The sequence below is a fragment of the Leuresthes tenuis genome, unplaced genomic scaffold, assembly GCF_036924035.1.
Source record: "Leuresthes tenuis unplaced genomic scaffold, fLeuTen1.0.hap1 SCAF_10, whole genome shotgun sequence".
NCBI classification, from domain to species: domain Eukaryota; kingdom Metazoa; phylum Chordata; class Actinopteri; order Atheriniformes; family Atherinopsidae; genus Leuresthes; species Leuresthes tenuis.
The window spans coordinates 13,616,924-13,733,867 of NW_027325364.1; the positions used below are offsets into that span (position 1 = coordinate 13,616,924).

General features: G+C 40.2%; 11 protein-coding genes across 16 annotated transcripts; 1 reads left to right on the forward strand and 10 right to left on the reverse strand.

Annotated features, from left to right (window-relative positions):
• Positions 1-2,109: 2,109 nt before the first annotated feature.
• snx27b (sorting nexin 27b) lies at positions 2,110-13,031 on the reverse strand. 2 transcript variants are annotated; one of them, XM_072394223.1, is made up of 13 exons: positions 12,484-13,031; positions 8,296-8,527; positions 7,850-8,042; positions 7,466-7,530; positions 7,257-7,361; positions 7,080-7,158; positions 6,002-6,165; positions 5,812-5,901; positions 5,173-5,322; positions 4,958-5,086; positions 4,726-4,785; positions 4,571-4,633; positions 2,110-4,456 (listed from the first exon to the last, which is right to left on the reverse strand). In XM_072394223.1, the coding sequence occupies exons 1-13, from the start codon at positions 12,813-12,815 to the stop codon at positions 4,412-4,414; spliced, it is 1,707 nt and encodes a 568-aa protein (XP_072250324.1). In that variant the 5' UTR covers positions 12,816-13,031; the 3' UTR covers positions 2,110-4,411. The 2 variants fall into 2 exon arrangements, with proteins under 2 accessions (XP_072250324.1, XP_072250323.1); XM_072394222.1 differs by having other exon boundaries at positions 4,585-4,633; positions 12,484-13,030.
• A 7,327-nt stretch (positions 13,032-20,358) lies between these two features.
• On the reverse strand, positions 20,359-21,149 carry LOC140316409 (protein S100-A6-like). The gene is made up of 3 exons (XM_072394232.1): positions 21,039-21,149; positions 20,739-20,874; positions 20,359-20,622 (listed from the first exon to the last, which is right to left on the reverse strand). The coding sequence occupies exons 2-3, from the start codon at positions 20,868-20,870 to the stop codon at positions 20,464-20,466; spliced, it is 291 nt and encodes a 96-aa protein (XP_072250333.1). The 5' UTR covers positions 20,871-20,874; positions 21,039-21,149; the 3' UTR covers positions 20,359-20,463.
• Positions 21,150-23,230: 2,081 nt separating this feature from the next.
• Positions 23,231-24,026, reverse strand: LOC140316410 (protein S100-A6-like). Its single transcript, XM_072394233.1, has 3 exons — positions 23,916-24,026; positions 23,616-23,751; positions 23,231-23,499 (listed from the first exon to the last, which is right to left on the reverse strand). The coding sequence occupies exons 2-3, from the start codon at positions 23,745-23,747 to the stop codon at positions 23,341-23,343; spliced, it is 291 nt and encodes a 96-aa protein (XP_072250334.1). The 5' UTR covers positions 23,748-23,751; positions 23,916-24,026; the 3' UTR covers positions 23,231-23,340.
• A 2,081-nt stretch (positions 24,027-26,107) lies between these two features.
• LOC140316411 (protein S100-A6-like) lies at positions 26,108-26,903 on the reverse strand. The gene is made up of 3 exons (XM_072394234.1): positions 26,793-26,903; positions 26,493-26,628; positions 26,108-26,376 (listed from the first exon to the last, which is right to left on the reverse strand). Exons 2-3 carry the CDS (start codon positions 26,622-26,624, stop codon positions 26,218-26,220), a joined length of 291 nt encoding a protein of 96 aa, XP_072250335.1. The 5' UTR covers positions 26,625-26,628; positions 26,793-26,903; the 3' UTR covers positions 26,108-26,217.
• A 4,003-nt stretch (positions 26,904-30,906) lies between these two features.
• On the reverse strand, positions 30,907-31,990 carry LOC140316407 (protein S100-A6-like). The gene is made up of 3 exons (XM_072394230.1): positions 31,880-31,990; positions 31,311-31,459; positions 30,907-31,190 (listed from the first exon to the last, which is right to left on the reverse strand). The coding sequence occupies exons 2-3, from the start codon at positions 31,449-31,451 to the stop codon at positions 31,002-31,004; spliced, it is 330 nt and encodes a 109-aa protein (XP_072250331.1). The 5' UTR covers positions 31,452-31,459; positions 31,880-31,990; the 3' UTR covers positions 30,907-31,001.
• A 5,620-nt stretch (positions 31,991-37,610) lies between these two features.
• s100a10b (S100 calcium binding protein A10b) lies at positions 37,611-38,847 on the reverse strand. Its single transcript, XM_072394231.1, has 3 exons — positions 38,741-38,847; positions 37,972-38,126; positions 37,611-37,864 (listed from the first exon to the last, which is right to left on the reverse strand). Exons 2-3 carry the CDS (start codon positions 38,107-38,109, stop codon positions 37,694-37,696), a joined length of 309 nt encoding a protein of 102 aa, XP_072250332.1. The 5' UTR covers positions 38,110-38,126; positions 38,741-38,847; the 3' UTR covers positions 37,611-37,693.
• Positions 38,848-39,944: 1,097 nt separating this feature from the next.
• Positions 39,945-42,075, reverse strand: krtcap2 (keratinocyte associated protein 2). Its single transcript, XM_072394224.1, has 5 exons — positions 41,943-42,075; positions 41,143-41,297; positions 40,889-40,952; positions 40,577-40,643; positions 39,945-40,465 (listed from the first exon to the last, which is right to left on the reverse strand). Exons 1-5 carry the CDS (start codon positions 41,944-41,946, stop codon positions 40,345-40,347), a joined length of 411 nt encoding a protein of 136 aa, XP_072250325.1. The 5' UTR covers positions 41,947-42,075; the 3' UTR covers positions 39,945-40,344.
• Positions 42,076-42,596: 521 nt separating this feature from the next.
• Positions 42,597-45,744, reverse strand: LOC140315682 (transmembrane protein 107-like). Of its 3 annotated transcripts, none has more exons than XM_072393277.1 (5): positions 45,260-45,740; positions 43,965-44,032; positions 43,788-43,888; positions 43,261-43,357; positions 42,597-42,921 (listed from the first exon to the last, which is right to left on the reverse strand). In XM_072393277.1, the coding sequence occupies exons 1-5, from the start codon at positions 45,344-45,346 to the stop codon at positions 42,852-42,854; spliced, it is 423 nt and encodes a 140-aa protein (XP_072249378.1). In that variant the 5' UTR covers positions 45,347-45,740; the 3' UTR covers positions 42,597-42,851. The 3 variants fall into 3 exon arrangements, with proteins under 3 accessions (XP_072249378.1, XP_072249377.1, XP_072249376.1); XM_072393276.1 differs by lacking the exon at positions 43,261-43,357 and adding an exon at positions 43,082-43,178 and having other exon boundaries at positions 45,260-45,738; XM_072393275.1 differs by having other exon boundaries at positions 42,836-42,921; positions 43,082-43,357; positions 45,260-45,744.
• A 412-nt stretch (positions 45,745-46,156) lies between these two features.
• trim46a (tripartite motif containing 46a) lies at positions 46,157-58,148 on the forward strand. Of its 2 annotated transcripts, XM_072394225.1 has the most exons (13): positions 46,157-46,398; positions 47,271-47,529; positions 48,010-48,160; positions 48,933-49,131; positions 49,213-49,359; positions 49,443-49,538; positions 51,802-52,055; positions 52,216-52,337; positions 52,442-52,771; positions 53,550-53,779; positions 53,896-53,963; positions 55,539-55,972; positions 57,148-58,148. In XM_072394225.1, the coding sequence occupies exons 1-13, from the start codon at positions 46,339-46,341 to the stop codon at positions 57,174-57,176; spliced, it is 2,379 nt and encodes a 792-aa protein (XP_072250326.1). In that variant the 5' UTR covers positions 46,157-46,338; the 3' UTR covers positions 57,177-58,148. The 2 variants fall into 2 exon arrangements, with proteins under 2 accessions (XP_072250326.1, XP_072250327.1); XM_072394226.1 differs by lacking the exons at positions 53,550-53,779; positions 53,896-53,963; positions 55,539-55,972; positions 57,148-58,148 and adding an exon at positions 53,057-53,205.
• Positions 58,149-68,020: 9,872 nt separating this feature from the next.
• slc50a1 (solute carrier family 50 member 1) lies at positions 68,021-74,254 on the reverse strand. Its single transcript, XM_072394227.1, has 6 exons — positions 74,044-74,254; positions 73,728-73,805; positions 73,478-73,601; positions 73,228-73,389; positions 69,120-69,239; positions 68,021-69,034 (listed from the first exon to the last, which is right to left on the reverse strand). The coding sequence occupies exons 1-6, from the start codon at positions 74,109-74,111 to the stop codon at positions 68,927-68,929; spliced, it is 660 nt and encodes a 219-aa protein (XP_072250328.1). The 5' UTR covers positions 74,112-74,254; the 3' UTR covers positions 68,021-68,926.
• Positions 74,255-77,431: 3,177 nt separating this feature from the next.
• efna1b (ephrin-A1b) lies at positions 77,432-89,115 on the reverse strand. Of its 2 annotated transcripts, XM_072394229.1 has the most exons (5): positions 88,822-89,115; positions 87,269-87,382; positions 79,054-79,349; positions 78,758-78,946; positions 77,432-78,610 (listed from the first exon to the last, which is right to left on the reverse strand). In XM_072394229.1, exons 2-5 carry the CDS (start codon positions 87,364-87,366, stop codon positions 78,489-78,491), a joined length of 705 nt encoding a protein of 234 aa, XP_072250330.1. In that variant the 5' UTR covers positions 87,367-87,382; positions 88,822-89,115; the 3' UTR covers positions 77,432-78,488. The 2 variants fall into 2 exon arrangements, with proteins under 2 accessions (XP_072250330.1, XP_072250329.1); XM_072394228.1 differs by lacking the exon at positions 88,822-89,115 and having other exon boundaries at positions 87,269-87,541.
• Positions 89,116-116,944: the final 27,829 nt, after the last annotated feature.

Below are 116,944 nucleotides of genomic sequence, written 5' to 3' on the forward strand. Positions count from 1 at the left end.
AATATCGTAAAATAAAACTCTCCAGTCGTTTACGTTCTCTCAGGGAATATAAAATGTTCTGCTCTCTGGCTTCCCTCTCCATGGTCAAAAATACAGAAAAAAAATAAATAAAAAAGGATGCAGAAACAGAGGACAGGAGAAGTGAAGCAGAAAAAAGAGGCAGAGAGGAAAGGGAAGATAGAGGCAATGAAGCGTCGCGATAAAAAAAGGTAGAAAAAGGAAGGAGAGATAGAGGGGAAGGCTTTGAAAAGAAGACAGAGAAGACGCAGAACAAAAGACAGAACAGAGAGAGAACGAGGTTGTCTCATGGCTTGGTTGAGAGAAACAGAGGAGGGAGGTGAAAATGTGCTGAGAGAGCACATGGCGACCAATAAAGTTTTTAACTGATTGCTCATTAATGAGAGAGGGAGAGGAGAAGGGGGAGAGGCGGGGGAGTGAAACCCCCTCCTCCTTCTCCCCTTCTCCCCTTTGGCTGCTGCTGCTGCTAAACTGCACTTAGACCAGCATTCAGGGTGACTGGACATATATTCAAACTGGAGGAGGATGTCCTCATCAGAATTTATGTGATGGATCTTGGCAAACATTCTCATTTAAAATGATTGACTATAGAATAATGCAAAGATTTTATGATTGAATTTGGCTAATTGATGTCTTGGCACAGCTGCACTTACATCTTTAGCCCTGAGGCTATTAATTTGACTTTAAACTTTTTCACTGTAAGCACAATGTGTTCGTGGGGGGGTTGCTCGCTATTGGGAATAATAGACAGTGCATGTCAATGGCCTACTGAACTCCTTTTGTCTGTGAGACTGGTGTGGCTGCTGAGACATGCAATACAGCAGAGGATATAAATCTCATGCACTCTCCTCCTCCGAATCAGTCATCCACCTGCTCTGTGTAGACGGCTTATGCAGAGCCAAGGCAGAGAAAACTGAGCAAGGCAGCATGCAAAAGGACGGGATACAGAAAATCTGTGCGGGGCCACCGCAATCTGTGGCTGCCGCTGTCACACAGAGTTGTGCCGACGTCCACAGACACGAGGAGTGGCGCAGACAGGAACCCACGCTCACAGCTGGACCCTGCTGCAGACCCTGCTGCAGTAACCACACAAACCACTGAAGCTGGCTGTCGTTGTCGCTCCAGCTCTCATCAACACGAACTGTTCACCTACTGCTGCTGTGCGGTGATCTCAGCTCTGTGTTGTTCTTGTTCACGTCTTGTGTAAATCTTACTTCTGGGTTGTGCTTTCTGAAAAGTGAAGTTGTTTTCTGAAATGTGTTTTGGGTTTTCGTTCACATGTTTAATGAATTTTTGTTTTGCTTTATTGCTGCGTTTCCAGATGATTTGATTTTTTCTTGTGTTTGGTTGTGTGTCTGTTTTTCTTGTTTCATCCTGTTTTGAGGCCTTTAGTTTTGTTGCTTTCTGTCATATTTGGTTTCATCTTTTATCTAAAATTCAGCTGTTGTGTTTACTGGTTTTGTCTCCTCAAAACCTGCAGTGGTCTTTAGCTTTGCTATTGTGTTCTGTCAGCTTAGAAGGACTCCTGAGGAGGAGGGACGGGAACATCCCGGCCAGGTTGCCAGCCTATAAAGAATCACAGTCTTTTGATTTGGATGTCAACTGAAGAAACACATCAGTGTCAGGAGAACATGTGAATCCCTCATCTATGAGCAGCTGTAACACTCTTTGACTTCTGAAAGTTTAAATTTGATGGAAATAAGTCGCCACTGAAGTCTCAGCACTTGCATGACGTCATGCGTCATGACAGGTCCTCTGCCACTGAGATGGTAGCTTTACAAAATTCAGATGTTCTCAGATAACATCCCACACCAGCAACAGTCGATACCCATTTATTACTGGGTGCAGACACTTGATGCCGATCAATGCGGACCACCCATTTCACCGCCTGTTGGGAAATTCTCTACCAGATCTAATTAAACGATGCTGCGGTTGGGGAAAGAAGGGGAGGATAATGAGGAAAGAAAAAGATACAAAACAGATGTGGGTTTGTAAAAGGGTGTAGAATTAACTCACTGTGCGTCATTTTGTAAATCTGACCACTCGTGACTTGTCTCACGCTCCAACACACACACACAAAAAGGAGCCACCTCTGCATCAATAAATCAGTTTATTTAAAAGAATATGTTACAATTTATTACAGTAAGCGATGCATCTTCTTGAATTTTACATTTCAACATGTCAAAAGGATTTGCAGGTTGTCAATCTCCATCCTCTTATTGGGACTCCTTCAAAGCCAGACCTTATCAGCTGAATTTAACACTGTATTTTACTGAAATAAATAATGTACGTGGCATTTTACTGTAGTCAGAGCAAGCAAGAGAGAGATGTGGAGGGGAGCCGAAGGGGGCGACCGCTTCAAGGCGCCAGGCGATCGATTATGTTAGACTTGGTTCAGTGAACAGACGAGAATCCAAGGAAATGTGTTCGGCCTTCTGGATTCAACATTCAATCTTTCAATTAACGCCTCAGCACATTCAATTAAACCCTCCTGTATGCCCCAACAAAGTCAGTTTAAGCTTAGCAATCACCTAAAAGGGTGTTTGTGAACAATAACAAGCACCTTCAGAAAGAGCCACTGGTGTGAAACCATAACTCTGTCAACAAAAAATACTGCGAATGTTCCGATTACTGGCTAAATACAAGTTTGAGCTTCAACTCATTATAATCACTTAACGGCATTCAGTGGCATCAAAATGTGTTGATAGAAAATGTTATCGTTTCAACCAACATACTCAGTCTTTGAGCATCCGTTTGATTATCATAGGTGTGATTTTGAATACAGTATGCTTGGAATTTACTCAAATTTTTAACAAAATCCTTATTACTAGAATGATAATAACAAACTGGTGTCATATTATCAAGATGCAATAACCCCTTTTTCTTCCTGGCTGTGAGTCCTGGATCAGATAATTAGGTTTGACATCTTACGTAACTTTGATCATTTAATTATTCTTATTTAGAACACTAACTGGACTCATTCAGAAAGGACGTGAAACTCCACGTAATTATGCTATCACACTGAAGTTATGTGATCTGTTGCAAGGAGGCCTTCAGTGGCTGATAACTGTGATCTTCATATTCATCTTATTCAGTAAGCATGACAGCCGTCCCTTTTGGTAAACGATCGTCACCCCCACTTTGCCTGAACCCACCGTGCACGGATGGTTGACCGGAACAGCAGAGAAACATCTACGGAAATAAATACTGCTGCATGGAAAAGGACATTTGATTTAGAAGCCGCTTATAAATCCTGTGGGAGACAAAGTGATCGCTGCTGATCCAAAGAGCAGGCAGGAGGAGAAGGACCCCTGCTGTCTATTCTGAGCAAGACACGCGAAACACACTCGGATACGTTGTTACTTGTCAGCTGGTGCTCCACAGTGCACTGAAAACATTACCATGGATTGTTCACATAATACTACGAGTGCTAATAAGTTTAATGCTATGGCTTTAAACCCTGATGCAGTTTCTGATGCTTTATGTCAGTCAAAACTTAATATAAAGTAAGTCTAAGCTTATTACTGTATTAAGCCCATCTATCGCATTTTAACTTCCAATTTGCACATATGGACACAGCTTGATAAAGTGCAGCATTGGTCTATGTCCACGATCCTTCTCGGAGTGCATCCAAAATTGGAAAAGAAATCATTTAGAAAAAGTCTGCTCACTCGTTAACGTCTCTCAATATGGTCATAGTAATTTCTCTTCTTGCGAATGCAAACGTAGCGCCAAACGGATGAAAATGTCAAGTGTGTGACGCGATTTAGCGGTGACTTACATTACAGGGCATCGCTCAGGCTTGTCTCTTGTCTGTAGGGGTGTCATGGATAGCATGCATCCAAAAAACACACGATACGCCTCTGCTCTAATCTGCGAAATAAGAAGCTGCGTGTCTTCCCGTGGTCAATCCTAAGACTTGCTGATTACTTTGTTCCCCCTTGTGGGCACTAACAGCTTTCACTTTCGCTTATTAGTGCACCAATAATTCACTTAAGTTTTTTTCCCCTCAAGTGGGGCTACTGACAAGAGGTTGAAAACCTCCTCATTAGAACGTCAAAATCCACTTTGAGTCCCTGCCAAGAAGGAAAGGCTTGCATGAATCCATCACTTTGAGTCTATAGATGCTCTGCTTAATGCATGGTTATGATGTGCAGTATTCAAGAGTTCTCGGTCATGAGTCGTGGCTTCTTATGCCCCTGAATCTTTTTATATTCCTCAGCAGATGCTTGCTGGTTTGCGTGTCGGGAGTAGCTTCTTGTGTTGTTAATGGAGCGTAAATGATGTCCGTGTAATTAATTTGCTGAGCGCTCCTGGGTCTGTGGCAAGGTCAGGGCCAAAACTGAGCTGACTTGGTAATGCTGCTGGATTTAAGAGGTGACGATCTCCCTTCCTACGTGGCCCCATCCCTTCTGTGCCTCAGCAGCTGGAAAATATTCTGCAAACCGAAATCACAGCCAAGACACACAAGTTTAGACCCACGGAAGCAGGAGACAGAGGAATCCAACCAAGCAATTACCGATTCATTGTACAGAGGCAGGCAAAGCCTTACCTTGCCACACATACCATCTTTACTGCAGTTCTTATTGTCCTTGTCTGTAGCCTCCTCTTCCACCTGCAAACAAAGACACCAGCTATGAGTAAAACACACAAGTACAACGCTTGTAATCGAGGCAATCGGTGCGCAAGGAAGGAAATTCTCTTTACCTCCTTCCTCCACTTCAGCTCACAGAAGACTCTCTCAAAGCACTCGTGCATGTAGTTAAACTAAACATGAGCATAAGCAGAGCAGAGAGAAACAAATTTAGAATGATGCTACCGCGACTTAAACAGTTGCCATTCAACGAATGGCAGAAAAATACTCCATCTTAACCAGGTTTTTCCTCGTGGCTGTCATGATTTACGACTGCAGGAGCTTTGTTTCATCTCTGTGACTTACATAAGGTGTAAATATCTTGACCCAGCGCGGCTTCTTCTCTCCTCGTGCATATTCAAAGCAGAAAGCCATGCCCTCCTCATCCGTGTCCCACCTCTGCATCTCCCCCCAGTCGAACGCAATCACCTGGTTCTGGAGCAGCATTGAGGCTTTATCACACTCGCTTCAACGCACATGCAGTAAAAAGGGCCCACATGCTAACAAGCAGTTCGACTTGCCTCGAGTGTGCCTTCCTCTGTGCAGGCGTGCAGCTTGAAGTGGTGTATGCTGATGGCTGTGATCACATGGCCTTTACGTCGAGAGTCGCAGGAACAATGAGGGAATATGATCTCATTGTAGCCCTCGCAGCCCCTCAACAAACTTAGGTACTGAGTGGAAAATAGGCAGAGAACAGAAGCAAAACAATGTTTTACTTTTACCACGATACAAGATGACGTTATGCAGCCGACTAAACTTTCTAGTGTTTAACTGGAATTAAACTCAGATGCCTCATCCCTCTGGAACTTCCCAAGTCCACTTCCTCCTTTTCATTTTGCCCCACTCCACAGACCAGCAGGTCTCCCCAGTCTTTGAGAACCACAGTGAATATGAAGGAACCTTTTCAGTATATGGGTTTAAAAGTACCATTTACTTCTGGGGAAAATTAAGCTTTACTTATCCTCTGTGGCCAATGATTTCTTTTACTGACACTGAGTAAAGCGACAGGCTCAGCGTGCTCCGTGTCTGTCACAACCTCCTGAACACTCTGCAGCCTTTCCACTTTGATAATCTGACACTGATCTGCTTGTATTGAGAAGCTATCGGTCTCTATATGTGAAACAGGATGGTTTTGTGCAGCCGATGCGTGCGAGACTGACCGCGGACATCTTCTTCTGCTCCGCCAGCTTTTGCAGCTGGTAAGACTTCTGCTCGACTTTGATGAATCCTTTCTTTACATCATCAACAGCCTGTAAAGGGGTGCGATAGGGGAAACCGCTTTAACTCAAAAACCCACATACATAAACACGCCTTAAAAGAAAAAAAACAACAACTATCAAATGCACACACCTGGTGAAAGAAGTAGTTGACAGCAAGCTGGTTGTCATTGAGCAGAATCTCTTCTTCTGTGGTGAAGAGCCACTTGCGCAGGGTGAGGCAGGTTCCTGGGATGGCTGAGGTATAGTTCTGTACATACAGTTTGTGGGGGAACTCATTGGGGGCAAGTTTACGGACTGAAAAACAAAAGGAGGAGGAACAAAGGGAGGGAAGGAAGCAAGAAAAGATTGACACCTAAAGTCAGCTGATTTTAGCAACATCAAAAGCAAACATTTCAAAAGAAATCTTTCATCTTTCGTCTCAAAAGTCACAGTATTTACTGAAATAAATCAACTGCAGCATTGCTGAACAGAGAGTTGAAACCAGACTAAGTTACTTTTCTTGTTCCCAACAGAAGATGTACTTATCTTAGAAATAATCTCAATGAGAATATAGCTGCAGGCCGTCATCTAGCTTTCTGACAGACTTAATTTCAGGGAAACTTTTAACAGTCACATAAACTTTGCGGTGTTTCTAGTGACCCAAAAGAAAGCTGTGAGAATGACGGCAGGCCTTTTGATCAGTTGGTCAGTCAGTTCATAGTTGATAGGCTACAGATGATAAATCAGATCGACTCACTCAGGCCTCACCGGGAGGCTGAATGAGTTTCTTCACAACAATTAAATTTCTGTGAAATTTGGTACTGGCTTTGCCTTCAACATGAGTAACTGTAACAACGTCCGAGTCCCCCTGACTTGCAGTCTAGTGCTTTAATCAGGTAAAAGAATTTCATGTATCCAAAACTATGGTTTATGAAAAAAAAAAAAAAAATTCAAAAAATTATTCAATCCGACTCAAAATCTCCAACCCTGTCCCAAAAAAGCCGGAGTGCTGTGCAAAATAAAAATTAGTTTGACGAATAACAATGTGTCCAAATCCTGAATTTCAAACGTTTCGTACCTGCTGTTATTTGTCATCCTTTTTATTCTTAATCGACAATTTTTCTTTTTCGGGGGGTGGACTGCAGGCCGGCTGGTTTAGCACCGCGACTCACCTAGGTGGTGGTTTACGTCGCTCCAAAATTCAGGTTCAGTTCCACGTCTTTACTCACCAAAGGTGTGGTTGATGACTTCAAATAGAGCAAAGTAGCTGGCTGTGACACTGTCCATCCCCATCTTCGTGACCACGGCCTGTAAACAGGGAGATCGGACGGAATGAGAGAGCGAAAATGCCAAAACTAAAGAACAAGATGTGGGTGCTTGTTCCAGATGTCCGTGCGTGTGTTTACCTGATATACTTGGTCCGTGGTAGAGTTTTTGCGAACTCGGACAGTGAGCGTAGTTTTATCGGGCACGGCTATTCTCAACTCCACATCTGACACGCCATTATAGTTCTTTCCCATGAAGAAAAGAGAGTGAGTCGCAAAAAATACACACAAGTGCGTATGTTTCTATGTTTTGTCTTTTTTTTTTTTATTAATTAATTTATTTATTTTACCTCATCTGATTCCGACAGGAACTCCTGCATGATGTCACTTTCTCCAATTACCCGTACAGAGCACACTGCACAATACAACACACATAACATTAGGTTAAGCCTCTTTATGGGCTGTAAGTGGTCAGCACTGGCTCACTCCATACCATAGAGTGGATAGTATCTCTACAAAACATTTCCACATGTTATAGCCCCCCCCCCAACAAAACTATGTGATTTTCCCCAACTTTAACGAGCGTGTCTTGAGCAGTCCAACCTGATTTTAAGCGGCATGCAGTGAAACACAAAAAGCTGTTTGGAGGACGGAATAAAAACCCGCGAGACATTACACCCCTATGCCCAAAGCTTTGCAGAGACCCTGTGTGTCCTTCTTGTTTTCTACTTCACCTTTCTCCAGGTATTCCTCCAGGCCTCTGCGTCGTGCGTCCAGCTGCTGCTCCGACAGGGAAAACGGCCATTTGCCCGGCAGCTTGGGGAAGGTGAAATTAGCAAATTCCTTCTTTAGGTTTTGGTGTAGGATGACAAACTCCCGGTAACGCTTTGAGCATAGCTGTCTGCCTGCCATGTACACATTGTATACCTGGAAGAGAAAAAGTGCAAATGAGAATAACATTCCAAAATAAATATTTCTCTCAACATTTGGAAAACTCGTTTGATAATGCCGTCAACCCTCCATTACTTGCATCCAGCTACAGGAACAGCTATATCTCTTATTTCTAACCCACTCTTCCATTAACTCTCCAGCCTTTCATTCAACAATTCCTCTATCTCAGCCTTCACTTGTTCATTATGCGTCCATATCTGTCCTCCTCCTCTCGATTTAATGCACTCACCACAAACTTTTCGCTGTTGAGCTCAGTGTGCTTGTAGCAGGGTATAGAAATAGGGACGGCCTGCTTGTCAGAGTAGTCGTAACAGGACTGGGCCGATCCGTCGTCACCGGGATCCAGGCAGTCCGTCTCCTGAGGCGGAACGGACAACACAGCCAGCAACAGCTCTCTCTCACCGGCCCGGATCAGATCCACCACCTGCTTGTGCGTGGCTCCCTCTACGTTCACCCCATTGCTGTTGAATTGGGACAGAGATGTTCACATTAGGGTGGTGGTACTTAATATTTTCTACTGCTCGCATTGCTTGTTTTGAGGGTGTGGTTTGAATTAGGGATGTCCCGATCCAGATTTTTTTTGCCTCCCAATATAATCCGATTTTTTTTTAATGATTAGTCTTGCCGATACCGATACAGAAAAACAGCGCAGAATTCTGGTAACAAACGGTAAGTTTCATTGTGTGGAAAATTCTTCATGCGTGGATCATTCTTTTGTGCAAGGCAACATCAGACTTGACTTAAACATTTCTTTCCTATTTTTAAAAAAACAAATAAACAGATATAATTATACTAAATTACTTATCTATTTAATCATTGTGCAAACAATCTTAACCATAAAAATATAACTGGTTCAGTCAGTGCAATTAGGGATTCAAAATCAAATGTAAAACAAAATATTAAATAATAAAGGAGCTGAAATTGAGAAAAAAAACCAATAGCTTCACTTGCATGGTTGGTAGACTTAAATAGCAATAAATAGCATAATAATAATAATATAATAATAGCAATCAGCTCTTTATATAGTTTAGTGCAAATGGGAATTAAAGATTCATTACAAAAGCATTTGAACGAAACAATAGCTTCTCTAGCTTGGTAAAAACAAAAACAAAAAATCAGAGGTCGTCCCAACTTAATTTCTTTCACCACTAGAGGGGGCAGAAGGCCCTTGAATGAATGCCAATTCGGGACAGGACAAGGGGAAGAAATAAATAAATAAATCGGCAATATGGATCAGCCCATTGAAACCGATAGTCGATCTCGAATTTTCTTCGAAATCGGTACCGATATTCGATCCAAATATCGGATTGATGCATCCCTAGTTTGAATGCCACTGCACTATTAAGAATATCTTTTATTCTTTTTCATATCTTTTATTCTACTCAAACCAAATACACGAAAAGGAAGATACAACAGATTACAGCTTAAAATGACCACTGACAGGATGTAAATAAATGAGGTGGAAAGGAAGCTCAAAGAAGCACAAAGACAAAGCAAGGCAAGTCTGACATTTGGAGAAGTTTCTCAATTGTCCACGAGTCTCTTTATTAATAGCCTGTAAAATTACGTGTTTTCTCCTGCGGGACGGGAGAAGACACAAAATCAATGCATTTCTATTATTGTGCGGGAATAAATTCTCAAAGTTTTGCAGGTGCGGGCGGTAATGGTCAGAAATTAAGTGGGAGCGGGATGAAGAAAACAGTCCCGCGCAGGGCTCTAGTATATATATACATGCTTTCAGAGCATCGTCTCTTTACACTGTCCCATATCTCAAGTCAAAATAAGTGCTTAAAATTAATAAAACATAAGCTGTCAAAAAAAATCTGAAGTTGGAAACAGCTTTTCTCTGTGCATTGGGAATGTTTGGTCTTCAAAGCTCCCTCTGACTTTCACATCCTCCCCTTAAGAAATAAACCACTTGGTTAGGTCACGAGCACAACTGAACATGAGCCACACTGGGTGTGTGCATGTGTTGGCAGTCATGTGCCAGAGGCACGGCAGCGCTAACGACAGATTCGAGGCAACCTCACCAGGAGTGTCTCTTCTAAAAGCTCTCAGCATCAAATCTAGGAATTTCTCACAGCAGTAAAAGGAGGCATTCGAACAATGCATGAAAGACTATCAATAAATTATCAAGTGGAATATATTCTATGGCAGCGTAATGGATTTATGTCATTTAAACTGTAGCGTGGAAGTAGGCAATGCGAGAGTTGGTCCAACTTCCATTTGAACATTGTCCAGAGTACAGCAGCCAGTACAGCCTCAGATGTTATGCACATCAACTGAAAGAAACTGTGTGATTGAAAAATGAACACCAGGAAGAGCATGTCTGCTCACTCCACCGTGTGAACAGGGGATCAGAGGATAAGGTGATAAGCAGTGATAAGGGCCTTCGTTTTCTGGGAACTGGGATGGAGAACAGAAAAGAAACTGAAGAGAAAGAAGAAAAGAAAGTAACGACCAACTCTGAAATCGGATTGATAATTCAGGACAGGATTTGCCTCAGTGAGAGCTTCTCACTAAGAGCTCAACCATTATGTCAGCAAGCATGTCAAGGCAGGGCTTATCTTGACTGCGTGTCACAGAGCTATAAACTCAGTGGCTCTTTAATACCTACGCTGGAAAGTCACAGCTCCAAATGAACATGCTATCATGTCAAGAGAGGCTCTCGGAGGCCCACGCACACATGGCCAAGCTGAAACTGGACCTGGTGAGCAATGACGACTGTGTAGGTAGAAGTAAGCTTAGACAAACAAGAGAGACACACATGCAAACATCTTGCTGGTGTAGAGAGGAAAAGAGCAAAGTCTCCAACCACACAAAGTGCAGATCGAGCACTTTCGCAGCTCCTTCCTTCCTGCAGCTTTATGATGATATAACACGCATCTGGGTTTTTTTGCACTGGCACCGTCAGCACTTTTGATTGTGATGAACAGGTAGCTAAGAGGCATTTTCCGCGTGTCACATCACATCTCCCTTTGTCCCACCTCTTATAATCCTTTACTCTTTTGCCAAGGAGGGAGGTGATCGATGACATTTGTTCACACCAAACTACTAAACACTGCATGAAAACTACTAAGCCTTATTTTTTTTCAAACCTAGTGAAGAGGAGAGTCATGGAGAAAAGACTAACACAATGAGTTTGTACACACATCTGGATCATATCATCAAAAACTACAGGGGAATGCATTGGCTATGGCTGAGGTTGCACAGTCCGAGTTCCCTTGTACAGTAGTTAGTTTATTTAGTTAGTTACTATCAAGCTTAAGAGTTACACTTACAGAATTAATCTGGCAAATGTACACTATAAATACAGGAAAGGAGTTAAATTTAAGATATTTAACCTGTATCATGAAGTGAGATGTTTAAAAAAAGTCTTAAAAAAAAGAAGTTTCTTTGGTATTTTCAGCCTGAAAAGCAGCAACGATTGAAAAATGTGCAAAGAAGTATTGAGTTCATAAAGAATGGCAAGGAGCTACACTGCCCTTCAGCTAGTAGGGAATATATACAGGAGGGTATAGAAATACTCCACAAACTCCTGTAATGTGTAAAGATCTCGGCACATTTTTGGGCCTATTTTATTTACTGTGTGAGAGACCATCGCAAATCAGGGTACAAATGCATTATTATCTGGAAAACAGATTAATCACCAACTGATCAGATGTTTATAATGACCAAAGTAACCGGCACACGGATGAAACAGAAGGGGTGGCAGGTGGCCCATAGCATACAGTAACAAAATGGACAGACGTACATCCGTATGCTTGCACGCACAGAAATAATGGGGTCAACAAACTGCCAGGTTACTGTAGGCCTTCCTTGAACAAAGCAGTGTACGAAAACCAGCCAATCGGACGCTGAATATCACAGCGCAAAGCCAATCACAACTGAACTAAAAGCATCCCTCCCTTTCTACATCACCTTGTTCCGAGCACACACACTGATGCTGTGTGCTCTTCTCCATAGCAACAGAGTCTAACATCAGCTAGCAGTCTCCGTGCATACTAACGCGCCAGTGAGGACAACCACCCGTTTCCTAAATGCAGCAGGCTCATCGCCGCTCAGCGCCAAAAACAATCAATATGTGTGTTTAGTTAAAACAGCAAATCAAGTCACTCTCCTGATAAATTTCCGTTTGTGAGAAAATAAAGAATGTCAACAAAGTGAGCTATTATGAATGAGATAAGAGTGCACATTGCGTGTCGTTAGGGCGACATGTGAACAAGGGAATATCTGGCATTCTGTAAGAATATCTGGCATACTGTGAGTGAGAGGAATTTCTAATGATTTCAAGATCCCTTCTCTCTCACACACACTCCTTTTATTGGGATAAACGATTATTCTGCCATGCAGGGTACGTGATAACATGACAAATTGGAATTTATCTGCAAAAACAGCTAAAGCAGTAGCCACTTACACCTCAAGGATCCTGTCCCCCTTCGAGATGCCGGCTCTGTCGGCGGCTCCCCCTGGAAGGACAGCACTAACATGCTGCAGTGGAGCGTACAGTTCCCCGTTAATGCTCCGTAGTTGCCCTCCTTCACTAACTTGTCCACGAACATTGAAACCGTAGCCCGAGTCAGACTTCACTATTCGGACTAGCCGTGGGCCTGAGGTAACGGTGGTTACTGTTGGGCAGCAGTCGCCGGTGTCTGATGTAACGTTACCGCTACCGGAGCCGTTACGGGACGAAGGATGAGGCACCGGGTGGACCGAGGAACAAATTCCTTGTCCCTCGACGTCCGCCATATTTCTATACTATTTGTTTCATCCACTCCCGTTCAGCTAACATGAAATATCCTACAAACATTAGCTGTAGTAGTAAGCTAATCAGCCTGGCTAGCTAACTGACTGGGATACGCCGGAAAAAGCCGAGAACTTCCGATGCTTCTCGAGTTTAACCCAGGAAGGCTTGGCCGCATTCCATGTGGATCATTTCTGAGTCCTCTGTGATCTATGAGACAGAAAGCTAGTTTCTTTTTTTTTTTTTTAAAAACACACTTTAAATAGTTGGTGCTCATATGTGGACTGCAAACAAGTCACATGCGAAATCCCAGGAGTCACGATACAGTGAGATACTGGATTTAAAAAAAAAAAAGAAAATAAATAACACTTCCTGGATTAACTATTGACAGCTCATGTGTAAACATAAGATAACGATAATTAAGGATAAAAAATTAGGCTAATTTGTTCAATCTTATAGGTCACAAGCCAGAAGGAACGTAATCCATTCTAACTGCCAAGTAATTAATGCTACTAGAAACAAAGGATCTTATCAAAGGAAAAATATTCTTTCTTAATCAATATAAGTTCATCCATTTTCTGTACCACACAGAGACAAACGAGAAAAAGGAACGACAAAAACAACCACACACACTCACAGTTAACCTAGCATGCAACTTTTTGGACGGTGGGAGGAAGCTGGAGTACCCGGAGAGAATCCACGCATACACGGGGAGAACATGCAACAATATAAGTTGATTTTCAAATTTAAATGATGATTTTTTTATTTTCAACCCTCCACTGTAATTCTGGGGATCTGCTACTTTTATTCATCATAAATGACAGTAAGCTGAATTTTTGGGAATTTTCAACTTACCTACACCCAAAACTAAATAAACATTCAATTACCCCTTTTGGATTACTTCACACCACATAATTTAACTATCCTCATAGACACAGAAGGTTTAAAAGCTCTGTAAGATTTCACTGCCACTGAAGCTGAATCCAGCAATTGTTTTATATTGGTACCAGATCATCTATTCTGTTTGAATGTGTGAGATTATTCCAAGATACTGGGAAGTTTTTGAGAATCACATTTAGATATAAATCTGTTTGCTTAAAGCTGTGGAAAGCATTTTTATCATTACTTCTTGTCCTGCTTGTTAAGCATGCGAACACTAACACAATAATGGAGGGTTGGGTGTGTAATGAAAGGCCAGTTTAGCAAAACCTGCTATTTGGAGTTTTCCAGTTCTCCCAGTGCCTATTTGAATTTCTTTTGTGTATTCAGGTTTCCTCCCACTCCAAACACACGCATGAGAGATTTACATGTTCATTCTAAAATGACCACAGGCGTGTGTACATGGCTTTTTTGAACAGGTATATTTCTGTCACTAGGGCTGCAGAATTGTCCCTTCAAAGGTACAAAAAAGTGGATACAAAAACATATAATTTCCCAGTACAGCACTTTTTCCCTACTTACAGCAACCGGAGTGACAAGCATATGGACCTTTTGGAGCCATTGTTGTGACATGAATTTCTATCATGGACTTAGATAGAAATCACAAACAAAACAACATTTATAACGTGACATTTTATTTTTTGTATCCTTTGATATTCAACATTGGCGAGTCACATTCAGTGTCAGTCCTGTTTGAGTCGTTCAAGCCCAAATACACCAAATGAATGAGTAGACTGTGTTCGGTTTATCAAGTTTTCACTTTACATTTTATGGATGAGTGTAGCAGTGATACATGCTGGAGTTCTCAGAGTTTTTATTCAAACACAGATCAAAAGAGGCAAGAAAAGACAGCAGTGTGGCCAAAGTGTTTTAATAATTGAACATCACAGTGGCAAAGACTACAACAAAAGACACAAATTCCTCGAAATTAATGAGGCCATTGTGGTCCAAATCCATATTCTTGAAAAACTCCTCTGCCTTAACTTCCAGCCCAGGCTAATGGAAGAAAGAATGGGGGATTTTTAATAAAACTGAAGCATTCGCGGCTCCATGTTTCAGTATGGTTACATATTTTCTACTTAGTTCAAGTTCAGCTTTGAGAAGTTTAGAAAGTTCCATCTTGCTTATGGTTTTTCTGTCTCCTTCTTGTCCTGCATACTCATGGAAAGTTTGATTGAGAAGTACAATTAAATAAAAAATTCTTTTAGACATGATGACTGACAATAGAAGAAAAAATTTTTTCAATATTTTTTTGCCTGCTGTGCATCTGATGTCGAATAATTTCTTTTACACCCAATAATGCTGTTGTACTCTGGGCTGCATTTAAACACATGGGTGTCACTCAGCTGCTGTGCTATCAGCGTCTTTTTATTTAAAAAAGGATAATACCTTCTCTAAGTCTTCCTCTTTTGTTGCTGTGCCATGCTTTATCCGTTCCCAAGTGAATACGGTGTTTCTGGCAACTGTTCGTTTTTAAACACAAGTCATGCTCAAATATGGGTGGTACAGCAAAGGGGAAACTATTTGATGTCACAGACTGGGCTTCATTTTTTTCTCAAAACCGTTTACAACATTTAATAGCTGTCTATCAGCATTCCATGGAGTGTTTTCTCTTCTGTGACTTAGTAGTGATGTTGTACTGTCACGAACAATCCTCACTCGTCGAGTTACATCTAATTCTTTTAATTCTCCCTCTTTACTGCAAATGTGTAGTTCCATTTTAAGTGATATGCTTTAAAATACTATCCAGGAAATATTTATAGCTTTCAGTATTAAAACTAGTTGTTTAGAACACATGAGTAGTGTCACAGATTGACTAACTGCAACTACATGCTCACTCTTTCTTTTGACAGTTGAGACTGAAATTAAATCTAAAGGATTTGTCCAAAGATTTGTTATTTTGAAGCATTTTCTCACTCACCGGTTGTTTGAAAACTCGTTGAGCTCAGTAGGAATGAAAAGAAGGATGTGAGAGGAGTGCCCAGACTCAAGCCTTATAAAATAGAACAAAAAAGAAAAAAAAAGAAAAACACTCCGCCTCCTGCTTTTTTCCTTGTGTGCTCTGGTTTGTTTCTTTGTCTACAGACACACAAACTCCTTTTTAATACCTGTAAGACCCCGTTGGGAAAGCGACTAGTCATATTTGGGGGAGTGGTGGCCCAAATGTTTAAAGAGTATAAGGGTAAAGAACTGCTGCACTGTTTTCCGTGCACAAATTGTGGCCTTCGTGATAAGCAGAACAAATAATGGTCAATTTTGATGTAGGCCTACTCATCAAGCTGAAAAAGGTTGCAAAACTAACTCTAAAGAGCGAGGATTGGGATTCTGCTCTGACACAGATTGTGTACAAATGGGGGAAAAGACCGTTGTACATTTCTCAGGAGTGGTCGAGGATGATGTGCAATATGCCATAAAATATAATAAATTATAATAACTTCCCATTGGTTAATGCTTATATTCATATAGATGTTCAGGAGAACACTGAACTGTCATGCTCTGCATTTTATGTTTTTAAGGTTTGTCATTGCTACCGTTACCTATATTGTCAAGTCAAGTCAAGTGTGTTCTTCAATTTTTGTTTGGTTCTTGTTATTTCATGTCACATCAGGTCTGCCTAGTTTTTTTGGGTTTTGTTTAATCGGTTTGCTGTTTTGGATTTCCTGCTCTGTTTAAAGAATAAGTCAATTTTTTACTTTAGAAATCTGCATTCGGGTCCTCTCATCTCCTCGTCTACGCCGCATTCCGTGACATGAACAACAACTGTAGGCTTGACTGGGGCTGCAAAGTGAAAGCCACGTTACTCCAGTCCTTACCTCCAGTTCGTTAAAGATCACACGAGCAAATTAGAAAAAACTGAACTATTTTGAATAGTTTGTTCCATTCGAGCCATGAAAAAACTGAGGGAAAATTTGTTATTGAACTTCGTATCAAGAAAATGAAGGTTATTCAGCAAGATAAATTTTAATTTTGACAAGAGCCAGATACCTTTGCCCATCACAGATATGTTTTTTTCTTTTTTTTTGTTGTTGTCATATTCACAGATAAGTTAAAGCAGTGATTAAATGACTAAGTACAACAATTTTGTCTCAGCTGTTTCATTTTCTTTTGGCAGAATCTGCATAGGCAGTGGAATAAATTTATGTGGTTCTGTGTAACAAGCCCGTGTGTGTATATTCTTGTCAGGCATTCCAAAGATAAATACACTGCTCTGTCAGTTCAAACAAGAAATATCACACTGGGGAATATGTTGCACTCATCTCTGCCCAGACTTGGTCTTGGTAGCTAAACCATGTTGCAATAGGAGCTGGAGAATATGCTGAGAATAGCCTTTTACTGACTGCAGATTGACCAGTGTTGTAGTGTTGCAGATACAAGTCTTCACACACATATATTTAGCTCTTAATCAACATATCGCCAGTCTCATTCTGAGGATCCGACAAAGCTCATATAAGTAGGTCGGACATGTCAGGTATTCACATTCACATGATATATATTCATTAATTTAATTTCATTCTCAATGAAGGGAGCATTTAGGGATGATATTTGCTCTAATAACGATGAAATGGTGGCAGGAACAAGAATGTATTTTTGACCTGTTCAGCTGAGAGATAAATATCATAAATCTAGTCATTACTGTTATTAAACAAAACACCTGTCCAAGTATGATTGGTCCAACCGAGAAGAAAACTGGAAACTTTATGAGAAAGGTATATCTACATTTTCTTTTTTCAAAACATCCAATGCATCTGAACACCAAACCTTTTGAAACACACACTGACACACATTTCTCCAAGTTTCCAGCCCCTTTTTCCTCTTTTTTTTCCCCGATGCTTTTCTCTAAAGTGAGGAAATTTAATCCCAAAAAGCCAACGTGATCTTGATATATACAGATAAGGTAGGGCTGTCATAGTTAAAGCGTTATTTTTTTTTAATCGCGATTAATCGCTTTAGCAATTGGCTTAATAAATAGGAGAAAAGTCGTTAAGAGTTCAGAGTTCTGAATCTGATGTGTCTAATGACAGCATTTTTCTCATTCATTTAACTGTTGTTAAATTAATTCTAACTCAAATTAGAAATCTAATTATATTTTTAATATAGAGATTAATCGTGAGTTAACTGGAAAAGATGCGATTAATCGCAGTTGACAGCCCTAATATAAGGTTTAGCGTGACAATCCTGAAAAAAACAAGCAAACAAAACAGCAGAAATATGTTTATGCCATTTCTTAATGGGACAATTAGCTGCACATTCACATCATGGGCTGACAAAGACTGGTCTCTCAGTTTGTAATGCCTGTTGAGCTACTTGGGAACAACCTCAAAACATTCGAACAACAAACTTGCAGTTAGCTGTTATCTAATAGAGCATTTAATGCACTGGGATGCCACCTTCACCCAGTCTGTTGACAATGAAAGTGGCCAAATTGGGTGTCAATCCTGCAGGCAGTTGTCACGCTGTGTTGTATTGCACGTTATAACCGGGTATGACCAGATTAAAACCACTTTTTCTAGTCTGTCTAGTTTAATTCTAGTTTTTTCACAGTTCGTCTCCATTTTTGCCCAGCACCTACTGTCTTGTTTGGAGTGGATACGTTTGTTTTGTACCAGCTTGTCTCTTTGAGCACTGACACACCTAGTAAAACAAAGATAATGAACAGGTGTGTATGTGAACCGATCCCAAATTATTGCTTGTGGACACAACTCTGTAGATTACTGCAAGAAATAGCAACATTTATAACCCTTCATGTCTGTGCTTGTCCAATATTTTAAGTATGACTTTCTGAGACAATCGATTATTAAATTTTGGCTGGTTATTGACACCCCAAATAGTGGGAAAGACAACTAAAATAGAGTTATCACATCCTTTGGAATATGTTGGCATTCCTGTCAGCCTCGATGCGATAGACTTCACACGATAAACATCTTGTTTTAAAACTTTAAATGCCAGTGCCAATACAGTTTCTTATGAAGAAAAAAAAGTAAGATATTTGTCAGGAATGCCTGACAAGAATATACACACACAGGCTTGTTACACGGAACCACATACATTTCTTCCACTGCCTATGCAGATTCTGCCAGAAGAAAATGAAACAACTGAGACAAAATTGTTCTACTCAGTCATTTAATCACTGCTTTAACAACAACAACAAAAAAGACAAAATGGTGGCATCAAGGTGGAGTCTGTTGAGAAGAAAATACTGTGTGTCAGAGTTCATGCAAAGAGACAGCAAGTCGTCTGAAGTTAAACTGAATAAAGGTCAAATTCTCGTGTTTTTGCGAGTGTGTAACGTCTTTTACTATATGGCTGCATCTGCGCTCTCTCCACTGGATTTACAATTATTCAAATGTGAGAAAGTTCTTTATCCACCAGCAGCTTCAGGATCATATGGAGCTGCAGCCTGTCCCAGCTCACTCTGAGGGGAGACACGGTTTGTGCTGACAAGTCACAAGTCTGACACGTCAGGTTTTCATTTTCACATCCAAATCAACAGGAACTTTGGTAAATGCTCATTTTTAGCTCCTGCATCATTTTTTTCTCAAACTGACTGTTTTTTTTGTAGGAAATATCCTTTAGAAAAAAATTCAGTGGCCATAGTCATATAGATCCTTTATGAATTTGCTCTTAGTAATGAAAGGCTATGATTAGTGAAGGATTTTAATTCTAGGCCTACAGGTTCATTATGCAGAAAAGAAAAATACCAAAAAAAAAAACAAGAAGACAAAGACAATAGCCGACAGTGGGTTGTTAAAATGCTAAAGAGTAGATTTAGCATGGGAATGTTTTTTGTCAATGTTCATATCTGCTGCGCAGCGCAAAAGTTCCACAATGCCAGAAAGTAATCACAACGTTAAGATATCGTGCAATGGGGAAAGGGCAAAGAAGCACTTGTGATAATTTGGTTCTGTCACTAACTTCTATTGATAGCACGATGACACAAACAGTTACAGCACTGGTGTTTGTTTGTTTCAAATACATTAACTTTAAAATCGACAGAGATCAAATGTAAGAGAAATAAGGCTAAAAATAATGTGCATGTGTGTGTGTTTCTGAGACAACCAATCGCATGCTTCAAAATATTGTGTCATCACCTAGTAACAGGGGTGAGCCCCGCCTCCTCATTAACATAAGCGTTTTTGTCTCTTCTCTTTGCTCAGAGTTGCTCTGAGATTGGTCCTGAATCCCTCTGAAGCTCAGATTCTGAACTGAAGGTTTTTAAGTCCAGTTAGGAACTCCGAGACAATTCTTAAGTTTTATGAATACTGTCCCAGATCTTTAAACTTCAGGGTTCTTCAGTCTCATTCAGACTTTAGGTAGAATAAACCAAACATTTCCTTTAGGAGACACTAACTGTAAAAGATTCACTGGAGAATAGTCAGTGAAGTCTGTAGATTGCACCATAACATGAGGTGCTTTTAATTGCAGGAGCCCAGTTTGAGAAGAAGATCTGACAAGAGTTTTTTTTTAATTTAGGACAATGTATTACGGACGAGGCTCAGCAGTATTTGTCAATCAGTCACATGTGTCAAAGTGTCAAGATATGGAACCCCATATACATATATACGTACACACGGTGATTGTTACACACAAATAAATCAGCAAACATAAATTAATTTTGTAGTTTTTATTCAGTCTCTCTCACTTTTGAATATAAACCATTTTACACTCAAGTTTTGGACACCTTCCTATTTAGATTTTCCAGAGGTTTCTTTCTTCTTATTCATCATCATCTTGGCCCTTGCCTGTCTTCTTGCAGTAGTAGCGCATGGCCATCATAGACAGACACTTCAAAAACTCTCTGAAGTTGATCTGGCCATCGCGGTTCTTATCTATCCTCCCCATGGCCTTGTCAAAGTCAGCTGCAAGGAGTTTAGCCTGGAGAACACATAATTCCAGTTAAAGGCATTGCTTGAAATAATGTAAATGGATAAAAGACGGGGTAACAAGTGGCTGAGCGTGCATGTTTATAAGTGTATCGTTGTGTCTCTTACCTTGAGCTCTGGGTTTTGAATTTCTTTCTCCACCAGCTGTTTTAGTTCTTCCTTGTTTAACTTGCCATCGCCATCAGCATACTCCACAAACAAGTCCACAATATTTTGAATAGTTTGTTCCATTCGAGCCATGGTTCTAGTGAAAGAAAGTCATTGATATTGAGACAAGAGTTTAGAGAAATTAATCTAAGATATTAGTCAGTTTTTAAGCAGTTCTCTCTGTTTTGGTCAGCGTGGATATAACAGGAAATGTCTCGATATAAAACTAGCTCTCTGTTATAGCTCGCTCTCCATCTGTACTCACCTTTTCACGTTTGAGAGATGAAGCGAGATGGCGTCTGTGTCACCGGCGGGTTCCAGATGAGACTGATGTCAGTTTGAGGAGGCAGCCTCCTTTAATAGGAGCAGACAAACAATAACTTAATCATGCGAGTAAAGAAACAGACAGTGATGCAATAAATTTAGTCTAAAGTTCACTTCCTACTGACCAGTCACACCAGTTCTTCTGTGTTATATTCTGCAAGGTATTTGTTTTGAACCAGTACATGTTTGTGTTGGAAATTAATGCTTTTGTGATGGTGTCAGGGAGTTCTATAGATGGGCCGTTGTTGAGCAGGTGGAGTAGATGATCTAAGAGGAGGGGAATCCGTCTTTTGTTGAGAGGCATCAAGGTGGAGTCTGTTGAGAAGAAAATACTGTGTGTCAGAGTTCATGCAAAGAGACAGCAAGTCGCCTGAACTTAAACTGAATAAAGGTCAGATTCTCGTGTTTTTGCGAGTGTGTAACGTCTTTTACTATATGGCTTCATCTGCGCTCTCTCCACTGGATTTACAATTATTCAAATGTGAGAAAGTTCTTTATCCAACAGCAGCTTCAGGATCATATGGAGCTGCAGCCTGTCCCAGCTCACTCTGAGGGGAGACACGGTTTGTGCTGACAAGTCCCAAGTCTGACATGTTAGGTTTTCATTTTCACATCCACACCAACAGGAACTTTGGTAAATGCTCATTTTTAGCTCCTGCACCATTTTTTTTTCTCAAACTGACTGATCTGTGAAATGATCAACTTTTAAAACTAGCACACATTTGAATTATATTGACTGATGAATGGTGTAATAATACCACATGAATTATGTGGCCAATTTAGTCTTTATCGTGTCGCTCTTTTACTCGTGGTACTCAGAATTTATATATCATGCATGTTATGTCTCCTGTTTAATCAATAAATGTTCAAGTACAATCCTGCTGTGGTTGACGGAAGTTGTAAATTTCAAATTGTCTCTAACAGAAAGAGAAAAAAAGATGCTTTGATTGTATTTTGAGATAGAAATCTGAATTGGTGGAAACAGAATAAGACAAATAAGAGAAAATGTTGGATTTATTTTTGTAGGAAATATTCTTTAGAAAAAACTTCAGTGGCCATAGTCATATAGATCCTTTATGAGTTTGCTCTTAGTAATGAAAGGCTATGATTACTGAAGGATTTTAACTGTTAAATGCTCTTCTAAGGTGCAAAACTCATAGGAGCAGGTAAGAGGACCTTCAGGAGGCCTACGGGTTCATTATGCAGGGAAGAAAAGTACCAAAAAAACCAAGAAGACAAAGAGATGTGCTCCAGACAATAGATGACAGTGGGTTGTTAAAATGCTAAAGAGTAGATTTAGCATGGGAATGTTTTTTTGTCAATGCTCATATCTGCTGCACAGCGCAAAAAATGCCAGAAAGTAATCGTAACGTTAAGATATCGTGCAATGGGGAAAGGGCAACGAAGCACTTGTGATGATTTGGTTCTTTCACTAACTTCTATCGGCAGCACGATGACGCAAACAGTTACAGCGCTGGTGTTTGTTTGTTTCAAATACATTAACTTTAAAATCGACAGAGATCAAATGTAAGAGAAATAAGGCTAAAAATAATGTGCATGTGTGTGTGTTTCTGAGACAACCAATCCCAGTCTTCAAAATATTGTGTCATCACCTAGTAACAGGGGTGAGCCCCGCCTCCTCATTAACATAAGCGTTTTTGTCTCTTCTCTTTGCTCAGAGTTGCTCTGAAATTGGTCCTGAATCCCTCTGAAGCTCAGATTCTGAACTGAAGGTTTTTAAGTCCAGTTAGGAACTCCGAGACGATTCTTCAGTTTGATGAATACTGTCCCAGATCTTTAAACGTCAGGGTTCTTCAGTCTCATTCAGACTTCAGGTAGAATAAACCAAACATTTCCATTAGGAGACACTAACTGTAAAAGATTCACTGGAGAATAGTCAGTGAAGTCCGTAGATTGCACCATAACATGAGGTGCTTTTAATCGTGGGAGTTCAGTTTGAGAAGAAGATCTGACAAAAGTTTTTTTTTTCATTTAGGACAATGTATTACGGACGAGGCTCAGCAGTATTTGTCAATCAGTCACATGTGTCAAAGTGTCAAGATATGGAACCCCATATACATATATACGTACACACGGTGATTGTTACACACAAATAAATCAGCAAACATAAATTAATTTTGTAGTTTTTATTCAGTCTCTCTCACATTTGAATATAAACCATTTTACACTCAAGTTGTGGACACCTTCATATTTAGATTTTCCAAAGGTTTCTTTCTTCTTATTCATCATCATCTTGGCCCTTGCCTGTCTTCTTGCAGTAGTAGCGCATGGCCATCATAGACAGACACTTCAAAAACTCTCTGAAGTTGATCTGGCCATCGCGGTTCTTATCTATCCTCCCCATGGCCTTGTCAAAGTCAGCTGCAAGGAGTTTAGCCTGGAGAACACATAATTCCAGTTAAAGGCATTGTTTGAAATAATGTAAATGGATAAAAGACGGGGTAACAAGTGGCTGAGCGTGCACGTTTATAAGTGTATCGTTGTGTCTCTTACCTTGAGCTCTGGGTTTTGAATTTCTTTCTCCACCAGCTGTTTTAGTTCTTCCTTGTTTAACTTGCCATCGCCATCAGCATACTCCACAAACAAGTCCACAATATTTTGAATAGTTTGTTCCATTCGAGCCATGGTTCTAGTGAAAGAAAGACATTGATATTGAGACAAGAGTTTAGAGAAAACAATCTAAGATATTAGTCAGTTTTTAAGCAGTTCTCTCTGTTTTGGTCAGCGTGGATATAACAGGAAATGTCTCGATATAAAACTAGCTCTCTGTTATAGCTCGCTCTCCATCTGTACTCACCTTTTCACGTTTGAGAGATGAAGCGAGATGGCGTCTGTGTCACCGGCGGGTTCCAGATGAGACTGATGTCAGTTTGAGGAGGCAGCCTCCTTTAATAGGAGCAGACAAACAATAACTTAATCATGCGAGTAAAGAAACAGACAGTGATGCAATAAATTTAGTCTAAAGTTCACTTCCTACTGACCAGTCACACCAGTTCTTCTGTGTTATATTCTGCAAGGTATTTGTTTTGAACCAGTACATGTTTGTGTTGGAAATTAATGCTTTTGTGATGGTGTCAGGGAGTTCTATAGATGGGCCGTTGTTGAGCAGGTGGAGTAGATGATCTAAGAGGAGGGGAATCCGTCTTTTGTTGAGAGGCATCAAGGTGGAGTCTGTTGAGAAGAAAATACTGTGTGTCAGAGTTCATGCAAAGAGACAGCAAGTCGCCTGAACTTAAACTGAATAAAGGTCAGATTCTCGTGTTTTTGCGAGTGTGTAACGTCTTTTACTATATGGCTTCATCTGCGCTCTCTCCACTGGATTTACAATTATTCAAATGTGAGAAAGTTCTTTATCCAACAGCAGCTTCAGGATCATATGGAGCTGCAGCCTGTCCCAGCTCACTCTGAGGGGAGACACGGTTTGTGCTGACAAGTCCCAAGTCTGACATGTTAGGTTTTCATTTTCACATCCACACCAACAGGAACTTTGGTAAATGCTCATTTTTAGCTCCTGCACCATTTTTTTTTCTCAAACTGACTGATCTGTGAAATGATCAACTTTTAAAACTAGCACACATTTGAATTATATTGACTGATGAATGGTGTAATAATACCACATGAATTATGTGGCCAATTTAGTCTTTATCGTGTCGCTCTTTTACTCGTGGTACTCAGAATTTATATATCATGCATGTTATGTCTCCTGTTTAATCAATAAATGTTCAAGTACAATCCTGCTGTGGTTGACGGAAGTTGTAAATTTCAAATTGTCTCTAACAGAAAGAGAAAAAAAGATGCTTTGATTGTATTTTGAGATAGAAATCTGAATTGGTGGAAACAGAATAAGACAAATAAGAGAAAATGTTGGATTTATTTTTGTAGGAAATATTCTTTAGAAAAAACTTCAGTGGCCATAGTCATATAGATCCTTTATGAGTTTGCTCTTAGTAATGAAAGGCTATGATTACTGAAGGATTTTAACTGTTAAATGCTCTTCTAAGGTGCAAAACTCATAGGAGCAGGTAAGAGGACCTTCAGGAGGCCTACGGGTTCATTATGCAGGGAAGAAAAGTACCAAAAAAACCAAGAAGACAAAGAGATGTGCTCCAGACAATAGATGACAGTGGGTTGTTAAAATGCTAAAGAGTAGATTTAGCATGGGAATGTTTTTTTGTCAATGCTCATATCTGCTGCACAGCGCAAAAAATGCCAGAAAGTAATCGTAACGTTAAGATATCGTGCAATGGGGAAAGGGCAACGAAGCACTTGTGATGATTTGGTTCTTTCACTAACTTCTATCGGCAGCACGATGACGCAAACAGTTACAGCGCTGGTGTTTGTTTGTTTCAAATACATTAACTTTAAAATCGACAGAGATCAAATGTAAGAGAAATAAGGCTAAAAATAATGTGCATGTGTGTGTGTTTCTGAGACAACCAATCCCAGTCTTCAAAATATTGTGTCATCACCTAGTAACAGGGGTGAGCCCCGCCTCCTCATTAACATAAGCGTTTTTGTCTCTTCTCTTTGCTCAGAGTTGCTCTGAAATTGGTCCTGAATCCCTCTGAAGCTCAGATTCTGAACTGAAGGTTTTTAAGTCCAGTTAGGAACTCCGAGACGATTCTTCAGTTTGATGAATACTGTCCCAGATCTTTAAACGTCAGGGTTCTTCAGTCTCATTCAGACTTCAGGTAGAATAAACCAAACATTTCCATTAGGAGACACTAACTGTAAAAGATTCACTGGAGAATAGTCAGTGAAGTCCGTAGATTGCACCATAACATGAGGTGCTTTTAATCGTGGGAGTTCAGTTTGAGAAGAAGATCTGACAAAAGTTTTTTTTTTCATTTAGGACAATGTATTACGGACGAGGCTCAGCAGTATTTGTCAATCAGTCACATGTGTCAAAGTGTCAAGATATGGAACCCCATATACATATATACGTACACACGGTGATTGTTACACACAAATAAATCAGCAAACATAAATTAATTTTGTAGTTTTTATTCAGTCTCTCTCACATTTGAATATAAACCATTTTACACTCAAGTTGTGGACACCTTCATATTTAGATTTTCCAAAGGTTTCTTTCTTCTTATTCATCATCATCTTGGCCCTTGCCTGTCTTCTTGCAGTAGTAGCGCATGGCCATCATAGACAGACACTTCAAAAACTCTCTGAAGTTGATCTGGCCATCGCGGTTCTTATCTATCCTCCCCATGGCCTTGTCAAAGTCAGCTGCAAGGAGTTTAGCCTGGAGAACACATAATTCCAGTTAAAGGCATTGTTTGAAATAATGTAAATGGATAAAAGACGGGGTAACAAGTGGCTGAGCGTGCACGTTTATAAGTGTATCGTTGTGTCTCTTACCTTGAGCTCTGGGTTTTGAATTTCTTTCTCCACCAGCTGTTTTAGTTCTTCCTTGTTTAACTTGCCATCGCCATCAGCATACTCCACAAACAAGTCCACAATATTTTGAATAGTTTGTTCCATTCGAGCCATGGTTCTAGTGAAAGAAAGACATTGATATTGAGACAAGAGTTTAGAGAAAACAATCTAAGATATTAGTCAGTTTTTAAGCAGTTCTCTCTGTTTTGGTCAGCGTGGATATAACAGGAAATGTCTCGATATAAAACTAGCTCTCTGTTATAGCTCGCTCTCCATCTGTACTCACCTTTTCACGTTTGAGAGATGAAGCGAGATGGCGTCTGTGTCACCGGCGGGTTCCAGATGAGACTGATGTCAGTTTGAGGAGGCAGCCTCCTTTAATAGGAGCAGACAAACAATAACTTAATCATGCGAGTAAAGAAACAGACAGTGATGCAATAAATTTAGTCTAAAGTTCACTTCCTACTGACCAGTCACACCAGTTCTTCTGTGTTATATTCTGCAAGGTATTTGTTTTGAACCAGTACATGTTTGTGTTGGAAATTAATGCTTTTGTGATGGTGTCAGGGAGTTCTATAGATGGGCCGTTGTTGAGCAGGTGGATTAGATGATCTAAGAGGAGGGGAATCCGTCTTTTGTTGAGAGGCATCAAGGTGGAGTCTGTTGAGAAGAAAATACTGTGTGTCAGAGTTCATGCAAAGAGACAGCAAGTCGCCTGAACTTAAACTGAATAAAGGTCAGATTCTCGTGTTTTTGCGAGTGTGTAACGTCTTTTACTATATGGCTTCATCTGCGCTCTCTCCACTGGATTTACAATTATTCAAATGTAAGAAAGTTCTTTATCCACCAGCAGCTTCAGGATCACATGGAGCTGCAGCCTGTCCCAGCTCACTCTGAGGGGAGACACGGTTTGTGCTGACAAGTCCCAAGTCTGACATGTTAGGTTTTCATTTTCACATCAACACCAACAGGGACTTTGGTAAATGCTCATTTTTAACTCCTGCATCTTTTTTTTCCATTTTTTAAATTCTCATTTTACATCATATTTGCTAAATAATGGTTTGATAAAGGCATACTGCTAACTGTCACAGAAGACTTTCTTTAATTGAATTTTTTTTATGGTTTGGGGCAAGGCCCATATTATACTTAATCATCTGAAAATATGACAGGACACTGGACTTGGAGGATGCAGTTTTTAAGCAACCTTAAAATTTGCTGTAGCCAAATGGAACGAACAAACAGTAACTGAGGAGGGAGGCAACTACTGAGAACCAACCGCTGTATCTTTGCTTGTGTACATACAGGCAACTTATTGGATTTGTCCCAAAATACCATTGGCTCTCAGTATTGTCTTTATGCCATGTTGTGCAGTTTAGATATTGCTTATCTCATCTAAGATTATGAAACTCCCCTCCACTGTGAACTGCACTCTCTTTTTTAATTAATTTATTTTCGAATGCTGGCTCGGGCCTTTTGAGTTGGCATGTTCTTCCCATGTATGCGCTGGTTCTTTCCGGGTACTTTGGCTTCCTTCCACCGCACAAAAACATGAATGTCAGGTTAATTGGTGATTCTAAATTGTCCCTCGGAGTGAGTGTGAGTGTGAGCGTGGATGGTTGTTGTCTCGTTCGACTCTGTGTGTCCCTGTGATGGACGGGTGAACTGTCCAGGCTGTTCCCTGCCTCTCACCCAATGACAGCTGGGTTAGGCTCCAGTCCCGCCCCCCCCCCCCCCCCCCCCCCCCCCCCCCCCCCACGCGCCCCTTAGTAGGATAAACAATAGAAAATGTATAATATAGAAGTATAGAAAATGGATGGATGGATGTTATGGCATGCTTTGAGATGCAGCACATCACCCATATCAAACTATGAAGAACTGTGGTTAAACAAAGATGCCTTGACTGAAATACCACACACACACAGCGCTGTAACCTTTCTACACCTACAAATAAACAGGACAAAATTATGTATCCTCACAAATCAAATTCACTGTTTGGCTTAACATTACGTCAAAAGAGACTCAGTAGAAAGGTCCATGTGCAGTTGTACTGTAAATACTTAAAGTGAACGCCTTGTCTGTGATTAGTCACATTCTATTTTCGAAACTGTGACCTCGCCTTTTTTTTCTGTTACTGGTGGAAATTAACCTCTATCAGATTTGATAAATGTTTAGCATTTCCCCTAAGTTAGACAGTTTCAGTAGTTTTTTCTGTTACTCGTATCAACATTATATTGATGATTGCTGCCATCGGTAAACACAAATGCCTCAATCAAAGTGTTTCACGTATGAAAAGATCTTAGACAACAAGCTTTCTTGGCAGGAGAAGTCTGTCTGCCTTTTCTTTTATCTCTGGAGTCCTTGTTTCACCGTGTGTTAAAGATTATTGTTTTTTATAGTAATTTTCAGAGTCATCAATAGGCTATATGAATTAGGCCATCATTAGGCCATATGAATTTCATACAAATGCATGGAAACAGGCCTTACAGCAACAGATGGAGAGAGAGAGAAAAAAAAACTGTGCCAACCAGTGTCCTCAGTTCCTCCAATGATATCATTGATGTTCCCACAGAATCACACCAATATGACTGGAGATACAAAATATCACTTCTCATGTACCTTCAACAATAAACCAGCTGAGGGTAAAGAAGTGACCTTTTAATGGCAAACACACTGACCCTCTAACATATACAAAATTACTCTCCTTTCTCAACATTTGTTTATTTCTAAGTATTGTTCAAATGCTTTTTGTACCACACATACAAATTATAAATATACAGTCTACTCCTAATTTGTGTCAAACATTTCTTTTGATGTGGTCATATTCCACTTTACTTCTGTAAATGCACATCTTTAGAAAAAGTCCATTAGAAAAGTGTTAGTTTATGACTTACAACTTAACGCTATTTATCAGATACATTCTTCTGTAGCCCATAATTTAGAGTTGCTTATGCTGTAAACTGGAAGGTACAAATATATTTACAGACAAATATCTTAAGTATTCTGCATGTGAGAGGGGCCTTAAACTCATAGTAGGGCTGTCATCTTACGTTTATGATAATAACAGCTAATTTATATCATCACAAAATATCTTTTATTTATTTGGTAATTAGTACCATTTACTGTGAGTGTAGGGAGGTGGAGGGAGAGTCTGAAATAAAGCTGTAGAATGGAAAAACGAACATCTGCCGTCAATCCTGTACTAACAAGAACCTATTTGTAAATAAAAAAAGACCATCTATGTGTTCAGTGGAGTCTGAATATGCTGCATGGCAATTTTATAGTTATCCTGGCTCACTTATTTAGCATGTGTGGGATTAAACAACATAATCATGGTCCGACTGGCATCCAAGAATATAGAAAAGCTAAATGAAAAGATGCAGTGACGTTGTGTGGAGTCGTTTTTACAAACTTCATCTGAGAGGTTTTGTTATTCACATATTAGACTGTCGCCACCTGGCGGACAGCAGGGAGAATGCAGCTCCAATGAGAGCTAATGAGAAATTAACAAAGTTTCTCTTTTTCCCCGAGACACAACGTTCAAATGTTTTAAACTCAAAGTAAGTGTAGAACATATTTACGATTTTTCATTACAAAAAACTTCAATTAGAAGCAGCAGTGCAGACCTGTAGCAGCGTCCCTCTTTGTGGCCAATCATGTTAAGGACAAGAAAGTTATTAAGTCAGACTCAGAACAAATCTTAGATCTTCTGACTAATTGTACTGTTTGAGGTATTTGGACCAGGTAAACATACACATTCTGTTCTGACTAAGCAGTTTTCTCAGCCGTTCAAATCTGAGAGAAATTCTGTTGGAGACCTCAGTTATTGATCTGATAGCAAAATACTAAACGAATACTTCCCATTTTGTGCGGTTGTGAAAAGTACTTAAGGAATTAGTAGTTCGCTGTCATGGGGGAGCCAAGCTACTGAGAGGAGTGACAGAAGAAGAGTGCATTTATGCTATAAATATAGCTTTTTCTTATATTGCATCAGACTATTGTTTACTTCACATCACTAACATAAACCCAAGCTATCCCTTTGACATTTGCTAAATTCCCCGTTTTGTTTACTTGAGAGTGAAAAGTTTAATTGGACTTTCATCCATGAAGCATTCTCATATTTATTCACAAATGTGGCTTAAAAGTGCACTAATCTAAAAGGCAAAAGAAAAAAGTGGTAATTTTCCAATGCTAATGGTTTTTAGCTCATAATGTTTTAAGGATTTGGGGATTATGTTTGCAAGATTAGACAATATATTTCCACTGAGCAATGTGCCCACAGTGAGTGATGTCTGTTGAATGTTTGATGAGCCCATGCATGTTCCATGCGAGTCACGACACACCCAGCAACCACGCGTGCAGTGATTGCCATAAACAGAAATGAAAGCCAACAGCCATGCACACTTTATAGGCTTTATTCATTTTGAGCCAGTATGCACACTTCTTTTAAGAATAGAGACATTTTCACACATAACATATACTTTATAAGAGCCTTCATCCTTCCTGTTCTCCCCCCTGTTCTTTACCCTTGCCTTTCTTCCCACCCTTGCCTGTCTTCTTCTGGTAGTAGCATTTAGCAAGTACAGAGATGCACCGACAAAACTCGCGGAAGTTCACCTCACCGTCGTGGTTTTTGTCCAGCATGTCCATGGCTTCCTCGATGTCGTTTGCATTGATGTTACCCTGGAGAACACATTCTCAAAGTTAGAGAACAGCATGAAACACAAAGGGAAAACTGTAATGGTGAATTAGCATATGAATAGTTTGTTCTTTTATGGACTCATGCTCATTTCATTCAAATACCTTCAACTCAGAGCTTTGCATCTCTTGCTCAAACATCTTCTTGAGCTCGTCTTTGTTTAACTGGCGTTTCTTGCCTCCATCGTCAGCATATTCCATGAAGATGTCCACAATGTTTGTAATGACCTGATCCAGACGTGCCATGGTTGTAGCTGGACAAAAAGATGGTTATAGAGTGTGAGTTATCAACAGAGAAACAGGACACTGTAGCCACAAAGGATGCACAGAAGATAATTATGAAGAATTATAGAGATTCTGGTAAAAGTTGTAGCTTCAGACACATGTTACAAGCTTAGTGCTCATGCACATGAATACGAGAAGTAGAAATCAGTGGCTTAAATTAACACAGTTCTGAATGCAAATGTTTTTTTCTTTTGTATGAATTGAATTGTAGCAGATGACGGGAAATACTTTTATGTAAACAAATATCCTGCAGATATTCTGTCACCTCCACTGCATCATTCAGGCTGTCTTTCCCCCTTTTTTTTGATCAACATCTGGACTACATGCTTTAATTTGAATTCTTTCCACAAATTCACTTCCCACTCCTGTTGCGTTCCATGAGTACTCACCTGAGAGCTTGCGTTCACCAAGTGAAGAGAGATCCCCTCTGTATCACCAGCTTGGTTCCAGCTGAGACTGCTGTCAGCCTGCAGGGAAGGCGGTCTCTTAAAGAGTAGACGTACTGTGTTGGACACACACACTCATGTGTACAACACACACACCAGCAGTGATTCATACCCTTGAAATGTGCCCTACTCCACCCATGCAAGCTTTACAGACTTGCAGAGCAGCGCTGTAAAAATAGAACATTATATTTTTTTGGATAAAGACTGACTGGTTACAATCAGAGGTTAATTATCTGTCTTACATGCAGACTTGTTGGTGTGTGAAATATTCTGTGACAGATGGAGAAAACCAAGGCATGGAAATGAATTTTTTCTTCTTCCTGCACATGCACATGTCTACTATGTTAATATGAGTAGACAAGTTCTGTCCAACTGTAAAATATTGCTTAAGTTTCTATGCTGAGTACGTGATTGGACACATTTTTAATTGTGATATTCATATTTTCAAGGATTCCATTAAAAGTACAATAAAGGTTTTGTTTTGCTGTTCTCTACCATTAAGAGTGTCCTACTTAAACTCAGTTGTACTAAATAACCTCCACAGCCGTTAAAAGTCTGTTTTTGAAGCTAAGCATATCCCAGTGTTAATACCCTGACTGTGTGTTTCAACATGTTAGATTCTGACGCCAGTCATTTCAGCCAACTCCTTCTCCATTTTCCACTCGTCTGTTCCAAGGCAGCAGAAAGGAAAGCATTTTCCTTTTCTGTCCAACCCCCGTCAAGTTCCCTCCGTGGGTCAGATCACTCTCTTCAGTCGGGCCATATTACTTTCACTTATTGAGAACTATCAGATTTCCTTTGCAGGAGAGGGAAAAGAAATAGAGACTAAGCATCGTGTGGTGTTACAAAAAAGTTCATCTTTCCACACACTGTTGGCCAGGATAAGCATTACAGTTTCCCTGCTGGAGAGGGTCTGCTGTGCAGAAGTGTTTTTTTTATAGGCAGAACAAAATAACTAAGATTCTATTGGTGTAGAATCACATAAAAATAAGAACATGTCATGTTTCTGATACCTTAGAACAATCCATTTTTATCTATAAAAAGCGCATGTGGTGCCTGCCATGTTGCAGTGTTATTTCTCAATGGTGGCCCAGAACGTACAAACCATGCAATATATTATGTGCCTCCATACATGATATTCCTGACTGCAGCCTGAAGAACGGGCCTGTGGTTTGACTGGTTTAAACACTGTCTAAATGGGTTTGGATTTTGACTTTTTGGGGAAGAGAATAAATTAGTCAGTTGTCCAACTGTCTTTTTATTTTACAGAAAAGCAGATCGTCGAGTTCTCAATAGTTTCTGATGTACTTTAGTTTGTCATGTACTTTAACAGTCTTTAAATAATATGAGGTTTATTATCAGTAGTTACAGTATGTGTCAAATTAACATGTGAATTAAAGAATGTTTCTGGAATATCCACTGCTAAAGTTGGGGATTACTAGATACTCACTAAAGTTATGTTTGAATAACTTTGTAAGTATTGTAACAAAAATGGATTTAAAAAGTAATACTTGGGAATCAAGGGGAGCTTTACATTCCTAAAGCTTCCTTTGATTAACAAAAAAATTTTAAAAAATTTAATCCTGTTCACAAAAGCTATAGAACAATGTAATATAAACCATTTGAGAGGTTGAAACGAGACTTTTAATTTAAAGGACAGACTTCCCTTTATGTTTACTGATATCAAAAATATCATTTGATTGAATATTCTTTCTATGTCTCCCTACGTTCATCACTTCACATTTTACTTTTTCACTTGATGAAGTGCAGGTGCGCACTTGATATGGCCAAAGGTGGTTGTCAGGAGATGGGCTGGGCTGGATGGGGGCGTAGAACTTCCATTCATGGGACCCAGTTTTGGGCCCATCCTATACAACATTTTTCACAGTACTAGCATTTTTCTTCTTCACTCCCCCCTCTTTAATGGTTAGGTTTAGACACTACAAAATACATGGGTATCTATCTATCTATCTATCTATCTATCTATCTATCTATCTATCTATCTATCTATCTATCTATCTATCTATCTATCTATCTATCTATCTATCTATCTATCTATCTATCTATCTATCTATCTATCTATCTATCTATCTATCTATCTATCTATCTATCTATCTATCTATCTATCTATCTATCTATCTATCTATCTATCTATCTATCTATCTATCTATCTATCTATCTATCTATCTATCTATCTATCTATCTATCTGTCTGCCTGCCTGTCTGTCTATCTATCGAAAAATTGCAAATATTTAGATGAATGGTGAGTCTAACTTTGCCTCTAATTAATGGGTGTCAGGTGCAGGTTTCTCTGCATTTTAGGAGTTGTGTAAGAAGGTTAAAAGCATGGCATGCATCCTTGGCATATTTTTGTGTATAACTGTGCCCTTTAGCTTCAGAAACTACCAGCTAGAAAAGAAAAAAAACACTCAAATCATCTTCTTTTAGATACAGCGAAATCTACCTGCAACTGCAGCAGCCTGCTTCAGTTCACCTGGTCTCACAGAGCAGTAGGGACTGTCATCCCTAAACAAACCAACTCAGTGTTAAACTTCTATAAAACAGCATCTTTCGGTGTTCGGTGGTCTTGTGACATCCAGTGGTGAAAATGTGTTATTGCAGTCCCTGCTTTGAAGGCCAATGCAGCACTTTTAACTGACCTCTCAGTGCTTATTAGACTTGCTGTGCTGGCCGACAGTCTGACTGAAATGTTGTCAAATATTTTTTTTGATTAGTAACATCAGTTGTTTCTTTATTGTATCAAATCAAACTCAAAAATCAAAAATGTTTAGATTTTGTTTCCTAATGTCAGAAGTCAACATCCCACCCCTCTGATAGATCGTCATTTTCTGTTATTCCCATTTCAGTTACACTGGCTGATGATTTTGTACGTTCAAGTAATTGTCTAAATTGGTGCGGAAGCAACCTGCATCTCCTTGTTGTTCAAATAGTTTTAGCCTGAACCATTTTACCTTTAGCAGTGCACAGCTGGAGGTAGTAGTAAAAATTGAATTTCAGTCATAAAAATGCAGTGTAGCTGAGGTTGAAAAGTGCTGTAGAACTGACACATTATTCAGGTCACAATTTCGTCATGTTGATGGAGAAGATTCACCAATGATAGGTTTTCATTAACCCTGTTGTTTGTGTAGAGTTATAAATCTTTGTTCAAACAACAGCGACAGGTTGAAAAAACCTTTATACAAATCATTAAAAATCACACAAGTCATTGTGAATTTGAAATCGAAAAAAACCCCAGAATACATTATTTAGTAGTTGCATGCCATCTGCTTTCTCACATGAGTTGCCTGCTATCTTTTCTCCGATTGTTGCTGCACCATCCTCTGTTTAAAATCTAAAAACCCATCCATCTGTTTTCTATACTCACTTAATCCAATTCAGGGTCATGAGGGGATGGAGCTTATCCCAGCTGCCACTGGGCAAAAGGCGGTGTTCACCCTGGATGACTTGCCAGTCCATAACAGGGCCTAAAGGAAAACACTCAAACGTAAATTCAAGAAAGATATTCAGCGAGCTGCTTTCTGTCTGCTACTTTTGTGTTGTTTTTAAAAAGGAAGGGAACAGATGGGAATGGCTTCCACTTGTTGGCCACACAGGGTCATAAAAGACTTGTTTGTCATCTTGCTTTTTGCAGCCACCATCAGCACACTGAGAGGAAAACTCTCGCTATCTTGAGGGAATACAACTTCCAAAAAGAGCGACCTTGCCTTTTCTCATTATTTTCATGTTCGATTGCCACATATCAGCAGTTTTTTTGTAATAACATGTCATCTTTGCAATGTTTTAATAAAAAATGACAAGTTTTCTTAAAGGGAGCTCATGTATTTTTTAGAAATTCAAAGAGGTGCTTCACCTTTTAAACTATAAATACTCACGCAGAGACAACACAGTGTCTCCAGTGTGGCTTTTCTGGATATTTTAGACGGTGGGGCACATGTTTTATTTCACAGAAAACGACACCCTTTGGCACAGTGACATATCCAATTTGTTTAGTATCAGACAACAAAGAAACTAGAGAATTAAAATGTAACAAGAAAACAGTCACACCCTGCTATGGAGAAAATTAGTCTATAATATAATCGAATATGCTGTTATAATACATGCTGATATTTAAAAGAAACTAGACACCTAATATTAGTCAATAAACTTGTTAGTCTACTTTATGTACTTTTAGAAAAAAAATTGCCACCACTGGCTTTGTAAAACCTTTGTAGCCAGAGGATCTGCAGAAGAGCTGATTAATGTCAGTGGTTGTCAGTCTTCATGTGTCAGCCCACTGGTCAGCCATCTGCTACCCTCTAAATATGCTAATAAAATTAAATAAATTACATTCCAATCATAGGCTTCCTTTAAAATAACCTGGATGGTGTGTGATTTATTGTCTGCATGGCTGGAACTTTGGCATCCGTTCAACATTAACTATAACAAATAGTTTTCAATGTGAGACACTGATGGGCAATAAATATATTTACTGTTGTCCGAATCATGGATAATCAGTGGTCTGGAATTCTTTCAGTGGGCTTTTTAACAGGAGATATTTTAAAAGCTTATAGAGGAGGCATATAAGTTTGTTCAATCAGCAGCAGCGGTGGAAGCAAGCAAGAGGCAGAGAGTTTTGCAACACCCAGATTGGAGGGGTGTGTTTAATAAGTAGCATGTGGAGTGGGAGAGAGATCACGTAGGAAGCTGCAGAGCACCCAGAGTTACCTGTCTGAACTAGTTTTCATTTACAAATATGGTCAAAATCAAATTCTTTCTTCTGATTGACAGGCTCATGACTTACAGGGACACCTCCACAAAACAAAGCCAGTGTAAACTTTATAAACTGCTGTGAAAGTAAAAATATTTACCATTTGCAGATTTAAGGCATCTTTAGCAATCACAGACATGGCTTTTCCCACTATTTAGAGCTCGCGTATCCTTTTTTCACGGAAATTTATAGTAACTGATCTATTGACTATCCAGTAAATCAGGCAGAAAATGAAGTACTATCTGACAGTAGTAATCACTCTTTTTTAATAACTCCCTTATACTCACAAGTATGGACCTTCAATATGTGTTCCTCCTAATAATCATTGATTTGCGCCATACATTGCAGTTTGACGTGTATTTTGGCTGCACTTTAACATTCTTTGCTGCCTGTTTTCTTCCTCGTCGATTGCCACGGTGACTGGCACATTTAGAGTTAAGTCAGCGTAGAGATGGTTCAACTTAAGAGAGTGGTACTCAATAACAGAAGAACATGCACTATCATAAAAGCACAGGGAGGAAGAAGTTTGTCAGCAAAACTGAAGAGATCCACCAGAGAAACATCTCCAAAGAATGATAAGCCTTTAACCCTCACCAAATCTTTTTTTCTCACACCTGATAACAGCACATTCCTTTATAGAGCAATTTACATGCAGTTCAAAAACAGCTGCCTCAGCTGAAGATTCAGTAAGGATTTCTGTTTGAAATGATGCGTATCAGATGGGAGCTTGTCAACACTCCAAGTACTTTCACAGACATTTTTCTGGCATTGGCAGGATTCCTCTAGACTAAAACGATTGCGTGTGTCGAAGATACCAGTAATCACACATGGTATAGTGACACGTAATGCAATTTGAAAGCAGCAATCGCAAAAACTGAACACAGGATCAATCAAGCAAACAGGGAATCTCGTCAAAGGTTGTTTTTAATATGAATCTGACACATAACCGTGTGACACGCTTTCCATCTACAGACAAATAATCTTGTTTCTTATTTCTTCCCTTTGTGCGCCTTCTTTTCAGAGGGCAAAGTGAAATGCTTCTCACAGGCAGCTGTGAGGCCGGCGACAAAGGGCACAAATTCTTCAAAGTCCAACTCGTCGTCTTTGTTTTGGTCCAGATCTTTCATGATACGGTCCAGAGTATCGGAGGTTTTCTGGGTCTGAAACAGAATGAACACAGGAAAAGCTCACGATGCAAACTCAATACAAGAGCAAGAGGTTCACTACTGACTACGAAGGACAAGTGAGCTCAGGACTCGATTCTTACTGTTAAGAAGTTGGGCAATTCGTTCTCAAGTAGCTTTTTCAGTTCCTTCTTGTTCAAGGTGTTTTTATTGCCGCCTTCTTTGGCATAGCGGTGAAACACTGTGATCATGGACTCCATGGATTTTTCCAACTCAGTCATGGCTACAGAGATAAGCTCTAATAGTGGGAGAGACAGGGCTGGAAATCAATTTCACATTCATTTTTCGTGACTCATCTGATAAAAAAAAAAAATCATTTGACAAACAGATAAGCATAAAAAGTGATGCCTGAAACGGTTTTAAGTAGACAACTTCCAACTTTTTTTAGCCACATAAACCAATTTTCTGATATTCTATAACTTTAGTTTAGGATATTCTTACAGTGAAACAGACTATGTTCACTTTGATTGAAAATAAGATCGTTCTCAAGTTGTACGGTCGGCTGCTGTGTTTTCTCAGTGTTAAGTCAGGATGTGGGTGTTGGTTTTACTGGCACTCAAAGCAAATTCTTTCAGACAGACATCACTGTTTGGCACAGAAATCTTTATCACTTTTCTTCTCTCGCTCTCTTCTCCATATAAACTCTAGTTGAGTCTCCCAAACAAACGAGGCATGCAGACATTAAAGGAAAAGAAGAAAGAAATCCCTTTAGGGGAGGATAACAGACAGAGGAACAATTGCTTTCCAGGAGAAGTGTAAAATCCTACGTCATGTATCTATGAGCCTCAAACTACTACGAAATAAAAATGGAAACAAAGGTTTTGGAGTATAAACGATCGGAAAAAGCCTTACCAGTTCAGGATGAGGAAGAAACTATGAGCTTCAGTGAAGAGTGTTGGGACTCGCTGAAAGTTTATTCAGGGATTTTATAGTCATCCTGGAAACGCCCAACAAAAACGGGGAGGGAAAGGGAGGGATGCAGAGAGGCAATGAGAGGAAATAACGGAAGAGAGCACCATCCCTGCCCATGTTTTCCTACACCAATGCCACAGCACGAGATTAAGTGTTTCACATCTGAAAAAAGCTTCAGTAGAGTCAAGCACGCAGTCAGAGTTCCTGGAAGCTTGCTCTGAGCCACTCTTACATTCACTTTGTTACCCTTCACACTGTAAATTGCAAGAAACACTGGCTGTCAGCATGGAGCTGCTTTACTGCAGCTGGCTTGGGGAAACTTGCTTCAGGGCACCTCAGCGATTCCACTTTGTCTAAATCAGTTTTACAAGGCTGCCTCTAAGGTTGAGGTGTTGTGTGCCATACTGTTCACAAGCTCTTCCTTTCATATTCATGCCACCAAATGTCTCTTTTAATAGAAATTCCATTAAATGAACCAAAAAAACCCAGAAAAGAGATATTTTGGTAGACTCGGTACATATTGGCATTATGTTTCTTTTTCTTTATCAGCTAAAAGAGAATTCTCCTAATATTCCTGAGTAGTATGACTGCTGTTTGGAGAATTCCCTGTAAAACTCTCACCCCACACAACATTTTCAGAGTAAAGTAAATCTTTTAAGGACAGGAAATTCCACAGTTCAGCATTTTACTGGTCTATTAATGGACGTAAGACAGCTGTACACCACGGCACTCCCATATATGGTAAATGGACTGTATTTCTAGCACTTTTCTTGTCTGGTAAACCACTTGAAGTGCTTTGATTCTACAAACCACATTCACAAACACACACTCATGCAGCACAACTTGGGTCTATACAGTGTAACAGGCTCTATCACACACACATTCACACATCAGAGGCAACGTGAGGTTCAGTGTCCTGCCCAATGACACTTTAACACGTGGTGTAGGGAAGCCTGGAAGCCTGGAAGCAAACCACCAAAGCTGCAGATCGGCAGACTTCCTCCCGTCATACCACAACACATCCACACAATTTGTACAGGACACACTGTGGGGCAGCTTGTGACACCTCTGCTGGTTTGAGTTTGAGACAGTTTCCAAAATTAACAACACATTCAAAGTTTTTTCCCAAAACGTTTAATTAAAAAAAAAAAAAAAAAAAAAATAGAATGACTGAAACAAAAGGCAATTTAAAGAGCTGACGAATGTACAGAAAACATTACAGGACTTTTGAATCTCTTTGCAGCCACCAGTGCTGAGATAAAGGGGAAGGATGGAATGTAAAGAACCATTTAGGTGTTCACTATAAGGCCGTATGTCAACATGGAGCACTTCTTCATGATTCCAATTTTAAACAGTGGGGGTAAATTAGCAATTCTTGGGTCATCTTCACAAAAACAGTTCCTTAAAAAGTACCCTTAATCAAACTTGGTTCATGGATTTAAGAGGTTGTGACGAAAACACGATACAGCTGCTTTACAATGAAACATCAGTGCCTTTTCCATAATGACTGGTTAGCAGGATGCAAGTGTGACTTGATAAATTCATCAGTTCTTCCTTTTGCTCTTACTGGCAGCCTTGGCTGGTGTTACGACAGGGACAGCTGCTTGGTAGAGGGCAGCAGATATTTTGTTGATGTAGTACAGGGCGAAGAGAGAGAAAATCAAGCTGAACAGAGAGAAAGACAAAGCAAGACATTTTTTAATTGATATATGAAGATGCAACTCTTTATTGTGCACTATGGGCCCGCTGTAGGCATTGCATAGAGGTGTCACTTACCAGGTGGTGACACAGACACGGTGCACCAGACCAGAGGCAAACAGTGACAGGCATAGACACACCAGAACTGGAAGATGACAGAAGGGACTAAATATTAGAGAACCGGTTGCTTAATCTGAGCTTTCAACTGTTAAAATTCAATCACAGATTAAATTGTTTCACAGCGGTGTATTAATAATGTTAATCTCCCGTTAAAATGAGGTTGGGATACATATGTTTCCAAATTAGCCAAGCTGACACTTTACTCTGCTAATCACAGAGAAAATATTAATATAAACATGCATGAAAAAAAAAAGCACTGTCATTACTTACTCTCTGGAAATATCTTGGCTTGGAATCCCTTCCCAAACACCAGGTTTTCCAAATTATTGAAAGCCTAGAAATAATTAAGGTGCAATATTCCACAGAGGTGTTTGTGCTATACTGCATGTTCACGAACACACACACAGACAAAGACTACAGAGAAATCCTGTTATAAGAAAATTAGATGCTGGAATTTTTCTAAATGAGAGAACAAGACCGTCAGAAGTACACCCACTATCATTGTTAAGTATTCAAAAGGATACAGTCAGGGAGCAGATGAAGAGGACTGAGCCCAGAAAACCTCCCAGGATGGTGAGCCACTCAGTAGATCCCAGCTGCTTACTGAACATCTGCATCCCAGCAAACACCAGCACTGACAGCAGACTGGAGAGCACCAGAGAAGTTCCCGTGTTCACAGCTACAAAGGCCAGAGACACAAACCAGGAAAAATTGAGACTGGTACAGGGCTGTAATAAAAACTCACAATAAGTCAAGTATTGGAGGCATGATATACCATGTGGAAACTGACCTAGTTAAAAACTAATATAGCTCATAGCTATATTATCAACAACTGTGAGGTTTAACACGCAGGTTGTACTGAACAGTATTAAACAACCAGCCATATTTCATTGAATTATTTCGCATGACATAGTCGATTAGGTTGCAACATCAATAACTTTGAAAAAGTTTTTTACATTTGAGTTCTTGTTTAAATTCCACGGCTAACCTTTACGCCACGTCAGTGTACGCACATAAACGTGTCCGACGTAGCAGTTAGCTTCGAGCTGAGCAAAACACGTAAGCAAGAACAAGCCTCTGCAAATATACCTCTCTCCATACACAGTAAAATAAAAACTTACATAATTGGCATTCAAGAGGAATTTTAGTTGCTAAAAAGAAACCAGCTGGACAACTATCCGCATTTTATATTAATATAGTAGTTTACGTCTAATGGCTAGCTAGCTTGACGAGAGGACCACACTTCAACATCTCACAAACTCCACGCATCTGCAAACATGCTTGCTGAGACAACTTGAACATAAAGCATTTAAGTAATACATACCCATGATTTGATGTTAAGTGAGACTCCTTTTGAAGAAACACAGGTAAGTAGGTTTGCCTTCGCAGATCCACAATATTGCACCGGCTCTAGGAACTAAAGTCTCATGAAGCGGTCCAAATGTCGGAAGGGGACCAGTGGGCGGGCCCGTGAACTCACCACGTGATCATATTTTCATTAAAATCCCTCTTTTGCTGTTTAGTTTTTTTTTATTATTATTTTCCATCCAATATACATTCAAGCTTTTATTCTGGCTAGACAGACTTGTGTTTTGGTCGGCTTAGACAGTGGTAACTATTAGTTTCCTGTAAATAAATAAATAAAACCTTCAGTTTTACCCCCAAAATCCAACTTTTTGCCCTAATCCAAATCCATCTGAGACAACGCTGATATTACTAGATTCATTGTCAAGGTAAATAATCAAGGTAAAATAATATCCGTACACACACTGTGAAAAAGGTGTGCAAAAAAAAGTAAAGCATTTCTGGACAAAAGTAGTATTTAATAATCTTCAAGACAGAATATCAAGACAACATTGTTTTCTTTCATGTGACTACTGTTAATAAAGTTATGAGAAAATTAAAACGGTCAATCCAAACACATCCGTTAGCAAACTAATATCTCCAACATGTTCAGATAAACAACACAAAACAAATACTTTTTGTGAATCTGTTTTATTCAAAATGTATGAAAAAAATATTTAACAAAAATATTGAAACAGGCTCCTGTAGTCCATTGTCATTTGCTGGTGCCATGCCTGATCATGCTGTCTTGCTATCAAACATTTTTGTCAGCTTATTAATCTATTCATCATTTGTGACTCACAGGTGCTGTCTCAACAGCATCTGTTGATGCAATGACGGGTGTCCATGTGCGCACAAGCCTAAATCACTTCTTTCTCAGAACTGTCTTTTATAGTGGCTTCTTCTTCAGTCCAAAAACCGCTATGAACAGAATAATCTCCACAAAGGCAGGCAGGACACTGGAGGGGGAGACAGACAGAGACAAAAATGTATCGCAAACTAGTGGGACGGAGCCCTAAAAGCGTTCATACTTATTCATACTCATCGTCACAAGCTTCTAACCGCACAACTCTCTGAAAACTACTAATTCATAAGAAAGTAAAACACAGACACACCAACCTGCAGGTGGCAAATATCACCCAGTAAGTCCAACATTCCCACTTCTCAAACACAAAGAAAGACAAGGACACAGATGCGCTGCAGTGGACAGCCAATGCTGGGGAAAACATCTGTTAGGGAAAAAAAACTTCCACAAAGTACACCCTAACACACAGAGTATTAAGCATATATACACTAACCTGCAAATGGCAAGGATCCCCCAGTAGATGTCACACTCCCACTGCTCAAAGAGAAAGAAAAGTAGAGCCACAGAGGCACTGGCATGGACTCCTGTTGCTATTGTAGGAGAAGCATCAAATAAATGGGAGTTTGTTGTCATGGAACTGTAACTGATGCCCACGGTGAATTTTTAATATCACTCAATTTCTTTTTATAGTTTGATTCCAAAGAGACGTTTCATTTGATACTAATTTCTCGACCGTCATCAGATGTAGCCTAGCCTCGATCTTCACCTCCCATGTTTGCATTTGCTTGGAAGTGAGCAGCTTCCTTGGAAAGGAAACTCAGGCTTCTCAAAGAAACAAATGCATCCAGGTGAAACGAAACCACAGAAAATGTAGTTATGCAGCATGTTCAATGACCAATTAGAAATCGGAATCAACTGGACACACCTCTAGCCAGAAATATACTGACTGTTGAGCATGACTCTTATGAATGTCTATGGCTATCATCAATGATGGACCCACGCTGTCAGTGTAAAGGATACACAGGAGACCCTGGCTGCAGTTGAACATGGACACTCCTGAAAAAAAACCAGCCAGCTCTACAGCAAACAGACCGAGGGTGACTGCCAATGCCACCACCAACCTGAAAGAAGGGATACTTATTGGAGGGCGTGTGTATGCAACTGTGCGTCAGATGTGTTCATCAAACATTAACTTACTTTCTGTCTTCTGTGTCAAACTGCTCCTGTGTGAAAACCAAAGGTAAACTCGCCTTCACGTTATTTTCCTGTAAGACAAATTCACATGACAACTTTTCAAGACCTAGTTTAACAGTAGTGGTGAGTATGCTGTGTTGGAATGTAGCAAAACACGTTAATTCAAGGACCCCGCTAAAGCTACAAGCTTCACTTTTGAATTTTACTTGATATTTTCCATCGAGGATCTTTAACCTTCTGATAAACTACATCTTAAGGGCAAACATTCCACTTTTTAGTGCTGCGTTTGCCTTACAGCTTTAGGACAATGTTTCTTGGATTAAAGCTGGGACACATGTTGTTACATGGCTGAAAACCAGGGCTGTTGCTGAGCTCATTCAAATCTGACTTTTTAAAGATATGTGGTCCTGAGCGGATAAGCACAACCACATACACACGATGATCATATGGAACATGCTGCATTTTTTAAACTTAAAACTACCCAGCAGTACATAAAGCAGTAAAAAAAAAAACTTTTATTTTAATGTAATACAAGCATTATTACAAGCACATCGTATTTTCTGCACTGAAGTCAATTCACTTTTGACCTTTTTAAGGGATCTTGTTTAAAATACTTACGAAACACTTACAAATAAGGTACACACATTTTTACTTTACAAGAAATTAATGAGAAACAAAAGAGGAACTAGTTTATAGTTGACCGGTACTTAATGATTCACTTGTAACCCTTTTTAATTAAGAAACTAATAATTAGCTAATGGTCAGTTAATAAAAAATATATATAACTACGTCACTAATCAAACGACCCCATTGTTGATTACCAAGTGCTTTCCAAATAATTCCTATGGTATGTATTTGTACTGTTTATTCTGGATTAACTCTGAACCAGTCGGTGAACGGCACAAAATTAGCAAGGACTCATTCATACCTAAATACCTTTCACCATCTTCTCTCCATCTTCAGTTAAGATACATAGCACAGTCCCACACTGTATCATTATGTGATACAGTGATACATTATGTGATACAATTAGCTGAGATTTAACTAATCATACTATTGTTTATAAATCTCGGATAAGAGTGAAACACTGAGTACAGGTTTACTATGAGTTAGTTCCTCATTCGTTCCCAATTTGTTCTGAGCAAGTAAGTTGTAAGTTGGTGAAGTAACAGAGCACAGCGTGTGGTGTAACTACGGAAATGAAAGATCGGAGAGATTCTTCTGCATATTATAAACTGACAACATGCAACAAAACACATCGGAACTCAAATACTTAACCCTTTTTGGCGTTTACTTACCCTCGACCAAAATATGGTGATGACGATGACAAGGTGAGCTGTGATGGTGAGAAACCGTGCAGGGACGAGACTGCTGACGGCCGACATGCTATAGCTGGAACTGCTAACGTCAGACAAAGCGTAAACAACCGACAACTAATATACAATGAGCACCCACGGCAGGATAAAACTTTCGTTTTAGTCCAACTTCAATGTGCCTGGCACTTTTTGTTGTGTTAAATTACTGTGTAGTGCTAATTTAAATTAGCTAATAAGCTGAACTCGCGGCTAAATATATATTGGCTCAAAATCAAGTACTGTTTTTAACCTACATAAACCTGCACGAAAACTGTAATATTTTCTATCTAAAAATGCTGTTAACTATTTAATTTTAAGGCGTCACAATCTGGTCCGTCGCTACAAACGGTTGCTACAACAACCACCGAGCCGGTACATTCGATATTACTGACCGGACGAACAACTAACATTTAAAGGTTCCGGGCTCACACATTGACAGCGGTTGAGCTATGACTCCTTTGTATTTTAATTACACAAGACTGCCATCTAATGGTCACATAAAATCTGGGTCACAAACGATTTGTCTCATGGTTCCGACGAATCTCTGGTCCCAAGACAAAAACACGAAAAACAGTCCAGTGATGAAGTGCTATGTTTAATACTGTTGTGTAAAAGGCCGCACAACAAATTATATTATATAGGGAGACTACATTGAGATTAAAACGAATTTATGCACACATTTAAAAAAAAAAAAGACGAACGTTTTTGTGTCACAAAATTCACAGAATCCCTTTTAAACCCAAGCAATGCGGCTGAAGCAGATAAATTGAACCAAGCCGTTAATAACCACCCCCACCCTCCTCCCATCTTATTTTTCCCACCAGTCGAATGTGTCCTCGACACAGACAGACGGCACAGCATCGGCGCGTGTGCAGCAGCACATCACAAGCACAGCATCTTTATGGTGACGCTCCACCAGTTAAGGCCTGGGCTTTGCTTCTCCGACGTAGCTACGATAACCTGGCAGAGCTGCCTCCAGAGAACACGTCCTTCCTCCAGGATCGCGGAAACATCGAGAGAGAATGGCAGAAACCGATTTACAAACCTTTACCTCTATCATGGACGCGCTGGTTCGCATTAGTGTAAGTGTGACGCTGGTTGTATTGGCTATTTTCACCAAGTGTGCTATTTGTTAAGGCTATATCACAAGAATATTTTGTATCCCTCTGTGAATATGACAAAATAAATATTAGTTCGCGACACTTCTAACTGCAAAGTTACTCTGAAGAGGAATGTAAGGCATTCATCCCTTTTAAAAATATTTTTTTGCATCTATTGAATCACATAGGTCTGTTCTTTGGCAAAGAACAGTTACCACACAGTGCGAAAATGACAGTAGATTAACTGGGTCTTTGACGATTTTGGTTTACTAAATATGTTGACAGATAGCATATAGGGCTCCAGGCCGCGCACGATGAGAAAGCAGAGAGGATGCACGTTGTCATAGAAACGGGATGCTGCCCTTTGTATCTGCAGCAATGGAAAGGGGCCACCACAACCAGTAAAAACTGAGGCAAGATGCCACAAATTGAGAGGAAAAACTCAAATTTGATGTAAAAATCTTCAGTCTCCTTCAGGCTTTTCAATTATTTTTGCTCCTGTTTTATTCACTCTCTCTTCTTTTGCCCCTTTACCAGGGAAGGTAAAGCTAGACCCCATTTACAGAAAGGCTGTAAAACACATACCACAAGTCCAGCGCGATCAATTCTTTTTCTCTCCTGATTTGCCCTGCTTATGCTCTGTATCAGACATCAGCCTACATAAGCAATGCTCATCTCCCCTTCTCCCTGTTTACTCCCACACATTTTGGATGCATTCTTCTAAGTTGACAGGCAGTGCACAATGTCGACAGTGTTAGAATCCTTATCTATTTTAGTGAGTCAGCTCTTATTTAATCTGACTCCTCTCATGGTTCTCTTCCTGAATCTCTCCCACCCTCTCCTATTTTGTCCAGTCCAACATGAAGAGTATGGAACAGGAGCTGCATTGCCCTGTGTGTGATGAGATGGTGAAGCAGCCCATCCTTCTCCCATGCCAACACAGTGTGTGTTTGCTGTGTGCCGCTGAGGTATTGGTACAAAGAGGCTATCCGCCTCCAGATCTCCCTCCGGAACCCAATTCACCAGCCACCACACCCAACTCTCGGTCCCCACGACAGGCACGCAGACCTGTACCCAAGACGCCTGACCGGCTGGAGCGGGTCCTCAGAACAGGTGAAGGAAAGACCTTTCAGGGATTTTAAAAGGCTTCGCAGGATGTTTTGCTCAAACATGAGAGAAGAACTGAATGACTTCAGCATTCGAGTGACTAAAGAGTGATGTTGTCTGTGGATGTTGTAAAAATGCAGAGATGATGATGTGGTATGACATCACTGTCCTCTTAGCTGGCACATCAGTGTCTTGCTGTGCATCCAGAGTTTCATGCAGGAAAAAAATGTAGGGAGAAAAAAACAAAAGACAGAAGCAGAGAGAGGCAGAGAGGCAAAAAAAAAAGGCAGTGGGTATCTGTCAAGCTTATGTGTTTTCAGAGTGTCTGTGTAAGTGAGTAGCATTTTTTTCCACTGTGAAATAACCTCTTAATAATTCTGCTTAGAGCTTTTCTCTCCAGTTCATAACTTTGAAAAAAATGCTCCTCTTCCTTTTGTCCACGTCTCTTTCGCCTTCTTCTCCTTTACACCTGTATCCTTCTCCCAGTGTGTGGGACATACCCAGGGCGCAGGCGGAAAGACGCAACCCCTCCCCCCATGCTGTTCCCCTGCCCTTCCTGTCAGCAGGACGTAGAGCTCGGAGAGAAAGGCCTAGCAGACTGCCTCCGTAACCTCACTCTGGAGCGCATTGTGGAGAGGTTTGCATGTACAGAAATATCACAAATATTGTGTTGTATGCTGTAGCAGAATGAATCTCAGATCACGCGTATCATGAGTCGATATCGAACTCTTAAACTTTACTCATAGTGTGTTTTTATTTCATCCTCTGGCAAAACCTTATCATCATCTTACTGATGAAAATAGACTAAATAATCATGGTCTTGGAAAAAGAAAAAACCTTAACTCAGTGAAGAGGAGCAGCGACTGAAGAGTTAAGTCAATACTGCTTTATAAATGAGACAGGAAATCATTAGCTGGAAGGAGTTTCAATAATGAATCTCTCTTTTACTCCTGATCAAAGACAAAGCCTGATAGAAGTTTGCAGGGACAGCTTAAAAACTGCAGTGCACTATGTGACAACAACAGAGTTGATATAGTCAGTTTGATATACTTTGATTTTAATCTAGGTTATGTGAGCAAGATTGAAGTTGAAAAAACAACATTGTAGCCTTCCTATCATCCATTTTCTAAATCAGTTCAAACAGAGAAGATCAAAGTGAGAGGAGCAGTCATGTTGGTCAAGAAAGTGTGATGCTGCATGTTTCGCTGCGCAGGATGCCCTAACAAAGCAGTTGCTGGTGTATGTATCCAGGTCAGGCTGTTAAAAGAGTTGGATGCTTAACTGCTGAAATGAGAGCAGGACATTCTCACACAAGCTCAGCCTTCCCTTTCCTAATAGGCTCTTTTTGTTTGCTTTCTTCTTTGCTGCAGAACTGCACTTATCTCCTTGTATGCATGTCTGTCCTTTAGGTACAGGCACACAATAAGTCTTGGCAGCGTGGCCATTATGTGTGCTTTCTGTAAACCTCCTCAATCTCTGGAGGCCACTAAGGGCTGTGCTGACTGCAAGTCAAACTTCTGCAATGAGTGTTTCAAACTCTACCATCCCTGGGGAACTCCCCGAGCTCAGCACGAACATATTGTACCTACCAACAACTTTAGGCCAAAGGTTTGTTTGTTTTTTTGTGTTAAGCACAAGGTATACTGTAGCTTCTTTTGTATCGTACTAATATCCCAGTTTGTGCTCTAGGTCCTTACGTGTACAGAGCATGAGCAGGAGAGAATGCAATGGTATTGCCGTAACTGCCAGAGGTTGCTGTGTCCACTTTGTAAACTCCGGCGTGTCCACCATGGACACAAAGTTTTGCCTATAGCACAGGCCTACCAGGCCCTTAAGGTGAGTGTGCAGTTAGTCCGTTTCAAGTGTGTTAAAACCATGTTAGCAACCTTGAAATGTCAACCTTATGTTTGGCTTTACAGGACAAGATTACCAAGGGAGTCAGCTTCATCTTGGCCAATCAGGAGACCATACAGAGTCAGATCACTCAGCTGGAAGCTGCCATCAAACAGATGGAGGTGCACAGTCTTTCTAACCTTATCTGCGTGCACGTGCAACATAATTTTGCCGAAAATTATTTTGTGTGCCTTTTTTTTCTCTTTTGGATGAGTAAAGTATTGGAGATTTCCCAAGATATCTTAGCTTTCAGATAACTTTTTTTTCAATATGCCAGACCTTAATGCTATGCTCACAATCATAATCATGCATAGGTGATGTATAATTCACAGTTTCTAAAATACCCTGTCTCCTCAAACTATGTGCCAACGATCACTCCTTAATCAAGCACTCTGAAAATAGAATTACCTTATGTCCACAAAGAAGATTGGAAACCTGTTGCAGGTTGCTGTTCCTTTACTCTCTAATGTAATTACGAAAAGGCAATTAACAGAAAAGACTGAGGTCAAATTGAGGTCTGACAGACTAGACAAAACGTGCCAAGCCATCTCGTATAATTGCAAGCAGGCAAACCCTGTTTGACAGCAAAAAACAGGAAGATTTAGCAGACTGGAGTGGTGGTGCTCTCATCTAAATCTTTATTTTGGACTTTTGACAAAGCCTTTGTTACAAAGGGTTTTTCACTCCAGGGAAGAACGGATTAAAAAGAAAACCAGCAGATTAAAGATAATGAATATTGATAAGCTATAATAATGATAATAATGATCCTAATCAGATCTTAAACTCCACATTAGACTTTTTCAAGAGGCACAAGAAAGAGTCTCATCAAAAGACTAAGTACCAGAGAGGTACTTAGTAAGCACTTACCACAGTTTTGGCACAAATTATTTCTTGTTTTTATCAAATAAATAGAAAGGCAGTGTTGCTTGAAATGTTCCTGATGTCATGCTTCTCAGAAATATATATTTTCTTGCTTACCATTCTGCAGTAAGAGAAATCTTGAATGGAGGTTCCTTATGTGTCATTCAAAATCCATCATTATTTCTGTTTGTGAAGTTCTCACAGATCATGTGATACAGACAGAGTATTACAGTTCCCATTTTAATCCCCAGTTTCACTCTGCCTAACCACCAATAAGTTGCCCAACCGCCCACCAGACCTACATCACTACATAAACAAATGCAAACTGGTCACTTCATATTTGCAGAGAAAACAAAATGAGTTGAAACTCAAATGCAATCATTGATTCAATTTCTTATTTAATTGTCAACAAAGGTTGCATAAATATCATGGCAGATCCCTGAAGAGAATATCTCATCTCTCTAATTTAACCCTGACCCCAATCCTATCTAGAATATATGTTGAAGAGAGGGTCTTTCAGTGTGACAGTGAGCTGTCAGGCTTGTAAAGACCAGCACACAATACTTACGGTTGCTCAGAGGCCCACTTTGTGGCACATTACATAAGAAAGCAATCAGAGGGAATGGATCCAGTGGCTTTTGCATTATTCTAGAGGAAGTGTTAAAACGCATTTGCCAGAAAGGACACAGCTTTGTACAAATCCATCTTCCATCTAATTCTAGACCAGTGTTTCCCAAGCTTTCATTGTGGGGACCCACTTTTTAAAGTTGACAAATCCTTGTGACCCAATTTACACTAGGCCTAGTTTCTCCAAAAGAGAATTAACAAACATTTAGGACTATTGTTAATTGCCAGTTAAGCATCATATTAAGCTAGCCATTTAAAAATGATAGACATTTGATAAATCCCAGCTTTTTTTATTCACCTATTCTTGACAACATGCACTTCAGTAAAATGGAGTGAGGAGAAATAAATGCATCTCAGAAGAGTTAACGAGGCATCTCATTATTTTTAGATTCTCCTCAGTATAATTTACAAAATGTATACTTCATTAAACAAAGTAAGCGCAAAATAAGGCAGTTAATACTTTGTTTTCTCCCTATCATCAATAAAAACAAAAAGAAACAAACAAAAGAATATATATTTATTTGGCAACCCACAGAAAATTCCCCATGACCCACTCGTGGGTCTTTGGGAATGAATCCTGAGCTAACTAGACAGCCTAACTTTTGACCAGTGAAGTCAATGTACTGCAGAAATAACAGCGTGCTGTTTGCACATAAATGATCTGGCAAAATTAGTCTTCTTCCAATTTATGTTGAAGTTGGTGTAGGTTTGATCTTCATAAAGTCAGACGAGTGGATACTCTACCTGATAATCTTTCTCAGGTCTATTCTGAGCTTGAAAGTAGACTCTAAAATAGATATAAGAGATATGATGGGAATCAATGTATCTGCAGCAAAAGTTTCTCAGGTGTCTGTGGATCTTCCTCACTCTTTTGGTGTCCCCTCTGCTTTCCTGCAGGCTAATAGTGCAGTAGCTCTGCAGCAGCTGACTCACTGTATCCGAGAGCTGGGAGCTGCTGTCGCTGAGCGGCAGGGGACTTTAGCCTTGGCCTTGGAGGGATCCCGAAGCAGGAGACAGGAGGCCCTATCCGGTCAGGTGTTTGAGAAGCAAGGCCTGTTGGAGCAGGCTGGTCTGATGACGTACACCCAGGAGCTGCTCAAAGAGACGGATGCGCCCTGCTTTGTACAGGCTTCGAGAGTAACACACAACAGGTAACGCATGCCTGTTAAGCTCAGCCCTGAACTGTGGAAGGAAGTGGATTGAGTTGGCTTGTTAGCTTTTCTTAGCTCTCTTTCATTCATTGATTTTCATGTCTGTTTTGTTTTTTGATTCTTTCTCCTTCATGTTGTCTGTCTCTCTGTCCCCCTACAGGCTGATTAAGGCCATAGAACACCTGCAGTGTTTCTGTCTTGCTGCTGATCCCTCTTTCAGACATTTTCACCTTGATGCATCCAAAGAGATTAAGCTTATCAACAGCTTGCAGTTCATACAAGGTGGGTCTCAACCCCTGTTTGAGAACCATTAAATGTGGCGTCATTGTTTTGGGAGATCAATAGTGTGGCTGGCATATCTTTGTGCTTTTTTTCCTGCTCCACAGCGCCGTTGGCTCCAGTGATTGACACTCAGAAGACGCTGGCTTACGACCAGCTGTTTTTGTGCTGGCGCCTCCCTCAGGACTCAGCCCAGGCTTGGCATTTTTCTGTTGAATACCAGCGACGAGCTGGAGGAGCTGGAGCTGCGTGGGGTGGCACCAGCTCCCCTAACTCCTCAACACCATGGCAGCGACTGAATGAAGTGAAAGGGACCAGTGCCGTGATTGACCGGCTGCAGATGGACAGCGTGTACGTGCTCAGGGTGAGAGGCTGCAACAAGGCTGGGTTTGGAGAGTACAGTGAAGAGGTTTACCTCCACACCCCACCTGCACCTGGTAGGTTATGTTCACCCTGCTCATTGCAAAAACTCTTCTAAAAGCAGATGTGGCCATTTCTTGTTTCCAATGCAGTTTTATTGGGATATATATTCAAAGATTGGAGGAATTTTGTATGAAAAAACTTAAAAACAAATTTGTTTGCTGTGGTAATACAGACATGTTTGCAGAGGAAATATTTGAAGCTAGATGTTTTTCCATTAATGCAATTTGTCAATTGACTGACTAATCTTGATATTTCTTTTCTCTCCATCCCATGATATTCTCCATCCCTACTTTTTTTAGTTTCTGCACAAAGCCTTCCTTTTTTGCTCTGCATTCCAGTGTCACCACAGTCATAATATCTCTGCTTCTGTCTCTCTAGCCACAGGTCTGTCATATTGTTTTTTCAAAAATTCTTTGTTATTTCGTGTCTTGAATTTTTACTGCATCATCATCCCTTCAAAAACATGTATTCCAATTTTTACTCCTCTCTTGAAACATTACATACACAGATTGGATGTTGTGCTTATTCTTTCTCTGTTCTTTATGTTTCCTTCCTCACTTCTTTCAGTTTTTACCCTTGAATACGACCTTTTTTTTTATTCGCTCTCATAAAGTGTTCCCATCACCCCATTTCTAGCTACTTTTTCATTATATATTAAGACTCGCTGAAGTCTCACTCTGTTCAAACTTCAGGATCTGACCCCTCGTCCTTCCTGACACTTTTCCTTCCCTTCTCTCTTTTTTTAAACTCTTCCTTTTCTTCTTGGTTTACCTCCTTTTCCTGTCCTCCCAGTCTTGAGTTTCTCCTTGGATTCTCGCTGGGGTTTGCATGCTGAACGCGTGGCACTGGGTAAAGGCCAGACCTACGCCCGCAGCGTGCCAGGCCTATCCCTCCTGCAGGCTGCCGACCGCGCCCTCACCTCTTGTCACTTGACCTCTGACCTGCTAGTGGCAGACTTGGCCATCTCTCAAGGCAGACACTACTGGGCATGCTCTGTGGAGCCTGGGTCCTACTTGGTGAAGGTGAGAGGAAGTCTCTGCTTTGATGTAACAGCGGGTTGTATTTATGGAATCAGCTTGTACTGACCAAAGCTTTCTGGTTTTGCCTGTATTTGTCTTTTTGTTCGTCTCATTTGCAGGTGGGGGTTGGTCAGGAGGCTAAACTACAAGAGTGGTTCCATATGCCTCAGGACATGGCAAGCCCTCGGTAACTTAATCTTAAAAATAAAATAATTGTCTTTTAAATAACTTAAAACTTTAAAAACAAATCTGTTTCAAAGTGCCCTGACTACATATGCAATACACCAAAGAAAAAATGCACTTTAGATGAACATCTGCATTGATTGGTGGATCTCATGTTCATGTAGGGATATCTGTTGTCATGCCACGAAAGTCACGTTAACATTATCATTTCCCACGACAAAACAGGCATTCGATAAATATGTTAAGATATGTTATGATATGAAATATGTTCCAGATTTTTTTTTATTGTGTTAGTCTGAACAAAACTGGACTTTTGAAATGCATCAAAAGTTGTTAGTCCGACACAAAGCTTTCAAAATCAAGCCTCTCAAAGCCTTATGTGAGAAAACTGAGATTATGTGGGTGAGGATTCAAATCAGTCTGCATGCATAACCCAACTAGACTCCAATGGACCAAGACACTCCTGATTGGTTAATTCCTCTTTTTGCATTTTTTGGTAAAAACAGTAAAGTTAAATTGTATATCAATATAAGCAATTCCCAGTAAAGCTGCGCTCATTCCCACGTTTTTCCATTTCTTTTGTTGTTAGAAATCAGTTTGGGTCAACTTGTGGTCGCTTAAACCATTTCCAGACCGTTTTCACGCTCCAGTAAAATCCTCATTTCATAAACGCAGCATCATCTGACAAAACCACCATTCAAGTAACTTCAGTTACACTTACATGTACAAAAATGTCTCACAGAGAAAGTTAGAAGCAGCGGGATGTTTTGAGTATATTCTTGGCCTCTAGGGGGAAGCATATCATCATGCTTTGATTTAATATTGCCTACTATGAGGAACAGAGAAGAATTTAACTTTCAGTTTTATTTCTTTGGTGCCAACTTAAAACAAAAAGTCATCTTCAGGCACTTTACATAGACACAGGCCCAGCAATTCACTTTGAGCAGCTCACTTTAACAAAAATAAACTTATTACAGAGGCAGATTCAGGGAGGGTGCCTACCTGCTTCATCCAATTTGGATGAGGAGACAGCAAGAAAGTGGTTGGGGCAACAACCGAGAAACAATAAACAGTGGGTGGACAAGTGGGTCGGCACAGTAATGGTAGATCAGAGAAATGCAGTGCTGGAGCCAGAGATACCTGCAGAAAGGTTCAGGGAGAGAAAGAGAACATGCTAAGGAAGTAAGACACACGCCATTCGTGCAATCCAATCCTGGCTTATATGCACAAGAGTAAAGATTGCAATGGAGTTTGGACATTAAGGGCCCTACATGAGAGGATAAGGACTTTGATATCTGTTCTGGATTTCAGAAATACTTTCCATCAGTGCTCTCGGTGCAGCAATTTGCGAGATTTTATCAAAGCATTGTGATGATAAGGCACTGCATTTCTCCACCCTTTAAGTTAAATGTGAGGACTAGTTGATAGTGGTGTGCAGACTGTCAAAAACTGCGTAGAAGGCCACCACTTCAGATCATATTGTATTCAATCGTGTTCTTTGAAAACAGGTTCATTTTTCTCTTTTTTTCATTTTTGTCCAGTTCATTCTAATGTTATCCTGCCCTCTGCCCCCTCCTAGCTGTGACCCAGACAGTGGACATGACAGTGAGGCAGAGGATGGCCAGGACTTCCCTCCCCTCTGCTTCCTCACCGTGGGCATGGGCAAGATCCTGCTCCCTCAAGGACACGGTCATACGAAGAGCCAGGGTGACAGCCAGAGCCAGGGAGGATTGCACTCCCACAGCAGCAGCCACAGTAGCATGCCTCACACTGCTCCTCTCCCGCCACGACTGGGAGTGTGTCTGGACTGTGACAGAGGACTTGTCACCTTCTACGATGCCCACTCCTTGCGTATTCTGTGGAAGGGACACGTGGATTGCTCCGCTCCGGTGTGTCCCGCATTTTGTTTCATTGGCGGTGGAGCGCTACAGCTGCAAGACCTTGTGGCCAATCGGAGCATCGAGGAGCCACCACCACGGAGGGTAACCATCCAAACACGAGCGACAAATCGAGGTAAATAAACTGCTTATGGACACAGTTCATTCAGAGATCAACATCTTTCTTCCACGTGTAAAGTTAAAGGGGGACTGACTGTTTATATGATCTCACCAAACATTGGACTGAACAGTCACTGTTAAAATATGGTAATAGTTTTTCTTTCAGTGGGATTATTGAGAGCTGACTACAAATATCCCACATTCTTCTGTATTTGCACTTGGCCTGAAAACATTAAATTATTTAACTTTCTCAAACTTTCATTGCTCCTGCGGACACTATGGCTGAAGTGATTTTAGACTATGCAGAATTCTGTTGACGTGGCGAGTAAATCCCCTTCATAGCAGGTTAAGATGTTCTCCTATTTTGTCCCAGAATGGCAGGACAATAAAAGTTGCATGCGAGTGTAACGAGGATTCATAATTTACATGTATATGCAGATAAATGCTCGTCACCTTGATAAAACACCTCAGATGTACTGTACGTCTAATTTTCTATCTTCATTTTTTTTATGTAGCTCAAGGACGTGTTGGTGTGAATATAACCCAGAAATAGAGAATTTCAGTATTTTTGCGACTGCCTCTGTCCAAGTCACATGTAACAACATACGAACAGCACCATTTGTTTTTTTCTTTTTTTTAGGGTCTGTGTTTTCAAAAGGTCTTGTGTGGCTGCAGAAACATGCTCACAGTTGCCTTTGTGTTTTCAGATCACAACCCAAGTCAGTGTGAAAAAGTTCGGAATGAATGATGCTCTCTTTATATTTGCTGACTTGTAAGCATTTGAATACATTTTGGTGTTAAATATTTTGATACGAATGTTGACTGTCAGTTTTTTGGAATTGTGGATTGCACATGAATATCGATGATTGGTTTAAGTAAACATATTAATAAGAAGTGAACAGCAGAAGTAGAAATTTTTTGTTTTCTAAACTTTGGTTTCCTAAATTTTTTCCTATAGCTTTTGTTTTTCCTGTGGCAATCAACAGTACTTAATCTATTTGTTATTATATTTCACGTTTGGGGAATGTAAGAGCCCGGTGATATATTATTTCAGAGATTATACGTTTACATTTTCAAGTTTATCTCTCAGGCCATATTTTGATGAGTGATAGGGTTTTCTGTGGCGTGTATGTGAGCTCTTGCTGTGACTTTTATGTTTTCTGTGGTATGTATACGTGTCTCCATGGACAGATCATGACAAAAAAAGCCTCTTGGCTTAGATGTATCAAATTATCCCCCGAGTCATCATCCCACCGAGGACAAAGGCACCCACAATGAAAGAAAAACAACCACAAACCATGCAGATACAGTTATGTGTATGCATGTGTATGTATTGTGTGCATTTCTAACAGTTTTAATTATTGTAACTTTCATTTCGAAGATTTTATTTATGTAACCAATTCTGGCTATTTTGACTCTTTGTTTAGTTTGTCTCTTTATGGTAAGTTCGCATCGTTCAGTGAATGTTTTATGCGTCATTAGCACACATTTTTCTAAGTTGTTGCATTTTATTTTACCGTTTTTATGTCACATTTTCATAATTGTGTTTGTCTTTGTAGCCATTCTATCTCTGTGAAGTCACTTTGGGGGATTTATTTGCATCATTGTGATGATTATGTCTCCCATTTTAGTCATTTTTCATCACTGTAGTTATGCTACATTGCTTTAGGTATGCATAATGGTTACTTTGGTGTCATTTTGTTCTTTGAATATGTCTTTGTGTCATTTTACATATGATTCATTTGCATCTCTTTGTCATTTTGGTTGTTTAGTGTCACATATGTCTGCATGTCTGGGAAAAGACATTTAGTCCCTGAGTCTGCTCAGTAATCTGTCCATGTGTGTCTGTCTTGAATGGCTTCCCTCTACTTGTGTGCCAGCAAAGCACTTGAATGACTTTAAATTGTAGCATTTCAGAATCTAAATTTTGACATTGTCTTGCTGGCAGAACGTTTCCATCATGTCATAAGAAAAAAGCAAACAATAAAATACTGACATGGGGTCACTGCGACATGGGGTCACATTGTGTCAAACATTGAATGTACTGTAACATTTGTATGTATTCTTTGGTTTTTCATGAGGTGTAAACTTATTTGTATCTCAGGTAAGTCTCTCAGTTGTAAACCTGGTTTGTTGCCATCATTAAGTGTCATGCCCCTGCTATAAAACAAGAATTAAAAACATGTTTTTGGTCGATGCAATTCCTTGCTAGATTGTTGCCTGCTATATAAAACTGTCAAATGAAGGTTGACTGTAAACAGCAGAACAGAGCTCTTACAAGGATTATAAAAACAAACCCTCTTTGTTGGGATGACATGTGAAAAAGCTGATGTCTGTAACGGAGCATGGTGCCAGTTTGCATGCAAGGGCAAGTGTGCCAGAACTGCTTGAACAGATTAATTGCTACAGGGATCAAATATAATCTGCCTATTTTGCAAGACTCACGTGAGGACACCTGATACCTTCAACAGAGGACAGAGGTCAACAGAGAGGTCAACAGCTGTATTTCATAGTGTGCGAGCACCAGACAAGATGACGTGAGCAGGTTGAACTTGTGGTTAGGACAACTGTTCTAACAGGTTGTTATTAGCCAGACAAAGTGACATGAAGGTATGTTCTACAACAGTAAAAAAAACAAACAAATGGATATTACATAACAGCAGAATGGTTTATAGTCACGAAGGGAGACGTTGCATTTATACCAGACTTGCAGCTCCTCTAAAGCTTAGGTTTGCAAAGTAAAAAAAAAAAAAACTACCACTAGGAGGCAACATTGTTTATGCTCTGTGGTTTTATGTTTTTCCTTCCTTTTGAAGAGGGAATAAAGCGACAGGTGCACCCAGTGTCAACTGGTCTGGTCACAAATCTGTGTTGACACGTCAGACACTGCAGGACAAGAGGAGCTTTCAGTATTTCTTTTTTTATTTATTTATCTGAGCCAAAATCTGTGCTTTTTGTACTGTTAGACCCCTCTTCTCATCTCTCTTACTTCTTTTTGATCTTATTACACTTAATTGTTAGTGGCAATCCACATGAATTGATATCATTCAAATGAACATGTATTATCATTTGCCAAAACTTTAATGCCATCTTCTTTCTTTTCACATCACTGAAAGCAATATATTGTAAGAGAAAAAGGAACGGCAGACTAGAAAATAAAACCAAATTTTTTCATTTAACTGAAATGTTTTATATCTCTGGTTTAAACTCCATCGCTGCTTGGCTCTAGTGCACGATTTCTTAGATACGGCTCAGCTTTTACACGCCTTTGTCAGAGGGGAATTCCTCCTTCAAAAGTTAAAGCAGTATTTGTTCGTGTTGTTTACATGCAGGCATGTATTGAGTAACTGGAATTTCCAAGATAGTTTTGTTTTACAGTTTACTGCGTAAGCTTCTGATTAAATTTCGTCACATGATTTATGCTGATGATGATAACAAACAGTAGATAAGCTGGTTTGGTAAAAGCAATAACGTGCAATTTAAGGACATCATTGAATTTCTGATGGATATGAAACTGGAACTAAAAAGATTTCTCTTCATATATTCAGTTTATCTCAAAACACATTAAGTTGGAATTTCTCAATGATTACAAAGCAGCGGAAATAAAAACAAGTGTATTAGAACAGCCATTAAAGCTGTTTCATGTTTAGAGTTTACTGAAAAGAAAGAGTGCCATACAGAATAGGTTCCATTCATAACAAGATGTGGACACAATGCAAGAATCCACTGGAGTGATTGCCAATGCAAGCAGACTTCAAGTCCCCCCAAACAGCTGTGTCTTCTGTCTGTCCTCAGCACCTGTGTTCAGCCCTGGATGTGTGGAGAAGTCCTTCAAACACTCTACTAACAGCTTCTTAGCAACTTCACAAGCTCCAACTGCAGTGCACATTTGTAAAACTCTTGAACCAAATGGATTTCTCTCACTGGTCTCAAAGCCATTTTTGATTCTCGCTGCACTGAATCCCACGTGCACTGCAGTTCTGTCTGGCTGGGTTTCCATTCAAAAACATGTCTAAAACCACTGTGACACACACACACACACATACATATCTATAACATGCATGTGTTCTGGATGGATGCCAACAGCGATAAGACGTGCTCAGACAGGACCAACGCTCCTTAGGTTATGTGGGTATTTATGTCTCAGTGTATGTCATTTTTAGACTCTGTCAAAGTCATTAACTTTACTATGTTCTTGACAGCGTTCAAACTGCTTTGTGGCTCTATCCTCTACACAGTTTAAGCATTTTTCAACAACAATGAAAAATAACAAACAAGAAATATTAATAATGTGTTGGACTCTTGTAATGCTTGCAGTTGTTCGATGGACTGGTATCGCGCACACAGTCAGTGAATCTCAGATATGTACTGCTGGTTAAACAGAGGTATACCTGACAGTTGATTTATATCAAAAGTGAAATGTGTATATTCATCCCTGCTGACAGAGTTTTGGTCCAAAGGCTCTCTACTGACAGCTTAATGACTATCTGTCCACATATCACTACACTCACTGCTCAGTTGTGAAGGGTGGCAGAGGCAAGAATGGGAGGAAGGAGGAAGCAAAACATTCTGGAAGACTGACAGGACATACCGTACCACAGTCATCCCTTAAGACACACTGGAGGTTCTCCCTGTTAATCTTTTTCCTTGGCAACAGTGGGCTGCAGAGCAAAGGTCTTCCAGCAGCAGCTGCTAAAAGTGAAAGAGCTGAGGAGTCACATTTTTGTAGGTGATTGTGTGTGTGAGTAAGAAAAAAGAAGGGGGCTTTGTGCGTAGCCTGTGATGCATGCATTGAGGTCTTGTGTGAGCCCAACAGCAGAGCAACCTGCATGCGCTGGGAGAAATGCTGATTATGGAATCAAAACAAGAGGAGAAGCTGGTTAAACTGGGGACAGAAAGACACTTGCTACTCGTTAAAAGCCTTCACCATAAATGCCTATCACCAACTGCATTTACAAACAAGGAATGCTTAAAAAAGCATGACGTCTTTTTTCTTCCTGATTTAAAACGTAAAACTCATACTGCTTATAAAATGTCTATTAAAATGTAAGTGGTCAACAATTTTAGAAGGCAGACTCAATTTTAGCTGCAGATGTCCTGATTTTACAAAACATGGCGGTTAGCTATGACAGCAGTTAATGACCGTGAGAGCAAGTCTGAGAAAACTGAGAAAGAGTAATTGTCCAATCAAATGGATATTATAGAGGGCCACAGGGTGCAAAACATAGCATTTGTCAGGACTCTGAGGGGAACCCAGCAGCAGATCGGAACAAGGGTTTTGAGAGTAACAAATTATTAATAAAGAGTGAATTGTGAACAAAAACAACGGAAGCAGGCAGGCTCGGAGGGTGGAGGTTCACATGTAGGCCACACGAGGCGTAGAGTGAGCAGACTGGACTGATCCCCTATACTTCAGAATGATCCGGCAGGGACTGGATCTGTGGCTGCTCCTTAAATACTGCAGCCAGTTGATGAGGAGCAGGTGAGGTGATGACCTCAGCCAGGTGTGAGTTGTCAGGTACAGACACGCCCCCTCAAACATTGCCAGGAGAATGACACGAAACACAACAAACACCCAGAGACAAACAGTCATCTCGGCCAGGGATTCCTGACAGCATTAGATGAAACACAACAGCAAAATCAAAAGACAACAATGTGGAACATCAGGTTCATTGTGAAGTTTTTTTTCAGAAATGTTTTCTGTTCCGGCACATGTTTTTCTTTTTGTGGTAACGTTTTTGGTTGTTGTGTTTGCACCAGCGTAGATAGAAGATAACATGATTTAGGAAAAGAGAGGGGAAGAAACACGCTGGAGGAAGAGAAGGAAACATATCTGACCGTAGAAACAATAAGACAAAAACACATTGAGGGTCGAGGATGACAGAGGATGCCGGGGAGGGTGAGGGGCTGACAGGAAAACTGGGGGAAACACATTCCTTTTTGTCCTTCATTCTCTTCAAAACAGCAGCTGGGACAGGTGTGCGTTTACTGATGGCAGAATGTCCACAAGCTGCTCACTGCCTCCCTGTGTGCTGTGTGTGTTGATATGCTGAGTTTGCACAGTGCCTGGATGCAGACTTCATGTTAGTTGAAGCTATGTTGTGTATAATTATGGGGGAAACAAAATCCATAGATCAAACTTTGCCCATAAGGACAGAAATAGACGTCTGAATACACACATGGTGTTTGTTGGAAGCCTTTGGGAGTGTCTGAGAGACAACATGCTGTACATATAACACGTGTGCGCCTGTGTTTAAAAGGATGTGTGCAAAAGTACAAGAGTCAGCTTGTGTGTGTTGTTTAGGGAGACAGTCTCAACCTCAGGAAACAGAGGGATCCTGTTTGTGAGTTGCACTCATTGTTCAGTTGCTCACCCCCCCTCATCAGTGCAACATACACACTCATTTTACCATTTACCATTTGGCTTTCGACCAAAGACGTGCACTGATAAGCATTAGTACCGTGCTTTGATTTCCTGAGGAACACTTAGCACGGTGTCTCTTCACAGTAAAGCCACAGCTTCTAATGAAGGGTGTGTCTGAGCAGTCTATCTGACTCCCTGCTTTCTCCCTTCAGACTTAGTGTTGTCTGTCTCTTTTCAATAGAGGAACGAACAACAGAAAACACTCCCTTCTCTTCTCCAGAACTCATCATTTTCTACTTTTTTTTCTTCTTTATTTACAGCTACACCCCCCTGCTTTTCCTTATAAATGACTACTTACCAAACACAAGGCTCGTACTTATCGCTCAACTCTGACTCGTCTGCACTACCCTGTCCTAGTCTGTCGTTCTGTAAGACGGTGTGTTCATGAATTGCCACTGATTTCGTACTGATTCTAATCTTTATTCATGTGTCAATATTTGTGCATATGAATGTGTAAATTCATAAGTGTAAATTTCATTATTGCTGTCAATTTCAGTTGTTTGAACATACTTGATCTACAAGTCAATGGGAAAGGTGCTGTATAAATAAAGTTGAAGTTGAAGATCTTCATGGTACCCAGAGGATTAAACTGTTCTCTCTGAAGATTATTTTAAATCTACAATAGCTCCATATTGTCATAAACAAATGATTCTTTAAATATTAAGCCTGATGAGTAGAGTCCTCACATTCTTAGTGAATGATACTGTATCTATTTATTAATCAAATCATTCAAGTTATCTAGCTAAATTTTGTTCTCTTAAGTTGTTTTTTAGATCCATGCAGTTCAAAAGATGTAAGTGGTTTAAATTGTTAGAAACTGGTCTGTACAAATGTTCCCAGAGTGAAAATATTAATAAATCAAAAAAGATTAAGAATGATACATAAAGTGTTTATGTATAATTATGCCAAGATTATAAAAAACAATGGTGAAAAATGTAACGTTTAAATATGCAGATGAATCGCTGTCTAATAAGATTCTGATTTGCATTTAGTGACAAAGTGAAGTAAAATAACAAGGGAAATCAGCATTTTTGACATTGTTTCTACTACTCCAATAAAAGATATCTTATAGAAGCAAAAACCTCACACTTTACAAGTGAATCACTATATTTTTGGAGTTTTGATGACTAATTACCTACCATTTATCAAATTAAATTCCCATTAACCTTCACTTGTGATTGGTACCATTTGATAGCCTGTAGGAAAATGAGAAAATTGTGAAGATATCAATTTATTCCTTGTTTTTTTTTAATCCTTTTTTTTTAAATTTTTTTAAATTTTAAATTTTTTATGTAAATTTTTTTTACATAACTACTTAGATAACCTTTATGATGTGACATTTAAAACCCAGTGAATTCTTTATCCAGTGGGGATGTGCCATTCAGATACACTCACATTCATCTTCACCCCACAGGACAGGTTCGTCTCACTCTTCTACTCGTCTTGTCAAACATATGACTTGGAAGCTGCTTTCCTCATCAATTATGGTCAGTGAGAGCAGTGACGCATGTAAAGGCGTGCTGTAACAGTGTGTAGCTGGAACACAAACGGAACATATGCACTCATGAACTAACGAACAAGAGCATATGGTATGAAAGTGGGACAAGGGATTAAAATGCAATAAAGCCAAATGAGTTGGTGAAAATATGAATGAAAGACTTTCAGTAGGTTCATGTCACATAGAGATCATGTCATAATGCAGCAAAGAAGACACACAAGACAGTTTTGTTCGCCTTTGCTTGTTTATGCTGCCTAAACAAAGGTGGTAAGCTGCTGCCTCAGTATGTGATTTCAAATATCATGCCAGCATTGTGGAATCAGAGCCTTAGTGTCTAAAGCACTGTGTTCTGCTGTTTCAACCCAGATTTGGCTCTGTGACAACTTCTACCGCTGGCTCAAGGGAGCATCATATTTGACCCACTACCAACACATGTACCTTAGAAACAGAACATCAAGGGGCACAAGTCCCTCCTTCAACAGACTGTGATAAGGACTTTAGCTGAGCTGCAACCAGGAGTTAAACTGGGTTTGTGCACAAAGTTTTTTATCAAGCGGTGTTTCACTTTGCATAACTTTAACAAAGTGCATATTCCAACAACTTTTTCAGGCTTTAAGGCATAAAAACACGCAATTTTCCATTAACCCTTCCTACTTTAGTGCTGTGTTAAAACGCTTGGTCTTCAGGACTCACAATGTTAGTCACAGAACAAAGCGATGAATCTGATGACCTTATTTCTCGAGTGATTCACACCAGATGTGTTCAGAAATTCAGAAAATTAATACTCAAGAAAGACACATTCCTCTGGTGCCCGCACAAATCCGTCATTCTAGGTACAGGGTAAAAGTATACCTCTCTGTGAGCACATTCTGTATCAATAATGCAGTATTGTTGCCACTGAAGGAGGAATTATTTTTTCATTAAAATGTAATTTTCATTGTAATTAAAAAATAGTTGCAACATAGCGGTATAACAGAGAGAGAGAGAGAGAAACGAGACAAACATGCACGCTCTCACTTACTTTTACTATTTCCAGAGTTTTCCATGACTTTTCAGAGTCAGAATAAAATTTCAGTCACCACTTTTTCCCAATCTTGAAAACTCTGCGGATGAGTGAACATATTACAAAAGACAAAAAAAAGGGGTCTGACATGAATGTACCATGTTAAGATAAATGTTCTACGTGTAGCTCTGAACCTAAAACATTTAAGAGAAATACATTTCTGAAACATACTTGATGTGTGTAAAAATGAGGGTATAAAATTCTCAATAAAGATTATTGAATCAAGCCTTCTTAGGACAAACAAAGCAAAGAAAAAGAAAAGAAAGGAAACAAGTCTAAGACTGTAGGCTAATTAAAGGACAGTCTTATCTAATGAAACTGGTTCAATTGGCACCATTACATCACCCTGGTGTAATTTATTCAAACCACCAAAGTTCTTATAGATTAGAGATTTTCAGCTAGCTTTCTTTACACTTTGTTTCAAATAAGGGTTCATTAAGAGGAAACGGGCCTCAAACCTGTCACCCCCATGACCCTTAGTTGAATAAAGCAGTTTGAAAAATTAATAAACAAATTAATTATTTTGTAACGTCTAAACATTATTTCATGAACAAAATGTTTCTTTTGACTTTCCATGCAACCGTCATTCAGCTATCGGTCTGTCTGTCATGTGTGACTGAATGAGAAGTGACCGAGGTCGCTGATGTAAGGACGTGTGCAGAGGACAGGATGTATTCTCATGCACTTTAGAGCGTAACCATTGCTAGTCAGTCGCGAAATTAGGTCCTCTTTATTTTTTCTGAGGTTTGGTTTTTGTTCTGAGACTCTCAGATAAGTCAGAATAAAGGGACCGAGTTTGAACAAGTATTGGGATGGTAAGCAGTCGTGCAAAATTGCGGCTTTACATGCTTTTAAGAAAGGTTCTAAAAGTTTACACTGAATATCATTGAAGCTATGCAAAGTTAGGCATCCCGTGTGTAGCAAAACACTTATAGAAATGGATAGTTGGGCAACCGATGTTGATCGAGCATATGGAAAGCGGCAAGCCTCCAGAGAGCCCAATTTCATCTCTGGTTTTGTCCAAGTAAAGTTCAGACTTAACATGATTGATTTCCTTGCTGGTTACGTAAGGGCTTCTCCAGTTTGCAATCAGGCATGTCTCACAGAAAACATGAATGAACATGACTTCTATATACAGCATTACATAGCAGAGATACTGTAATGAGTGAAAATTATACGTCTGTACCAAGGAGCAACAAGCTTCTCCTCCACTGACTTGATTACAAGGGGGAAAAATCCCAAACAAGGTGGTCTGCCACCTGTGCCACTCGTGTCTGAACTATTTTGAAGGGGGGCCAGATTTGATCACATGAAAATAATCCCCCAGAAAATCTTTTCAGCCATAAAAGTTACAAAAAAAAATCCTGTAGTTTTTTTTGTACGACAGGCCATGCTAAATTATACATTTTACGAGTGAAACTGAGGGCTGAAATTGCTGTCAGTAGGAAATTGCCCAATTCATTCATTCAGAGGAAGGCAGAAATCTAGCTCTGGCTACCCGACCCATATATTTCACAACACCTAACGAAACACAGATCATGTACCTGACTAAACCTGTTAATTCAGCTTTCAGTGACAAACGCCAACTATACTTATGTAAAAAGGCATGAACCAGCGTCTCAGTGGGTAAGAATCTCCCTTCCTGTACTGTAAGATGAATCTTTGTGCAAAAGCAGTTTAGTGAAAATCTATACAAGCACTACAACAAGCAAAGCCGTGTGTCCACCTCAATGAAGCTGACTTCCCGTTGACAGTGTTTCCAAAGTTCACTTTGTGTTTACTCTAAATTTTTATACAAGTCTTTTGTGGGGAAGGTGCTAGGCTTTTTAAATAGGCTGTATTTAAAGCAGGACCACGCTCTTTTTCTAACCCCAAATAAGTAGAGTTGGTGAGTAAATCCTATCTCTCTGTCAGCGGAAAGGAAAAAAAAAAAAGAGGCTGGAAGTGTTGTGCACATGGTTTGGTCTGAGCCAAAACAGGTTTTCGTGGATGTGGATCCATTCAGTGACTTGTTCCACCACCACCACGCAACTCTTCGCTGTAGAACTTGAAAATAGCAGCGTGAGAAACTTTCAGAATACATATATACGTTTTTTTTCTTTCTTGAAATGCTGCATTTTATTCTGTGGCCCGGGCTGCTATAACTGGTATATCACTCAAGTGATATCTATCAGTACACAACCAGGACATATTCAACTTCGGGGGTAGAAAGACGCTCTTTTACAGTAGCATGTCCAGGATTACACCATTTGCTGTTAACAGGCACTGTCATCCCTCCTCATAACACGGCACCCTGGTCGTTTCAATGGTTAATACATAGTGTGAAAATCTCCTCTCTAAATGCTCAGTTAGTTTGACATTTGTAGATCAAACATGGTTAACATGGTTTCATTGTCAGCATAAAAAAATATCAGTATTGGAACATTTAAACAAATCATCGTTCATTGCTACACAAATCCAGACAAACAAAACAAGCCAGAACTAAATTTCACCTTGGAGCTCTCATTATTGTCCAAAGTTTTACTCTTTTTCCACCTTTTTCACACACACATCCTTTCCTTCTAGCTTTTTCTCTTGTTTTCTTTCTTTTTTTGGTCTTACACCTGCAGCTTGTGTTCCTCCACCTCCACTCTTTTCTCAGATTCTACAAAACACTCAATTCGTTATCAATGTGCGCTCTCTGTCAGGGGCAGGCTCTTTGAGCTCAGGAAGAGAAGCCAGCATAACATCCACACGCACACACACGCGGGATGAGAACCTCTGGCGTGGCCTTTCCCACCGCTGCCCTCCCTGTATCAACACACTCGCACAAACAAGCCTGCTTCGCGCTGCTGCACCATCAAACGCGCCTTTGTCCCTCTTGTTCGAGCTACACGCACTTATCTCCTCACATCTGCATGGACGCTCATTACAGCAACCAAAACAAAACCTCCACACAGAAGCGCAGATCCTCCCATTTCAAAGGTCAAGTTCAACTTTCTCAACAAGTGAGGGGGAAAGAAAACCCCCAAACACACACACACACACACCTCCACCATGTTCACATGACAAACAATATGTTTCCAAAGATCACCGATCATTATGGTAAATATTTCATTTATTGAAATGGCACTTATAGAATGTGACATCCTTAAGAAGTGAGTGAATCAGCAATGTACATTTTGTATTCAATACCAGGGAGACACACAGCCATTAGAGAATCAATTATCATTCAACCTAAAAAACTTATGTTAATTTGTCTTACATTTTAGTCGATCCCATATACAAGTTATAAAAATAGACTGACAAAATAAGTAAATGCTATTTGCTGCTGAACATTAGTGCAACAAGCACATCCTGTATAAAAAGGTTCAGACTCAATTATTCAGAGAACAGTCCTGAACAATTATTACTGCCACTCTTAAGACATCTAGTCTGTAAACTTGGTTACACAGAGGCATGAGTACCAACCCAGAACAGAACTGAATCACTCCGCCAATGCTGTGCAGGAAAATATGAAACAATATACTCAAATGTGTTCAATACACGAGTACTGGGGAACAGACCAAAATACAGATTTACAATAGCAGCTGACAAGTTACACCACAAAATCTTTGGCTAGGATGGAATGGGTTTCAATCCAGCTCGCTGGATAGAGAACAGATATGTTCCTGACATGATGGCAGATCAGTTAATACCATTGAAATCTAATGGCAAACATGAGCTAACGGAAGGCACTTAGAGACAGAGAAGAGACCAAGGTCCCATGTTTAACACATAGCTGCAGAGAAATAGCATCTGGACTCTATTCTAGACATCATAATTGTTCTTATCACAACTTTGTAAGTAGTGTCGTTGGATTTGTCTGTCGATACGCGGCTCCGTCTGTCTCCACTACAAAGACAAGGACGAGCGGGGGGGGGCCAAGCTGCCAAGCCTTCGTGGGATAAGCATATTTTTAAATTTCTTTCAGTTTTTTTTTTGTACAACTGTCACACTTCTTTCCTCATATCTGCAGAGACTTGTAGGAAGGCAAGCTTTGGTCGACGGATGCAAATTTCCAAAACAGATAAAATCGAACCAGGCTGGTGAAGATGCCGGGTGTGTTCGGGACCTGAAACAAACACACACAAGAGAGGTTTATTTCGATCCCGAAACAGTTTGGAAAGGTGTTTTATACTCAGATTCCGATGTCTTACCATCACATAGTAGTCGTTCAGCTGAAGGCCGTAGAGGACCCAGGAGGTTGAAGTGAAGAAGGTGGCTACAGTCAGAGGGAAGGACAAGCACTGCACATTACCACTGCGCACTATTTTTACCTGAGAGGGAAGAGGAGGAAAGAAGCACTTACTGAACAAATTCAACATAAAACTGCAATATTCAAAGTGTTTCATTCAAAGGCCCCACAGAGAGTTACCACCGTTCCCGTCAATCACTGCTGCTCTTAAAGAGCATCACATCCTCCGTGCCCCACTCACTCACTATCTTGACCCTTCCACTGATGCTTTTCTTATGGAAACCTAAACCACTTGGGTCTGTTCCCTTGTCAGATGGCAAACATTATCCACCAGCACTACTCTATTTGGAGATACCGCCATTTTCCAAAAGCTAGGAAGATTTGTAAGACACGAGTAAATACAGAGAACGATCCATTTCAAATAGTTTTCACCACTGTTGTAATCTATGCAGAATGTGGTGTTGGTGAAGTAAAAACACTTTGTATGGGCAGCACAATACACGACTTCTAAACCTGTAAGATGTACTGCTAAGTATTAATGGTGCCTTCACAGATCTACCAGTTCCCCACACAGTGAGCACTGGCACACCCCCATACCAACACAGATTTAACTGTGTGCTGATAACAGGTGGGATGGCCCCTCTCCTCTATAGCCTGGATGACAAAGCATCCATGATTTCCGAAAACACCTTCAGTTTTTTCCCTTTATTCCTGTCTTACTTGAATACACTTGAGCCAGACGACGTACACATTATGGATCTTGCTTCGACTTTAATATTCAGTTTGTGTGGTAGAGTTTTAACTTGAATTTGCATACAGAGCGACTGTCTGTTTGTTAAAGGTTATTCCTGCATCTAATTTCCTTTTCAATTGTCCAAAGTCTCCGCTACTGAGTCTTTTTATGCGACAAATGTATTAATATGGAATTTTTTATCTAAAAACAACTGCATTTCCATGAAGGCCTGCGATGTTAAGGCTCTTTTGGGTTTTAGAAAAGTGTGCCTTCCCAGCTTCATATAGTGTAAAATGTAAGGAGAAAACAAGATGTCCCAAACAGGGGCACAGGGCACAGACAGACAGGGATTCAGAATAACAGGAAGACAGGCGAGGGAAAGAAAGACAGGAAACTGACCGGGAGTCATTCAGAGCAGCGAGGCAGATGAAGGGAAGGAGACAAACAGGATAGAAGACAGAAGACACAAGATGACATGAAGCGACAAAAAGGAAAGAGAGACAACAGCAGACATGCACCCTGAGTGGATGTGTTTAACCTGAGATGAACTAAAATGAACTGTCGCTGCCTGGCCTTCATACAGAAGCCAAGTTCAACACAGTAGAAAAGTTTAAAAAAAAAATGTGCAGCTGCTGTTGTAATCAGATTGTTTCAGTGAATACTGTTGTTTCTTTTGAACTGCAACACAATTAGATAAGAACTTAGCAAAATACTAATCAGTTAATACATAATAACAGTTCCATTGACTTTGGGGCTGCAGAAGCTGAATTCCTCTGAGTGCGACGAGGACCGTGACCCACATTTTCACGTGGGTTCCGTCCGCTACTTTGGTGCACAAGCAAAGTTTGGATGTCAACATTCACACACCCTAGAACAGTCAACACAAAGAAAGCAATCACACCAGAGTGTGTTCTGTGTGAACACTCACTATGTCTTCTCTATCTTTAGATGAATAAAAGAAAAAAGGCTCTTTAGTGCATATTTCCTCATTCAATCTTAAGAACCTTTGACCATGAACAAATGCTAATGACTCAATAATCTCACTGATGATCCTTTCATAGGAATTACTGCAGGTTAAATTACTGATACTACTACTGTGATGAGTAAGCAAGATGTCTTACTAAGCAAAAGTTGCACGAAATAATGAAATATAAGAGATATTCCAAATATATATTGCAAATATAAGACTCTGTTGCTATTGCTTCTACATAAACATCAATTTGACAGCTATTAAGGTTGCAGTTAATACGTTTAAACTAATTGGTAACATTATAACAGAACAGAGAGGTTTCTTTGATGTGTGCTTATATGAGGTAGCGATCCATGGTTGGTGTATTACCAGCAGAGCAACAAGACGTACATCAGCCACCTAAAATACGCCCACGAAACAGAACAGAAATCCAAATGAGTTAAAGCAAACGCCACATTTAGCATATTTTCATACAAATCTACTTGGAAGAACTGACCGATCCCTTAAATCCCGTTTAATGACAAAAAGAAATGACACAGAAAGAATGAATTTTACAATCAACTGTGACACACATAGTTAAAGGCTGAGACCAGTGTCTTTCAGGGAAAAAAAAAATAGGTAAAAGTTATGTCCCTAAGCTAACTGAGCTTTTGTCAACTTCTTTACATCCATATTAACAAATAATTCTAGATGTTGTCTGTTCTGGTTGGGTCAGAGTGGGGCTTAATCTATAACAGACTTATAATTTCTCCCATTTAGAGCCTGGACAGAATATATATTGCTTGAGTGTGTGCAGCGCCTGTATGTCTGGGTCACAGTGTCCCCAAGATGAGGTTCTATCTAATCTGGGAAGAGTGGACATGCAAACCAATATCTCTTTAAGCTGACCCAACAGTAGAAAAGCCGTGTTTGACCTCACTGCTTAAGGCACTGATGCCTCCCGAGAATTCTTTTAGCACAAGTTAATCTGACCTCGAAGGATTTCTATCACGATTAATATTAAACTTTTTTTTTTGTTTCATAAACAGCTCGACATTTCTCGGAATAATCACAGAAACGCAACTCCAAATCAGAAAAAAAGGTGGGATGACACGAAAACTCAAAAGACTTTTATTTGTTCGCAGACAGTATGACCAAGAGATAAACCAGTGTTTTTTCTCATTAAACCCATTTGACTTGTGAATGCACATCGATCTAATTTCAGAACTGACGAAAAACGGCAAAGCTTTTATCGCTTTAATGTTGCCTTTGCTTCTCACAGCACTTACAAGACGTTCTGGCATTGAGGACACCGATGGATAGGGCAATATAGGGTTCCTCAGGCGTCATTTCTGTCCCATTCTTTCGGCAATCACACCTTGAGGTGGTCCACGGGGTCGTAATTGTTGCACGTTTACTCTCCAACATTCTCTACGGGAGGGATGCTGCTAAGGTCTTTTTTTCCTCAGCCATACCTTTGCAATCAGTGGTTTTTCAGTGTCTTGTTGAAAAATGCACGGACATTCATGGAAAAGATGCGGTTTTGAAGGCAGCAAATATTTCTCTAAAACAAACTTTTCAGCATTAATGCTACCATGACAGCAGGGTAAATGAGCTCTGCATAAGACACTGTTACAACAACTGCTTGATGTGTCCGTCTCAGCTGTCTCTACACAGTTTCCAAATAAGATTAATATCTGGCTTTGTTATTGCACAGTGGTATTATATCATATCTGTGAATGTAACTGTATTGTCGAGCTGGACAAAGGTTTCCAAAGTAATCCCTTGGTGTGGTTATGGCAGCTACTGATAAATGAGGCATTTTGATGCATTGCCACCCGAGGGGTCAAAGATCACGGGTGTTAAGCTTTAGCTGGCACCCTTGCCTTTTAAAAAACTGAAATTCCTATAGATAGCTTGAATTATTAAATGATTTTATGAACTGTAGACGGGTAAATATGCAGACCCCTTTCAGTCTTTTTTTTTTTTTTTTTTAAGGAAGATTGTCTTTCAACGGTTTAATTATCTTTTTACACACATTTTGTTATCAAGTTGGAGATCATTGGCCCATATTTGCTCTTTAATCTACAACCACCTGTTGACATTACCTGTTTCAATAAAGGCGTTACAAGCTCTTAACTGCATCCGTCGCAATGTTTCTTTGAATAGGCTGCCGGCCTGAGAAGTAAAAATGAATGTATACTAACAAATTAATTCAAGACAAAATTTTAAAAACCTTAGACTCACACAGTCTAAGATGAAATAAAAATAAATGTTCTACTCTGTCCCAACTTCTTCTTATTTTGGGGCTGTATTCCTGACCGGAGGACACGATATTTGGTCATAATCTCTACATGCTGTGTGTTGTGCGTGAGTGTAACGCGTTACCAGGTCGGTGAGCGGCGACATGTACATGCTGACGGTAACCACGCTGCAGGTGAGTCCCAGCTGGCTGAGCCGAGCCGAGCCTTCAGTTAGAAAGGTGGTGAAGTATAGCCAGCCGCAGGTCAGCACCGTTCCTGCAGCGAGAGTCTGGAGCATCAGCAGCCGCTGGAGCAATAAGTAAAAGGATGTCAGGTTTAAGCCAACTACAGCAAGGTGTGTGCTTTCTGCAGGTTTACACTGACCCCATGTTTACCTTATCGCTTGTGTAGTGGAAGTACATGACGATGTAGAGGATCTGGAGAAGAGCTCCAATGATGTTGACCAGGACAATTGTTTGATCTTTCTTCAGAAACCCATATGACAACCAGCCTAGGTTACTATGGAAACAGGAGGGGTGTTAGATGTGCCAACCAGAGCGGAACAATAAGAGCAATGACTGAGCTGATCACAGTGAAAGACTGAGGAATGAGTAAAATAAAATTAAAATAAAAAAAAAAAGTCACTTTAGACATGTGGTGAGGAAAGGGAGAAACTGGATGTTTTCGGTACTTTTGGATTCTCGCATTTTCTTTAGGTCGGTCCTGAAAGTATATAAAAGAAGACAAAAAAGATGAGAGGAAAATATTTCTAACTGATCCACTGCATTTCTTCATAAGAACGTCATGATCACTGTCGCTGATCTGAAGTCAGACCAGCGGGTGAAATTACACAAGAAAATCTCCAACCGATCCTCCTGAGGTAGTTATAATAAATCCCAGAGTTAAACCACGATGTAGACTACCGCCAGCTTGTAAGACATTATTGAAAAGCTCAACTTACAGTCCAGTCGAGAACATCCAGATTGTGAACACGATGCAGGCCCATGATAGAAGCTGCAACAAATCCATAAGGCGGAAGAGGAAACACTAGTTGTTTATATACTCTACGTTCAGTGTATGTTTTTTAACCACAGGTTCTTAAAGTGCAGTAAAATACGGAAAATAGCTGCAAGGATGCTCTCACTGTATTTCCGTATTTGCAATCAATGTGCTGAGCGTTCCTACCCTCTGATTGGCTACGAGATTATACAAGAGGGGCGGGTCTATCCAATAGGGTATTAATACGATAGTAAACGTTGAGGTGATGTCATTACGTTGCAGAAATCAATTTTTTTTAAGCTCTAGTAAAAAGATGATGGAGGAGGATATTGTGTGCAACAGGACGGAGAATAATCGGGGACAGTTAATTAGTCAGACAGCTCAATAAGTAAAGAAGAGGGAGTTCATTTTGCTTAAAGCAAACTTCATTCATAAAAAAATCTGTGATTCTGTTTTATAGATCAATGTAAAAGAAAAAAAATAATTCAACAAAGTCACTAAACACCATACATTCGATTGAGATTTTTCTGAAAAATGTCAAGGTGTCAGTCCTGGCATTATTTCCATATTAACCATGTGTTGTGGTTCTATGACATGCTTATCTATGTTTATCTATGATAGACAAGAATTTCACATAATTCCTTATGCTAAGCTCTTGCAGTCTTTGGGTAAGATACACATATCAGCAAAGTGATATATGTTATTGTATTCTTTAGCACAATGGGAAACATGTTTCAGCTGCACAAAAAAGACCAGATGTTTTCTTATTAGTCTTTGCTTTTTCAGGATGGATAAATGTTTTCCTGTTAGACTCTTTGTCATGAACATGAAGCATGTTGAAAAGGGGTCACGTGGAGATAGAACTTTGTGTTTATACAATCCTGTTTCCAAAAAGTTGGATATTGCAACTAATTCTCTAACAATTGAAAAAATTAAAAAAATAAGTTGATTTTCAATGTGATTCCAGCAGGACAATACAAGAAAGTTTGGACGTGGGCAACAGGGGAGCAGAAATGTTGTCAATTCAAACACACCTGATGGAATATCGCATAACTCATTAAGTTAATTGGCAAGAACATGACTGGGTTAAAAAGAGGATCCCAGAGAGGTTGAGTCTTCCAGGAACAAAAATAGGGAGGAGCTCAACACTCTGTGACAGACTGTGAGAGCAAAATGTTTAAGAAGATCCTCCACAAAGGCCAGTGTTGCATTTCATAATTTTACTTAATTGGTCCAGATCCACGCCAGAAAGCAACACGTACTTCTTTTCCTCACGCTACAATTCTTCATAAAGTTTCAGACTATAAGCACTGAAATCTGTCTGAATGTTATTAAAGTGGAAATATCCCAAAAGGAGGCCCGGAACAGCTCTTTTGTTTAGATCCCATTGCACGCTAGCATGGTAAAGCATACTACGTGGTCTCCTCAGTCCCCAAAGGCTTGGTATGTTGTTAAAAGAAGAGGCGATGCAACACTGTCCCAACTCTTTTGCAACTTATTACTGGCAGGCCTCATATTGAAAGTGAACACAAATTAAAAAATAGACATTTCACCCTTTCAGCATGTATTGTGTTGCATTTATAATACTTTCAGCCGTAATTTTGGTTAAAATGATTTGCATATAATGGTTTTGCACAACATTCTAGCTCCTTTGTAGAGAATGCTTTTCTGTACCTGTGTATTTTAGCCACAGGTTGGAATCTTTACAATGCCCTTTTCAGAGTTCAGTCTCTGAATCATGACCTACTGCAGTCTTTTCAATTGACAAAGTTGAAGATGAATTTGATTACCTTAAAAGTGGGCATTAACCTTTTCTTCCCCTGCTTGCCTCAGTTCCTCTCAGAGTTCCTCTCAGAGCACCTGACTACTACTTTGATGCTGCAGCTTCTTTTCTTTTCTTTTTTTTCTCTTTGTTCTTTTTTTGTATCTGCTTGATTTTTTTCCACTAAGATTCTATGGCATCCTGTTGTATGTAGATGCAGGGCATTTTTATTTGCTATTTTTATTTGCTAATGCTATTAGTAATTCTTTCTTCCCTTTTTTTGTGTTCTTCAAGTGAAACTGCTCAAATAAAACAGTCTTAAACTGTCTCAATATTTGGATGCCTTTTATTCTTTCTATGTTTTTTGCACAACAGATTAAAAATTCCAGACATGAAACATTAAAATACACCTCAAAAGTTCACTTGTTTCACTTTCATCCACTGTAATGATTTACAGTTGTCTTACAGCTCTGCATTTCTGGGGCAATCATGTCCTTCGCCCAGAACTTCTATTCTCAGAGGCCTATAAGAATTTAAACACAACGCTCATATAAAACCATAAACCTACAGTCAAGTTTTTTTTAAGGGAATTTCTATTATATACAAGCATAAAAACTGTCAGCCAATCAGAAATCCCCCAATACATGGTGTTCACAGAGTGATGTAAGTTATTATTTCTTTTTAAATGTACTTTTGGCTTACAATATTTACACAATTAATTTATTTCAATACTCCTTCAAGACTAGCAATTCATCTTATGTCGTATTGATTTCATTGCTAAGTGCACATCAATGTTTGCGCATGGTGGTTGGCACAACGTTGCACTGGGACATGAATGGAGCCCACAGGATTACTTCCATGTTTGGTCTGTTCAGGCAAACTGAACACATGGTACTGCATTACACACGATTTCTGAGACTGTGTGATCATCTGCAGTGAATTTAAGCTATGACGTTATAGCGGAAAAACAAATAGTTCAGTTTTATGTTCAGATTTTGAGTGTGTATGCTGCGTGGTTTTACAAGCGATGGTGACTTTTGACAGTTTTCAGTCAGTTTCGAGGTTTGCAGGTATGAACGTTTCCCAAACCTCCTCATTCCAACATACTGCTGTGTAGGTGGATGTTCAGTTTTACATCAGAAGAAGGTGTAGAGAGAAGTTTAAAAAAAAAAGGGGGGGGGGAGTGAAAGACTGAGGGCAAGGACACGAGAGTGACACCTTCACACCCAGTTGTCAGTTTGCTTGTGGGCCCCTCTCCCACTGGAGAAGGAACAAGAGAGTTCCTTCTTATGTGACCTCTTGGTTCTTGTGTTTGGTTTTCAGACTGTGAAATTTAAGCCAGGTCATGTTGTACACTGGGGATGAAAGGGAGGGCAGAGAAGAGGGAATGAGAAAACTGGGTTTGGGAAAGACCTAAGGGTGGAAACTTGGAAGGAGCTGGAGAGACCTCATCGGGCGGGAGACGTATGGCTTTGCCAAAACATTGTGTCACCCATCAAAATCTTTATGATCTCAGTGGGTTCTGAATATCTAAGGTAGGTTATTGCAATAAGAAATTTCCACCCAAGACTGATAAAAACCAGACAGATTTTTTTTCATTACATCACATTTTTTATTTCACTGAAGACTTTTTCACATCTTAAAACAGCTTCTCTTAGTTTTCTTTATGTACAAATTTACATATTAACACAAACAAAACAACGCAAACTTGTTTAATATAAAAACGGACAAATGGATTCTGGGAAGCCCTTTCACTTTGAGGTTTGATGACATCTGCAAACATTAACCAGTGTACCATGATACCATCAACACTGTAGACATTAGTGAATGAGACGCAGTACTGATGAAGCTCAGCTCCTAAAACTCCTGTTAGTCTTTGATTTTTTTCTGTTTTCTTCAGTTGAATCAGTGTCTCTCAATGAAATATTTTAAAGAAATTTAAAGAATCTTAATACCTTAAATGTACTTTGAATTATCATTTCCCCTAAATAAATCCGTAGAATGAGTACTTTACGAAGGTTTATCTAGCCCAATAACAACGAGGGTTAGTGAATGAAAATCCCTGTTTTGAACTGGAAAATTTATCTTGTAAATGCTGTATAACTAAAGTGAAAAAAAGGAGATTCAACAAGAGGAGCTGAGTGCTACACAAAATAACAAATATCCTACATATCTATACCACTTTGGCCATTGCCGACAACAATACACACTCACACACACGAAAAAAAACAATAATTTCTCTACATGTAGAGGGAGAAAATGTGTTTGGTAAAACAATGCACAGCAGTACCAATGATATGAACACATGGAAACACATGATGATGAAGGTAATGTAGTGTTGCTGTCATTTCTAACTTAAATTTTGATCGTTTTGCTCTTAGATATTATGACAAAAAAAAGTGTGCATCTTAAATGGTCAAAATTGAGAATTCCCATCCTCGAAATAAAGTAAGAAAAAGGTCCTCTTCTTTGGAGTGATCCACGCTCCACATTCACACGAACAAACACGTCAAACACACAATGACCAACACACACCGTCCACAATCGTATAAAAAAAATCTTTGTAAAAAAAAAATTGGAGTGATCGTGTCCCGATAACCAGCATCAGGTTAGAATAGTCTCTGTTTTTGGTGTCTTGGTGGGTTTTAGTGCAGCATCAGGGCTAATAAGACTGGGATCATGGTAAAGAAGAGCGACAGAGACACCAGCTGTGCTGCAGAGCTGCCGATGCTCCTCTGGACATTTGGCTCCATCACAGCAGGGTCATCTGAGAGAAGAGACGAGAGAGAGACAGTCAGCACAGGGTTTAACACTCAGGAATGGTAAACAAACCCAACTGATCTTGACTTACACATGGCACCCCTGTGACTACTTTTTATGTGTCTGGCAATTTTTTTTTTAAAAGAATCCTCACCTGCTGGGAACCGGTTAGTGGGGTTGTGCACTCCTCCAGCAGCAGCGAACTTCACTTTTCCTTCATCTAAGCCTTTTCCTTTCTCCTCTGCCTTGGATTTGTCGAGGTGCTGCTTTCCAGAGCCTTTATGCCCGACTACATCCACCTTCAGCTTCAGACAATCCTTGCCATGGTGATGCATTGGCTTGGCTGGCAAATTCAAAAAGAGGGGAACATTTTAATAGAAGAAACAACTCAAAAGATTACAGCAGGTGGATTTAGAAAAAAAGAAACCAGGAGCTCACTGTTAGACTTACAGATATAATAATAGCTCTCCCCCTGCTTGAACTCCTTGCCCAGGGTGAACGGCGTGAAGCGCTGGAACTTCTCAGAGAATTTTTCTGGAGCGTGGGGAGCGAAGGGCCGTGAGCACTCCCAGCGGAGCTGATCAAAAGAGTGAGGTTTGCACACTTCGTAGTCCTCCTTCTCCACCATGTACAGCACATAGCGTTCAGCTGCATGCGATGACACCTCTGCATGGGTGTAGTGGGGGCAGATGATGTCCAGATAGTCATTGATGCGCACCTCCACTGTATAATCGTCCCACAGGAAGCTGCAGGGAGACAGAGAGAGAGAGTGGAGGTTAATGTCAAATGTCCCCTTCTATCAAGGAAATTGATTTTTTTTTCCAAATTTAATCAACAAACAGGGTGGATGTCATGTATTTATTTCTTGCATGTGTGACACAGACACACCAAAAAAACAAAACACTTTTACCCAAATACCACGCATCAGCTTGCAGGTAAAGCCTGAAAGTGGGAATGTTTGTGTTTCGGCTTGCCTGTGCAAACCCATCTGTGTAAAAGAATTAGAAAGAGCCTGATCAGGCTGGACTTGTTCATTTTGTTTTTCAGTGAGACAGCACGCCCAGAATCGTGTAAAGCCCTACCAACATCCCACTCACACGCCTTTCTTTCTCTTTTCCCTTCAAGACAATCTCACCTCTCACCTGCTAACAAGCAGATGAGATTGTAAATGACAGCTCACTCCTCCGCAAAAGTCAGAACAGATAGAATCACCATTTTATCTGCACAACCCAGTGAAACTTTATGTCAAGTCTTTTTAAACTGTTGTTGTCACATCAGTTTCTTCACGTGGATGTTTATCCATGTGTGCCAATTTCAAGGCAGAGAGAGAGGGGGTGAAGTCGAGTTCCCGCTTTTCATCTTTCCCCTTATTTAGTTTTACGGCTGTTTTCAATCCTTCCTGTCTCCTCTTACCTCACATCCTCTACTTCCCATGTTCTAATGAAGTAGCGAGCGGTGGTGAAAAATGAGCATAAATCTTGAGCAGTCCCACTGCGCATTTGAGTTTGTGATGTTAAGAGAGAATACAAAAGCCAGAAATCAGACAGCTGTGTTAAATTTTCCCCTGAGTAAAGCTTTTACTTTCAGTTATTGAGTAGCGACTCCCAGGTCAGGAGCAGGTTTACTGGGGCAAAGAGGAAAAATAATGAATGTGTAAAAATTTAATGAACTAGTGTTAACATTCAGGTTCACGTGTCTACGTTTTTTTTCCCTTTCCAGTAAACATGATGTGAGTGAGGCCATGCATGCGATGTGCAGCTGGCCAGCGTGTTAATTCGTGCTGTGAGATCCGCCAAAAGCCAGGAGGTGAAGAAAGATTTTTATTTGGGAGTTACTCCCATTACAACCTCGTGGGGCTACAGGCTCTAATCCGCAAATCCAATCAGGGCTTGAACTGAGGGGCTGCTTCTCGATATTTTTGTGGAGAATGAAAGTGACAAGAAAACAGCTCCTGTGTGTCTGCTGCTGTTTATATGTGCTGTAATGTCTGTATGCCCCCCCTTCCCATCATCAAAGCCTGAGACGTGGTGTCTCTACCCCCCCCCAGACACACCTTCCAGTCTTGTTGTTGTGGCTCCTGTTAGGACCCCCTGGCTAAGTCACAGACAAACTGGCTCCAAATGAGGGCCTCTAACCCCTCCTTCCTTCCTCCTCTTTCTCTGAGGAGTGTTTGCCTGTAATGTATTGGTTAGCGCTAACATACCTGTCAAAACACGCTTTGTTAGCAGAGCACTGCTCAACTCTTGTTATCCAGGGCTAATAGGCTGATCACTACCCCTGCTTGTAATCAGTGCTTAAAGATGCGAATAGAGTCTTTGTATGCGTTCACACGCACAGGTGTGTAAAAACATAGTTGTGTGTGCATGTCTGCCAGGGCAAGTGTTTAAGTAAAAAGAAAGGAGTCTGTAGAAGCCTAATTGGCCAAATAATCTCTGATCTCGTCTTGTTCTCTCTTTACTGTTTTCTTCAGACAAACCAGTAAAAGCAGGGTTGGAGCAAACAAGACGATTGTCTCAAGTGGTTCCCTCCGAAGTAAAGAATAGTTTTAAATTGGACGGGATACACCTTCTTCCCACACTGTGTCCTTGTTAGCGCTCTGCTCCCCCCCCCCGCATGAAAACACAGGCTTGTCAAAAGCCAAGAAAACAGGAAGATTCTGTTGCTAATTTCATTCACATATCACGCTTTTAGGAAAACTCTCTTTTTATCCTTCTCTTCACCTCCTCATTTCCCCTCCTCCTCTCCTCTATTGGCCTGGCTAATTAAAATCTGTTAGGGGTCTGGGGCCAATGTGTTCTGTAGAAAAGGAGGGGAGGAGGAATGAATAGGGTGTAATTATACCCTTTGCCTCCCAAAAGACAGAATGCCTGAGGGCTACAGGGCCCCTTCAACCCTGCTACCAAACCCCCGTGGAGCTTTCACTACCCTGACTAATGTCTGTGCGTCTTAATGTGTGTGTCCATATGGCTGAGTGTGCTTTTAAAGGTTTAACACTATCATCTCAGTTGGGAATTCTTAATGTGACTTCAAGTAAGGGAATATGGACAACGCCATCTCTTCCAGTCCTTATCCTCCATCCTCCGTACACTTTACGTCTTCACTCATCAAAGCTCTACGCTCTTGCATCGCCCTGCATCTGCGCTTGCCTCCGACTGACATCTCTCGGGAGAGTGAGATTCACACGAACGTGATAGCCGTGTCCTTTGTGAAACTGAGAGCCAGGTGTGCGAGCTGCTGCAAACCTACTTTCCAAGCAGCATCCTCCTCCAATGTGTCTGTTTCTGTGTGCGCGCACATATGAGATTCTCTGAAGACACTTATTCAGGGCGTCTCGTGCCCCAGGCTCATGAACACATCTGTTTGTCAGGGCATAGAGAAGTCTCTTGTGTGTTTGTCTTACATCTGACTGATGTGTGGGTAAACAGCGAAGGTTGAACTCTTTGTTCCCCTCTGCAGGACATTTCTCACTATAGAGTTACTCTAGCTTTTGCGTCAGCATGTGTCATAAGGTTATAAGATAGTAAATAGTTCCAGCGTTGATGGCTATTACGGCAGGCGACTTTTTCAACACTTGAATTTCCTTTTTGAGGCTTTGAAGTCTTCGCGTTGTCCATACCCAACTCTTGTTCTCTTCTTTTTCCTGCCATCCCACTTTCCTTTTCCTCATTTCCAACACCCCCCCACACAAAAAAAACCCCACACTGGTTACTAAACACAGGAACTTCTGTCTATCACCATCTCTCTAGGGAGAGTTTTAAACTGGCAGCCAGGTCAAGGGGTTAGAGTTCAGATTCGCAACTGCTCGCAGACGCTACCATTCGAGTCAGCACCGATGATATATGCTTCACAAACACAACACATACAAGGAGCGAGTCAGCACCACTGAAAACACCAAACAGATGCATCCACCCCTCCTCCTCCTCCATTTGCTGCACAGGTAATCAGTAGTAAGTGCACACACTCTGGAATGTCTCAACAGGGGGCTGCGGTTTGGATCGTTCTCACAGGGCGCACTCATCAAATTTCTTATCCCACTCTCACACACTTTTAGTATGAGCTGTACACTTAATACCCGATTAATTTGCTGTGGTATGACACATTCACACCTCCTTCCACTCGAGCTGGGGGGCTGTCAGATGTTTTAATGGGTTTAGCTGCTCATAGTAGGCTGCTATATAGAGCCAATCTAATACAAAATGAAAAGTCTTTCTATATTAGCCTCCAGTGTAGTCTAACAAGATAGAGATCTCCCTCCACTATGCACTTATCAAACTTGCTGGCCATATTGTTACAATTCCAAGACAAAACTTTGCAATTTCAAGTATTTGCAGTTGACTTTGTTTTCGTACATGCATTCATGTTATGATTAGGGTACTCATATACCTCCAGCAGGATAATGACTTTTACCATTGTCAACAATAGTGTTTCTCACTTATTCATTTCCAAACTTCTTCCCTCCCTCCATCCATCATTGTCCACTCTCTCCTCCCTCTGTCTGCCTCTCTTTCATTCTTCCAAAACCAGCCCGTCCCCCGGCTCTATCTCCTGTTTTGTCCTGTCTCTTAACAGTGACATAATAAACCAAAGCTCTTCATCGAGGCTCATTTCTTAGCACAGATCCCTTTCTTCACCTCAGCCTTCCCTCGCCCTGCACCCATGCCTCTACTCCCCCTTCTCCTCATCGTCCCTGAAAATCTTTTCACCCGTCCCCTTGTTTTGTAGCCTCCTATTCTGTCTGTGATGAATAGAAAAAAGCCAAATGGTATCAAGCTTGGTTTAATATGCTGGGGGTTGGTCATGGAGAGTTAATCTGTTTGCCTGGCTAGCTGAGATAGAGCTAAGAATGTACAGAAATTGTACAACTTTTTAAAAATCAGAATGAACGTTTAAGTAACAGACGAGAACATCTTCAAATGTAAGAAGTCCATTTGTTCTGCATTCGGTCTTTGGGGGGCAATAGCGAGCTTCAAGGGGACAATGATGCTGAGGTATGCTATGAATGAGCAGCGTATACACACACATTCATACACACATGTACGCATGCTTGCCTACACTTTGTGCGATAACAGTGGGTGAAAGCAGGCCTTTCTAATGTTAGCAGAGCCATGGCTGAGAGGTGCTCTGTTCTCCTCCGGTGGAAAACTACTAAGGCAGAAACAGAGGAAGGTCTGTGAGAGATGGGGGGGCTGACGGAGAGTGGGGAGGGGGAGGAAGTCTGGACCACAGATAAGGAGGCGAGAGGAAGAGCAGAGAGAAAACAAGAGGTGCATGGATACTGTGATGGGGTGATGATGAGGTCTACAAACCAAAAGTACAGTACAGTACAGTACAGTTTAAACTGTTGTATACAGTCACTAAAATCTGTGGTGATGGAGGTACATGCGCCCATTTCTATGTTCACTTGCTGAGAGGACAGTTATGTCAGCAGTGGCTACTAGTAAATCCCCCTGATAATGAATGGGTAAGCTAAATGGAAATGCTGCTTGCAATTGATTGTTCTGACGTATGATGAAGTCCATCAGGAAGATTATGTAGCTTCTCACAGATCAGTGGTTACATCACAGGATCACAGAATCATATACCCAGATACTGCAAGGCCAGCAGGATGATGGTTTTGTGTCTGTGGGTCAGGTGGTCTGATTACAAGCTGTCTCTAATCTCTCCGTTTGTGTGTGTGTGTGTGTTCTCATTCTGCTGAGATTGAAGGCCAACAACTAGACTGGACGCAACAACAACCAGGAGGAAAATAATGAGCAAAAACAAAAAGAGAGAAAGACGTGAAACAAAATGCATGGAGTTGAAAGGCAGGTGGGAGTCACATCGACCACCTTCACCTCAAAATCATCCTTGCAGTAACATGTAGCGGCAGGCCCGGCTGTTTCAATAGCAGCAAGGGGAGCCAGAACCAGACACGGGCTGAGGTAAACAGAATATTACATTACACTAAACTCCTGATTAAAGATATCTGCTCACACACTGTATGCATGGACCATCCACCCAGGTCACTGAAGATGGATGAAGGCAGCCTCATAATAGAGATAGGTGAGTGTTAACAGCAACCAAGGGGAAAATTTTGCTTGAATTAGTAAGAAAACTGATGGCAAACAGCCAGTTCAGAAGGAAAGCCAGCTGTTAGAGTGGAAAGACAAGTAGAGAAACAGACAGGTATAAAGAGAGTAACACACTCATAAGCACAGCTGACAGAGTTTAGTATAGTAACAGTAGGGTGGAATGCTGGCTGGAGCTAATATTAACATCCTGGTTCTCCCTCTAGCCCCCCAGTGTGTGTAAGTGTGAGTCACAAATTTATCATGGCTTGGTCAGGCTGTCTACGGTAACAGCCACTCCCTGTTCTACTCCGACGTTGAGAAACACACACACACACTCTAAGACACAGTCATGTGCTACCAGTCCACAACACAAATAAGGCTGGTACCAGTTAAAATCCAGTTTAGGGCAGCACAAGTTCAACCTCTCCCTCATACGTGCTAATAAAGTTGACACAAGCACAGACATGTCGTTTCAAAAACAAGACTGGACCAGACTCCACCTGTCAGTTACAAAGGTAGCACTCAAACACAGCCAGCGTATCAAATTGACGCAAGACTTGAAACACTGGATTTAGCCATCTTCATCAAGTCGCACTGACAAGTTGACGAAAAAACACAGACACATGCGGTAGATTGTGTGTGAAGGCACAGCCTACTGTAGGCTGCTGTCTGCGTTTCACAGCTCTGTGCTCCCTAACATGAATGAACAGACTGCTGCCATCTGGCTACTGTCCTCCTCATATAAGACAAATCACTCCTGCTCACAGTCACGCCAAGAATCAATTAACATCAATTATCCACGGCCTGCCTCTGTCAGAGTTCACTGATAGATCTTTGTAATCCAGTGAATAGGTGACCGATAACATGGTTCTGGGCAGGTGGGCCTGTTATGGAAGCTGAGAAGCAGGGGGCAAGAGAGATGATGGAGAAGAAAGGACAACTCAAAGGAGTGAAAGAAGATCAGGCTAAATGTGAAAGAGGTATAATCAAGTGGTGTGTGCAGCCAGGCATGTTTTCAATAAATCTGAACGCATGACTTTGGAATTTCTGAACACATCACTTTGCTTGTTGAAAGTTGTTGCTGTGTTCACATAATGTTTGTCGATCTGTGTCAGTCTATGTTTAGCCCGGCAGCAGAAGGGATTAGCATTATTTTATTATTTTTCTTTTAGTTACGTAACTTCCATTTGACATCAGAAATAGTCCGGGTCGGATTAGAGACAGCTAAGACAGATCTGACTTTGTATTAAACCTCGCCATTCTCTCTTCCTACCACCCGCCCCCTCTTTTCGTGCCCGCTTTATTTCAATCAAATCTTGGGGCTCGAATTTCCCTCTTTTATGTAGAGCTTACCAAACAGAGTCTGGTTTACACGTCTCCCTCTGTGGAGTTACCTTTCCCCTCATTTCTCACCTGAGATCGACCCCCCTCCCCCCCTTCTGTCTGTGATGACTCAGGTGTAAAACTCAGGTGGGCCAAACCTGGGTTGATGACACAAGCATTGCTCATGACGTTAGGACTTTCCACTAAACTCCCTATCCAATTATGGGGGAAGCAGTTTTCCCTTTTGCAGGGCTCTCTTTTTTTAAACCCCCAGCCTATTACCATTGTTAAAGGGTAATTAGAGAGCCAGTAATGTAATGAAGATCAGACTAAAACACCATAATGGCTTTTGTCCTTGTTGCTTCTCAGTGGTTGGTTCTAATCGGGCTCTCTGTGCAGCAGAAAGCAAAGAAAAAGAAAAAAACACACCATCCTTCTGTTTCAGCTCGATTTTAAATTAATACGCGATGCGATCATTCGCCCAACGCTAAAAGCTCAATAAATCTCGCTGCTATAGGCCGATGTCAAACTCGATCGATCCACTTGAGTGGTCGGATAGCATTACATTTCTGACCTCAAAACCAAATAATCAGCACTACAGTGCCCCTCACACTATCTCCGTGCCACATCTCCTCCTCGCCTCTGTAAAAAGACTTTTACACTAATGAGCAAGACTTTTACAGAGTCTTGGTGTGGCCTTTTGATAAATGATCTATTAAGCAATCAGGTCCAGTTATTCATTTATATAGGCGAAACAGACCCGTCTTTCCATAACACACGCACACACACTCGCATAAATACACAGGTGCAAACTCTGCAGACAGCGCTGGCCAAGTTCATACTCGTCAGTCTATTTTCTACTATTAGAGTATGTCTGAGTCTGTGTGTTGCGGTTAAATATAGTGGTGAATCTGTCCATCTGTCGGGCATCCGCTCACAATCTTCTGCTTTTACACCCGGCTGCTGCTCTATGATCTAATCTGTCAAATCTGTCCGTTTTAAAGGGACACCACGCAAAACCAGAACTGGGTCGCAATGGACTTAACTATCCCATGAATGAAAACAACGAGCGAAAGCAGCTGCAAGTGCAGATACCCGAGTAGAAACAACGCAGACTGCTGGATGACACTTTACAAGTGTGAAGCCGCAAAAAAAAAAAAAAAGAAAAAAGTTAGAAGTCACAACTACTCGCATTTGGAAAGGAGACACCGGGAGACACACAGTCACACAGAGTAGAGCATGAATGACACTACCGGACACATATTTGGCAGCTTTAACAGATCAGTACTTACTTTGTGTTTGAGCTGTTCCAGTAGACGCTGTGTCTCTCCGCAGAGGCAAACCACGCACCCATGGTCATCGCCAAACACACCAGATACACCACATCCATAGTTTCTCTTCTCCACCTGAACCTCAGAGGCAGTAATTAGAAGAAAAACTTCCTTGCTGAATATTTAAATGCCCGTAAATGAGCAGACTGAAAGCAATCGACAATTTGTCACTCTATCAAATACTAAGCTGCTATAGCAACGTTGATCAAACTCTTGAGTTGTTGACTGCCTCACAAGAGCGCAGCTTGTCTGTTTTGTCTGCCTATGACTCCGCCCCTTATTGTACTGCCAACCAATAGCAGCGCCTTAATCTAAATGTCCCCGCCCATCGCTGCGCCTTCAAACGCGCCCTTCGGCTGCTCACATATCAGACATGAAACACAGGAAAACACAAAAACATCTCCAGTGGAGATACAAAATAACATTTTTACCGCGAAGGGAAATATTGTGTTACGTAAAAGAATGAAAACATTTTATGATGAGCACGGTATGATGGTCAGATCTGTACACACATGATGTAACGAAGAGATTTTACTGAAAAGTAGTAATACCACAGAGTAAAAGTACTGCCTTGGATCTTAAAATCTTGAAGTCAAGTACTTGGAACAAAATGTACCAACAGTAAAAAAGTGAAATAAATATGTGTCTGTGTTATAGCCTAACAGTATTATGGATAATAACGGTCTTTGTAAAAACATGTAATCATTACTTTTATGTTGTAGCAGTTTGTCGTTACTGTAACAGCTTAACTATAATATTGCATAAACTAATCATATGTCTTAAGTAGCAGGTCTCAAATGAAATCCTGTTGTGAAATATAACTACAAACCAGTTTAAGTAACTGAACATGTTTATTTATTTATTTATTCATTTTTTAATCTAGGCAAGCTGAGAGACTATTTTATCTGGTGTTTTTGTTTTGATGTCCTTTACTGTATTTACATTCTCTGTTTTTCATCACTCTTACCGTATCATATTATCTGAGAAAGGTGATACATAAATAAATCATAAGAAGGACAATAACTCCTGCTAAGATGTACTTTAGTTTGTACAGTAATATGAAGTGGAAATACTCAAATAAAGAACAAATACGGTCTGATCACAAGTGCTGTACTTGACTATTTGATTTAAAATGTATTCATTTTAAGTCACTGGAAAATTTAGACAACAAATTAGATGAATTCCTGCAGATATTGATTTGTTTTTATCTCTGTTGTTGGTACAATGTTTTGTGTGAGCATGTGTTGCTATTGTTGTGTTGTAACACCCTTATAAGTTGCTTTAGGTTGTCTTTGTGACATACTTTATGTTGCAATTCATTGCACTGTGTTTAGTTGTAATACACTGTACTTTATTTTGTAATGTGCTTCCAGCTTTTGTCCCTGTCTGTTCCACAACTTGTTTGGTCATTTGAGAACCTTTTGCAGAGAGGTATGTACACTATTTTCATGCAGGTTGCTGTTCAGGCACACTGGTAAACTGATTACAATTGTCAGATAGTAAAGAATTATTACCGTCTTATCAGTGAGTCTAATCTTGTAGTCTCCAAGTCGCTCTGTCACCAGACAGGTAACTGCAGAAAACAACTTCGCAGATGGAGAGGATAAAGTCCAGACCATGGAGTGTCTGCGGGATTGTGGCCTCAGCAGGAGTGGGCTCCCCTCGGGCAGGAATGGATGCATGCTGGGGCGATCTGGTTCAGAGCTCCAGAGCTTAGGGAAAAGGCAGGGGGCACTGAGTGTGTGTGTATGTTTCACGTGCAGACGGTCTGATTGTCCCAAGGATTGGGTTGGGCAAGCACACACATGTAGCACTCTGATCACATACGCTGACACACTGACTGTAGATGCTGCAAGCAGTAGGGGGTTAATCGTAGCTCAGGGAGTTTTTTTAAGTCTAATGCCCCCCCCCCCGCCCACACACACACACACACACACACAAAAAGAGGCAACAGAGAAGGAGGACGAAAAAAATGCATCAGAAGATGCAGTATTGTATTTCTCCTTTCTTGGTGAAAACTTGTTATGCAAAACCACATCGTCAATGTCTTTTGCTTAGCTCTTGTGAGATTAGAAACTTCTTCTAACCTATCCAAGGTATCAATGTTCTTTTTGGAATGACAGAAATGTTAATACTGTACCAGCCACTCGAAAACTAGCCAGTGATTCACTGACCTCAGACTACCAGCAACACGATCCCAGTTCTCACTCAAACACAACACTTTGAGTGGCTACTGAGTGTCTCTGACTGCCATCAGACTTCCGCTGCTCATACTTGGGATCTCCTCATAATGCGCGCATCTAACACATGGCCATCCGGTAACAAGGCAGAAACACCAATTTAGAAATTCCCAACCTACAGGTACACCCCCTCTCTGCTGTTGCAGCCAACAGTCACATGGCAGGGAGCGCCTATCTCACCAATAAACATGCATGACATGCATGCCATCGATGCACACAAACATGGAAGTCTCTGCTGGCTCTTTGACAGTGTTGTTGCCAGGAGAGACCACAGATGAGACTCCAGAGTGAGACTCAATCCTCCCACAGCCCATACAGGCACACAGAGAACGGGAAGATCTGGGTTTCTGGGCAGAGAAAACTAGACGGCCCAAAAAAAAAAGTGTTTGCGAAGATGGAAAACTTGACAATTCTAAAAGTGGATTAAAGGAAGTCGAGGGGAAGACCTGACAGCCATACAAACTGTTCAACTATCACAAACCAGCTTGTTTATTTCCAAGAGGCTCGTCTCCAGGTGTCACAGTATCTGCCACAAGTTTTTCACCATGATGTGGAAATCCCACAATTACATAACTTGCTTAATTAGCGCAGACGGAACTTGTGGTGCTACCTGTTCCGGGTGAGGCGTTTATTTTCTATGGCCAATATCAAATGATGATCACTTTCAACGAAAGGGAACACGCAGTGTTTTGATCAAGTGAAGACATCCAGAAAATAAAAAAGCATGGTGTCAGAGAAAAAAAGGGGTATGTCGGAGACAGCCAGCTTCTCTCAGCTTGCATCCTGTCGGCCTCAGGCAGGGATCAGACCTGGCTATGGATTCGTGTCTAAAGATTTGGAGGAGTCTCTTCAAACTCACCATGAAGGAATATGAAGAAGGAGAGCTTAATAGAGAGGATGGAAACAAGGTGGAGTACTCTGAAAAAAACAGTGACGGAGGAGTGTTACTGAAAGCAGAGAATGGAAACAATGGGCGTTAGCTAAACTACAACATAAAAAAGAACACACAAGGATGGTAGAGGAACTGCTTGGCAGCTGTTTAAATCTGTGTATGAATAAGTCTGTCCTAACAGTGTCACAGAGGTTTTTAAATTCAGTCCTGATGTTGTGTGTCTATTTTTGTTGCGTTAGCAGAGGTGAGATGTTATCCTGCTGATCACATGTCTAACATGTTTTTTTGGCGTGGCCCTATCGCGTCATCACACCTCGTGCCCTGAAGCTCCAGCCTCTCCTCGCTAACCCACGCTGCAGCTCAGAGGTGCAAAACGTGGCCGCATTGAACAAATGCTTTTTGCTTTTATTCTTTTTTTTTTTGAATGTGTATTTTTTCTTTTTTTGCTTTGCTGTTGTATTTTTCTATAATTCTCTGTTTTTTTTTGTTTTTTTTTACCATGCTTTTGTCTTTGTGAAGTGCTACTATGTTTTTTGTTTTTTTTGTGTGTGTTGACCGTTGTTGTGTTATTTAGTGTTGTATTAGTTAGTTTTTTTGTGGTATTGTTCATTTCACAACTTCCGAGTTTGTTTATTGAGTTTTGCATTTCTCGGCCTACACACTAACCTCTCTTAAAGAGAAAAAGCCTTACCTGGCAATGGGAAAGAACGAGACATAAATTGGTTAAAAATTCCAAAATTACTATAATATGCCCGTATTGATACTAACTGATCACAGATTGTATTTCAAATAGCTGCTTTTTGTTAATTCATCCTCTGTCATTACTGCTTGCTTAAGCTTGTTAACACTTGGCATTGTTTCATCTACACGTAGACAGCTTGCTACCCTGCTGCCCTCTGTCCTTTTACCCCCACCTCCTGCAGGGCCGTGTCCCTCTGGCTCATAGTGGCACACTTCGACAAGCTGCTCCTTTTCTGGCAGCACAAAGACATGTCTCTTGGCTCCATTAACACCCATTCATCTGCATACAGGTGGTCATCCATTCAAACCCACACAGGCACACTTCTGCTTCTAGATTTGGCCCAGTAGCAGGGAAAATACTCATTCTTATGGTGACAAACTCATAATAAGATGCTGTTTCTTCTCAGAGCATCTCCTGGAAAGTTGCCATGCAGGCTATTTTGAAACGTGCAGTACATAAGCAATCGAAACAGGCTACGGACAAAAACTAACTTAACCAATGTGTGTGTCAGCAGGGGGTAAATGAGCCATCTCCCTCCTCCTGGACTAACACTGTCGCCTTATTCAACCATAGGAATCATTAACTCTCCCAGTCAACAGGCACACTCCACTTGTTCGCTCTCTCTGTCCTCCTTTCTCTCTCTAAGGGACTCACACACATGCCCACATACACACAAACAATCCCACACAGCAGCACACAAAAGGCACAAACAAGCCCTGGTGAAATATTTAACCATGCCACTCAGCTCACATTGCCTCTGCCATCATTTGTTACACTGTATCTCCTTGTCTGTCTCCATGCCTGTTCTCTCGGCTCATCTGTTGTCTCTGCTGTCTTTCTTTCCTTTCCTTTCTTCTGTTCATCTGTTCGGTTATTTCCATAAAACTCTCATTCGCCCCTGGCCAGAACATACAGCGCACAGCTTTACTTTCTCTTGTTTTAATCCTACATTGCTTAGCTTGCGAGCATCTCCCTTTTCTTTCCTCTGTTCTATGCTCTGTTGCTACAGTTTTCTTTCCCCCCATCTCAGTTTCTCAGAGTCTCCAGCTTTCTTCCTGTTGATTTCAGTCCTCCATCGCTTTCAATCTTATCCCTCTCTTTTACCCCACAAGTACCTCAAACAGTGCATTTGTTGGGAAAGAATATCATTATCCTCCTCCATCCTCCCACCCTCTGTCTCCTTTATACAACTCTCTCCAGCTCTCTCGTTTCCTCACATGCTCCCGGCCTTAGCCCTATATTCATTAACATAGTGTTAATGATCCCAGATGGACTGGCATGTACTCTACGGGGGCGAAGTGTGAGTGTCTTCTTCCACGGGTGTGCGTGGGCAGTTGCATGTGTCTGTGGGTATGTACGGCTGTTGGGTACATGTGTGCATAATTGTGTCTACATGTGTATGGATACATAGGTTTATTTAAGCATCTGAGTAAGACAGGGGGACTGCCTGTTTTTCTCCTGGCAGCAGATTGCTCTGTTTTGACAATATGCATCGCTTTTGCTCTGCTTTTAAAAAGCCAACAACAGAGTTCACCAGACCGGATTCTTGAGGAATTTGTTTTGTATATTATTAGAATGTAGATTTTCATGGATGAGTCATATTCATGTGACTAAAATCAAGCTTTTACATCAAGACTTCACATTTTAAATCTGTGTTAAATTACAATTAATGCACATGGTCTCATCTGTAAGATTTAAGAGTCCTGAAAAACTAGTCCTAATGAGATCCTTTCAAACCAAAAGCACCTTCCTGAGGGTAACTATCCTCTGCTCAGCTAACAACTACATATATATATCTGATAGAGAACTTGCTTTTTACAGTTCACTAATGGTCAGCCAAAAGTTGGCGAGTTCCCATTGGGTGTTGCTGTTTCAAAATGTTTTGGTGCATCTGTTCTCTCTGAAAAAAAGCACAGTGCACATAGATAATGGCAGCAGCTCATTTTCATTCAAAGTCTGCTGCACTTTTATCTCAGGGATCATTTTCGTCGCTGTGATTCTCACACACGACCCATGAGGATTACCCAAATTAGTCTGCTAAGGTATGAAAAGCAAAGTCTGAGGCCTCAGGTGTTTCTGAGCCACTGCTCAGTATCTCTGTAGGGGTTTTCAGAAACATTTCTTGATGGGCACTTTCAAGTTGTGCTTTTAAAAAATTGATCGAAACTGAGCAGCCAACTTTTCTTTAAATTCCGTTTCTGTGAAAGAAAATAAGCCTGATTTTGAAGAAAATAAGTATTTTCTGTGAAGCAATATGTTTAAAATCCGCTTAAATTTGACTTCACCTCTGGACGAAAACCCAGCTTGCGATGCATGACGCTTAGCAAAAGCACAAAGCGGCTTTTCAACTGTATTCACACAAAATTTGGCCATGAGGCTTCTTCCCGCATGATTTTGTAGAGGTTATGTTCATGCTTATCTGTTGGGAAATAAACTGAAATGGCTGATCACTTTCTCTTTGTTGTTGCAGGAGCAATCATCAGGATCAGACGTGTGATAAGTTCTAAAAATTAAAGACCCTCAGCATCTACATGATGTGCACAGGATTTGGCACTGCAGTCATAGCTGTTCTGTTCACTGCTGAGACACAGATTTCTTTGTGGATAATAGTGCTATTGGACTGATTTACATTATAGATAATAGAATCCTTTTGTTTCTTTGATGCTATGTGTTCCTGATGATACCTGATTTCTTTCTTTCTTTCTTTTTTTTTTGTCAACCATATCTAAACATCATGACTTTCTTTGGAGGGAACGATGAGATTCTTCTTTGGAACAGTGAAACAGTTTCCTGACAGGGAGAGGCACATAAGGGAGGTGAGCAATCCTCCAATTCAAGGTTAAATATTTAACAAAATCTCAGTTCCTGTTGTGTTGACTCTCAAAGGAGAGGGGACTTCCATCAATGGTTATAGGGACTGTGAAAAAGTTCCAGTGGTCTGAAACTTCTTACATTTACTTTGGAGTTTTGCATGGTTTCTTGGCCCTTTAGATGCAATTAATGAAATGGTTAAAGAAGATTGAATATTATTCAAAATATTAGAAAAAATCTAATCTAAAAATCTTATTTGCGAGGTGTTCAATTATTGGTTTTGTACAGATGTCACATATCAACCAGTAAAGTTAATAGGTGCTGCTCTGTTACCCTTTCCTTGTTTCCAGCATTAATGTTATGCTAAGCTCTACCAGCTGCTGGTTCAGGTTTTAAAGTAGGTGACAAACACGAGAGAGGAACCATGCCTCTTAGCACAAAGCAGAAGGGCGTACTGGATTTCTCAGAAAGTTCACCTGTTTCTGCAATGGTTTATGACCGGACAAATCCAAATGCTACAGAAACGTTTTCAGAAGATTCTCCATGTCAAAGCAAAGGATATAAGGATAAAGTCCATCCTGTCAGGTTTCAACAAGTCTGTTATAAGAACTTCACCTGCCACCACAGAGCTTCGATCTCAGCTTCTTTCACTTACCCAAAACAGACTGGATTGCAGACTCTGAGGCTGAATATCACCCAACACCAGAGCTGGATTTCATTATAATGTCCTTGTGCTGAATAGTGGCAAATCTCTGCAACCAAGTTTCCAAAATCCTTCTAGAAAGTGATAAAATCCACATTTTATTTGTTTCTGTATTCATATCCTTTTAATTTAGTATCTTAAATTGTTAGAGATACACATGACAAATCTGACTTTAATGATTATTTTGTGAGGTGACTCTTACACTAACAAATATCTAAGCTATGCTTAATGAGCCTATGGCCAGGTCAAAAGAGTCATTGACTCAGAGAAGACTAATGTTAAAACTGCTGCTAACCAAGTTTAGGTGCAACCGGTGCACATGCACATAAACAAATACATGGACACACACATACGCTGTCTGCTAAGGTTACAATGTTACAGGTGCAAGGTCAAAGTGCATGTATGTCATGGATACGCTGGCATTCTTTAAATGCATACACACACTGCCTGACCCCTTTCCAAATTTAGTTTACTACTTTCTCACTGGTTCAACTTTTTTGCTCGGTGGTGTCACTGTTTCTTCTCACCAAGTTTTCCAACCCTGTCACACTGTCCTCTCTGCCTCCTGTTCTATCTCTCTGTTCCTTCTTTGTCCATCACTGGCACAGTCACGATTGTTGCATAATTGCACAGTTGCTTAATTATCAAGAACTTTCCGTCTAGCACTTGCCAGGGGGCTGTTCTGATTCCGTTCTAAATGTGAACACACACTACACAGACGCTCGTGCACACGGACACCCAAAAACTCAAACTCTCTTTCATATTATAAACAATTGCCTCTTTGTCTTTAGTTTTGTCTTTTTGAGTAGAACCATCACATAAAGATGAAATACTGCTGCAAATAAACCTATAGATCCAGTTAGAAAGAAGTATCAGATCTAAACAAAGCCAGATCTATTAGTTATTATGCTCCAACTTGTGCTGGATTCTATTGGCAGCTTTTTGTTGTAGCTTTTTGGATTTGCACAGCTTAGCAGCGAACTACAACAATCACATTATCGTAAAGTGCGATAGTGATAAAGGGTACAAAGATAAATCACTCAGAATAACATCGCAGATGTGATTCTTGAAGAAAATGTCTAATGAAACCGGAAATCAATTTAGTGAGTGCAGCTCATTAATAATTGATGCACTCTCTGGTCTAACGGGAGATGTGTGTTTGTGTGTTATTGTGTGGACCTCTGGCAAAGAGTAGTCACCATGGTGATCTCTTAAACCTGGGTCTTTTAGATGACACAAGTGGGTGGAAAAGTCTTGCCTTGCTATCAGGCTGTCACACACAGGCATTGGCTTTTCTATCCTAGCAAGGAATTTGCATTGACAATGTATTACAGTACAATAATTCTCTGAAGGCCTTTAATGCTGCTGGCTATAAGAATGCATAGCAATTTGGAAATGAAACAACCAGACAGCATGACAAAGGTTCCATGTGCTCAAATTTCTAATGCACATAAAAGTTCAGGTTGAATTTTCTGAGGCTACTGAAGACATTTTGACATAATATTTCTTTCAAAATTGCGGTGTTACTACACAACAAGTAGAAAATGCCGACACACAGACATTTTCCTTTAAACCTGCTGACCTCCTGAATCTGGCCACAACCACAATCCTCTTTTAAGCCCTCTTACACTCTAATGGTACACCCTAAAATCAATATGTGGACACACAAACAGAAATATCCTCATTAGATCAGTCCTCGCAAGTGTACAATAGAGTAAGCTGACCTAACACAAACACACATATGCAAGGAGGTTTGGATGGTTTATCCTTGGCAGATGGACACATGCACATGATGTTCCTGTGGGATTTTCGAAAGAGCTGCCAAACCTGATCAGCAGAGGGTCATCCATATACAAAGACAGACAAGCTTTACTTGAGCGATTTATTGACATGCAGGCACTGAAATGATCCAAATCTGAAAGTCTGGACAGGCTGTGCGTCCAGCTTTCTGATGACATCGGGTTGAGAGAAGGTCAGGTCATACTTTGGAGGTTATAGGAAATCAAAACAGGCAATGAAGGAAAAGGGGTGGTGGTCTCCTCTCAAGCTCCTAACGCATAACAGATGGTGTCCTTTACTAGAGTGAACAAGTAGAACAAAAGTACCAGGATTCTGTAATAAACACGCACAAACACATTGATCCTGCCAAGGGAGAGACTCGTGGGGATCTGAGAGATGTTTTATAAATCATTCAGTTTTAGGAAAAGGGAGGTTCTTTTGGAGAAGTCTTTTCATTAGAGACTCTTCACATGGAAATGAAATGTTTTTTTTTTTTCTGATGTAGGCTTTTATAGGACTGCCACAGTGGGAACCAAGACCTTTTAGTGACCGTGGGCATTACACACAATCAATCAGTCAATTTTTGCAACCGTATTTGCAGCAAGAATGCCTCTTAATCAGATCTGATTATGACTAAGACGTTAAAGCTGGAAGTCAACTTTAAACAAAATCCAAATCGGAAGGGTGTGTTTAACCAAAATGAGGACTTTGTGATCATTTTTGGCTTTGATCACTGCCATCTGCATAGGCTTACTGGCCAAACGTGTTAAAACATTTGGAATGGTTTCACATGTGGAAACAGAACTTGTCCTAGACATGAGATACTGAATAGAGCATTCATAAATACGGCACTCATTCAGAGTTACAGTTTGAATTTGCCTACCCATATGTCCATCTTATTTATAGTTTCAAAAATTCAAGTTTAAACAAAAGAAATGAAGCCTACCTATCCCACTTTCTCAATGGTTGGCATTGTCTTTACAGTGGAGGCAAGTTATCTAATACAACTTAAAAGCCTCAGGTCGTTTCAGGCTACAACTTGTAGCGTAGAATGAACAGTCAGTGAGCAGTACTAGGTGGGATTACAAAGATCCTGGAGGTTTGTATTATTAGACAGTGAAAACAAATCGCATTACTCTGCCCACGTTCAGGAGGGAACTTAATGTGTGAATAGAAGTGTTCTAAGGAGAGTCATAACAGGCTTATGACCAAAGGGTTGAAATCACCAGGGATTTTAGACTAATCTGCGCAGCACCTCACACCTTTAAGATCTCACACCTTTTATTGGAAGTTCTGGCTTTGACCGGAGAATTAGAATGTCTCTTGCACCGATCCAGGGGACTGATTTTAGGGTTGTATGGCTGTATATATTGCACTCCCCCTCACTCAGCGCATTCCACACAGTGTTTTAATAGGACAATACCGTGGAATATGGCTTAAATCAGCCAAAGGAAGATGACAAATACATCATAACAAACAATAAGCACATCCTTATTGACATCATTACTCTAAACATTATCTGAAGTGTGTGTGTGTTTGGATTTAGATCTTATGCATTTTATCAACAGCCTTTGCATATTATTTTCTATTTTTAAAGCATTTAAGATTACTTCTTCAAGTTGGAAAATAAGCAAAATTATAACTCAATAGAAGTAAAATATCTTATGAAACCAGTTGTGTATATTTTACTTTTAGTCCTCTTCCTGTATTTGACAAAAATAGTAAATACTAATATTACAGATTCGACATTGAAATATACTTATGACAGACTTATAAAATACAATGCATTGATTTTAACCAGTATTAAACCATTTTGTTTTCACCTTTTTTCAGTTTTGAACCCCTATAAACTAAACTAAACACACGGGACTCTTGGAAATTTGTGGGCTTCAGAGAAGAATCCAAGGTCCAAAAGTACAGCATTATAAGGAAAATCTTGAAAGCCTCTTAAAAGGATTCTCATTTGTTCTGTGTGACGAGCCAATGCAGGGTATACATTGGTGTATGGAGTATACTCACCCACTAATTTTTCTGCATATCCTCTTTTTTAATAGACTCTAGCATCACATTTGACAGAGCGCTGCAGGTATTTTCTTTTTTTCCTAGGCTGGCAAATGAATGACATGCCCAGCTACGCTCCTCGCAGGCAAGGAGGCTATTAGTTGCCTTCACTGATCCAGTCGATTAGTTTCATGTATGAGCTTTAGGGCACCATTGTGCTGATGCTTACTAATATAAAGCAGAATAAGTTATTGAAAACGTGCAAATATCCCTGTCATATTTTTGGGTGAACAAAATATGTCAAGGTTGTCTTACATATCAGCGTGAGGAGCAACATTTGTTACTTTTTTTGGACAAACATCTATTAAACTTCAACTTTGGTAACATTTTCGTAGGATCATGATCAATCCCTCTAATTTTATATCATCATATTTTTGTATTTGTATTGACTTAGTTGAATGATCTGAATGCTTCTTACATAGATACATAGTACAAATTATGTAAAGTCTCTTTTCTATCTGTGTGTAACAGATGTGTGAAGGAAGTCTAATCTCTTTTACTGCTGTATATCTTTTGGTGACATTCTTTTTCGATTATTGTACAAAAGTGTCTTGCTTCCCTGCAGAAGCACTCCTGTTTTATGTTTCCCTGTTTGACTTAAAAGGATTTCCAAATCACTGGGAGCCACAGATACATTTAGCATTCACATGATCGACCAAACAATATTGTCATGCAAATCATGTAAATCTCAACTTTTGAAATCGATTTGCATTGCTGGGACTAAGTCTGTACTGTGTGCTTTGTGAGCTTAGAAATTGGTAGAAGTCAAAGTGTAGCAAACTTGAAGCATGGTGTATGATATGAATCCCAAATTAATCAGAAAACCCAGTTGGCTTGTAAATGCTCTAAAGTCAAGCTCTCTAAAGGTGTGTGCATTTGCTGATAAGCGAAGAAGTGGTAAGCAGTGTTTGCAATTGCAGACTTTTTTTCACGTTTGATGTGACACTCTATTATATTTTGAAAGAGGGAAGCGGGAGAGTTTGGCTGGTCCTTCACATAATACTGTGTGTTGTATAACTCATACGGTCAGTACTAAAGTTGACTTTTTACTCTGCTGTTTTCTCACTATTCTTAGTGAAAAATCTTAATTGCAGTCTTTCATTGCGGTAAACTGAAAGTGGTTCAGGGCTATACTCATGTGCTCACACAGCTCTGTTTCTATCACATACACAGAAACACACCCACACACATACACACAAAGACTCAAGGTCATGGAATGACTCCCTGTAGTTTTGCATCACCTCTTAGTTGGCCTCCACTCCATCATGACCGCACTGGATTCCCTAACTATCAATGACTGCCAGCAGAGTTGCCAGTTCAAATCCCAGTAGTTGTTTGTCTTGTATGTCTCAGTAGAAGCAGGGCATAGAAATGGCCAAAGATACTCAATAGCTTGGCTTTGACATTTTTAATTACAGAACAGGAGATAGTAGAAAAAGGTCTGTTCAGACTGACTGCCATAGCTAGATTCAGGCTGAACTCAGCTTGGCGTAACCAGTCTCCATCTATAGAGCTGAGGTGTTAAACCACCCGTGGCTCTCATTAGAGGACCTGGGCTAATGAGTGCACTCCACACACATGCACTGGGAACACAGTGAATCACATTCACATCGTGTCCGGAGTTCACTGTGCTTTTACTGCATTCTGGCAAGCTTAATTTCACACTTTTGCCTCCAGTGTCACACACGTGTCTCTATGAGAGGGGTGTGATTTTAAATGGAGCTATTATGAATGGAGCTGGGAAAAGCCAATTAAGAGTGCCTGATTCTAATTATTTCATCCATTTTACTGTGCTACAGTCCACAAGGGAACCAGAGGGTACAGGAAATGAGCATGGGGGAGACATTTAAAGAAGAAATAAAATGGAGAAAATAGTGACATTTCAGGAGGCTAAAGAAATTGAAGAGATTCAATAAGGAAGAGGGGTGGAGACCCAGTGAAGGAAAGAGGTAAGGGCTGAGGAGAGTAACATGATCCATGTCCCGATAAAGCCAAATATATTTCAGACGGGAACAGAAACAGCTCCCTGTCACTATGCAGATCTACAGAGAAACTACCAAGACCAATAGTGAGGAAGAGATATGTTGACTGAGTTCAGGAAATACATAAATGTTAGATAATAATTGTTGGAGAACGAAAAGTAACTTGATTATAGCTTGTAAAATGTGTCAAGAAGAGAGTAGATAGGGAAGTAAATGAACCAGGTTTAAGATAGCTGTATCTTGGGCTGTATGAAGACGTCAGATAAAGTCAGACAAGTAAATGCTCTGCCACATGACCCTGAATGATAAATAAGTTCACTAAAAAATGCTCGTGAACAGTCATTGTTCAGAAAGCAGAAATCAATGGCAGCTAATCAAAAGAGAAATTACATCTACAAGTAAAACCTAGTGATGTCAGTTCAAAATGTCAAGTCAATAAAATCAAAATTTGTTGAGGATTACACCCAATGCATGCCTAGACAAAGAGGTTATTGGTCTATGGGGCCTGGGTGGTGTGTCTCAAAGTGTTTGGGTGGGGTGCATGTGCTTTGGGATTGAGTCAGTGTGCTTGCTGGCACTATCAACCATTTATTACTACTGCTGTTGACTTTTGTGTAGTGGATGACTAAAAGTGGGAACGTGCAGAAGTCTAAACAAGACCAGCCTCACTCAGATTGCCTGTCTGACCCAATAAAGTAGAGACTTGATTAAAAACACGGATGGCTGTACTCATACAGTATGTCCAACTGGTCAGTGTTCATTCAAAGGGATTGCCTTGACCCACATCTTACTGTCCATACATTCAGACAGCAAACAGTAGGCTAAGCCGTACTTATACATATCAATGCGGACACCTACCATAGCTTAAAGGATCTTGGTCCACTGCCATAAGTACACAGTTTATACAGCTGTTGGAGAAAATGAAGGCAGCACATTTGCTTTGTGAATTAAGCAGACGAATGACCAGAGGACAAACTGTATTAAGGACATTTTTTTCCAGACAGCCTTGATCCTCATGCCCTTAATGAAGGGTCCAGTCTACTGTAGTCTCAACAAAAACGGCCCAGTTATTACAGTCAAACCTGGAATAAGCCGGATGGTCTCTTGAGGTCAGGCGGATCAGACGGATTCAGACAGACTAAATCTAATTGACATATGCTTGGGAGACAGAAAGAGCAGAGAGTAAGTTGTGCCTCACATGTCTATGAAAAAGCCACAATTTCTATCAAACTGAGTATTGAAGAGATGAAAGGATGGGAGAGGTTTAAAAAGAAGGAAGGCTATAGGAAGGGAAATAGGTCAGGAAGTGGTTGGTGGTAGATTGCAATTATGTCCTGCTTTTCACTGGCCAGTCAGTCTGGAATACACGGCAACAATTGGCACAGCTGGGTGGTATTATGGGATGCAGTACTGGTGATTTCTTTTCATGGTAAAAGCTGCCAGTATACCTCTACAGATCCGGTCAAACGGTGCTAATGAATCGCATGACGTGACAAATCACCCGCTGCATGCTGATGATACGTGATGTCTGCAGCATTGCCATGTTGAATCACATGCACAAGCATACGTGCGTTTGGTCATGGCAAGCTGCAAACTGTGTGAGGGCATTACAAAGGTGCTCGAGTGTGCACCTTGGTCCAGTGGTGATAAGAAGAGAGTTTGCACTCTTGTAATTCTTATCGTAACTCGAATAAACTTTTATTGCACAAGTTATGTATTATGTGCAAAGTCCACCTCTGTCTCCGAGGAACGGACTTTGAAAGTCGAGTTGTTTTGGACGAACAATGTGAATTGTAAACTCAGCTTTGAAACTTTCCTTCCTCTGTGACTGTGGAATATATCAAACTCCCACAGAGACAGTCACAGCAATGCTCTCAAGGCTTACACAGGCACTATTGTGCCTTCATCAGACCACTATTGTCTCTATTTGTGCATGTGTGCACATATTGCATTGTGCATCAGGGTGTGGAAGTATGTAAGCCTGGGACTTTATGCATGCATGCATTATGGCATGTGTCTAGGTTTTAGGAGGGGCAATCCGTGGACTTTTAGTACTGATAGACCAAAAGGAACCAAAGAAAGAAACTCCCTGTGGCACTTTGTCTTATCACAGATTAAATAAGGTGACATCATGTCTGACGGTAAGGCACACCACTGATACTACACTATTTACATCACCAGAAACACTACTCTTGTTTGCCTCACCACCTGCTCTGTGTTCCCTCATCTGACTCAATCATCAGCTTGCTACATTGTACTCTTCTGTGATGCCATGAGGTGCTCAGAATTATTTGAGTCTCTGATACTTGAAACCTCTGGTTTAGCATCACAGACTGCGATACCAGTTCAGGATTTCCACTCTAATAAACCTTATTACAGCTTGTCTCGTGTTGTTTGCTTAAATGTTGTTACTGTAGGTTTAATATGGTTTCAGGAGCCAAGCAGACTGAGAAGAGCAAACAGTTGAATGGAGCAAATCTGTGAAGCAATTTCAGCTGAGAAACTGACTGAGAAGTGGAATCTTTTTAATATGACTTTTTGTCAAAGAACCCAAGGTCAAAGTAAGGTCTGTGCTTTTTCAACACAGAAATGCTCTTCATCACTATTATAAAACTATTCAAAATAACTCACAAAGAAACTTGTGGGTTCAAATTTCCAAGGTTTAAAGCAGAAAAAACATCTTCTGACTGAAAATGTCCGGACTTAAAAAAAAGGTGCTGAGCCTCCTTTTCAGAGTGGTCAGTTTCTCTCCACTGTGTGGTCACTTCACATGTGATTTCCTATGCCCTGCTAAATTCCCCTATGCCATCCCACACTATAACACATCAACCTGGTTGATATATCCACTTCAAGCTAATAGGATTTCTCGTTTGACTCCATTTTGTTGAGCCAAACCAATCTCAATTGAATTTTTTTGCAGTTTTAACAATCTTCGATACCTTGGAACCGTATTCCTTTGGTAAAAGTCCACACAACCTAACCTACATCAGCTCGTAATCCCAGAACAACTGCCTCCTCTTGCACGTTCTCCCCTTCACATCAACACTGATTTCCCACATAGCCCCTCTGGAATCCCATTGACCGAAATCCACCAGAGTGCGTGTCAGAGAACTTTAATCTCTGTATCCTCCATCAGAGTCACAAAATAGGACATCGTAAAAGTAAAATTGTTGTTTTTACACTTCGATGCACCCACGCTGTCAACAGAAAAGATTTAGAGTTTTTGAAGCATTGTGGATGGGATTTTAATACCTTTATGTAGAATAGAATCAGTTCTTGTCCTGTTTAAGCCTTAAATTATGTGGCTCATTCCACTACACTTCTTTTCCATTTCAAAATATTCCTTTTAATGTAAGATAAGTTATACTTTTTGGTTTATTGATTATTTCTGTTGATGCGGATATGCCATTACTCTGCCAGCTCTTTTTCCAGACTTTTTGTGTGGAATAAAGAATCCTACTTCATCCAAGTATGGTTTTAGTCAACAGGAAGCAGTTCAAGTTGGGGGGAGATCAAAGGTTCCGCTCTGCTCTTTCTTGTCTTCCAGATCAATGCATATTCTCATCAATTACACAATCTCTGTAAGGTTTGTTTGTACCACAGAGCTTCCTGTGGCTGTCAAAACGCTATTTGTTTCTGCTCGGTGTTGGATCTAAAAAGAACTCTTTTTGTCCGAGGGGAAACAATTAAAGCAGTATGTGGCTGGGTTAGAGGGTATGTGTACCATCGTGGGACGAGCAGGCATTCAAGGCTGTCTCCGAACAAACTCATTAATTGACCATTTGTTAGTCGAGAGACAGGACCAAAAAATACGTAAAGAAACAAGGAATTTAGAAAGAATTGGAGGACTAATGAGAGAGGTGGAGAAATAGAATGGAATTCAAAGCAAAAAGGGAAAAACAGTTTGTTTGGGCTTAATGATTGATTTGCTTATCAGATTCTTGTTTTTTGAGTCAGCTGTTGTAATCAATACTGAAGTACTCACCTGTGAACAGGGCAGATTTGGGCCTAATATTAAAAAAAAAAAAGAAAGGATCGGTCATTTATTTCTAACATTTCTACAAAACAAAATTTTAATACACAGCAACACTTCCATTCACGAGCATCACGGTTTGTAAACACTTTACGAAGCCAGCTAGCAATCTTTTTGTTCTTTGGAGGTTTTGGACTCTTTCTTCCTGCAAACAGCTTCTAGCTGCATGAGATTCTTTGATCATTATACATGAAGATATATGGAGAAAAAAAGAAACAGCAACAACAAAACAAGATTAATTGAAAAAGCCTCAATCTCTAACAAACTTCAGCTTTGCAAGCATCAATTATTCTTTATGTTTAGAGTACAGTGGAGCTGCTTAAAGGAAAACATGGCTGCTGCCTGTTGGGAAAATATTTGAAGACGTTTTGAAATTGACTTTACCTGGACATTCCTAACAATGACTGTGGATACACGATAGCTGGAGTCTGAGACCTTAGGAAAAGTTCCTGTAGAACTCATCCTGTAAAAATCTGATCAGTCTGAATTATTTTGCATGTCCATCATATTTGTTTTCAAACAGGTGTGAGAAACTAGAAAAAATGTCATTCCACCATTTGATATTGATGGCTGGTGCCACTACAGTAATATCATCTAGTTGCTCTCTTGTCTCCTGCTTGGGTTCAGACATGAAAGGAGACGTAGCCTACTGACACCAAATGTTTGTTTTCAGAGGTTTCAGCGCTGTGAATCTAACCACTGATTGTATCCAAGCAATTCAATTCCAAGACACAAATAAAAACACCCACAGAAATGATTTTGATTTATTACAGCTCAAACACACCTCCTGGTCTGACTTTCATTATGCTGCTGTGCTTGAAATGTAACTAAAGCTTAAGAAAAATAGGTAATAAATCCAGGTGTGACGGGCAAAAAGGCAGAAATTAAAGAACGAAACAAGATGAGGGATCAGATAAAGCCCTGAATGATAGAAAGGACAAGACAACAAGGACCACAAAGGCTGGAAAGCTTGACACAAGGTGCAAAGAAAATCGGGAATATAACAAAGACAATAAAGAAGTATATATTGAAAAAAGGTCAATAAACCAATAGAAAGCAGGTGAAATGCAATAAAGTATCAGAACACTGGTGTGGAGGAACAAAACAAACACCAAAGGCAAAACTAACAGGAATGCACAAAGGGAAAAATATCCATCCATTCATTTTCCATACCCTCTTAATCCAATTTGTGGTTATAATGAGGGCTGGAGTCTATCCCAACTGCTGCAGGGCAAAAGGTGGAGAACACCCTTGAAAGGTTGTCAGTTCATCACAGTGCCAACTATGAGATAAACCACACAAACAACCATGCTCACACTCACTCCCAGTCAATTTGGAATCATCTATCAACCAAACATATATGTTTTTTGGGCAGCAGGAGGAAGTCAGAGAAAACCCACGGTGGTACTCGGAGAAAATGCAAAGTTGACAGAAATCCAGAAGTGCAGAGTTTTTCTAAAAAAAAAAAAAAAAGGAAAACCAAAAGCCTTTATATTTGTACATTTGCTTTATAATATTTTGACCACTAGTCTTGTTGCTATAGTAAAACAAAAGCCACACCTGCCAAACAACACTCCTGTCCTCCCCCATCTCATCTGCCATCGCACGTGTGTGTGTTAATTAGCCAGTTTAATACTGTAAAAAGTTCTCTGTGTGGTTACTGAATTTCACACTGGGTCAGCTTCAACTTTCCTCTGATATGTCCTTTCAAAATAGTAATTCCACTTTACAAGCACTTCTACAACAAACAGAAAAAATGACACTTGGTAAAAATATTTTCAATAGAAAACATTTCCACTCTCCATACCTGTAGCACACAAGCTGACTTGCATAAAAAATGGCCTTGTTCAGTTAAACATATGTTGGAGGGCAGTATGAAAGGCATCTGAGTAAACAATCAAAAGAAGGAGGACTGAGTACAACTTCTTCAGTTGCAGGGTCTTGCCTTTGTGCAGGGCTGGCTCATGGTTACACTGTTGAATAGAACTCAGACTGAATAGAAGCAAACCTTAATTGATGTCATGATCAACACCTGTGCTTTTCTTATCGTAACAAGTCAACACATCTGCCGTGCAAAAGGAGGAAATGTAGAGATATGCTCAAAAGCTGGTATACCGCGAGTTGTTTATCTGTCAATGAACCCAAGAACAAACAAAGTCTTTATTACCTTCTCAGAACTGAAGTGGCCACACACAGGGCTGCCAGAAGAAATTAATCCTCAGCAGAATAGAAGAGGCACAAAAACATCTAATTCTTCACAGACACAGACCTCAGTTGATCGTGACGCAACACAGTCAAAAGGCAGGTTGTGTTTTCAGTAAAGGGCAAAACAACTCTCATTTTTATCCACCGGGGAACTCTTGCTGTTATTGCTATCATAATTAGCTGTGCTGTCACAGGTAAGGGTTGCATCTACACTGTAAACAGTGGCTGGATAAGTCCAGGCATGTTCACTGAGGGATGCTGAAGAGGGTTCTGGGAAATGTAGGAAACTGGTGACTAGGGTTGTCATGCAGCTTATCAGGAAGAAGAGGGCAGAGGATGAGGTGAGGTGTAAATTATTATACAGCAAAAATACAAAAAGAAGAAAACTCATAGTGGTTTAGACTAAACTAACTGTACTAACAACATTATGCTTGTTTATATGACTATCCAAGAAAAAAAATCTAATAGTTAATAATAGTTTTTCTAATAGTTTTTGTTATTAATCAAAGTCTTTCACTTAAATTCAAGCTGACAAAAAGTCTTGATATTTGAACTAAAAAGAGACAAGAGTTTCCACAGCGCTGCAGTTCACTTGGGGTTTGTTTCACATGTATGGCATATAAAAACTGAGAGCAGCTTCTCCTTATTTGGTTTTGACTCTGGGGACAGAAAGAAAACCAATTGCGGGTAAGATCTAAGATGCTTATTAAGTTCATTTTGCAAAGGATCTGAGATGTAAACCATTTTAAGCTTTATAAACCAGTATTTTAAAAACTGTTTATGAGCTCTGGAATGGAGTGAGATGATCCTCTCTCTGGTCTTAGTGGGGACTCAAGCAGCAGTTTTTCGGAATCAGCTGCAGCTGTATGATTAATCTTTCATGCAGACCAGGAAGTTTACTGTAATAATGGAGTCTACTTTCTTAGTGCATGCGCCAGCTTTTCTAAATCATTTTTCAGTGATACATTTTCAGGGATTAAAAGAAGACATTAGGGTAATCCTTGAAATGTTCTTTTTTTTTGAGTGTCTCAATATGACTGTTCAGGTCGGAGTCCATATTAGCACCCAGATTTCTGTTTGTGACACTTAGCTGTTGTTAGGCCTGGGAGTCAGAAGAAACACATTGAAAAACAGATATATTACAGTCATGCAATAAATCCCCATACGTATTAACACGATTACATACGTTAGCTCAAAAATGCAAACAGAATTGGTTTTGGTTTCTCTGTATTTTACTTAGAGTGTCGCAGCTGTGGAATGGTTGCTCACAGACTGAATAATGGCCTTCACACCAGACAATAATAATAATGGAGCAGACAACAGACGTGGGGAAGTTTTCCAGCCATGTGACTTTGATGCATCAATATCGAAGGCCATCAGCCAACTACAAAAGTTGACTCGGAACTATGAATCCAGTATTAAAGGAATAAAAGGTTTGTTAACATATAGAACCAGCGACTTAATGGTGGAAAATTACAAAAAGGATTTTCAGAAAGCGAATACTAAAATATACAAACCAGCTGTGCTACCCAAGCAGCATATGCTTCGCCAAACCTTCCCTTGTAGAATGTGTTTGCCTTTCACATGAGTGTTTTGCACACCACAATATGGACAGAAGCAGAGAAAGTGTGCGTATCAGGGTGTTGATTGTTGGCCTTCGGTGTTAGCTTAGTTGTTTTGCAGATATTACAATATTCATTCAAAGTCGATGAAATGCAGGTGAGGCTAGAGGAGTTGGAATTTTTTTTTTGCTTCTGTTGCAACAGAGTGGCAGCTTAATCTACAAGCTCAGTTCAGTTAAACAGATTTTCATCCAGCTAGTCTTGCCGAGTGGTTTTAAAGGCACACCATCTATGAAAACAAGTATTTCCAAGGCTGATCTCTACAAATGATCAGAGATCACACTTTTTCTCAAACTAGGAAATCCTTGAAACAGAAATATACATAGTGTACACAGCTAAGCCAACAACATGAGTTGAACTATCAGAGCAGACATCATCACAAATCAAACTCATTTTAAGGTACACTTGTGTTCAAACTGGCTAAGCACATCTATAATGTAGGTTAATAAATCCCTCACTTTAGAATTTAGCCTAATCATCATCTAAGAAAAGAAAAGCTCAATTTAGTAAGTTTTTCTCGTGATTACAACCTTTTTATGAGAAGAACGAGAGCAAGAGGAGCAAACGATGATGGTACACATTAAATTTCAATGTCATATTCAAGAAGTGGTTTGGACAACACATTTATTTCACTCTTTACAATCTTAAAGAATGATGCAACTGTTTAGGCAAAATACAGTGATTTTGGAGCTGGTCTGTTTTCCAGATCACAACACTGCCTCTACTTTGTGCGTTTGCTTTTTGTTTGTCATTTAGACAGAGGTTGAGCAAAGATTTTAAACTGTTCTCGATTTGTGTGACCTGTGATGTGTTTAACTGAAGAAAATTCTGGAAAATCCAGTAGTATATTTACCAGTTAATCAGTGCGAAATTGGTCCCTGGTTATGTGGTTATGTGAATCTATAGATTTAGAAAAAAAAAAGAAATGGTACTTTGTTGTTAATCGGAGCAAAAGGAGGATTTTAGATGTTGAATCAAATTCAACCAAGATTGAAACCATTTTGGCACTGTGGTAGAAAGTCTGTAGAAATAAAGGATTCCACACAGAGTAACAAAGGATCAAAATATAGTACAGTGGCCTAAAAAAGGAGATAAACTGGAATTTATTTTTTTGGGTCAAGTTATTGATTCTCTATATGAGTACAACAATGGGGACAATACTTATGAGTGCACATTTTTCAGTATAAGACTGAGAAATCATGTCCAGATGTTGCCAGATTATTTCTCTGTCATCCATCATCCTCCCCGTCTGTGTCGTCCCACTGACTTACTGCTGTTGATATGTGTAATCCCTTCTTTTTATCTTCTTTTCTCTCTTTCCCACTGCCATACCATCTTTATGTATCTGTCTATCCATCACCCATTTAATCTCCTCTCTAATTCAATTGCTATTTTTGGAATTGTCTTTCATAACCTATGAGGTGGGCAAGTGAATTTCATGCCCGTAAACTAGAATGATAGGCCAACATCCGCTGCCAGACGTGTGTAAGTATGTCATTAAATCAAGAATAGCCTGAAAGATGTGTGTAAACGAGGTGTTTGGAATAATCATAGTTCCCTGTGCCATGTGTAAGTTATATTTTCTGTTTTTTCATCTGTCCTTTTTTTTTTTATTGCAGTGTTTTCGCAAACATGCTCATCCTCAGCAAAGATCTCAGAGAGATCACGGAATCAGACTGGAAACGCATTACATGACAGAAAATCGTTCTGTGTAAGTAACCTGTTTTCATGCATTACGTAGCGGTTCTGTGATGGCCATCCTGTGACCTAGATAAGACAGGGATTAAAAGAAGCCCTATATTTAAAAATAATCACTCAATGTCACTTTTTTAATTTAAAAGGTGACACTAGGTGAACAGAATAAGATTTTTAACTAAGAGACAGCCCCTGTAAAATACTCCAAGCTGATCAAATACTGTACTATCACATGATTACCATCATTATTGTGATGGTTGTGGTTATTTGTTGCTTCTGTTTCTCTTTGTTCCCCCCTCCTCTTTGTGTTGTAGCAGGAGGCAGGCTGGCCTCACCCAGATGACACACACCTGTCCAGCATTATCAACAATCACTCTCCCTCTACTTATACACAGCCAAGAGTGCATCACTCTGCCGGATGATTCCCTCAGATTCCTTGTGTGCACGCTTACCCGACCAGCCTGCCTTCACTGCCTCGCTTCCTCTTCCAAGGAGTATTTGTGTTAATTTTGGATTTACTATTAAAAACCTTTGGAGCTGAAATTGCTCCTGGCTCCCTGCAATTTTTTTGGTCCTATTTGCAGCCATAACAATTATCTTTGTGCTATTAATTTTTCAGTAGTGCAAATGAAGTATTTCTAATCAATCAGTTTTTTTCCCCCCTACTAACAGTTTCAGAATTGAGCTCATACCCTGGGAATGATTTGTCTTGAGAATAAATCTCTAAACTGTGGTGTCTGCATGTGTTTTGGGTGTCTCAAGAACAACCTTTACAGAAATGGATTGTAGAATTCTAAAGATTTTAATTGGAAACTGCTTTTCAGACACACATTTTCACCAGTATATCAGTAAGAATCTGTCCACATGCCTGGTTAGGATGCTTTAACACAATGTTCTTTTTTCCACTTTCCACTTTCCTATCCTAACAATATTTTTGCCTGAGGTGAGTCATTTTTTGCCTGAAAAGTTTTATTTACGCGTAAAACTAGTTGACAAGCAGAAGTCTCTCTGCTTTTTCTCATTTGGATACACTGTATGAAAGTTTTACAGCATTAATGAGGGTCACGGGACCATCAGATCTATTTGTGGAGGACATACAAATGGATGTAGAGTGGAAAAATCATGGTAATCCATTTAATTTGTTTTTTATATTTTTTCTGGTCCTGAAACTGGTGCAGACTGACAGACCAGCTTGCCTTCCCTTGAGCCACACAGCTTGCAATAGAGTGGATTGAAAAACACCACTCTGATGCAACATCAGCGCAGATGCTCATGAACATCTGATCTACAGCAGGTCTGTTATATTGGAATTTGTTGAATAAATAAAGTGTTATGAATTAGTGAGCCAGTATGTAACACTCCAGTTTGATAGTGTAAACACAGATATGCATCATCAGATGGAAGCTGGAATCATTTGTCTGGATTTGAATGACGCTGAATATGCACCTACATCTCTGTTCTGTCTCGACACTCCTTTAATGCTTGAGTCCTGATTGGCAACACATTCAGCATGGTTGCTGCTGCTAATTGTGGGTTTGGAAGTATAACTAAATGAAAATCCTCTTAAATCAAAGGCTGTTGGACTCAACGTGGATCTTTGCAACCTACCAAAGAATCTGTGGAACACGGCCATTAACATCTGACCAGAAATAATGGATTTCCTGTTTATATATACCTGATTCTAAGGCAGAAAAATTCACAAAGTCCAGCCTGAAAGCATCTTGTTATTATCATCTATCCTTTAGTTAACCAGAAGGCAAGACTCTTGAGATCAAAACTGTCTTTTTCCAAAGTGTCCCTGACAAGACAAACAGCAGGTGAGACCAGCAAAATCTAAAAGTCTGGATGCCTGGTTGTTGTTGCCAAATGAATCTGGCAGAGACCCTAAGAGGCATTTTGGTTGTTTATGTGATTTAATATTTTAGTTTTTAATGAAAACTGTATGCAAAATATAGAATATAGAACTCACTGTGCAGCCAGTATGATATATGAGCAGAGATGTGAGACAATCTGTTTCCATGAATGACATAAGAGGTGGCACAGTTTTGGAGATGGAGATGGCAATGTCTATTTATTGATCACATTCATGGTCTCCAGAAGATGAGTCCCATTAGCCTAATTTATCCAACCAATTTGTCTCTGGTGCGAGCCTGGTGGTTTTATTAATAAAACTCAACAAGCGAATGCGCCACCACTGAATCTCATAAAGTCAGATATCCATAGTGCAATCTATAATCCTTAACCGCCTTTGACAAAACTATCTCAACAGATAATAGACGGACAGATATACTGTCCTGTGCAAAATCCTTGTGTTTGTCAACATTTATCTATATGCATATTGCCAGAAAAACAGGGAATGAGTGCAGTGATTTACAGATGATAAAGTACATAGGGCAAAAACAGAGTTTGCACAATTCTAGCAAGTCTTTATGAGCACCTTTATTCTAAAACAATGCCTGAACCCTCTTAGACAAAGCTTTCTTGTAATATCTTTAAGTAATCTTCAAAGGCGGTAGGTCTCGAAAGATCTACAGAAAGCCTGGAATCACCAGGTGAGCTTTTCTCCATTGAAGAAATCCTAGAAAACTGATGGAAACATGCTGGAACTAGAGAGGGCTGTAATGACCAACAGTACCGATTGACATTTCGTGTGTTTAGTTTGAATGTTTTACAACACTTTCACAGGATGAGGCAACTGTAACCTTGCATTACAAAGTAGGGGATGCTTTGGATATCAAAGATTTCCCCTGACATGTCAGTAATTATAGTTCAGAACATTTTTGTAACAATTAATTCACATTCTGGCCCAGGATACATGTACAAGTGAGTGAAAGAATCCCTTTTGAGTTTTACCATAAAAGCACAAGATGCGTGCCCCACGGTGCTGGATCTCCTCTATCCTATGAGGAGAAACAAGCAAAGACCTCCGATTTTGACATCACGTTGTAGAGTAATCAGCACTGATACTGTACTGAGTGTGTGCAGGCAGAATAATGTTTGACTATCGGCACAAACACTTCCCACTTCACTGGTGTGCAATTCTTCTGTATCTAATTTGTGACCAGCATGATGATAAGCCCCAAAATCCCAGAACAGAAAGATGACATCAGCTGAAGTGTATCATCTGCTCCACAACACAAACCACAGCAGTAGTGCATATTTCAGTATAATCTCAGTGGAAAACATGACAATCATAATTACAGACAGAAAATGAATGTATGCATTTGAGTGTCATGAGCATCTTTTAAAAAAAACATATTTGAGGGAAAAGGAGAAACATCTGGAACATCAAGCTGCTTCATGCAAAGAAAAAACTGACGTTGCCATTGAAATATTTACTAATCATATAGATTTAGTGAGCAGCCTTCATGGTGAATTTAAAACAGAATGAGCAAGCGAAAGGAGCAAAAACCTTATCAGAGTAGTGGTTATGTGTAATAGATTACAAAGCATTAGATAACATAACCATAAATTAGATACAAATGTTTCCACAAAATATTGCCTGTAATTCATTTGACCTCAAGATTAGTGGCACAATAGCCTATGCAGTGGATTGTCTTAATGGGACATAATACAAATGGCTCCATCCATAAAATGAAAATCTCCGACCTGAGTGCACCAGCTACAGAGCTTACATCCACTGATATTTATCACAGTAATGGCAAAAACTGTGTTATACAATGGTCATCATAATAACCAAGTTCTCGTTGTCATTATCAAAACAGTTGGTGTATTTCTGGCATCTGATGGATGTGGGAGTCAGAGGTCAGGGCAAATGAGGACAGAGCGGCGAAAAAGCCAACAGGCTTGGTTATGAAACCACAACGACGTATGAGCCAAAGGCTTAATACCCATTAGGAAGAAACAACTTGCATCAGCAGATTTGTGCAGAATATTAACCAAAAATACATGAAAATGTCTTTGAATCTGTTGGAAATTATCTCCATTTAGTACATTTGAAGTTTTTTTTTTATGTCTGGTCTCTTTACTTCAAATGTCAAAATCGTGGCCCTGTTAAAATGTATTTATTTTTAGAATATATGTACAAATCTTATGTGTGAATAAGATAAAAAAAAAGGTTTTGATTTTCGATTTTGACCATCCGTTTAAAGCAACATACCCCCATAAAATGATAGAGCGGTCTGGGACATGAGAAGAACATCACAGAGGATCCGAACATGAACATCCTGCAACATTAAGCCCATGCTGAAATGTGATTGCATGAGATAAGAAGATGAGGAGGTTTAGTGCTTGTCTTGACTTAATGAGAGTTTATTTGAGTTTCAGGAGGTGATGGGAGGATACACTCATTTTACAAGACACCATTTTACGAGGACCCAATGTGCTCCAACGATACCTCGGATGTTCTGACAAACACAAACTCAAATGCACGCCCATGTCCATTTGAAGTGACGCTTTGTCAGAACGTTTTTTTTGGTCTTTTTTTCCCCTCCAAGTTGCTGTTTGTCAGTTAAATGTGCAATACTACAACTAAATTGTCATGATGCAGGTTATAGTATGGGAGAGCATTGGCTATTGATATCTAAGCGGCACCATGAAACAGAGCAAGACACCGTTAGCTGAGCCTCTCATGGATCAAATGGAATGTTTTCATTTAAAATTTTGTATTTCAGGTGTTATTCCTGCTGAGACATTTGGGAAGTCAGCTTCGTTTGCTTGGAAGTGAACTTAAAACAATGATCCGCATGATGATCTGTGCTTACATTTAGAGGGAGTGACAGAGGATGATAGAGAAATGCACATGCACGACAGATATTTACACTTTTTTTATTTTTGATCAACTCAGACGATGTGAGGCTCGTCTATAAACATATTGCAATATACATTTGAGAGACATCTTACAAGTTTTTCCTCATACCTTACGCTTTTATTCGTTGCACTTTCCAAGTAGACGTGCATTATCATGCCAGTTAATCTGAGATAAGCATCATTCCAACCAGAGACTCAAAGTTCAAAGTTTTCAATAATCACATAATACAATGGCCAATATGGATCAGAGAAAGAGACACCTTTGGACCTTAGTTACAGCAAGACTAAACTACAAAATCTGGTGGAGTGGAAAATACTCAACTGAGTTGAGCTGTTAGAGTTGAATAGAATACGTATGGCAGGCCACAGTCCACATTGCTCAGTGTATCACAGCCATGCGAGATCTTATTTTGTTATCAGTCTCACATTACCACAGTGTCCCATGAGTACAAGCTGTTGTTTTCTTTTTTCCCCCATTAATTCTTCTATTTGGCCAGAGCAGTACTTAGCAAGTTGCAGCGTGCTCACAGCTTCAGTCGTGCTCATCAGCTTCAGTCGTGCTCATCAGCTTGCATGTTTGTGCCGATCTGTGTGTTTGGCCATACGGCGCAGCTGTTCGTTTCAAAGTTGTTGCGTATTTGAGGGACTTCAGTGGATAAAAGTGGAGATGAGACTCTTGATGAAGATGTTTGTTTTTAACGCAGACCAAAAAAGAAGACAGGGTCAAAATGGGGCACAAGGGAGATTTAGAGGAAATCAAGGGACAAAACAGCAGCTAGACGGCACAGCATACGTCCCATGGCTCATTACCAAACACTTCAGTGCTCTAATACCATCTGTATGCCATGGATTTTCAAAGCTCATCATCCCAAAGCAACAAATAAAGTAAAGCCATAAGCCTTTTATTTTACTTCTCATTTCCTGGTAAATTTCTGGGATATGAATTTTAGTACACTACATGCGAATTCACAGAAAAACTTGCTCAGAATTAGTTTTGATGATTAAACACTAATCTCAAGGCTTAAATATATTTTTATTTTTCAAAGAAATTCTTTGACAGTTTGGGAAATGCTTCAGAGTTCAGTCTAAAAAAGATAGTAAAGGCTATTACCTACCAGTCTGGGCTGGGTACAATATTATCTTTCCAGCACCTCTACAGCTCTCTGACTTTGCAGCAAACACACCATAGTTTCTAGATTACGACTACTGATTTGAAAAAGAAAAGCATAAACAAATTTTGTTGGAGATTTTTTAGGCTCCTGAGGATTGTATTCTATTAAAACAAACTGCTAGGCTGACTGTCGCAAATCGAGTACTTGTTCCTATTTTGAGAGTGTTATGAATCCACCGAAGAGGAGCTCTCATGTAATTTGACAGTGTTCAAATAAGAGGACCAAGATGAATGACACCTAGAATGGTTACTCGTGGTACAGCTGTTCCAAAAACAGAAGGGAAAACAAAACAACGCAACTGATCGGTCGTCGTTTTTAGGTCAGAATTCTCCTGGTACTGCTTTGAACATTACATAGGTCTTGAGGTAATGGAGATTTAATTTGCTTTGATCCCAATGTGCTGAGAAATACACTGTGCCCGTCAAATGGAGGAGATCACTGAGCTCTCAGGTGGATGTGTTGGTGTAAAACGTCTTAACAGGAGGCTAAGAAACAAGACGTTTTCTGGCTGGCTGCTTGCAGACTGGAAGGTTTGCTGAGAGCTAACAGGTCAGAAGCTACAGCAGCCAGCTCACAAGCAGGACAGAGCAGGTGGCCAGCAGGCTGTGACATTAGCCAATTCAGGAACCGAATCAGGCAAGGGAGTGGTGGATAGTTGGCTAGCAATCTGGAAAGGGAACCAGAGATGTATCAGCTTGAGAGGAGGGCAGCTAGTAGGTCGATGACATGCCAAGATCCTCCTGAAATCAGACACAAACTTGCCAACGTGCCCTCTATGTCCTTTGTGCTGGTGATGCTTGGAGAGGAAACTGACTGCACACAAGACAGCGGATAAGATGGTGGTTAATTGAGGGGCAGCGTTGCTTTTCTCAGGAACTAACGTCTCTATGTGAGCAGAATTAGATTGAGTTATTTCTTTAATTATTTTGT

Coding starts and splice junctions, on each gene's coding strand:
- snx27b (XM_072394222.1), bottom strand. CDS start 12,815: ATGGCGGACGTCGAGGGACAAGGAATTTGTTCCTCGGTCCACCCGGTG. Junction 5,902..6,001: donor TCAACTACTTCTTTCACCAG/GTGTGTGCATTT, acceptor ACCCCTTTACAG/GCTGTTGATGATGTAAAGAA. Junction 5,323..5,811: donor AGCAGAAGAAGATGTCCGCG/GTCAGTCTCGCA, acceptor TTTTCCACTCAG/TACCTAAGTTTGTTGAGGGG.
- LOC140316409 (XM_072394232.1), bottom strand. CDS start 20,870: ATGGCTCGAATGGAACAAACTATTCAAAATATTGTGGACTTGTTTGTG. Junction 20,623..20,738: donor TTCAAAACCCAGAGCTCAAG/GTAAGAGACACA, acceptor TGTGTTCTCCAG/GCTAAACTCCTTGCAGCTGA.
- LOC140316410 (XM_072394233.1), bottom strand. CDS start 23,747: ATGGCTCGAATGGAACAAACTATTCAAAATATTGTGGACTTGTTTGTG. Junction 23,500..23,615: donor TTCAAAACCCAGAGCTCAAG/GTAAGAGACACA, acceptor TGTGTTCTCCAG/GCTAAACTCCTTGCAGCTGA.
- LOC140316411 (XM_072394234.1), bottom strand. CDS start 26,624: ATGGCTCGAATGGAACAAACTATTCAAAATATTGTGGACTTGTTTGTG. Junction 26,377..26,492: donor TTCAAAACCCAGAGCTCAAG/GTAAGAGACACA, acceptor TGTGTTCTCCAG/GCTAAACTCCTTGCAGCTGA.
- LOC140316407 (XM_072394230.1), bottom strand. CDS start 31,451: ATGGCACGTCTGGATCAGGTCATTACAAACATTGTGGACATCTTCATG. Junction 31,191..31,310: donor TGCAAAGCTCTGAGTTGAAG/GTATTTGAATGA, acceptor TGTGTTCTCCAG/GGTAACATCAATGCAAACGA.
- s100a10b (XM_072394231.1), bottom strand. CDS start 38,109: ATGACTGAGTTGGAAAAATCCATGGAGTCCATGATCACAGTGTTTCAC. Junction 37,865..37,971: donor AATTGCCCAACTTCTTAACA/GTAAGAATCGAG, acceptor ATTCTGTTTCAG/ACCCAGAAAACCTCCGATAC.
- krtcap2 (XM_072394224.1), bottom strand. Junction 40,644..40,888: donor AGCCAAGATATTTCCAGAGA/GTAAGTAATGAC, acceptor GTCATCTTCCAG/TTCTGGTGTGTCTATGCCTG. Junction 40,466..40,576: donor CGTGTCTGTGTCACCACCTG/GTAAGTGACACC, acceptor CTCTCTGTTCAG/CTTGATTTTCTCTCTCTTCG.
- LOC140315682 (XM_072393275.1), bottom strand. CDS start 45,346: ATGTCGGCCGTCAGCAGTCTCGTCCCTGCACGGTTTCTCACCATCACA. Junction 44,033..45,259: donor TCACCATATTTTGGTCGAGG/GTAAGTAAACGC, acceptor TTTGTCTTACAG/GAAAATAACGTGAAGGCGAG. Junction 43,358..43,787: donor CTGCAGCCAGGGTCTCCTGT/GTATCCTTTACA, acceptor CTCCTACAATAG/CAACAGGAGTCCATGCCAGT.
- trim46a (XM_072394225.1), top strand. CDS start 46,339: ATGGCAGAAACCGATTTACAAACCTTTACCTCTATCATGGACGCGCTG. Junction 46,399..47,270: donor ACGCGCTGGTTCGCATTAGT/GTAAGTGTGACG, acceptor TATTTTGTCCAG/TCCAACATGAAGAGTATGGA. Junction 53,780..53,895: donor CTGGGTCCTACTTGGTGAAG/GTGAGAGGAAGT, acceptor TCTCATTTGCAG/GTGGGGGTTGGTCAGGAGGC.
- slc50a1 (XM_072394227.1), bottom strand. CDS start 74,111: ATGGATTTGTTGCAGCTTCTATCATGGGCCTGCATCGTGTTCACAATC. Junction 73,390..73,477: donor TCCACTACACAAGCGATAAG/GTAAACATGGGG, acceptor TTATTGCTCCAG/CGGCTGCTGATGCTCCAGAC. Junction 69,240..73,227: donor TGTCGCCGCTCACCGACCTG/GTAACGCGTTAC, acceptor CTTCCCTCTCAG/GTAAAAATAGTGCGCAGTGG.
- efna1b (XM_072394229.1), bottom strand. CDS start 87,366: ATGGATGTGGTGTATCTGGTGTGTTTGGCGATGACCATGGGTGCGTGG. Junction 79,350..87,268: donor TGGAACAGCTCAAACACAAA/GTAAGTACTGAT, acceptor GTCTCCCTGCAG/CTTCCTGTGGGACGATTATA. Junction 78,947..79,053: donor GGAGAGCTATTATTATATCT/GTAAGTCTAACA, acceptor TGAATTTGCCAG/CCAAGCCAATGCATCACCAT.